This window comes from Narcine bancroftii, chromosome 2, assembly GCF_036971445.1.
Source record: "Narcine bancroftii isolate sNarBan1 chromosome 2, sNarBan1.hap1, whole genome shotgun sequence".
Classification (NCBI taxonomy): domain Eukaryota; kingdom Metazoa; phylum Chordata; class Chondrichthyes; order Torpediniformes; family Narcinidae; genus Narcine; species Narcine bancroftii.
The window spans coordinates 209,878,759-210,022,937 of record NC_091470.1 but is presented as its reverse complement, the minus strand read 5'-3'; the positions used below and the strand labels follow the sequence as shown (position 1 = coordinate 210,022,937).

General features: G+C 43.8%; 3 protein-coding genes and 1 long non-coding RNA gene across 7 annotated transcripts; 3 read left to right on the top strand and 1 right to left on the bottom strand.

The window, feature by feature from the left end:
* Window positions 1-34,236: 34,236 nt before the first annotated feature.
* On the bottom strand, window positions 34,237-47,786 carry LOC138755050 (endogenous retrovirus group 3 member 1 Env polyprotein-like). 2 transcript variants are annotated; one of them, XM_069920222.1, is made up of 2 exons: window positions 46,721-47,786; window positions 34,237-36,778 (listed from the first exon to the last, which is right to left on the bottom strand). In XM_069920222.1, exon 2 carries the CDS (start codon window positions 36,465-36,467, stop codon window positions 34,764-34,766), a length of 1,704 nt encoding a protein of 567 aa, XP_069776323.1. In that variant the 5' UTR covers window positions 36,468-36,778; window positions 46,721-47,786; the 3' UTR covers window positions 34,237-34,763. The 2 variants fall into 2 exon arrangements, with proteins under 2 accessions (XP_069776323.1, XP_069776324.1); XM_069920223.1 differs by having other exon boundaries at window positions 47,208-47,786.
* Window positions 47,787-48,304: 518 nt separating this feature from the next.
* Window positions 48,305-50,737, top strand: LOC138755049 (probable G-protein coupled receptor 139). The gene is made up of 2 exons (XM_069920221.1): window positions 48,305-48,590; window positions 49,798-50,737. Exons 1-2 carry the CDS (start codon window positions 48,521-48,523, stop codon window positions 50,694-50,696), a joined length of 969 nt encoding a protein of 322 aa, XP_069776322.1. The 5' UTR covers window positions 48,305-48,520; the 3' UTR covers window positions 50,697-50,737.
* Window positions 50,738-52,963: 2,226 nt separating this feature from the next.
* On the top strand, window positions 52,964-115,119 carry LOC138755048 (uncharacterized). Of its 3 annotated transcripts, none has more exons than XM_069920218.1 (3): window positions 52,964-53,665; window positions 53,800-53,952; window positions 112,627-115,119. In XM_069920218.1, the coding sequence occupies exon 3, from the start codon at window positions 112,856-112,858 to the stop codon at window positions 113,861-113,863; it is 1,008 nt and encodes a 335-aa protein (XP_069776319.1). In that variant the 5' UTR covers window positions 52,964-53,665; window positions 53,800-53,952; window positions 112,627-112,855; the 3' UTR covers window positions 113,864-115,119. The 3 variants fall into 3 exon arrangements, with proteins under 3 accessions (XP_069776319.1, XP_069776321.1, XP_069776320.1); XM_069920220.1 differs by lacking the exon at window positions 112,627-115,119 and adding an exon at window positions 69,018-72,374; XM_069920219.1 differs by having other exon boundaries at window positions 52,964-53,898.
* An 8,143-nt stretch (window positions 115,120-123,262) lies between these two features.
* On the top strand, window positions 123,263-126,114 carry LOC138752596 (uncharacterized). The gene is made up of 3 exons (XR_011350752.1): window positions 123,263-123,446; window positions 123,523-123,570; window positions 125,238-126,114. It is a non-coding gene; the product is annotated as an uncharacterized lncRNA (long non-coding RNA).
* The last annotated feature ends 18,065 nt before the right edge of the window (window positions 126,115-144,179 follow it).

Sequence of the window (144,179 nt, the reverse complement as noted above, 5' to 3'; positions counted from 1 at the left end):
TTATTAAACTTTGTCTTTTCTTCATTTTCTTTTCTCTGGAGAGTGCTGGTATTACCCTACCGGCCACTACTCCATCACATGACTCCTTCCCTTCGGTACTCTTAAAAGCTCTTGCAAAAGCTGTGTAGCCAATATGTCTAGCATGGGGAAGAGCTCCAGTATTTCAAAGATCTGTTTTAAAGAGTTTGTATGTGACCTACTCTAACAAACCTTTCTTAATTTATCTCCCAAAAACATATCTGTATACTCTATATACTCTGTCATGCCTTCCCCCTTTAAAGGAATTTTAACACAAATTAAAATTCAGTTATAACTAAACTGTCAAATCACTAAAGAGATTACAATATATAACATGTTATAATAAAGTAACACAATGTTGAGAGTATTTTTATAAATGATCAATTTTAACATCTTGACAAACAATCTGCTATCACATTATTTGTACCTGTGATATGATTAATTTGCAGATTATATTCTTATAATATTAAACTCCAGTTTTACAATCTTTTGTTTTTATTCTTCATTTTATTCAAAAACACCAGAGGATTGTGGTCAGGAAATACCACAATTGGTTCATGAGAGGTACCAAGATACACATCAAAATTCTGCAGAGCAGACACGATAGACAACAGTTCTTTTTCAATAGTGGAATAGTTCCTTTGATGAATAGCGAAATTTTTTGAAAAGTAGGCTAAGTTCTTTTGCAATAAAACTGCACCTGCTGCTCCCTCACTGGCATCTACTGCTAAAGAAAATGTTTTGTCAAAATCCAGAGATTTTAATACAGGGCAATGGCATAGTATCACCTTTAAATTTTCTAAAGCTGTCTGACAAATTTCTCCCCTTTCTTGTAAAGGTTAGTTAAAGGAAGAGCAACCTCAGCAAAATTTCTGCAAAATTTCCTATAATATCCTGCCATTCCTAAAAACCTTCTCACTGCTTTCTTGCCATTGGGAATAGGAAGCTCAGAAATTGCATTCGCCTTAGCTTGAACAGGTGCAACTTTACCATGACCAACTATATGACCCAAGTATGTCACAGTGTCATTTACAAATTGAATCTTTGCTAAATTAACAGTTAAGTTTGCTTTGGATAATCTTGCAAATCATTTGTCCAATTCCTTCAAATGTTCATCATCCTTTAATCATCCTTTGGAATGTTGCAGGGGCATTTTTCATGCCAAAATGTAACACGTTATACTCATATAAACCGGATGGAGTCCAAAAGCCGAAATATTCTTTCCTCTCTCAGTTAAAGGCACACACCAGTAACCCTTCAACAAATCCAACTTAGTAAGAAATTTAGCTTTTCCAATTTTATCAATATAGTCATCTATTCTTGGAGTAGGATAAGCATCTGTTTTATTTACTGTAATTTTATTTTATTTACTGTAATCTGTACAGAACCTAACAGTTCCATCTGGTTTCGGTACCAGAATACAAGGAGAATTCCAATCTGAGTTCTAAGGTCTAATAATATTATTTCTAAACATATTTTCCACCTCTTGATCCATGATTTTACTCTTCTGAATGTTTATTCTATATGGGTACTGTTTTATGCTCCCTGCAGATGATGCCGCTTTAGTTGCCCATTCAGAGCCAGCTCTTCAGCGCTTGACGTCCTGCTTTGCGGAAACTGCCAAAATGTTTGGCCTGGAAGTCAGCCTGAAGAAAACTGAGGTCCTCCATCAGCCAGCTCCCCACCATGACTACCAGCCCCCCCACATCTCCATCGGGCACACAAAACTCAAAACGGTCAACCAGTTTACCTATCTCGGCTGCACCATTTCATCAGATGCAAGGATCGACAATGAGATAGACAACAGACTCGCCAAGGCAAATAGCGCCTTTGGAAGACTACACAAAAGAGTCTGGAAAAACAACCAACTGAAAAACCTCACAAAGATAAGCGTATACAGAGCCGTTGTCATACCCACACTCCTGTTCGGCTCCGAATCATGGGTCCTCTACCGGCACCACCTACGGCTCCTAGAACGCTTCCACCAGCGTTGTCTCCGCTCCATCCTCAACATCCATTGGAGCGCTCACACCCCTAACGTCGAGGTACTCGAGATGGCAGAGGTCGACAGCATCGAGTCCACGCTGCTGAAGATCCAGCTGCGCTGGATGGGTCACGTCTCCAGAATGGAGGACCATCGCCTTCCCAAGATCGTATTATATGGCGAGCTCTCCACTGGCCACCGTGACAGAGGTGCACCAAAGAAAAGGTACAAGGACTGCCTAAAGAAATCTCTTGGTGCCTGCCACATTGACCACCGCCAGTGGGCTGATAACGCCTCAAACCGTGCATCTTGGCGCCTCACAGTTTGGCGGGCAGCAGCCTCCTTTGAAGAAGACCGCAGAGCCCACCTCACTGACAAAAGGCAAAGGAGGAAAAACCCAACACCCAACCCCAACCAACCAATTTTCCCTTGCAACCGCTGCAATCGTGTCTGCCTGTCCCGCATCGGACTGGTCAGCCACAAACGAGCCTGCAGCTGACGTGGACTTTTTTACCCCCTCCATAAATCTTCGTCCGCGAAGCCAAGCAAAGACTGTTTTATGGGACTTGCTTCTCCTATATATACATAATGATATATCACTGATGTCCTTTTTGGAACATCAGGGAACAAATTTGTATATTTCAAAATTAATTCCTTCAACTGCATCTGCTTTTGTGCCTTAAGATGGCCTAAATTTTCCTCCAAATTTTCCAAAATTGCTGAGTTAGACAGGCACACAGGAACCATGGTTTCTTTAAGGTTATCCTCACAAGATTCTGTTTCCATAATCTTAAGATCCATAACTTCCTCAACCCTGTCAACAACTAACACCTCTGATACAGATTGTTCTCCACTACCTTTATTCTCATAATAAGGTTTTATTAACAATTCACCTTCAAGTCTTATCCACAAGGCATTTCTTTAATCTTCTGTTCAGTTACTGCTTTGCCCCTTAAGTCAACAAGATTTGTATCTGTTTTCTATTGTTGAATTAACTCTTTCCTTGACAAAGAGAAATCCTTACTCTCACAATTACCCTGCTCTTTCAAAACTATTTCAGAAGAACTGGGCAAGACTCTATCAACTCAATCTTCTTCAGCTCTCATCATTTTCTTAGTCACAGACCTTGTTACAGTACATGCAGGATGTATCTCACAATTCTCTTTACCCTCTTCCTTCCTAGGCCAATTTGTTAATCTCAAAACTCACCCAACTTTATTCTCTGCCAAATCATTCCCTAATAAAAATGAGACATCCTGCATGGGTAACTTTGAAATTACTCCTACTGAAACAGGTCCTTTAACTAATTCTGAATTTAGCTTAATATTGTGAAGAGATATTGACTCTATTTCTCCTCCAACACCTTTAATCAAGATTGTCTCCCCTGTGTCAGTCTTTGATCCAGAGTTAAAACACTTTCCAACAACAGTGACTGAGCAGCCCCAGTATCTCTAAGAATTTTAACTAGAACCTACGATTCTCCCTCCTTTACTGAAACCAAGCCCTCTGACACAAAAGGTTTGAAAACATCCATGACCCACTTACCAGGTTTGGAACATCTGCTCTCTTTAAATTCAACTATCTGAATATATCCTTCTGGTAAAACCTCCTTTTCTCGTCTCTTTTTCAACACTAGACAATTCGCAATCACATGACCAGGTTTCTTACAAAAATGACATACAAATGCATTAGTTCTGTCCTTTCCCACCTTACCTTCATATTTTCTCTTAACATTCTCTCCAGACTTAATTTCAGGCTTATTTGTCTGCTCCACACCAACCTTCTGAATAGGCTCATTAATCTGTTCCACATTAACTCTCTGAAAAGGCTTCCTATTCTGAAATGCCCCTTTATGAATTAAAGCAAATTTGTCTGCTCATCTAGCCATTTGTCGCCACATCCTGACATCTTTCTCATCCAGGTATAATTTAATCTAATTTGAAACACATCTTTTAATTTCCTCAATTAACATTAATTCTCTCAATCTATCAAAATCATTATTTATTCTTTTTGAGGGGGATCAACGGTCAAAACATACAGATTTTCTCAGAGCAAAATCCATATAAGATTGATTCCATGTTTTCATCAAACTCCTATGCTTCTGGAACCAACTCATAAGCTTTCAATACTGCTTGTTTAACAGCATCATAATTTGCCACTTGCTCTGTAATCAAACTACAGTATGCAATTTGTGCTTTTCCCTTCAATACAATTTGGAGCATTAGAGGCCATTTTTCTTTTGGCCATCTTGAGCTCTCATCAGCCTTTTAAAAAAGCTGAAAATATGTATCTATATTTTCATCATCAAAAGGAGGAACTAGATTTACCTCTCTACGAGCCAAAAACTTCTCCCCAGGAGTTACAGCCTCAATTCTCATACTTCCCTCCATCTCAATTTTTATCTTCTCTATTTGAAACCCTGTCCCTTTCCATCTTTTCCAAGTCATATTTTCTTTGTCTTTCATCATCCTCCCTCCATCTTTCAGCTACATCTAACTAATATTTCCTCCATTTTTCAGTTTCCTCTAACTAACATTTCCTCCATTTTTCAGTTTCCTATGCCACACTCAATTTTTCCAACTCCAATTGCAATTCAACAGATCTATCCTTCAAAAAGTTTTATGTCTCTCTCAACAAATTTTCCTTCACCTATATAATATTTCACATAATCCTCTATATTTGTATTTTCCTCATCCAATGCCTGACTTCAGTCAGTTTTAATGCCTTAGAAATAATCATCAGTTCCTCTTTTCTCTTCCTAAGCAGCTCTGCAGGTGATGGTTGTGACAAAAATGTATCAACATCCATTGCTGCTGTTCTTCCACACACAAGCTTTAAATTAGCTTGAAAAAAAACAATTAACTAATAAATTTAAAAATTCCAATTTTCAAATCGAGCGGATGAGCTCCCATAAAATGTTACGAGCCCAGAGGACCAATAAACTCAGCAGCAATATATATTCACCAAGACAAATAGTTACTGAAACAAAAGTTGCTTTTAATTATTTTTAAACATGAAAATAGAATCAAACTTTAACTTATCACCATTAACTTACCTAACCTAACTTAACCTCCTTCTAATTCTAAGCGCACATGTGTGTGTGCATTCAGAAAAGTTCTTTGGTTCACAATCCAGTCTCACTTCTCATTCCTCCAAGTACACTGGTTGCAGGCAATTCTTATACTGTGCACAGAATTGAACATTTATAAAGTTCACCAGGCTTTGAAAGGTAAATGGTTATCACACAGGAAAGTTCTTGTTGGTTTTCAGAAAGAGATTTGTTGTTCCAGAACATCTCAACTGATGTACTTCCATCAGCAACTCCAGTGTCTTGCTGATGAAACTTGCCCCTTCAGGGTTCTCTGGATGATAACCTCTTTCTTTCAGGTCACCACAGAGTTCCTTTTTATTTTGCTTATTCCAAGTGAAACATTAAACAGCCAGTCCTCTCCTCTCGCAAGAACCACAAGGGCTTTGACCAGGCTGTCTTCCAAATGGGCTTGCCAGCTTGTCGTATTCCAGTCCCAGCTACTTCTGCTGGCTATAACACTGTCAAGTGATCTCTCTCTCTCTCTCTCTCTCTCTCTCTCTCTCTCTCTCTCTCTCTCTCTCTCTCTCTCAGAGAGAAAGCCTGTTTGACTCTCACTACTTGCAAAACCACATGACCCTCTTACAGCAGCAAGCTCTCTTTCAGACAGCAGTGGCTCCAACATACTCTTTCTTCTGTTGCCTTTTGTAAACAACAATCTATTAATGAAGTCTCTTGAGCAGTCTTCAAACCTCTTGCAAAAGCTGTGTAGCTGATATGTCCAACATAGGGCAGAGCTACAGTATTTCAAATAAGATCTGTTTTAAAGTGTTTGTAAGTGACCTACTCTAACAAACCTTTCCAAATGTATCTCCCAAAAACATATCTAAATACTCTATATACTCTACTCTATCACAGCATAAACACATACTGACAAGTCTTTGAGTCCCTGAAGATGTTATGTTTAGGCTGGCCATGTGGTAGAGGTTGCCCCAGGACCATGGACCACATTTTTCACAATAAGTCCTCCAGGGCATCCATGGGATCCTCCGGGCATTTGTCAGGGGCCAGGAACTTCCCCTGGAATGATTAAGGGTGTGCCGTAGACCATCTCCACTGCTGAGGCATTGAAGTCCTCCTTCAGGGTGGTGTGAATCCCCAGCAGGGTCCAAGGCAGTTCATCTACCCAGTTGGAACCCTTGAGCCAGGCCATCAAGGCTGACTTCAGGTGCCTGTGAAACCATTCCACCAACCCATTGGCCTGAGGGTGATACACCATGATTTGGTGGAGCTGTGCCCACAGCAAGTTAGCGAGTGCTGCCCAGAGCTCAGAGGTAAATTGTGCCCCACTGACAGAGGTTAGGTGCTCTGGGATCCTGAATCTGGACGCCTATGTGTCGATGAGTGCCTTGGTGCAGGTTTCTTTGGTGGTATCAGCCAGCAGAACTGCCTCAGACCACCTCATGGAGCGGTCAACCACAGTCAAGAGGTATATTTCCCCATGGGAAACCTGTCATGGCCCCACTCGGTCAATATGTACGTGGCTGAACCTGCACCATGTTGGTTCAATGTAGGCACCCTTGTGTGAGTCTGCACTTTTGAGGACTGGCAGTTCATGCAGGTCTTGGTCCACTGGCTGACCTGTTATGGAGGCCATGCCAAACAAACATGCTAGCCACCATCTTGACCATGGCTCGGATTGCAAGTTGCTCCAGGCTGTGGATGGCTTCGAATGCAACTGGGACAATGGGGCTAGATATCACACAGCAATGTCAGATTACCTGGGCTGATAGGAACATCGTCCACCCTGAGATTGGAAAAGGCTGTACTATACGGGGGGATCTCAGGGTCCTGCTGCTGTGCTTTTGTGAGGGCCACGTAGTCAACTCCCTGGGCCAGGGCGTGGACCGACTCGATCACAGGGTGCGATAGAGCACCAGCGACCATGTTGCTTTTTCCTGCGAAGTGCTGTATGGCCATGGTAAATTTGAACATGTAGGATATGTCCCTGATGTCAGGCCGACCATGGATCCAATTCCTTACGGAAGGCAAAGGTCAGCTGTTTGTGATTGGTAAAGACCTTAAATTACCGACCTTCCAAAAAGTAACAGAAATGTCTTACCACCAGGTACAGCACTAATAACACTCAATCGAAAGTGCTGTATTTGAGCTCGGGGGGCAGAGGTGTCTGCTGAAAAAGGCCAGGGGTTGCCATTGACCTTCAATGAGCTGTTCCAGTTTGCCTCTTACCACTGTGCTGGAGGCGTTGACTGTCATAGTGGTAGGTGCCTTCGGTCGGGGGTGACCAGGAGGGTGGTTGTTTGCCGGCGCATCTTGGGTGTTCTCTCATGAGTTCAGACTCATCATCCCAGGTAATGTCCTTTAACTTGCCCGCCATCAGTGGGAAGAGGAGTCTCATGTTGCGGGTCACTGCCGGTAGGAATCTGTTGTCAAAGTTTATTATACTAAAGAGGCAGTGTTGGATCTCCTGTTAAGTAATGAGATAGGTCAGGTGACAAAGGTGTGTGTTTGGGAGAACTTCGGGATCAGTGATCATAATTCCATTAGTTTCAAAATGGTTATGGGGAAGGATAAGTCTGGACCCATGGTTGAGATTTTTGATTGGTCAAAGGCTCGTTTTGAGGCAATGAAAGAGGATTTTAAAGGAGAGAATTGGGTTGATTTGTTTTATGGGAAAAATGTAATGGATAAATGGAGGTCATTTAAAGGTGAAATTTTGATGGTACAAAATCTTTATGTTCCTGTTAGTTTGAAAGGAAAGGTTAAAAGATTGAAGGAGCCATGATTTTCAAGGGAAATTAGAAACTTGGTTCGGAAAAAGGGAGATGCCTACAGTAAATGTAGGCAGCATGGAGAAAAGGTGGTGCTTGAGGAGTATAAAGAATGTAAAAAGGATTTGAAGAAAGAAATTAGAAAAGCTAAAAAAAATATGAGATTACTTTGGCAAATAAGGAGAAAGAAATAAATCCAAATGGTTTCTAGAGTTATATTAACAGCAAGAGGATAGTGAGGGATAAAATTGGTCCCTTAGAGAATCAGAGTGGTCAGCTATGTGTGGAACCAAAAGACATGAACTATTTTTTTCAGTATTTGCTAAGGAGAAAGATATTGAATTGTGTAAGGTAAGGGAAACAAGTAGGGAAATTATGGAAACTGATGATTGAAGAGGAGGAAGTTCTAGAGGTTTTAAGAAACATTAAGGTGGATGTCTCTGGGTCCTGACAGGATATTCCCAAGGACTTTGAGGGAAGTCAGTGTAGAAATAGCAGGGGCTCTGTCAGAAATATTTAAAATGTCATTAGTGATGGGGATGTTGCCAGAGGATTGGCGGATTGTGCATGTTGTACCATTCTATAAAAAGAGTTCAAGGAGTAAACCAAGCAATTTGTAAGTCTGACGTCAGTGGTGGGCAAACTAATGGACAATGTTCTTAGAGATGGTGTAGCGATACACTTGGAGGCAATGGGCAGAACCAGCACTAACAGCTCCTGTCTTGTGACAGCTAGACACAACAGCCTCCTATCTACTGGCAACTAGCCACTACAGCCACAAGGCATAGTGACTCAGCAGCATCTGTAGGTCTTCGGAGAAGCCCTGACCTATTCAATGTAACTATGTCATGAGGTCGTTAGCACTTCAGATGTTATGATGCCAGGTCACATGTATGTCTATATTAAGCCTGATCTTCTTCCTTCTTCTTTGGCTTGGCTTCGCGGATGAAGATTTATGGAGGGGTAATGTCCACGTCAGCTGCAGGCTCGTTTGTGGCTGACAAGTCCGATGCGGGACAGGCAGACATGGTTGCAGCGGTTGCAAGGGAAAATTGGTTGGTTGGGGTTGGGTGTTGGGTTTTTCCTCCTTTGTCTTTTGACAGTGAGGTGGGCTAAATGCTCTTCTCTTTGCTGGCTGTCAACTTCAAGTGTGGTCTCATTATTTCAATATGACGGCGTGTGAGCTCAAACATCATCCGCCACATTAGTGACCCCAATGGGTCTAGCCAGTAGCTAGACCCTACAACGGACACATTCAATGCCAACATGCCAATGAGTCAGCCATAAATAACAGACACGCTCAACGGTCAAGCTCAAATTAATTTGCTACAGCAATGCGCCAACAAGTGAGTAATAAATAACAGACATGCTCAATGGACACACTGCAAGCCCAAGTTCAAATCGCTTGTAGCAACAAGCAGCTTGCTTGCAGTAAGCCAGGAACAACTGATGGACTGCCTGACCCAGCTGAACCTACTTTGCACTGCTCCAGTCGACTGTAGCTATGAATGACTGCAAATCGATCAGTGTCACATCACAGGTCAGCAAATAAATAACCAGGAGGCCAGTCTCTCTTCCCTTCATGGTCAATCGAACAAACAGCAAGGGGTGTTATAGAAGATAACTGTTTGGATGTTTGAAAGATTGTTTTAGTACCTACTCACTCACTTTGGTGACTTGGAGTAGGCCAAGCTGTTGTTTAGTGTGCCTCGTGTCCTGCACAACAAGTCTGGCTGACAAGTTGCAAGGTCATAGTGAAAAGAAAGTACGAGGTGACTATAGCGAGCAGGGTGAAAGTAAATCCGAAGGGTTTTTACAAATATGTGAATAGTAAAAGGAGAGTGAAGGATAAAATTGGTCCCTTAGAGAATCAGAGGGGACAAATGTGTGAACAACCAAATGAGATGGAGGAGATATTAAACGAGTTCTTCTTGTCACTATTCGCTAGGGAAAAGGATATGGAATCATGTAGGATAAGTAAGGCAAAAAGGGTAATTATGGAAAACATAGAGATTAGGAAAGACGGGGTGTTGGAACTTTTGAGGCATATAAAGGAGGATAAGTCTCTGGGTTGCAATGAAAGTCAGGGAGGAAATTGCAGAGGCTCTGATAGCGATTTTTCAGCAGTCACTGGAGGGAGGCATGGTGCCATGAGATTGGCATGCCGCAAACGTGGTTCCTCTGTTTAAAAAGGGGTCCAGGTGTAGGCCCAGCAATTATCGGCTAGTAAATTTGATGTTGGTGGTTGGTAAACAAATGGAAAGTATTCTTAGAGATAATATGTATAAGTTTCTAGAGGGGCAGGGACTGATCAGGGACATTCAACATGGGTTTGTCAGGGGAAAGTCATGTTTGACAAATCTTGAATTTTTTTAAGGAGGTGATTAGGGAGGTTGATGAGGATAGAGCAGTAGATTAAGTATATATATGGATTTCAGTAAGGCCTTCGATAAGGTTCCACATGGAAGGTTAGTAAGGAAATTTCAGGCGCTGGGTATTAATGTTGAGATAGTCAGATGAGTTCAACGGTGGTTAGAAGATAGATGTCAGAGAGTCATGGTGGATAAATGTCTGTCAGAATGGAGGCCGGTGATGAGTGGTGGGCCTCAGGGATCAGTGTTGGGTCCTTTGTTGTTTGTCATTTACATTAATGATTTGGATGATGGAGTGGTTAATTGGGTTAGTAAATATGCAGATGATACAAAAATAAAGGGAGTTGTGGATAGTGCAGATGGTTTTTGGGGACTGCAGAAGGATTTGGACTGCTTAGATGAGTGGGCTGAAAGATGGCAGATGGAGTTTAATATCAATCAGTGTGAGGTGCTTCATTTTGGGTAGAATAATCAAAGGACATATGCAGTGAAGGGGAGGCCATTGAGGAATGCAGAGGAGCAAAGAGATCTTGGAATAATGGTTCATCGTTCTTTGAAAGTGGATTCTCATGTAGATAGGGTGGTTAAGAAGGCTGGCGTTTATAAATCAAAGCATAGAATATAGGAGCTGGGAGGTGATGTTGAGACTGTTCAAGGCATTGGTGAGGCCACATTTGGAATACTGTGTACAGTTCTGGTCCCCAAATTATAGGAAGGATATCAATAAGGAGGAGAGGGTGCAGAGAAGATTTACTAAAATGTTGACTGGATTGCAGTATCTAGAATACAAAGAAAGATTGAGTAGACTGGGTCTTTATTCATTGGAGCATAGAAGATTGAGCGGGTATTTGATAGATGTATATAAAATTATGAGGGGGATAGACAGAGTAGATGTGAATAGGCTCTTCCGCTTGAGGGTAGGTGAGATTGGAATGAGGGGTGATAAGTTAAGGGATAGGGGGAAAAGTTTAGAAGGGGAAACTTCTTCACTTAGAGAGTGGTGGCTGAGAGGAATGACCTTCCAGAAGAGATAGTTGCAGCAGGGTCAATTTTGTCAGTTAAGAGAAGGTTGAATGAGTGCATTTATGTGAGGGGATTGGAGGGTTATGGACAGGGAGCGGGTAGGTGGAACTAGTGGAGTTCTCTTAAATCAATGCGGACTAGAGGGGCCGAGATGGCTTGTTTCCGTACTATAATTATTAGATGGTTATAGCCGAGGATTTTGCAGAATCCAATTTCAGATTTCAGATAATTGGAGTTGTACTTTTGTGCCCCTTGAGCCACAGCTGAAACTATAAAGAACAATGGGAGTTCTAAAGAGTGTGTTTATTCTTTCCACATATTAGACGGCATTCTGCCATTGAGCTCGTCATTGTTTGCATTAATCAATGTTTACTATCCCAACATGTGCATATTAATTTCTCAAGAGGTACTGAAGCAAATATCTTCATATGATCTGATGCAACCTTTCACTTTCAGGAAACTGAGATTATTGCTGAAATAGTAAAAGATGAGAACCCTATCCCATTATTACCTTCCAGGATAAACTTAAGAAATTCTTCACATACACTAAAATACTTACATCACAGTTATCTCACATGCATATTTCATAGAACTCACCAGATTCAGCACAAAACAAACCAGGCAGCGCGGTTAGCATAGCAGTTACGGTGCCAGCGATCGGGACCATAGTTCAAATGCCGTGCTGCCTGTGTCTGCATGGCTTTTCCCTGGGGGTTTGGTTTCCTCCCACCATTCAAAAATGTACTGGGTTTAGATCAATTGGGTGTAATTGAACAGCATAGGCTTGTGGGCTGAAATGGCCTGTTATCGTGCTGTGTGTCTAAATTTTTTTAAATTTAAAAATGACAAGGATAGCCAAGTCTAATACAGATCTTCATATGGCTATAGATTGCTCATAGGAGGGATAGGAATTGATAACAATTATAGTGGTAATTTCATCAGGTAATGCCTCATCCTTATTTCCTGTAACCTGCCCACCCTTAAAGATGTAAACCAGACTTGTATTTAAATTATTCCAAGAACACCTTATGGTTTAGAACAAAAATATCAAAAAGTTTCATTTGTCTTCTGGAAGGTAATGCAAAATCCAGTTTAAAATAATTTTAAAAGTTCATCTGTAATTCTGCAAATCTGAACTTCTTCAGACCACCTACTCCAAGAGTAATTATTTACCCTCTTGTGTCTTAATCTGTCCATATTCATGCCACCTCCAGAGATCATGAAGGGGGAGTTGAAGGATCTTCACATTGCAATAATGACCTTGATCTAATCAAATTGGGTTGAGATATACAAGACACTTACAAGAGTCTAAGAAGAGACTTAGCACCTGAACTGGAGGGGGACCAATATCCTGGTGGGCACGTTTAATAGAGCTGTTGAGGAGGGTCATCCATGGTCAAGGGGTATCTCATCCCACAGGAAACTGGTAGCGGCCTCATTATGTCAATATATACGTGGCTGAACCTGTGCTGCACTGGTTCAGTGTGGGCCCCTTGTGTGAGTCTGCACTATTCAGGACTGCCAGTTTGTGCATGTTTTGGCCGAATGGCTGATCTGCTTGCAGAGGCTGTGCCAGGCAAACGTGCTAGCCACCATCTTCACCATGGATTGTGTTGCAGGATGTGCCAGGTTGTAGATGGGATCGAATACAGCCGGGATGATGGGATGAGGATCACACAGCAGTGTCAGCTTACCTGGGCCAACAGGGACATCGTCGTCCCTGAGACCAGAGACGGCTACTCTATACGCGGGGATCTCAGCAACCTGCTACTGCACTTTTGCAAGGGCCACGTAATCAACTCCCTGTGACAGGGCGTGCACTGACTCGATCGCGGGGCATGACAGAGAACCAACTACCACATTACTTTACCCCACATTGTGCTGTATGTCTGTGGTAAATCCAGATGTGTAGGACAAGTGCATCTGTTGTCAGGCTGACCACAGATCCGAATCCTTATGGAAGGTGAAAGTCAGTGGCTTGTGATTGGTGAAGACTTTAAATTACCGACCTTCCAAAAAGTAATGGAAATGTCTTCCCACCAGGTCCAGCACCAATAGCTCTCGGTCGGAAGTGCTGTCTTTGAGCTCAGTGGGGCAGAAGTGCCTGCTGAAAAAGGCCAGGGGTTGCCACTGGCCTTCAATGAGCTGTTCCAGTTTGCCTCCTACCACTGTGCTGGAAGCATCGACGGTCAGAGCGGTAGGTGTGTTCGGTCAGGGGTGACCAGGAGAGTGGTTGTTGGCCAGCATATCATTGGGGCTCTGGAATGCCCTCTAAGACTCATCGTCCCAGGTAATGTCCTTTGACTTACCCGCCATTACCATGATGCGGGCCACTGCCAGTACGAACCTGTGGTAAAGCTTTATCATACTGTGAATTCCTTTAGCCCCTTTACTGTTTGTGACTTGGCGAAGTGCTGTACAACCTCGAACTTTTCAGAGAGGGGCTTTGCCCCATGTTTGTTTATTCTGTGTCCCAGGAAATCAATAGTTTCCAGGCCAAAATGGTACTTTGCAGGTTTAATTTTCAAGCTGAATTCACTCAACTAGATGCACAGTAGTCTCAGGTCAGTGGTGTGGTCTTTGCATTTGTGGCTAACGATGAGGATATCATCTAAATAGATGAATTCAAATGGGAGGTCCAAGCCCATTGGCTCCATCAGTCACTCAAAAGTTCGTGCTACATTTTTCAGCCTGAAGGGCATGCACAGGAATTCGAATAGGCCACAGGATGTCATAATCGCAGTCTTAGGGACTAGGGGTGAACTTGGTTTTGGTGGTACCCCCGGAAGAGGTCCATCTTGGAGAACACCCCTGGCCTGTGAAGGTTGGTGACAAAGTCTTGGATATGGTGCACGGGATATCCATCAGACATCGTGGTTTCATTGAGGTGGTGGTAGTTACCACATGGCTTTCACCCCCCCCTGCTATTTTGGGCACCATGGTAGAAGGGGGAGGCCCAGGGATTGTCGGAGTGCCGCACAATCCCCAGCTACCCCATTTTCTTAAACTCCTCCTTCGCTAGGCTGAGCTTTTCAAGAGGGAGCCGGCGAGCCCTGGCGTGGAGCGGATGGCCCTTGGTCAGAATGTGATGCCTTACCCCATGCTTTTGGCTTGGCCACAGAGAACTGTGGCGCAACTGTGGGAATTCCTCCAGGATGCGGGCAAATTCGTTGTCTGAAAGCGTTATAGAGTCAAGGTGGGGGGGGGGTGGTGGCTTGGCTTCCCTCAGAGGTAGATTTTGATAAGTTCTGGCATGCACCAAGCGCCGCCCCTTGAGGGCAAAAAGCAGGCAGTGGAAGGAAGTCAGACCCAGGAGCAGTTGCGCCACTGCAAGGGGGAAGTTCATGTAAACTGGCTGTTGCCAAAATGAAGGGGGATGGTGCGGGTCTAAAAGTGTGGTGTTAGGTGTCCACAGTGTTGGGTCCTACTATCCATTGCGGGTGTTGAGGCCTGTGAGGGGTAGGACTCTTATCTCAGCACTGGTGTCGACCAGGAAATGCCTGCTTGACAGTGAGTCCCAAACATAGAGGAGGCTATCACGTGGGCCAACTGACGCAGCCATCCATGATGATTGGCTGTAGTGTTTCCCGGGAACTCGTAGGGTGGGTAGCATCGACGGGCCCTCCACATCCCAACGCTGATGATAGCAGCAGAATTGTCCCAGGGTATTAACTTGCTTCTCTGCTGGTCTTGGCTTAGCAATCAGCTGTGGCTGGGGCTTGCGATGGCGCTGGTGCCCTTCTTTGCTCTCCAGAGCATGTCCGCCAGGGCCTCAACTCTCCAGAGGTTACTGAAGTCCTTATCCATGAGCAAGAGTCAGATATTCTTGGGTAAATGTACCAGAAAGATCTGCTTGAAGCGCAGACAATGTAAAGGATTAAACCTTGTGTTTTTTTTTTATTTTTGTTAATTTTATTACTATCCCTTTAAGGATAAATTGTTTTTGTAGTTTTACCATAGTTACTATGATGTCATATGTTGTAATATTTGGGCGAATGGGGAGCTTGCGTTCTGTCGTTGGACAACCCTGGAGGAGGCGTAAGCATCAAAATACTTTTCTTTGAATGTCGTCTTATCATCGTCTTATCATTTTATTAGTTTTAATTATTTTTTGTATCGTATGTCTTTAAATATTATTGAATGCTTTATTTACTCAAGTTATGAAAATCTTGATGCAAAGTGATGCAAAATGGTTATATCAACTAATTAAAGGCTACATAAAGCTGAAAATAAACCAGTGATAAGATTGTGATTCGGAATATCGTCGTTTACTTTTCTGTGAAGGTGACATGTTTTGAAATGGGAAAATTACTAGAAATTGAAAAGTATCATCTACAGGCAAGGTTTGTGGCCCTTGGTTAACATGAGCATCTCGCTCATTAGGGTGAACAGGGTCCTGTACCCCAATACGTCCATATCCAGCAATCGAGTGGCGCAGTCGCACTGGGGGAGCCTTAAAGTACGAGTTAAAAGCTCTTTAAAGGCCGTGTATTTGCCTTGATCTGGAGGCTGCCGTAGGAAATCTACAACCCTTGCCACTGTGTCCTGATCGAGGGTGCTCACGATGTAGAAGTAGTGTGTGTCATCAGCAGCGATATGTTAAAGCTAGAACAAAGCCTTAGCCTGCTTGAACCACATGTGTGGCTGCATCACCCAGAACACTGCGAGCCTGAGTGAGACCACATGGATGATTGCTGGCTCCACTTGGTCCATCATCTTCGGGTCAATTGCAGGATGGACCTGTCATGGTCACCATTGTAGCATTCATGCTGCGTGAGCATAGAGAAGAATGACACACACACCAAAGCCTTGAAGTCAAGACTGGTTTATTGATCTGGCTATTGCATTTATATCAGCCCCAGACACTGATGTCAGACTAAAAGGCCTCTAGTTTCCTTTTATCTGTCTCCCACCTTTCTTAAACTACGGAACCACATTTGCAACTTTCCAATCCTCTGGAATCATGCCAGAGCCTATTGATTCTGGAAAATCATCACCAATGGGTCCACAATCTCCAAAGTTACCTCTTTTAGAACTTGTGGATGCACCTCATCCATGATAAATCCATGATAAATGAATATTTATCAATCTTTAATCCATTCATCTTGCCTAGCAATATTTCTCTAGTAATCCTAACTGGATCTAATTCTACTCCCTGAAATCGGTCTGTCAGGTATATTGCTAACATCTTGCACAGTGAAGACTGATGTAAAATATTAATTAAGTGCCTCTGCCATCTCTTTATTACCCATTATAATTCCCTTGGCAACATTTTCAATTTGTCCTGTCTTTTACTCTTCATATATTTAAAAAACTCTTAGTATCCTTTTCTTATATTGTTTGCCAATCTCCTTTCATACTTCATCTTTTCTTTCATAATGTCTTTATTTCTTTCTGTTGTGAGAGAATATAGATATGTTTTTGGGAGATATATTGGGGCAGGTTTTTTAGTGTAGGTCACAAACAAACACTTTAAAACAGATCTCATTTAAAATACTGGAGCTCTGCCCATGCTAGACATATCAGCCCCACAGTTTTTGCTGAAGCTTTGGAGAGTGCCCAAGAGACTTCACTAATGGATTGTTGTTTACAAAAAGGCAACAGATAAAAGAACTTGTCAGAGCCGCAGACTGTCTGCAGAGGAACTTGATGTTCTAGGAGGGTCATGTGGTTTTGCAAGCAGAGACAATGAAACAGGTTTTCTCTCTGAGAGAGAGAGAGAGAGAGAGAGATCAGTTCTATGGTGATACAGTCAGCAGCAGCAGCAACTGGGACTGGAACAGGACAAGCTGGCAAGCTTGTGGAAAACCCCATTTGAAAGATGGGTTGTGAATGCTTAGTTCAGCCTGGTCAAAGCCCTTGTCGTTCAAATAAGAAGAGAGGACTGGCTGTCAAATGCTTCACTTGAAATAAGAGAAACAGAAAAGAACTCTATGGTGGCCTGAAAAAAAGCAGTTATCATCTGGAGAACCCTGAGGGGGCAAGTTTCTTTGGCAAGACACATCTTCCTGAGTGGTTACCATTTACCTTCCAAACACCAAAGCCTGGTGAACTTTATAAATGTTCAATTCTGTGCACAGTATTAGAATTGCCTGCAACCAGTGAACTTGGAGGAATGAGAAGTGAGACTGAACTGTGAATCCAAGAACTTTTCTGAACTTGCACACACATTACATACACGTGCACTTAGAATTAGAAGGGGGTTAAGTTAGGTTAGTTAAGTCAATAGTGATAAGTTAAAGTGTGATTTTGTTTTCATGTTTAAAGATAATTAAAAGCTATTTTTGTTTAAGTAACTATTTCTTTTGGTGAATATCTATTGCTGCTGGGTTTTGGGGTCCTCTGGGCCCCAAAAGATTACCAATCCTATGATTTCCTATGAGTTTTAGCTTCCTTGTTTGCCCTCCCTTCTACTTTTATCTTGGCCTTCACCTCTTTTGTTAGCCACATTGGTGCCATCTTTCCATTGACAAATTTCCTTTTCCTTGGAATATATCTATCTTGGATACTTTTTATTACTTGCAAAAATATCTTCCAATTCTGCTCTATTCCTCCAATTAGTTTGCTTTTCCAGTTGACTTGAGCCAGTTCTTTTCTCATGCCACCGTAATATTCTTTATTCCACTGAAAAATTGATACATCAGATAACATCTTTTCCTTTTCATATTTTAAACTAAATTCAACCATGTTATGATCGCTGCTTCCTAGAAGCTCTAATACCTTTAATTCCCTAATGAACTCAGGTTCATTGCACATCAGCCAATCCAGAACTGTGGATCCCCTGGTGGGCTTATCAACAAGCTGTTCAAAAAAGGTATACCTTTAGATTCTAACAATTCTTTCTCGACTAGGATTCAGAAATTTCCTGCCCTCCCCAATCCCCTGTCATGTTAAAAGACCCCATAATTATTTTGACATTATCTTTGTGACATGCCCTTTCTATTTCCAGCTGTAACTCATAGTCCACTTCCCGCCTGCTGTTTGGTGGACTGTTTCCTTTGGCTTGGCTTCGCGGACGAAGATTAATGGAGGGGTAATGTCCACGTCAGCTGCAGGCTCGTTTGTGGCTGACAAGTCCGATGCGGGACAGGCAGGTACGGTTGCAGCGGTTGCAAGGGAAAATTGGTTGGTTGGGGTTGGGTGTTGGGTTTTTCCTCCTTTGTCTTTTGTCAATGAGGTGGGCTCTGTGGTCTTCTTCAAAGAAGGTTGCTGCCCACCGAATTGTGAAGTGCCAAGATGCACGGTTTGAGGCGATATCAGCCCACTGGCGGTGGTCAATGTGGCGGCACCAAGAGATTTCTTTAGTCAGTCCTTGTACCTCTTCTTTGGTGCACCTCTGTCTCGGTGGCCAGTGGAGAGCTCGCCGTATAACACGATCTTGGGAAGGCGATGGTCCTCCATTCTGGAGACGTGACATAACCAGAGCAGTTGGATCTTCAGCAGCGTGGATTCGATGCTGTTGGCCTCCGCCATCTCGAGTACTTCGATGTTGCTGATGAAGTCACTCCAATGAATGTTGAGGATGGAGCGGAGACAACGCTGGTGGAAGCGTTCTAGGAGCCATAGGTGATGCCGGTAGAGGACCCATGATTTGGAGCCAAACAGGAGTGTGGGTCTAACAACGGCTCTGTATACGCTAATCTTTGTGAGGTTTTTCAGTTGGTTGTTTTTCCAGACTCTTCTGTGTAGTCTTCCAAAGGCGCTATTTGCCTTGGCGAGTCTGTTGTCTATCTTGTTGTCGATCCTTGCATCCGATGAAATGGTGCAGCCGAGATAGGTAAACTGGTTGACCGTTTTGAGTTTTGTGTGCCCGATGGAGATGTGTGGGGGCTGGTAGTCATGGTGGGGAGCTGGCTGATGGAGGACCTCAGTTTTCTTCAGGCTGACTTCCGGGCCAAACATTTTCACAGTTTCCGCAATACAGGACGTCAAGCGCTGAAGAGTTGGCTCTGAATGGGCAACTAAAGCAGCATCGTATGCAAAGAGTACTTCACGGACAAGTTGCTCTTGTGTCTTGGTATGAGCTTGCAGGCGCCTCAGATTGAAGAGACTGCCATCCGTGCGGTACCGGATGTAAACAGTGTCTTCATTGTTGAGGTCTTTCATGGCTTGTTTCAGCATCATGCTGAAGAAGATTGAAAAGAGGGTTGGTGCGAGAACGCAGCCTTAATTCACGCCATTGTTATTGGAGAAGAGTTCAGAGAGCTCATTGCTGTATCTGACCCAACCTTGTTGGTTTTCGTGCAGTTGGATAACCATGTTGAGGAACTTTGGGGGGCATCCGAGGCGCTCTAGTATTTGCCAAAGCCCTTTCCTGCTCACGGTGTCGAAGGCTTTGGTGAGGTCAACAAAGGTGATGTAGAGTCCTTTGTTTTGTTCTCTGCACTTTTCTTGGAGCTGTCTGAGGGCAAAGACCATGTCAGTAGTTCCTCTGTTTGCGCGAAAGCCGCACTGTGATTCTCTGCCAACCGCTCAGTCCAAGAATCCGTCCTGCTCCAGTTCCCTCAACAGCCCCTAAGGCTAGAGCTGGATGAGGTCCTCACCCAGGAAGAGACATATAAGGCAATTGAACAACTAAAAAGTGGCAAAGCAGCAGGTATGGATGGAATCCCCCCAGAGGTCTGGAAGGCTGGCGGCAAAACTCTGCATGCCAAACTGCATGAGTTTTTCAAGCTCTGCTGGGACCAAGGAAAGCTGCCTCAGGACCTTCGTGATGCCCTGTACAAAAACAAAGGCGAGAAATCAGACTGCTCAAACTACAGGGGAATCACGCTGCTCTCCATTGCAGGCAAAATCTTTGCTAGGATTCTCCTAAATAGAATAATAACCGTTTACAGTTCACTTGAACAACTCCACTAGCTCCTCCACAAACTCCTGAGGAAGTAGACAATTGAAAACTTTTGTGGTACACATTGAAAAATTGCTTTTTGTGCATGATGTACTCAGATATAAAACATGTGGCAGTAAATTGCTCGATGAGAACATAGCACATTACAGACCCTTCAGCCACGATATTTTATCAGCTTAGATCATTCTTAAGAGAAAGATGCGGACCAATGTTGACCCACCTAAAATCAGTCAAACTGAACAAACGGTCTGGATTTGCACCCAAATTTATAACAAAAATGTACTACTCTCCAGAGTGAAAGTACAAAACCAGGGTTGCAGAGGTCAAGAGAGAGATGGGAGTCGATCTTGGGTGTGGTGATTTCAGAAAGAAGCTGGTCAGATTGGTGTAAGGACAGCATGACATCAATAATAAATGCAAGATATGGATAGTTTCAGTATAATTATCTACACCAATTATATCTCACCCCACAGAAATTACATAGATCAAAAGTAGAAATATCAGAGATGTGTTCCAAATGTGGGACTGAGACAGGAACTTTTTTACATACTATGTGATCATGTGTGAATGTGAGGCCATTTTGGCAAGACATCACACAAAAATTAACCAGGACAACAGGACTGGCCTTCACAGGTGATCCAGAGTTATATCTACTAGGTAATTTTATGGAAGTAAGCAACAAATTGAATAAATATCACATCTCATTTATAAAAATAGCACTCGCTGTAGCAAAGAAAAGTCCGACTCCCCTCTACTTATAGCACGATGGACTGCGGAAATAAACAGCTGTAAACCTACGGAAAAAAATCACATATAACTTAAAGAATAAATATGACACTTTTGTAAATGTCTGGCAGCCATACCTGGACCATATAGGGGCCCAGATATAGTAATAAAAATATTAAAAGAACTATAAATGCAACTATTATATATATTTAAAAGTTGTTTCCCCAATTGTATTCTCTATATTTAAAAGATATTGAAGGTCTAAGGGTGTGCAGATTCGTTTGTATGGAAGACAAAGGGAGGGAAGGACTGTTTTGTTTTTTTTGTTTGTTGTTGTTTGTAAGAAAAATGTTTAATATATCGCAATATTGAAAATATATGTATTTTTTTTAAATCAAAAATAAAATATTAAAAAAAGGAATATGTAGGTTGGCACAACATGTTGGCTCAAGCGCCTGGGCTACCTTCTAATGTTCTATGTTGTAAAGATTGTTTTGCTCCATAGAAATTCCAGGCAAATATTGCCTTCTAGAGTAGACAGTCTGAATTTCCAAATTTCCATATATGCACCATCGTGAGTAAACACAGACTATGACGAAAAATCTTCAGATTATCAGGTAACATTGTGGAAAGAAGCAGTTAATGTTCTGAATTTAGGATGTATGCTAGGCCGAGAGTTAGACAAGAAAAAACATGAACCAATAGAACTCCATGCGGAAGTTTGGAGTAAATGATTGCTTATTAGCAAACTCTTCGGGTTAGAAATCACTGTGCTGGCTACAATTGTCGGACTGCATCCCAAGCATTTAAGATTGACATCCAACAATGGAAAGGTCATAGTGAATATTGTGTATGCGCTCACACAATTATGACTTGGAGACGTGATGCTTTCTCATCCTTTACTTCTAATAGACTATCCTGGCTACTGACACACAGGGTTATATATATATATATATATATATACATGGAAGGGTAACATCACGACATGGCCGTCATGAGGTCCAGCTGAGGGCGGGCTTATACCTAACACTTTCCCCCCCCCCACCCCACCGTGCAGTAAATGCTGACTGGGCCCCTTCGAATTAATAAGATTACACCAGACCCAGGAATACAAGTGAGAATTAGAATACATTTCATGAGTAATTATAATTACAAAAGGGAAAGTATTTAATAATAATAATCAGGGAACCTAGTCCTTAAAGTGGTCTTCTTTCTCTTTTGGTCTGCCTTGGCATGGTTTGCTGTGCCGGTCTTTGCTCGAGACCTGTAGATAGCCATGTTGGCAGTGGTGACTGCCCGCCTTCGCTGGCCTTCAGCAGCGACTGACCATCTTCGCTGCCCTCCTGGCTGCGTGCCTGTTACTAGACTCCTCACTGGATCCTTGGATCCACGACCATCTCTGCCCTTCCCCCTCACTCGACAGGAGGGGTGGGATAGTCGGGGCAGGCCACGGCAAGTCAGGTTCCATATCCTCCAGCTCATGAGGCAGTTCATGGACCTTAGTGTCAGTCAATGCTCATAACTGGTCAATGGGTCGCTTCCAAAATCTGTCCCCCTCTAGAATAGAGTATGAGTAGGGGCTCAATTTTTGTAAGTTTACTTCTGCCATCCATGTACCAGAACTCTCTCGCCCACTTCCAATGTTCCAATGTTCTATGTGAGGTCTGTGGCGATGCTGTTTTTTTCTAATCGGAGACCCAGATCCAGATAAACTGTGGAGAGCCTGGTCTGCAGATTGCAGCCAAACATTAGTTCTGCTGGGGTGCCTTTGTGGTAGAATGTGGCGTGTTTCTGTATCCCAGTTGGAAATCTGTGTCCAAGAGGCATTTAGATGAAGACACATTTGTCCTTTCATAATTATATATTAGCCTGTTGAAGACTGGTTAAAACCTTTTCAAGGTTTTGTAAGTGTTCACTATCATATCATCTGTCACAGTGATCGATGAATCCATCACCCAACTGAGAGTCCATGTAGTCATTTGTCCATTGTTGCTTGAAAAATCACAGCTGCTGCTGGCTGAAATTCCGTTTGGAATGTGTGTAAATAGTCCCAGATGGATATTAATTGACACATATTTCCTTGATTTTTTTTGTCCAATTCTATCTGTTAATATGCTTGTGACAAATCTAGTTTTGTGATTTTTTGCCCTCCGTTTAGTGCTTGGAACAATTCTTCTGCCTTGGGCATGGGGTGTTCGGGTATTTTGAGTGATGGATTGATGGTGACTTTGTAATCTCCACAAATGTGAATCTCACCATTTGCTTTTCGTATGGGTAAGATGGACGCTGCCTAATCACTGTATTGTATTAGTTCTAATATGCCTTTTGTGGCGGTGTGAGCAGTGGAAGAAACACAGCCACCATGTTGAGAGTCATTAATGACTGTTTTTATTCAAATTCAGCACGCCCCTTTAAGGGCAGCATGAGTTCAGTCACCTGGTACATTGTGACCTGGTACGCACTGGAAGGGATGTTGGAGTCAGAGAGAATCCTCTGACTATGCCATTTCCCCATGGCTGCCCCGCATGTGGCGATATAAGAGGGTCTGGTTCGCCATGAGGATGTGCGCCGCCACATAACCGCCCCCAGAATCAGCTACGCGTCCTGTTGCTTTGGCGGCCGGCCCAGGCGCTTGGGCACGGCCGTCTACACTGGCTGTGATGTCCAGAAGGGGTGCCTTCAGGTAGTCCAACGTAAAACGTTCCCCTCTTCCCCCAACGTCTAGGGTGAAGGTTCCGTCGGACCAATGCAAGACTTTGTATGGCCCCTCATACGGTCGCTGAAGTGGTGCACCTTGTGGTCTCCTCCGCACGAAAACGAACGGGGCTGAGTCGAGCTCTTTGGAGAGATGAAACAGCTGAGTGCCGTGGTGTGCCGGGGGTGTGGGAGCTAGCGAGGCCAGTCACCTGCGTAGGTCCACCAGCAGGTTTTTTGTCAGTGGTGGTGGTGTCAGGGTCTGGGCCCTAATCTTTTTCATCCATCCAGTCTGGTCCAAAGAGCCTGGCCATAAGTGATGCCTTCAGGTGCCTATGGAACCTCTCCACTAACCCGTTGGACTGCGGGTTGTATGCTGTGATGTGGTGGAGCTTTACCCCCAGGAGCTTCACCATTTGACTCCACAGGGCAGACATGAATTGCACCCCTCTGTTGCTAGTAATGTGCTAGTGGACTCCAAAATGGGCGATCCATTGGCAGACCAGAGTCCTGGCGCTCATCTCCGCAGAGGCCTCCTTAATCGGGACGGCCTCCGGCCAACATGTGGCCCGATCCACCACCTTGAGGAGGTAATGAGCCTCCTTGGACACTGGCAGGGGCCTGATGACATCAATGTAGATCTGTTGGAATCTGCGAACCACCGGGTCGAAGTTCTGGATTGGGGCTCGTGTGTGTACTGGACCTTGGAGGTCTGGCACCTGGTACAGTTCCTGGCCAGTTCCGCCACCTCATTCTTCAGCCCATGCCACACAAATCGCTCTGCGACCATCCACACAGTTGTCTTTACTGTTGGGTGAGCAAGGTCGTGGATCAGTCTGAAGACCTTTGTCCTCCAGTGCAGAGGGACCACCAGGCACAGCATACCTGTTGAGACATCACAGAGCAATGCATCCAGGCTGCTGGACACTGGAAGGACACTTAAATCCTTAAGTTTGAGGCCCGAGATGGCAGTCCACAAGGCCTGTGTCTCTGCATTGTTCCTCTATGCCTGAGCCAGTTGCTCGTAATCCAGGCTGGGCACGAGATTGTTGATGGCTGGACGGGAGAGTGCATCCGCCATTATATTGTCCTTGCTGGCCCTGTGTCGGATGTCGGTCATGAACTCAGACACGTACGAGAGGTGGCGCTGCTGTCTACCGGACCATCGCCAGTGCTTGAGTGAGGGGCTTGTGATCGTGAAGGATGTGAATAGCCTGCCCTCAAGGAAGTAGTGGAAATGGCGGATGGCCAAATACAGCACCAGGAACTCCCGGTCTAAAGCGTTGTATTTGAGCTCCAGCAGGCACAGCTGCTTGCTGAAAAAGGCCAGCGGGCGCCATTGTCCAGAACTTTCCCAAAAGCCCCTCCCCCTCCACTGCCGTAGCTGAGGCATCCACGAAGAGTGCCGTGTGCACCTCTGGGCACGGGTGTACCAGCAGTGTGGCACTGGCTAAAGACTCCTTTGTCGCGATGAAAGCCCTGTCCGCTTCCTCTGACCACGATAAAGTCTTTTTTTTTGAGCGCGAACAATGATGGTAAAAGTTCACCATCCCTGCGAACTCTTGGAAGCCTTTCAGGGTGGAGGTTTTTGGGGAATCGTTGAATAGCCGTTACCTTCTCTGGTGTGCCCCAAGAACTGGAGGGTCTCCTTGCCAAAATGGCATTTGGCCGCATTGACCGTGAGGCCGAAGTCCGCCAGCCAGGCAAAGAGTGTGCGGAGGTGGTCTTTGTGTTCATCGCGGTTGCGACTGGCAATGAGAATATCGTCCAGGTAAATGAACCCAAAATCCAGGTCTTTTCCAACCGCGTCAATGAGGAACTGGAACGTTTGGGCCGCGTTCTTTAGACCAAAGAGCATACACAGGAACTTGAAGAGACCAAAAAAGGTGATAATGGCTGTCTTACCCACGTCATCTGGATGAACTGGGATCTGATGGTATCCCCGCACAAGGTCCACTTTGGAAAAGACCCGTGCACTGTGGAGGTTGGTGGAGAAGTCCTGTATGTGTGGCATTGGGTACCTGTCGGGGGTGGTTGCATCATTCAACTGACAGTAGTCCCCACACGGTCTCCAGCCCCCAGACGATTTTGGGACCATATAGAGTGGTGATGCCCAGGTGCTGTCCGTGCGCCAGATGTTTCCCATTTCCTGGTGCCTGGAGAACTCCTCCTTTGCCTCTTGGAGCTTCATGAGCAGCAGCCATGTGGTCTAGCATGCAGGGGGGATCCTTTGTGGAGATGTGGTGGAAGACCCCGTGCTGGGGCAGGGCGGCATTGAACCATGGGTCTAAGATGGCGGGGAATTCGTGGAGGATCTCATCAAACTCATCCCTGGTGACGGCTACAGTGGCGATTTCAGGTCTGCGGGCTTCTGCTGTATCCAGTCAGGTGGAATGGAACGTTCAGCCGCTGACCGGCATTTTGCCCTTCATGTCAACTTTAAGTTCTGAGGAAGTCAGCCCCTAACACGCGGTGCCCACAGAGGCTACGATGAACTTCCAGTGGAACTTCTCCTTCCCAATCTGGATCTGTCCCTTGCGGGTGCCATAGGTCCTGATGGTGGAACCGTTGGCCGCCCACAGGGTTGGACCTCGAGATCAGGTGCGAGTCTCTAATGCTGTGGGGGGGAAGGACACTGAGCTTAGCCTCTGTGTCCACCAGGAATCAGTAGCCAGTGGATCTGTCCGTCACATGAAGGAGGCTGTTTGTGTGGCCAGCCGTCGCAGCCTGGTCGTTCCCATGAAACCCGCAGGGCTGGTGGCACTTACAGGCTTGCTCTCCCCAGTGCTGGTGGTAGAAACACCAGGTCGACTGGCCCTCCTATGGCTTGGTCTTGGGAGCGACTTGCGGTCGGCTGGCTCCTAGTCATGCCACCTGGTTGAGGGCTGCCTCGTTCTCCCTCTTCGTGCGCCAGAGGGCTTCCACACAGGCTGCTGCTCTCCTTGGGTTCAAGAAGTCTTCATCTGTGAGATGCAGCTGGATGTCCTCCAGCATCTGTTCCAGGAATATCTGGGGGAAGAGAAAACAAGGATTGTGGTCTTCCTCCAGGGCCAGCATTTCATCCATCAGTGCTGACGGACTACGGTCCCCAAGCCCACCTAGGTGAAGGAGCCTGGAAGTCCATTGCTGGGGAGTTAGCCCTAAAGTTCCAAGCAGCAGGTCTTTGAGGGCAGTGTACTTACCCATTGCCAGGGGGTGGTGGATGATGTCTTGGTCCAGAGCGCTCACGACATTTTAGAACATCGTGGCATCTGAGGAGATGTTGCAGAGTTGAAATTGTGCTTCCGCCTGCCAGAACCACGTTCTCAGTCAGTGGGTCCAAAAGGAGGGAAGCTTGATGGAGACAGCATTAACCTCTGCTGAATCCATGGTGTTTTGAGTCAGAAAAACATCTGGGCTCATCGGGGTCACCACTGTGGTGGTGTGAGCAGTGGAAGAAACACAGCCACCACGTTGAGGGTCATTAACGACTGTTCTTATTCAAATTCAGCACGCCCCTTTAAGGGCAGCATGAGCTCAGTCACTTGGTGCATTGTGACATCATAATCGCTGCCCAGGGTGCGCGCTGGAAGGGATGTTGGAGTCAGAGAGAATCCTCTGATGTCACCATTTCCCCATGGCTGCCCCACCACGTGGTGATACAAGCGGGGCCGTTTCACCATGAGGACGTGCACTGCCACACACTCATATTTTAGTCTGTTTAATTCAGCCTCAATTTTCCCTTTCGTAGAAAATGGGACTGTTCTGGATTTGAAGAATTTTGGTACTGCATTATCTTTTAATTGCAGTTTGGCTTGAACACCTTTGATTTTCCCCAACTCTTGTTGGAAAACTACTGTGTGGTTGTTAAAGATTTCTGGCTGGGAGGTGACAGTATGGGTTACATTTAGTATTGAACTGATTTCCAGCCAGTCTAGGGGAATGAGCTTAGCCAGTTTCTTCCAAAAGGTGCTGGTCCCTGGGTATCTACAATGTAGAGAGTGTTTTTGGTTGCTGTGGTTTGTATTGTACTTGGACCGTACATTTTCCAAACACTTTGATTTTGTCTCCTGTAACAGATCTTAGAGTTATTTCAGTTGTTTTTATCGGGAGGCATGGTAGCAAGCATTCCTTTACATGTAACAGTAGTAGGGACACCTCTTCCCCTGTGTCTAACTCCATCTTCGGGGAGTGTCCATTGATTTTTACCTGTAAAAAGATTGCTGTATTTCCTCCTTTTATTCTTCGGATGTGTAATATCTCAGGAGCTGACATTTCAGGAGCTTGAAGGTCAACCGTTGGGCTAATATCATCATCATTGCTCGGTTGCCTCTCTGCAATTGTTTTGACTTTAGCTTCCTGTTTATTTGTAGATCACCTGCGCTTTAGAAGCAGACATTTAGCTTTGATATCTCCTTTTGTTTTGCAAAATTTTGTTTCTTCAAAATTTAGAATTTTTGAAGAAACAGTTTTCTGGTTGGTGGTTGTATTTCCCACAATTGCAGCATTGTTGGCAGGAAGACCTCCTGATCAGTAGGTCTGGTCGACCCACATCCAAGTTATTATCTGCCATTTCTGAGCTGAAGACAGCCCTGTATGCATTCTGTAATATAATGTCTTCATCCACTGCTATAAATTTTTGCCTTGTTTGGCGATTTGCCAGCCCCATCACTAATCTGTTTCACAGTGCCTGATTTAGAAGCTGCTCGAAATTATAGTGTTCCACTAGTCTGCACAACAATGCCAGGTATTTACTTACTGTTTCTCCTGGTCCTTGTCTCCTTTCATAGAATTGTTCCCTTTCTGCATAACTGGTGGTTTGGGGCTTAAATGGTTCCTCAGAGCTGTGCATAATTCATTGAATGTCTTCGTCCCTGAATATTCTGAAGTCAGCAAAGTCTTAAGGAGGATGAATGTTTTGCTGCCCATTATACTGAGGAAACGGACATGTTTGCGGTTTACTGGACCTTCCACAATATTGTGGGCTTTGCAGTAGTGGTTAAACCATTCTATGTAGTTATCCCAACTTTTTTCTACTTCGTTGAATTCCTCGAACTTTCCCTCCACCTTCTTGGCATGCTTTCACCTTGATCTTTTGGCAGGAACTTGTTGGGGTTGTTAGGTAGTCATTTTCTACCCTTCTGTTGTTTTCCTTCTCACGGTTGGTGCATGGAGTATGTGTAGGGTTCGTTTTGTTCCTTGTCGCCACTGTTTGGTATGCACTCACACAATTAAGATCAGGAGTTTGGATGATCTCCCATGGGTCTCCCCCCATGTACTCCTGTTTAGTTCCATCTTAGAAAAAAAAGTACCATCAGTGGAGGTCATTCTTGGGCTGAAAGGACTTGTGCTTCAGTAGAAACTCTTAATTTTGCTCCTGAAACATATTGTTTATTGTCCGGTTGACGAGCACCAGCTGGATAATAGAAATAAAACTCCCTTTGTACTGGGGCAATTGGATGGCTTTAGCATATTCATGACAAGCTAGAGAAATATTTATTTTGATGTTTTCCTGTCATTTTATATAAATGTTATGGAGTCCAGAGGACCTCAAAACCCAGCAGTAATAGATATGCATCACAACATAGGGTTAATTCAACAAAAGTAGTTTTTAATTATAATTGAACAAAAAAACAGAATTAAACTTCAACTTATTACTATCAACATACTTAACCTACCTAACCTACTTAAATTCCCCTCCCCCCTCTAATAATAACTGCAGGTGTGTGTAATGTATATTTACATAGAAACATAGAAGATAGGAGCAGGAGTAGGTCATTCGACCCTTCGAGCCTGCTCCGCCATTCAACAAGATCATGGCTGATCTTAAAGTTCAGTACCCCGTCCCCGCCTTCTCTCCGTAACCTTTAATACCCTTATGCTGAAGAAATAGATCTAATTCCCTCTTAAATATATTTAATGAACCTGCCTCTACTGCCCTCTGTGGCAATGAATTCCACAAATTCACCACCCTCTGGGTAAAGAACATCCTCCTCATCTCGGTCCTAAATGGTTTGCCTATTATCCTCAAACCATGGCCCCGGGTTCTGGATTTTCCCATCATTGGAAACATCCCATCTGCATCCATTCTGTCCAGTCCTGCCAGAATTTTATAGGTCTCTATGAGATCCCCTCTCAATCTTCTAAACTCCTTTGGATCACAGTGCAATCTCACGGGTGGCAGGTGTCACATTTGTGGCCCGAAATGTGAAGTTAATAAAACATTAAACACAAGTTTTATCAGGTAAACTTCTCAGTGTCGTTTTATTCTTCCGTTTCCTTTGTTCTCCTGCTTGTGTTCTTATCTCTCTCTCATACCACGTGATTTCCGGTATATCTCATACATATTCATTATCATGACATCCCTCCTTTAATCAGAAATAAACTTTACCTTCACTTACCAATATCCCTCGGAAACCTACAAACATCGTAACTAATGGTAATACTATAACTCAACTACATAAAATTTACTTCCTACAGCACTCATACATGCACTTTATGATATAAGATTAAAATACTGTCCCAAAGTTCTGATTAAAACTATGGCACAAAGTCTTCGTATCGTTTGGGCGCTTTCCGGTTTCGTTTCGGCCTGCCTGTGATATTGTCGTCGCTTCTCGGTTGTTCACTCTCAGCATCGGAAATACTGCTCACCACGGCTTCCGGTGTTTCTGGCGCTCTAGTCACTTCATCAGGAGTGCTGGTAACTGCCTCTGGAACATCATCAGGTCTCTCAGTTTCAGCATCTCGTATTGGCCTTTCAACCTCTTCGCTCGATGTATCTCTGGACTGGTACCTTTTTACACCTGATACATCTCTTTTATACAGGACTCCAGTCGGAGACTTGACTGTCACCATACTGCCACTTCTGGATACGACAGTATAGGGTTGATGGTAATAAGGTGTGTCTAGCTTACCACCAGTTTCATGCCTCACTAGAACATTATCTCCTGGCATGATGTCTGAGTACTTGGCTCCACATTTAGAATCTGTGTACAGCTTTGCTGCACCTTTCTTTTCAGCATCGTGGTCCCTCATCTCCTGGTCGTCTCGGATTTCCTTTATTTCTGGCATTTTTGTGCGGATCTTTCTCCCAAAAAATGCTTCTGCAGGACTTTTTCCAGTGGTTGCATGAGGCGTTGCTCGATAGACAGCCATATAAGATAGCAATGCTTCTCGCCAATTTTGTCCTTCTGCGTGTGCAATACTCAATCGTTTTTCAATTGACTGATTTTGTCTCTCTACTTCTCCATTGGCTTGCGGCCATTTCGGAGTTACTTTATGATGGTGGATACCTGTGGTCCTCATGTATTCCGCAAATGTCTCTGAAATGAATTGTGGACCATTGTCAGAGTATAATGTAACAGGTAATCCATATCTTGCGAATATCTCTGCTAATGCTTGTATTGTTTTTTCAGTGGTTGTGGACTTCAACACCACGTACTCATAGTATCTGCTGTAGTAATCTATCACTACCATAATTGATTCACCCGTCGGTAAAGGTCCAAGAAAATCAACAGCTACGTCAATCCATGGTCCTGTCGGGAGTTGCGTACTCCGCATCGGTTCTGGCGGATTACTCCTACTTGTGATTTGACATCCGTGACAAGTTTTAACAAATCTCTCTGCGTCTTTATCACAACTTGGCCACCATACCTTGGTCCTGAGGTTTTGCTTGGTACTAACAATACCTTGGTGTCCTTCATGCGCTAAGGATACGATCTTCGGTCTCAATCTTTGCGGTATCACCAATCTGCAACCTCTTAATACACACTGTCCAATGCAACAAAGTTCGTCTCTAATGGGAATGTAAGCCTTGTGAGTACACTTGTCCCATTGTCCACTCTGTATGCATTCTCTTATTTCCATGAGTTCTGGATCATGTTCGGATTCCCTCTCGACTTCCTTCGTAGTCACAGCTTTCGGTGTCATCTGAATAGCTACGAAGTGTACAAAGCACTCTGTTTCTGTTCCCAATTCTGACTTGGATTGTGGACATCCATCCTTCACCAACCTGGACAGCGGATCAGCAATGTTTGCTTTCCCTGCCATGTGGATTACTTTATATTTGTAGGGTTGTAGTCTGAGTACCCATCTCTCTATTCTGGCACATGGTTTGGATCTAGGTGCATAGATCACCTCTAATGGCTTATGATCTGTGATGAGTTCAAATTCAATGCCGTATAAATATGCATGGAACCTCTCACAGGCCCATACAAGTCCGAGTGCTTCTTTCTCTGTCTGAGAGTATCTTCTCTTCACATCTGATAATGATCTGCTGGCATAGGCAATATTTCTTGGTCCTCCATCATGCATCTGGACCAACACGGCTCCTAAACCAACCGGGCTGGCATTCGCTATGACTTTGGTTGATGCCGCCGGATCGTAATATCCAAGAGTTTTTGCATCTGTCAGGCTTTGCTTCAGCGCTGTGAACGCTTTCTTCTGCTCAGATCCAAAATGAAATGGTACACCTTTCCTGGTTAGTTTCCTTAGTGGTTCTGCCACTGTAGCGAAATTAGGAATGAACTTTGCACAAAAATTGACCAATCCCAGGAAACTCCTCACCTCTGTTGCGTTCTGAGGTGCACGTGCCTCTGCAATAGCTTTCACCTTGGCCTCTGCAGGGTTTAGTCCTTCCCTTGTAAGTCTGTGTCCCATGAAGTCCATTTCTGACACACCTAACTGGCACTTGTTTCCATTCACGGTAAGGCCTGCCTCCTGTAGTCTAGATAGTACACGCCTCAACCGTTTGTCATGCTCTTCCTTCGTTGGTGCATGGACTATGATGTCGTCAGAAATGTTGGCAACTCCAGGAATGCCTTGAATCACTCGATGGATTTCATACTGGTAGATCTCCGAAGCTGTATTAATTCCAAATGATAGTCTCTTGTAACGATACAATCCACAGTGAGTCACAAATGTTGTTACATCTCGGGAACCTGGATCCAGCTCTAATTGATGATAGGCCCATTTCAGATCAATTTTTGAGAATATCTTGCTGGTAGTTAGTTCTTGAAGTATTTCCTCCACTGTTGGTATAGGGTGTCATTCTCTAATTATAGCTTCATTGGCCATTCTCATGTCAACACATAGTTTTATGTCACCCTTTGGTTTGGGCACAATCACTACTGGGCTGACCCATTGTGCCGAATGTTCCACCGGTTCAATAATGTCTTGTTCGATCAATTCTTTAATTTTGGCTTCGACTTTCCCACGAAGTCCAAACGGAGTTCGGCGCATTGGTTGCGCCTTAGGTTTGACCGTTTCATCTACCGCTAGCTTCAATTGTCGACCTTTCAGCTTTCCTACTCCTTGGAAGACTGCGGGGAATTCTTGCTTCATATCCTCGTATGACTGAATTGAATTGACACAAGCTCCAATATGAAGTATTGCCAGGTCTTGCGCTGTGCTTCTACTCAGCAATGGTTCTACCCTCTCTTCTATGACCATAAACTCTGCTTCGGTGTACTTATCTCCAGCTTCAACAGTTGCAGTAAAACATCCAATGGTCTGCAATGGCTTGGTTGCTGTGTATGGATACAGTTTCTTGGAACACTTCTTTGAGGTACAGATGATCTTTTTCCTTTTCAACTTCTCCCATAAATGTCGATCAATCACATTACTGTCACTGCCTGAGTCTACAATGACCTGAACTGTCACTCCACCAATGATCACTGGGACCTTCTCATGATGTACTTCATTCAACGTAAGTTGGTAACAACTCTGTTCCTCCTGGGTATCTTCATCGTCACCGTCTATCTGGCGAATGGTATCTTTCTTTCCAGGATACTTTCCTTTCCCCCAGGCTTTGCCTTTGGAAGTTGTACTCTTCCTCTTCTGGTCTGCATTGGACTTGCTTTTGCACTTCTTTGCAAAGTGGTCCTTACCTCCACACTTTCTGCAAACTTTGCCTTTGGCCGGTCAATATGGGTCTTTTCCAAAGTGACCTCGGTTTCCACATCGATAACACTCCACGTCCTGTGTCAACGTATATCTTGGCTGATTATGGCGATGTGAGAGCCTCTTAATTTGCTGGCTTGAGTTGTCTTTCAGGGTCATGGTATGAAATTGCCCTTCAACAGCTTCTAATGCAGCAGCAATGGTTAAAGCATCGGTGAGTTCCAACTCACTCCCTGTTTCCAGTAGACGTCTTCTGAGTTTATCTGATCTGCAGTGCTGTATGACTTGATCCAATAATTGCTTGTCCAAATCAGCTGGCATGTAATTGCATCCAACAGCTAGCTGGTGTAGTCTCGTCATGTACTGAGCAATTGTCTGGCCATCTTCTTGTCTCGTTCTCCGAAACAAATGGCATTGAAATGTAGCATTCGGTGTCACTACATAGTGTGCATTTAATGCATCTACCGCTTTCCGGTACTCATCCTTTCTTCCAGTATTCAAAAGTGTCTTAAATGTTTCCCGAACTGTGGGTCCTGCAGTGAAAAGAAGTAACGCCCTTCTCTGCACTTTTTGTTCAACTGTACCGGTATCTAGACCCGTTGGGTCAAAATGAGCAATTCCACTATGTGTTAGAAAGTCACCGTCTGCCCCAGCCATGAGGAAATATTCCAGCCCCAAAAGTACTGAGTCACAGAGAAAATTCTTATCACCTTGAAGTTGTCTGTAATCCTCTGTAATCTTGTTTAGTCTTTAATTTTCTTCAAGCTTCTTTCATCCTCGTCGCCAATGTCAAATTTGTGGCCCGAAATGTGAAGTTAATAAAACATTAAACTCAAGTTGTCAGAAATAAAACTTCTCACACATGAGTCTCTTTAAAACTGATGACACGACAAGCTTTATTTACAAGTCTGCAGAGTTGGACTCAACTGGTTTCTCACCAGTTAAGCCCCGATACATACAGTGCATTGATTTTTATACCCTTATTATTTGCCCTTCCCCTTCTTATTAATACTGTTTTAATTGGTTAGTATTACAAAAGCATTCTAAGTATAACTGCATTTTTAATTATCACGTTCGTTACGTACGCTGTGAACTCTACATACACTAAATTCTGTTTCTCACCCTTCTTATCAATCCTTTGTCTCCTGCATGTCTCTCACTATGACCATGAAAAGATAGGTTTAAAAAAACATATTCAGCAGATCCTTTTGTCCTTGACTGCTAGTAAACTCCCTGTCCGTTCTGGCTTCCCTGTTTATGATTAATCATCACATTTTAACTTAAGTCTTTTTAACCTAAATTCTCTATATAACAATCCACCCCTTTCTCTCTTTAAAATGTGTTGAATATATGTATAGATATGAATGGGGATTCTAACCTAGGGAAGAGAAACGTTCTATGATACATTAATCTCACGCTGAAATAAAAGTCTTACAGGGTCTCCCATTCCCCCTGGTTGCATAGCTTGTTCGACCATGGAAATCACCAGGCTGCGTAGACAGGGAATAATACAGGGCAAAATAAGTAGGAGGAATAAAATACCTCCGATGACCCACAAGAAGGTACGCCACCAGGTTCCTCCAAACCATTTGTCCATCCAATTAAATTGTGGGAAAGGATGCCAGGTTTGAACCGGTACATGGGACAATGTACAAATATTATCAGCGATTTTTCGAATGGCTTTTCCATTATCATCAATCTGTAAGCAGCAGTTAGTCAAATTAAGCTTTCCACATACACCTCCTTCCGTGGCTAGGAGATAGTCTAGGGCCAGACGGTTCTGATATATAGCAGAGCGCATTTGACCTTGCTGGGATGCAAGTAATTGCAGGGCTAAAGCTGTTTGATTTGTAACAATTTCAAGGACTGCTTGTAAGCGAATTATGCGATTTAACATATATATAGGAGTACGATAACCCCAGGATCCATCTTGAGCCCATGTAGCGGGACCATAATATTGAATTATGCGTTCTGGAGGCCAATCATCTCTCCATTGTCCCAAATGTACCGTGGTAGAGCGGGGTTGACGATGTAATGTATCAAAAACCTTCACGCCTAATTTATGACCGTGATCGTGGGGTAGGAGGAAAAATTCTGGGCGGATTATTCCTAGGAAATAAGTTCCACTCCACTGTGAGGGAAGACGAGTATAAGCTTTATTACCACATACCCAGAATAATCCATTTGGGGATACTCCATACCCCCTTTCCCAAACTCTTTTAAGAACGGGATTTGATTGGTATGGTCCTGTGATGGTGGAAGTGGTACAATTCCAAAACTGAATACTGCTATTAGACAGGGGTAGGCAATTAGTTTTAAAAACAGTGGATAAGAACCAAGTCTGGGGTTTAGGAAACCAAGTGAAAACACCAGGCGAAATGCGAATCCATACAGCCTTGCAGGGACTTTCTCCTACTGGGTATTTGCCGGCTCGTGAGAGACAATAAAAACCAGAGGGGACGTTAGAGAGAGACCAGGTTTCTCTTGATCTCGTTCGGTTAGTTGTCCAAATCCGGGAAATCATGGTCAATGAATTGAGGGGCTCCCCCCACCAAGGCCATTGTTCTGACATCCGTGGACCCCCGCAGATCCAACAATTGGTTACATTAAAAGTTCCTGCAATTTTAGTTGCCAGATCTACAAAAAGGTTATCTCCCCCAATTGCATTACCGAAACTTACATGGTTATTTGGATGGACTCGAACTAAGTCCGGCTGTTTTAAAGGGACAGGCAATTTCGAGTGTGGAGTGTAACTTTTCATTGGAACAGTACGCTGGTGTATGCAAAACCAGAGTCCATCAGGGCATGGTGGGCTTGAGTCACCCTTCCAACCGTTAAGAGGGAAAGGAGTGGTATTAGGAATCTGTATATAATGACCCATATTATTTCCTTCTTTTTCCACACAAGGGGTATATGGATGTTGGGTGGTATTTTCTGCCCAGCATTTCTCAGGAACTGAGGTATGGGAAATGAAATTACCTTCCTTTCTTCCCCAAATGTAGTCCTGAAACAGGACCACTGTGTCTCTGCATTTCTTACATTTCACACCTGATAAAGACATAGGCAAACTAAGAAAAATCAAAGAACATAACAATAACATTGTGAATTAAGTCTTTTTGCGAAATCGTAAGGTAAGAGGTTTTTCTCCAGGAACACAAGTCCAATCTGAGTTCGTATCAGGGTCCTGAGGCGCCTCTACAGGTCCCTTAAATCTGGATGCGTGTGTCCACCCCTTCTCTCTTGTTCGTGCTGCAGCTTCTGTTGTTAAGAGAACTTGGTATGGACCTTCCCACTGGGGCTGGAGTTTTTCAGTCTTCCAGGTCTTGATGAGAATCCAGTCTCCTGGTTCCACTTTGTGTAAAGAAAAGTCTAGAGGCGGTGTTTGTGCCAATAGTCCTCTCTTTCGTAAATCTGTAAGAGAGCGTGACAGTGCCTGTAAATAGTTCCTAACAAATATATCCCCTTCCCCCAAGGTGGGACACCCCTCAATTGTACTCCAGAAGGGAAGCCCAAACATCATTTCATAAGGGGACAGCCCTACATCTTTTCGTGGGGCAGTACGAATTCTCAATAAAGCTAGGGGCAGACACTTTATCCAAGGCATTTTAGTTTCCACCATTAACTTTGTCAATTGCATTTTTAGTGTTCCATTCATACGTTCAACCTTCCCTGAGCTTTGTGGATGCCAAGGGGTATGTAATTTCCAAGAGACCTGTAATGCATTACAAATCAATTGCTGGATTTTTGAAGAAAAATGTGGACCTCTGTCTGAGTCTATAGAATCCATTATACCATATCTGGGGATTATCTGCTCTAGGAGGAGGCGAGCTACTGTAGAGGCTGTAGTATTTATTGTTGGGAAGGCTTCTACCCATCGGGTAAAGTGATCTATTATCACCAACAGATATTTCCATCTTTGAACTTGAGGTAACTCTGTGAAGTCGATCTGGATACGTTGAAAAGGGCGTATGGCTGTAGAGCTCGTCGAAAGAACCAAAGACTTGTTGATCCAAACCAAGGCTTTTATTAGCAAAAGACCGGAGCTCTTCACAGGTGGCCGACCAGTCCGGAATGATCCGACCTGGCTAGGGACACAACCCTTTAAGGCCCAAACAATAGGTGTGGCTTAGCTCTCAGCCAATCGCTGTAAGCACAGTCTAGATACAGTAACTATATACACTATGTACATTGGTGATAGATCTGTACTATCACATTCACCCCTTCTTGGAGAATTGACCCGGGGAAAAAAAAAACAAAAACGAGGGAGAGAATGAAAAGGGGTAGGTCAAGGACTGTAGCGGTCAGGGGGTCTGACCATCCGGCGTGACCGCCGTGGTGCCGGGATTGGGGTCGCTGGAGTGGTGTCACCAGCGGGCTCATCGGGTGCGACTGCTCCGTCGCTCAATTCCCCAGTCGTTTTGTCGGCAGGGTGGCCCGAGTCATTGGGGTGCTGTTGGTCCTTCTGTTGCGGCACGGGGCCTGGAGCATAAGGAGTTGGGGGGTTTGCTGGGTCTACCGCGTCCTGAGCTAGGTCCCGCACCGAAACAGTGTCCTCCCGCCCGTCTGGGAACTCCACGTATGCGTAATGTGGGTTCGCGTGGAGTAGAGTCACTCGGTCGACCAAGGGGTCATTCTTTGAGTGCCGGACGTGGCGTCGCAAAAGGACGGGGCCAGGGACGGTGAGCCATGCCGGTACAGTGGTTCCCGATTCGGATTTCCTCGGGAAAAGGAACATCCTTTCGTGGGGGGTGGCATTTGTTGCAGTACATAGGAGGGAGCGGATGGAGTGTAAGGCACTAGTGAGAACCTCCTGCCAGTGAGAGGTGGGGAGACCTTTAGACCGGAGAGCCAGTGTAACCGCTCTCCATATGGTGGCATTCTCCCTCTCGACCTGGCCATTACCGCGTGGGTTATAGCTCGTGGTCCTGCTTGAAGCAATGCCACACTCCAGAAGGTACTGTTGCAGCTCTGAACTCATGAATGAGGACCCCCTATCACTGTGGATGGAATTGGGGTACCCGAAGATGGTGAAAATACTGTGAAGGGCCTGTATCACTGAGGTGGCAGTGGTGTCTGGGCAGGCCACAGCGAATGGGAAGCGGGAGTATTCGTCGATGGCCGTAAGGATGTAGGTATTACGGTTGGTCGACGGTAGGGGTCCCTTAAAGTCTACGCTAAGACGCTCGAAGGGGCGGGTGGCTTTGATGACGTGGGAGTTATCCGGACGGAAGAAGTGGGGCTTGCATTCGGCGCACACCGAACAGGCTCGGGTCATGGAGCGGATCTCCTCAATTGTGTAGGGTAAGTTGCGCGCCTTGACAAAGTGAGCAAACCTAGTGACCCCTGGATGACAGAGCGCCTCATGGAGTTTCCGTAGTCTGTCCATCTGTATGCTGGCGCACGTCCCCCTGGAGAGCGCGTCAGGCGGGTCGTTGAGCTTACCAGGCCGGTACAGGATGTCATAGTTAAAGGTGGAGAGTTCGATTCTCCATCTGGCGATTTTGTCGTTTTTTATCTTACCACGCTGGGTGTTGCTGAACATGAAGGAGACCGCGCGTTGATCAGTCAACAGTGTAAAGCGCCTCCCAGCGAGGTAATGTCTCCAACGACGTACCGCTTCAACTATGGCCTGGGCCTCCTTCTCGATCGAGGAGTGTCTACTCTCCGGACCCTGGAGGGTTCTGGAGAAGAAGGCTACAGGCCGACCGGCCTGGTTCAAGGTGGCTGCCAGGGCGAAGTCGGATGCATCGCTCTCGACTTGAAACGGGACAGACTCATCGATCGCGTGCAGCGTCGCAGCAGCGATGTCAGATTTGATTCGATCGAAAGCCGCTGTGGCTTCGGTCGAGAGGGGAAAAGAGGTGGTCTTGATAAGAGGACGTGCCTTGTCGGCGTAGTTTGGAACCCATTGTGCGTAATAAGAGAAAAGGCCCAGGCAGCGTTTGAGAGCTTTCTGGGTATGTGGGGGGGGTAAGTCCATTAAGGGACGCATGCGGTCAGGATCTGGCATGACTATCCCGTTTTCCACCACACAACCTAGAATAGCGAGTCGTGTGGTCCGGAAAACACACTTGTCCAAATTGTAAGTCAGGTTTAGCTGACGGGCAGTTTGAAGAAATTTGTCTAGGTTGGCGTCATGGTCCTGCATGTCGTGGCCGCAGATGGTGATATTGTCCAGATACGGGAAGGTAGCGGTTAGCCCGTTCTGGTCCACCATCCTGTCCATTTCCCGCTGGAAGACCGCGACACCATTTGTGACCCCGAATGGTACCCTGAGAAATTGATATAGCCGCCCATTCGCTTCAAAGGCCGTGAATGGTCGGTCCTCGCAGCGGATCGGGAGCTGGTGGTAGGCCGAACGTAGGTCAATAGTGGAGAAAATGCGGTACTGGGCGATCTGGTTCACCACATCCGTGATGCGTGGCAGGGGGTACGCATCCAGGAGTGTGAAGCGGTTAATGGTCTGGCTGTAGTCGACCACCATCCGTAGTTTTTCCCCATTCTTGACAACCACCACCTGGGCTCTCCAGGGGCTTGAACTGGGTTCGATGATGCCCTCATCCAGCAATCTACGCACCTCACTCCTAATGAATTGCCTGTTTTCGTAACTATATTGCCGACTTTTGGTGGCCACAGGCTTCCAGCCAGGGGTGAGGTTTGCGAAGAGTGCTGGCGGGGCAATCCGGAGTGTGGAAAGGCCGCAGGATTGGCCCCGGGGCACGGGGGCGGGTTGCTCGGGTGCTTCGGGAGTGGGGCGATGGCAGACCGAGAGGGGGGCGTGGGGTCCCCCAAAGTGTAGGGACACCGTTTGGAACTGACACTGGAAGTCTAATCCCAGCAACACTGGGGCGCACAATTGGGGAAGGACGAATAATTTAAAGTGGGTGACCGTCACGCCCTGTACTTCCAGCGTGGCGATGCAATACCCCTTTATCCCAGTCGAGTGCGACCTCGTCGCTAATGAGATCCTCTGGGTAGTGGGGATAATGTCAAGTCCCCAATGGAGGGCCAGATCTGGCTGGATAAAACTGTCAGTTGACCCAGAGTCAAATAAGCAATTGGTGTAGTGTCCATGCACTTTAATCAGTTCCACTGCTCTGGTGAGGGGATGAGAGCATTGCTGGTTTAATGTTATTGAAGCAGTTGACAGGCGAGTTTTGCGCGATGACGTCACGCAACGGGATGACGTCACGCAACGGGATGACGTAGTCAACGCTCGAGGAGCAGGTTGGAGAACCTCCCGGAAGTGCTGTTGTGGCGGGTGAATGGTAAGTAGTGGGGTTTGTAGTTGCTCGTGATCGGTGGTCGGGCCCTGGCGGTCGTCAGCGATGGACGCTAGGGTGAGCACCTGGTTGGCCGCGGGGGTGGCTGCGGCGGCGGTAGCGTCGGCCCCGGGGGTGTCTGTGGCGGCAGCAGCAGCGGCGGTAGCGTCGGCCCCGGGGGTGTCCGTGGCGGCGGCAGCAGCGGCTGTAGCGTCGGCCCCGGAGGTGTCCGTGGCGGCGGCAGCAGCGGCGGTAGCGTCGGCCCCGGGGGTGTCTGTGGCGGCGGCGGCAGCAGCGGTAGCGTCGGCCCCGGGGGTGTCCGTGGCGGCGGCAGCAGCGGCGGTAGCGTCGGCCCCGGGGGTGTCCGTGGCGGTGGCAGCAGCGGCGGTAGCGTCGGCCCCGGGGGTGACTGTGGCGGCGGCAGCAGCGGCGGGCGAGAGGCAGGCCATCACCATGGTTGCGACGGTGGGTTGCCCCTTCCGGGTTCGGCGTCTCCGTGACGTCAGGCGTTGCCGTGCAGGGGAGCCCTCGCTCTCATTGGACGAGAGCTCTGGGGAAGAAGAGTTTGAATGGGATAGTGGCGGTTGAGCTTCACACGAGGCACTGTGTTTGCTGGCGGCCATTTTAGACCTACAGACTGCAGCAAAGTGGCCGTTTTTAAGGCACTTCTGGCACCTGGCTTTTCTTGCTGGGCACTGGGATCTGCTGTGCTTGTTCCTCCCGCAGAAATAACATTTCGGGTTCGCACGGGGCAGGGTAGCAGCAGCCGACAGGCCGTCAGGGGTAGGGTAGAAGGGCACTTTACTCACATCAGAACGAGGGGTCCAGTCCCTAGAGAGCTCGGTGGACTTTAAGGCTGCATCCTCCATTGTGATTGCAATCCGGGCCACGTCCTCTAGTTTTTCTACCCCTTGTTCGAGCAAACGCAGCCTCACTTTGTTCGATCGGAGCCCAGCCACATAGGCATCCAGGACGAGGTCGCTAGTGACCTCGGCAGCAGTTTTGTCCACACAGTTACAGTCCTTGCCCAATGCCTTTAGTACTTGTAAATATGCTCTGCTGGACTCACCGGGCTGTTGTTTCCTCGACGCAAGCATGAGCCGGGCATGAACTCTGTTCACCGGTTGATCATACAGTCCTTTCAGTACCTTTATGGCTGCGGTGTAAGTGGTCTCATCCTGGATGTTCTCGTAGACTCTCAAGGACACCATAGACAGCAATGCTGTTAGACGCTGGTTATCCTCCTCCACCTGAATGAATCTCAGGAAGTTTTCAAAGTTCAGCAGCCAGAACTTAAAGGCTTTGAAGGCTGTAGCTGACTGTGGGTCGATATCAAGTTTTTCTGGCCGAGTTAAACGCTCCATCCCTTTCAAAAAAAATTCATTTTGCTAATAAAATTGTAGAGCTCGTCGAAAGAACCAAAGACTTGTTGATCCAAACCAAGGCTTTTATTAGCAAAAGACCGGAGCTCTTCACAGGTGGCCGACCAGTCCGGAATGATCCGACCTGGCTAGGGACACAACCCTTTAAGGCCCAAACAATAGGTGTGGCTTAGCTCTCAGCCAATCGCTGTAAGCACAGTCTAGATACAGTAACTATATACACTATGTACATTGGTGATAGATCTGTACTATCACAATGGCTAATGGTTGACCTCCCATGGTCCCTGTCCTCATTACCTTCTTATTAATTTTTGTGCATAGGTAACAATTTTGCACCTCCTGTTGGGCCAAGGTGTAGATTCCCTTACACACATATTCTCGAAGCACTGTGTCACATAAGGCTTGGGTGCCTCAGTGGCTCTGATGATGCAGGTGTTTTAAAATATTGCGAGTTATTTCTTTATTTAGAACCATTCTTCCATCTGGTGTCTTCCATGTTCCATCAGGCAACTGGCTTGCGCCCAGCTGATCCATGTCCTTTTCTTCCTTAGCAGTGAAAATGGGAGCTTTCTTTATGCCTTGCCTTATTGGGATTAAAGTCAGTAAACGGACATCTTGTTGCATGGCTGCTCTTTTGGCTTCTTCATCAGCCAGTCTGTTTCCAATTGCTGTCGGGTTATCTCCCCTCTGATGGCTTGGTATGTAGACCACTGCTATTTCCTGGGGTAATGTCAAGGCTTCTAAAGTCAGAGTAATCATCTGTTCGTGTGCCAATTCCTTTCCTCTTGATGTAATTAGACCACGCTCCTTCCAGATCTTACCAAAGGTATGCACTACCCCGTATGCGTATTTGGAATCTGTGTAAATCGTTCCAATTTTCTTTGCCAGTATTCTGAGGGCTCTCTGCAAGGCATATAGTTCACAGGATTGTGCTGACCAGCTTCCGGGTAGTCTCGTGGATTCTACTACTTTCCAAGTATTTCCTTCTATTATAGCATACCCATTTCTTCTCATTCCGTCAACACATCTGGCGGAGCCGTCAATGTAGAATTCATATCCTTCTCCCAGCGGAGTATCGCAAAGGTCTTCTCGGGTCTTGGTCTGAAGATCTGTCAACTCGACACAGTCATGCTCCACCTCTCTCTCTGTTTCACTGCCGTATAAAAACTGAGCTGGGTTGCAGCTATTAATTTTTGCAAACTGTAAATCTTCTCCAACCATTAAAATGGTTTCATACTTTAATATGCGAGAATCAGTCAGCCATCGATGGGCAGTTTGTGTTAATAAAACACTCACAGAATGGGAGGTGTACACAGTCATCTTTCCTCCAAAAGTTAGTTTACGTGCTTCCTCTACCAACAGAGCAGCAGCTGCTACTCCCTGGATACACGTCGGCCATCCGCGAGACACTGGGTCCATCATTTTGGAAAGGAAAGCCACTGGGTGTCGCTGACCGCCTTTTTCCTGTGTTAAAACTCCCACAGCTGTTCCTTGGTTATGAGTGACAAATAGCTGGAAGGGCTGTTTTAAAGAGGGCAGAGTAAGTACTGGGGCTCGTGTCAGGCGATGCTTCAAGTCCTCGAACCATCCCTCCTCCTCCTGGGTCCATTTCAATGGATATTCATTTTCATTTGTCAGTTTTTCATACATAAACTTCACCAAAGCTGAGTAGTCCTCTATCCATAACCTACAGTAACCTAAGAGTCCCAGGAATTGTCTTATTTCCTTCTTATTACGGGGTAGAGGCATTCTAGTGATTCCCGCAATCCGTTCAGGGGTAATCCGTTTCTGTCCTTTACTTATCTGGTGTCCCAGATATATCACAGTTCTCTCAACAAACTGTAACTTGTTCCTGGACACCCGTAGATCCTTTTTCCCCAGATAATTCAAGAGTCTAATGGTATCTCCCCTCATTTCTTGTTCCTTGGGTCCTGATAATAGTAAATCGTCCACATACTGCATTAGTTGGGAATCATCAGATTGTGGATAGTCCACCAGGATTTGTTCAATACAGTCCACCGAAACTGTCTCCGTCTACCTGTCCATGGATTTTCCCATTCAAACGCAAACATATCTCTACTTTCCTCTTCTAATGGACACGTCCAGAAGGCATCCTTCAAGTCGATAACACTAAACCACTCATGGTCTGGGGGAATCCAACTCATAATAGTATAGGGTTTAGGCACCACTGGGTGGCGGGTCTGAACAATAGCATTCAAACTTCTTAGATCCTGAACTAGGCGATAGGATCCATCTGACTTTTTTACTGGGAGTATAGGGGTGTTATAAGGTGACATGCATTCTTCTAATAGTCCGTCTCGTATTAAAGTCTCAATTACCGGCTGTAGCCCTTTTCTCCCTTCCAAAGAAATAGGATACTGACGTTTCCTTACCGGCTGATGACCTGGTATTAATGTGACATGTAAAGGTGGGATGTCCAGACCTCCTCGATTTCCCTCCTTATACCAGACTCTCTCGTCAATCTGCCGTTCATCCTCTTCCTTTAAAGCGCAGAGGTGGACTCGCACTTCTCCGTCCACAGGGAGAGCACCCAAACCTAAGAGAGCCTGTTAGTCCCTTCCTAGGAGGTTAAATCCAGCCGACGGTAATAACAAGAGGTCTTGTACCCCTTCTCTCTCTTCCAGTTTCACTGTTACTTGGGGAATTATTGATACCATTCTGGGAGCCCCTTCTATCCCAGAAATTGTCAAATTACTTTTTATAGGCTCAGTTCCGATTGGCACAGTTATTACACTACTTCGTTCCGCTCCTGTGTCCACCATAAACACCACCTCTTCTCCCTTGGGACCAATTTTTAGTTTTACCAGGGGTTCCCTCTTATATTTGGTCCCTAACATTTGGAACCCCTGACACCCCTAATCTTCTTCCATAAGTTCGAGGGCACGCAATTCCCTCTTGTATCGGGGGCATTCCCTCTTAAAGTGTCCTTCCTCATTGCAGTAATAGCACTTAACGAACCTCCGGGGTCTTCCCTCTCTTGGATATCTTGGATTGTTTAAAGGAAGGTTTTGTTTTCTTTCCCCTCTGGATTCAGCATTCATCTGTCGGATAGTCTGTACCATAACCTTTGTCGCCCTCTTTTGATCTTCTTCTTCTCTCTGCACATATACTTTTTGTGCCTTTTTTAACAGGTCACTTAGGGGTTTTTCACTCCAGTCCTCCTCCTTTTCTAGTTTCTTTCTAATGTCCTGCCATGATTTGGAAACAAATTCAATTCGAATAAGCTGTTCACCCATTGGTGTACTAGGGTCCACGCCAGCATACTGTTGGACATTCTTTCTCACCCTCTCCAAAAAATCAGTAGGGGACTCGTCTTTCCCCTGGTGGTTCCCAAACGCCTTGGTAAAATTGTGACCCTTTGGCACAGCCTCCCGTATCCCTTTAATTGTCCACTCTCTATATTGTCTCATACTTGCCAATCCCTCGGGTGTTCGTTTGTCCCACCTGGGTTCATTTAAGGGATATTTTTGTTCATGGGGTCTAGGGTCCCCAGGTTGTTCATATTCCCACATGTGGAGGGCAGCCCGTCGAATCATCTGCCTCTCCTGGGGTGAAAATAATGTTCCCATTATTGCCTGCATCTCTTCCCACGTATATGTGTTTGGTCCCAGGAATTGGTCGAGCTGTTCAGCCAGTCCTATAGGATCTTCCAATAACTTTTTCATTTCTTTCTTAAATCCCCGCACCTCTGTACTAGTTAGGGGAACATTCACATATCCCGTTCCCCCTCCCGGTCCTCCCATAGGAACTTCTCTCAGGGGATTTAGGTTTATTGAAAACTTTGATGGTCCTGGACCAGTCTGGGATCTTGTCCAGGGTCGGTTTACCGGTGGAAGTTTAGGGTCCGACTCCCTTAATTCATCCTTTTTTTCCCGGCCCCCTTCGGGGCAATCAGATTCATCACCTTTCCCCTCCGGTAATAAGCTTTCCTCGGGCGCAGTAGGCACCGGGGGAATATAAGGAGGGGGAAGGTTGTCCAGAGGTTCCCATTTCTTTTCTCCCGCTACCCTCAATTTAAAACATTCTGTTAAGGATCCTGGCCAGGGAACCCAACAAAATGCATATGCTGACTCTTCTTGATTCACCTTTGGTCTCGAATTTACATATATGTTTAATGCTTGTCTAACCCAATCCTCATCAGATCCAAATTTCGGCCACCAGACCGAGGAACCTTTAATAGGTTGTTTTGACCAAAGGAGACAATATTGGACCATCTTTTTCTTGTTTTTGTCCCGATATCTTTTACTATCCCAATTTTCAAACATTCTCCCCAAAGGGCTGTCAAGGGGTACTCCCAGGAATTGTCCTGAATTTTCAGACGAGCCCTTAGATTTTGATCCTCCCATTTTCCCACCTAGATATGTTTATCGTTGCTGTGGACCCTCTCGTTCTGGACCCTACTCCCTTCTTCTCAAACGCCTCGTCGGAGGTACTGTCCCTCCTTCGGTTACCGCTGAGGTTTTCCTGGGGTTGACCCCTCTCTTCTCGGCACTTCGTCGGAGGTGCTGTCCCTCCTTCGGTTACCGCCGAGGTTTCCCTGGGGTCTATCCTAGAGTCCCGCGACAGGGTCCTTACACTATGACAAAAGATCTATGCCTAATCTATTACGTTAGGTTTTTATCCAAACAGGTGTATCCCGTTACACCTGTTACCCAATCCCCACACCACAATCGTAAGTCGTCACTTACCGGTGTCTTCCCGGGGATTGAACCGTCACCCTTCTCCTCTCCGTCTTGTCGTGTCACCTTGTCCGGATACCACTCGCTCAAGCCACCCGAAGCGACGAGCAAGGGACTAGGAGCCGCTGAACTCAGCGGGGTGCACCGCCTCCGATGTCCCTCTTCTCGCCTCCCCTCACGGCCGGAGTGTAGATCCCGGACGAGCCCCCATTTGTCAGAAATAAAACTTCTCACACATGAGTCTCTTTAAAACTGATGACACGACAAGCTTTATTTACAAGTCTGCAGAGTTGGACTCAACTGGTTTCTCACCAGTTAAGCCCCGATACATACAGTGCATTGATTTTTATACCCTTATTATTTGCCCTTCCCCTTCTTATTAATACTGTTTTAATTGGTTAGTATTACAAAAGCATTCTAAGTATAACTGCATTTTTAATTATCACGTTCGTTACGTACGCTGTGAACTCTACATACACTAAATTCTGTTTCTCACCCTTCTTATCAATCCTTTGTCTCCTGCATGTCTCTCACTATGACCATGAAAAGATAGGTTTAAAAAAACATATTCAGCAGATCCTTTTGTCCTTGACTGCTAGTAAACTCCCTGTCCGTTCTGGCTTCCCTGTTTATGATTAATCATCACATTTTAACTTAAGTCTTTTTAACCTAAATTCTCTATATAACACAAGTTATATCAGGTAAACTTCTCAGTGTTGTTTTATTCTCACGTTTCCTTTGTTCTCCTGCTTGTGTTCTTATCTCTCTCTCATACCAAGTGATTTCCGGTATAGCTCATACATATTCATTATCATGACAGCAGGCAATTCTTGTATTGTGCACTGAAGTTAGCATTAACAAAGTTCACCAGTCTTTGGTGCTTAACAGGAGAGTTCTTGCTGGTTTTCAGAGAGAAATTCCTTTTGTTCCAGGACATCCACAACTGATTCCTTCTCAATCAGTCTTGCTGATGAAACTTTCCCCCCTTCAGGGTTCTCCAGATGATCCTCTTTCTTTAGGGTCACCTCAGACAGCTAGTCCTCTTTGACCAGACACCCTTCCAAAAGTTTGCCAGCTTTGTCCTTCTGGAACTGATTTCTGTGACTCTGTTTCACTCCCTCCCTCTCTGAGAGTAAAAATTGTTCTCTCCTGCCTGCAAAGATCACATGCTCTCCCAGGCAAACTGCTGAATGTTGCTACTTTGTTGCTCCTCTGCAAAAAGCATTCTGCAAAAATCCTGCAAATAATCTGTTTTAAAATGTTTGTATGCAACCTGCTCTCGCAATTCCTATCAAGCCACCTCTAAATACTCTGTCACTCTAAGTAACCACACTACAATGGTGCGACACTGAATCTCAACCACCGCGCACAAATTTAGCTCTAAAGCCAACAGTGAGCGAGGCTGTCCATGCATAAATTTTATTTGCCAAATTTACCCACTTCAATTATGCTGCGAGCCCACGGGCGTCACAAGCTGTGAAGAACACTGTCATTTGTTTGTGCTATGTAATATTCATGACAAAACAAGTTTTGCGCAAGTGACGAAAATATTTGTCAGAGCAGGAAGACGTGCAAGATCTTATTCCAATGTTGCGCAAAAATAGACAGAGTTGCGAAATGCATTGCACAACAACTCAATTGGTGTCAGTGTCAGTGATTGTTCAGCACATTGTTGCCATGTGAGTGAGACGGTGTTTCCATCAACATTCTCAAAGGGCATTCATTCCTTCTCCAGGATAAGAGGTTCTTAATAGGTGGAACTTTGGCAGTTGGAATATTCTTGAGCAGCTGATCATAACTTCCCGGGCAATGCCTTATCCAGCAATTTACTATTTAGCGAGCATTTACTATCCGGTACTGGCAGCGGTTGGTATTCCCGGTAAGGCGCAGAATCGAGATAATATTTGATTGGATTTCAACCATCTGTTCCACATTAATAGAATTTTTAGGGTGATCAATTTTGTTATCCATCAACGCCGTATTTAAGCGTATGATTGGAACTGGAAATAGACAGCTGGTCAAAGAGGCATGAAGACAAAATCTCGTCATCGGCATTGGGCACAAGAGATAAAATATCGATTTCCAAGAGTGATGATGTACAGAGAGAAGAGATGGCATATCCTAAGTGATATAATGACATTGCATGTTTGTTGCATTAATCGGATGTGTGTGTGTATCTGGGTGTGTGTGGGGGGGAGAGAGAGAGAGAGAGAGAGGTGGGGGGGGGGGGGTGTAGAGAGAGATAAACGAGTGTTTCGCAACTGCACATAGGTAAACTAGCCAAACAATTATACAGTCAAGGAATGTGAGAACTGACTACTGCCAATTGCTGAATGTGATCAGCAGGTCAGGTTGTGCTAACTGAGCTAAGGTCATAGATGGGCCAATGGCCGGCAGTTATTAGAGAAGGGAAATGATCAGATCCAGAGGAGCAGCCAAGGGACTGAGCCTTTGTAGCAGAAACTCCATTTACGTCGCTAGAGTAAACTTGAACTGTCTCTTTACATTTTATTTTGGTTCCCCGTCGTTGTCATTAAATTCCATCTTTTATGAAAGGAGACGTGTTCTCCGCAGCTAATTGTTTGTTGAACTCGAGTCAATTGATGTAGTAATTCGTTCCCTCGGCAACGCTAATATTCCCCTCTCAATGCTGCCGATTAGTTTTCTGCCCTCCACCCCACACAATCCGCAACTCCAGACGAATGTCTTTCTCTCGTTCCCAGATCTGATGAAGTGTCACCAACATGAAACGTTAACACTATTTTTTTTTTTGTTTCACAGTTTCTGCCTGAGATGCTGTCTCAACTAAGTCATTTCTCTTTATATCTTGCTTTACTTTTCCAGAGACGTGTGTACCACTGAGATATTTACACCCGTTTTAACATCGAGACCATACAACAACGTATTAATCAGATTTATTATTTGCATCCAGATTTGGTCAGTATAGGTGAGCTAGATCGTAGGCGATTATTCCAGGTGTAGCTTTTTGTAATACGTTAAAGACTTTTATTTGATGAACATTTATTTGAAATACATTTTGTGGAAATATTTTATTTATTCGCTCTGGGGTTCTGTTTGTTTTGCAGTTAACGTAGCGGCGATTGTCATCCTGTCTCGTGGAAAATGTGGTCTCTCCAAGGGTATCACTCGCTACCTGTTGGGAATGGCAGCGGCTGATTTCTTGGTGGTCGTGATTGTAATTACCTTGAAGAAGATTAATGATTTATATTTGTACGCCCGTTTTTTGCACTTAACTCGTGTGTGTTCCCTGTTGGTTGTATTTAGATATGCAAGCATGGACTGCTCCGTTTGGTTCACTGTTGCTTTCACGTACGACCGTTACATCGCAATTTGCTGCCAAAATCTGCAGAAAAAGTATTGTAACGAGAGAGTAGCGACAGTAGTTCTAGTGATCGTAGCGGCAGTGAGCTGTGTGAGGTGCATCCCGTTTTACTTCGTTGTGGAACCTTATGTAATAATTGACAATGTTCCCTGGCGTTGCGCCCCCATACCTGAATACTATACCGAACCCTTGTGGAGAGCAATCGAGTTGTTTGACAGTATCTTTACACCGATACTACCAATAAGTTTAATTATTCTGTTTAATGGTTTAACCGGCAAACATATACTTGTAGCAAACAGAGTCCGCAGAGGGCTGCGGGGCAACAGTGAGAATCAGAAAGATTCAGAACTGGAAAATCGGAGAAAATCGATTATTTTGTTGTTCACTATATCAACTAATTTCATATTGCTGTGGCTGCCCTATGTGATACACTCCATGAACTGGCAAAGGGTGAACCAAAACTACACAGACCAACAGTTGAATACACCAATATTTATCTTTCAACAATGTGGAATGATGTTACAGTTTCTGAGTATCTGCACCAACACATGCATCTATGGACTGACACAGAGGAAGTTCAGAGACGAGTTGAAAAGTGGATTGAAGTTTCTGTTTACATTAAATGGATTACTCTGCAAATAACCAGAGCCATACGAATTAAAATTTGATTGGCATTCCAAAAAGATGTGAAAGTGTATTTGTTTTCGGAAAAAAAATGTCATCACTCTGGGAAGACAGGCGGCTGCATGTTGCTAGGAGATGTTGTATTACAGAGTTTCAGGCCTAAGTTCTTCCTCAAGAGATGTATCAAAGACAGACGGGCGTCTCCATTACAAGACTGATGAAAAGGGAACGATGGGAGGAGTACAGACCAACAGACATAAGGTGTGACTTGGATATAAAGGGAGAGAAGAGAGGAAACATAAGAATTGATTTGCGGAAGATGTTGTCTTTGTCTCAGTGAAAGGACACAATATGGGAAAAGGGAAGAGTGAGAAGCAAATCTAGTGGAAAGAATACATAGGAAAATATAGGGTTGGGGCTTAATAAAACCGGAGAAGTCCATGTTAATCCCGTCCAGTAGGAAAGTGCCAAGCCGGAATATCAAATGTTGTTCCTCCAATTTGCGGACTTACTCAGTTTAGCAGTAACCCGGGAGCGAAAAATGGGATAGTTGTGGAAAAGGGCTGACTTTGGTTCAGAGAAAACCACGATTAGGAAGGAGGACGACACGCCGGAGACAGAGGATTGATTGAACGGAATAGCCTCCTTTGCAGGGGGCGAATGAGATGAAACATTTGCGGGAGTTGGTCGGTTTATAACAAATATCTGCTTTTCACCCCTCTTGGAGACAGAGCGATCACAAAAGTTGAGTGTGCGTAGGTCTGGATGAAAGTTGGAAATAAATAAGGCTTCTTTCAGGTGGATTCTCAGCTAAGAATACGCCTGAAGAAGAGGAAGCGGCCCTTTGACTTGCCGTTCAGGTGGCCGCGCAAAAAGGGACAGCTGCACCGGATGCGCATCTGAGCGCACTCCGACTCCTGTCCCTTGGATTGTCAAGTTAGGATGGCTGGCTGTCAGCTGGATGTCTCCACACTGATCGCTCTGCCCCCGGTGGGAGAGAAGGGGGCTGAAGCGGCTGGCGGATGAGTTGGGGTATCGGCATTGTTTCGGCCAGCCCCCTTCTCCCCCACTGGCAGCTCCAGCCCCCTTCTCCCCCACTGGCAGCTCCAGCCCCCTTCTCCCCCACTGGCAGCTCCAGCCCCCTTCTCCCCCACTGGCAGCTCCAGCCCCCTTCTCCCCCACTGGCAGCTCCAGCCCCCTTCTCCCCCACTGGCAGCTCCAGCCCCCTTCTCCCCCACTGGCAGCTCCAGCCCCCTTCTCCCCCACTGGCAGCTCCAGCCCCCTTCTCCCCCACTGGCAGCTCCAGCCCCCTTCTCCCCCACTGGCAGCTCCAGCCCCCTTCTCCCCCACTGGCAGCTCCAGCCCCCTTCTCCCCCACTGGCAGCTCCAGCCCCCTTCTCCCCCACTGGCAGCTCCAGCCCCCTTCTCCCCCACTGGCAGCTCCAGCCCCCTTCTCCCCCACTGGCAGCTCCAGCCCCCTTCTCCCCCACTGGCAGCTCCAGCCCCCTTCTCCCCCACTGGCAGCTCCAGCCCCCTTCTCCCCCACTGGCAGCTCCAGCCCCCTTCTCCCCCACTGGCAGCTCCAGCCCCCTTCTCCCCCACTGGCAGCTCCAGCCCCCTTCTCCCCCACTGGCAGCTCCCCCCTCCCCCCACTGCTCCAGCCCTGCAGTCCCCACCAGACAGCCCAGCCAGCTGCCCTTGCTCCAACGTCCTGAGCCGGGGGAAGGGGCAGCTGTCAGGCGCTCGCCAGCTGACCGTCATCCGAATGCAGCCGCCAGCCACTGTGCTGCGGCGATTATCCCTCTAGGAGGAGGGTTACATAGTTGCCTTGCAGGCGCCTCCTGCACATTCACGTGGCCTCCCAATAGCCGCATATTGCCAAAATATGCGGCTTTACAAGCAGGACAATTGGCCATCTGAAAGTGCCTATAGAGAGTGATGTGGACGAGCCCATCCTGTTGCATGTGGCAGCACTGTTGCAGTCGCCAATCCTACTGAAAAAAAGAGTGGAGGGCCTTGCTGAGTGGGATTCCAGCATGGATTGTTCCACCAGACCCACAAACATGCAGTCATAGTTGGGACGGGCGAGGTTACCCGTGCCTTCTCCGAATCTGTTACTTGCCCCCTAGTTATCAGAAGCTTGCATCTCGTGACTATCTCGCACCAGTCGAACAAAGAACGTCTCCACGAGACCACGAGTGATCGTGCGATATTCGGCAGTTAGGCTGGCATACGGGTCGAATTTGAAACAAAAACATGTTCTAATGGTCTGGGATTCACTAAAGTGTTCTAAAGGAACTCCAACTTTTCACTGGAATTGCACGGAAAAATTTGCAGGAGATTGCCAGCTGTAGGTCAATGTCATTTTATGATTTTAAAACTTTCGACAAACTGAATCGGAAAATAATTGGGTTAAAAGTTTAAATGGGGTGAAATTTGTCAAATGTATTCGGTTACAGTTAAACTAACCGAAATCAATTCACTGACGGAAAATTCACGACAATTGAATGAATAAACAAAAGAAAGTATTTTAAGGGGCATAGTTTTAGAATGTTAATGAATTTTGGTCCTTTTAATAAAGGGTGAAATTAGGTGTTAATTGGTCATTCCTGCAGATTTTTGTCAAACGAGCCTCTCCTGAGGCCGTCGCTCCAGCTTGTTCTCCACCGTCCCCCGCCCTCCCCGTGAGCACAGGGGAGTTCGCCTCTCCCGCTCAGGGGAATTACAATTTCGTGCCACGGTCCTGATCTCTATTCCCTCCATCCCTCACCAGTCACTCCAAGAGAAGGTTCTGCAGTCGGGGGACGGAGGAGGAAATGGAAGGCAAGCCCGAGGAGAAGACAGGGCGGAGCTGTCACGCCTCCGCAGAAACCACAGGCACTGGCTGGTGATGTTTAAACTATGAATCTGCTTTCTCCCTCCACCCTTAATCCCGTTTGGGGATGAACGTGGATCTCTCAACTCCAGAGACACACCCCAGCCGACAGGTGAAATATTGCTGATGCGGACAGAGATGGGAACGCGGCTGCCTCTTCTAATTCGCACGGGGGAGTTCGCTTCTCCCGCGGTCCTGGTCTCTAATGACCCCCTCTCCCTATTCCCTACCTCTCTCCCCCACCAGTCGCTGGAACAGAGAGCTCTGCGGTCGGGGGTCGGTGAGAGTGTGCGGCAGACACAAGGCAGATCTGGAACGTATCTCAACAGGTCGGCCAGACGACGGGTGAATATTTTAATGAATTTTGAAGTCCGTGAATTTCCGTCGGTGAATTTGATGGTAGGTGATTTATTTTGTCGGTGAGTTGATTTCGGTGAATTTACAGCCAAGGAGGCCATAAGGATCATCGCCAAACCCCGAGCAATCACTTCCCTCCCTTCTCTAGGGTTCATCTCATCAGATTGTTAGGAATTAAAGTACCTTTAAAGAAATTGCTCGAGACAAAAATTGAGAACAAAGAACATTTATTACAACAACAATGCAAAGTTGGGTGCTTCCCCTTACCCTGGGAATACACACAGACACTGGGGCTCACCCAACTTTTATACAGTTGATTTCAGTGTAGGAATACCCTCCCCCTTACATTCTTCTGCCTCCTGCTGGAGAGGTTTGGCATTAGGCAATCCTGCCTGCCTACTTGCAATTTCAGTATACTTGGAGGACCAGGGGGGGTATCCTGTCGGTGTCCCTTCATGTCATTGTCCTTATTCACACCTTCCTGATTCTCGGGGCATATCAACTCTTGATATGCAGAGTTGACTCATTCTATCTAGGGTTGGCTAATTTCATATGTATAAATCTGTGTATGGTTAGCTAATTAGAAATGTATGACTTGGTACTTCTGTCCAGGGCTAGGAGACCCTTATCTGATCCAGACTACCTCAACTTCCTACATTCTATTGTACCTTACCATTCCTTATCTTAGTCCTATTCTTTCTTTGGCTTGGCTTCGCGGACGAAGATTTATGGAGGGGGTAAAAAGTCCACGTCAGCTGCAGGCTCGTTTGTGGCTGACCAGTCCGATGCGGGACAGGCAGACACGATTGCAGCGGTTGCAAGGGAAAATTGGTTGGTTGGGGTTGGGTGTTGGGTTTTTCCTCCTTTGCCTTTTGTCAGTGAGGTGGGCTCTGCGGTCTTCTTCAAAGGAGGCTGCTGCCCGCCAAACTGTGAGGCACCAAGATGCACGGTTTGAGGCGTTATCAGCCCACTGGCGGTGGTCAATGTGGCAGGCACCAAGAGATTTCTTTAGGCAGTCCTTGTACCTTTTCTTTGGTGCACCTCTGTCACGGTGGCCAGTGGAGAGCTCGCCATATAATACGATCTTGGGAAGGCGATGGTCCTCCATTCTGGAGACGTGACCCATCCAGCGCAGCTGGATCTTCAGCAGCGTGGACTCGATGCTGTCGACCTCTGCCATCTCGAGTACCTCGACGTTAGGGGTGTGAGCGCTCCAATGGATGTTGAGGATGGAGCGGAGACAACGCTGGTGGAAGCGTTCTAGGAGCCGTAGGTGGTGCCGGTAGAGGACCCATGATTCGGAGCCGAACAGGAGTGTGGGTATGACAACGGCTCTGTATACGATTATCTTTGTGAGGTTTTTCAGTTGGTTGTTTTTCCAGACTCTTTTGTGTAGTCTTCCAAAGGCGCTATTTGTCTTGGCGAGTCTGTTGTCTATCTCATTGTCGATCCTTGCATCTGATGAAATGGTGCAGCCGAGATAGGTAAACTGGTTGACCGTTTTGAGTTTTGTGTGCCCGATGGAGATGTGGGGGGGCTGGTAGTCATGGTGGGGAGCTGGCTGATGGAGGACCTCAGTTTTCTTCAGGCTGACTTCCAGGCCAAACATTTTGGCAGTTTCCGCAAAGCAGGACGTCAAGCGCTGAAGAGCTGGCTCTGAATGGGCAACTAAAGCGGCATCATCTGCAAAGAGTAGTTCACGGACAAGTTTCTCTTGTGTCTTGGTGTGAGCTTGCAGGCGCCTCAGATTGAAGAGACTGCCATCCGTGCGGTACCGGATGTAAACAGCGTCTTCATTGTTGGGGTCTTTCATGGCTTGGTTCAGCATCATGCTGAAGAAGATTGAAAAGAGGGTTGGTGCGAGAACACAGCCTTGCTTCACGCCATTGTTAATGGAGAAGGGTTCAGAGAGCTTGTCACAAAGACTAGAAGATTCTTATGTTAATCGTGCTGACTCTGCTTTCCTGCATCCTAAGCCCCAAGGTTATCCTGTTTGAACTGGTTACAGCCATTTACTGATGAACTTTAGTTTCTTCCATGTTCATAATTTTAGATCAATTTTCCCATCTCTCACAATCCTCACTTTTCTTTTAGATCAGTAATACTGATCTTTCAAGTGTAAGGTGTAGTTTTACCCAGCTGGTCAATAACCGAATTGTAATCTCTGTGTAACGTCTTTAGGTAGGGGAGCACCATGAAGGTCAGAGTAGCAAGTCCAGCTGCTTATTAGGGTTGTGAGTATTAGGCTCCAGTTCTCAGTAAAGAGTCTAGTCCATCCCACATCAGTCCGAAGTTGCCACGTCTGAACATGGGCATGGGCAGATTCACGTTGAAATCTTGAAGCAGTGTCTTTAACCGCCCGACTTTTGTAAGCATTGTCCTGACGAAGTCTGTGAGAGACGCTGCCTTCAGCAGCGAACGAGTAGCAGTCTGTGAGAAACGCTGCCTTCAGCAGCGAACGAGTAGCAGTAGTCAGGCGGTTCCGTTGAATTGTGGCTAGTATCTGATGTCCTCTTCAGCCCCGAACCCTAGGGCCACCGATCTCCGAAGGCTGTTTGGAGCCTGATATTAAAGTGTCAAGCAGCTCACGTTGTTGGAAACTGGTGCTCCCCTTCACGGGGTGATGAAAAGTGACCAAGCTGGGGGGGATTGTTTCTTGTGATTTAACTGTGTGTTGCAGCTTGTCTGCTAACATTAGCATATGTATCATTGAACTTGTGAGTTGCAGCCTGTCTGTGTACATTAGCATATGTATTAACTCTCTCTCTCTGCTACATGTACAATCCTGACTACCATTCTGTCTCTCTTTGTCCCACCATGTCCTTTGTGCTATCGCTTCAAAACTCCTGTCTTTAATACCTGTGTAGGCTAAGATACAAATTAGATGTACTCCACTAAAGCTGTTCAGTTCCCCTGGTCCGTATTGGAATCCCTTGTTAACCCATATTCTACTATGACTATACATTAAATCCATGCCCTGTCTACATTCTAAAGGAGCACAATTGTAACCTCTGCTGCCCCTATTCCAGGGGGACTTAAAACATAGCGAGTACTGAAGTGACATATCCATTTAACTAACAATATTCCAAAGAAATGAATAAACAACAATAAAAGTAAAACCCATTAAAATACGGCAATAAAAATACAACAATAACTGTATAAACCATTGAAATACAACAATAAAAAATACAACAATAACTGTATAAACCATTAAAATACGACAATAAAAAATACAACAATAACTGTATAAACCATTAAAATACGACAATAAAAAATACAACAATAACTGTATAAACCATTAAAATACGACAATAAAAAATACAACAATAACTGTATAAACCATTAAAATACGACAATAAAAAATACAACAATAACTATATAAACCATTAAAATACGACAATAAAAATACAACAATAACTGTATAAACCATTAAAATACAACAATAAAAAATACAACAATAACTGTATAAACCATTAAAATACGACAATAAAAATACAACAATAACTGTATAAACCATTAAAATACAACAATAAAAAATACAACAATAACTGTATAAACCATTAAAATACGACAATAAAAAATACAACAATAACTGTATAAACCATTAAAATAGGACAAGAAATGTAACATTACGGCAATTTGTCACGGCACAGTGTAAGTTTCAGGTCTGAAGGATGAGGAACTGCACGCCAGGTTGAGGGTTGAATCTGTGTGTCGTGATGTTGTGGTTCAGAAGCTGGTTTAATTCTTTGAATGTGGGTCCAGCCTTTCTCTCTTGTTCTTACTGCGGTGTCTGTAATTAAAAGTACACAGCAGGGACCATCCCAGGCAGGTTTTAGTTGATCCTCTTGCCATGCTTTTACATATAACCAATCACTAGATTTTAATAAAATGAATAACAATCTGACTTTCCTTTGTGTTAGTGTAAAAATTGTAAAATGAAACACAAACCATATTTGCATGGGTTTTGAATATGTTAGACCTTATTAAAATGCAGTTGGAGCTGCTTGTCTGTATGGGGCACAACCCTCCAATTTGTTAGAGTGAGTACATAACAGACATTGCAGCACAAGAGCCCCTGCAAGAGAACTTGAAACATATTCAAACTTTAGTTCTGCCTTAAGTAAAATGCCTTGTGCCACAGCTCACAGGAGCTGGCCTTATTTAAAACAGTCTGTAAAACAGGCAACAAAAAAAGTTAAAAGATGTTCTTATGAAGATTGCACACACAATAATTTAAGTACAGGCTAGTTTCTATTACATTCCACTTAAAAGTTCTGCTGCATGAATCCTGGAGCTTGTGGAGTCATTATTGAATCAAGAAATATTGGTACCATGCCAATCTCATTCTAACATGCCAATTTCTCCAGTCCTTAAGTCAAGATGTACTGAATAGCATCTGGTACAAGATCTGTGAGTTCTTAATTATATTATTATTCTTATGCACCCAATTGTTCTGAACTATGCCACCAATTTAAATCATATTCCACCTATTGCAGTACTCACACAGCACCATAGACCAGTTTGCAGGTTTATTTCTCCATTAAGCTGAATCCAGTTGCGCAGGGTTTACCTCCGTGATTATTTACAATGTAACTTCCGCACTACCGGATTTAAATATAAACCTGATGAATGGGGGAAAGTTATCATGAATTAAATAACAGCGGCAATACAGAGAAATTGTGCTGAGGCATTAATTTCACTCCGGAGGAAAATGCACCAGAGAAATGAATGATTAAACTTATAGGAATCCCCATAGGAATCCCCAGAGGTATCTTTATTCTCCAGAGGTGGGTGATCTTTCAACTCACGGACCTTGACTGCTGAATGTGTAGAAGAAATGTACTAAATGTATTGATAGGACTCCATACCTCTAACTGCAAGACAAGAGCCTGAAGCCTCAATTTCAAGTGCCACAGTGCACTTAAAGGGACATGCACACTCCCCCTTCAGCTGGCTGATCCAGCCACTTTACACATTAGATCCTTTCTTTATCTCACATACACTTAAAGTTAAGATGTATAGAACTCACCCTATTTGCGCAAACATTTCTCCCTGCAAATGTTATAACATCACTCAACTCTCAGGTACTCCCTGTGCAAAATCACATTTGAATACAATTTATTTCATAAATTGGAATTAACTGGTAGTTAAATTCGCTAATTCTACAGTATTGAAAAACGATCATTTATGGCATTTAATTTTTAGCATGAATTTTAATCAATATTGGTCAGTGACTGAAGTGGGAAGTCGTGATTTATGAAATTATCTCTGGTCTCTACTCTCCCACTCCCGACGCTTCTCCCAACATTCAGGAGCTGGCACACAGTCCCTGCCTTTTTCATGTTACTCATCTACTATTACTTTAACTGCTTGCATCAAAATGTTAGCCTTTGCTTTCTGCTTATCCTCAGATGTCTGGACAAATGCTTTTTTGTGCTATCTGTAGAAGCTGGGTTATTCCCTGCTCATGCCAATTTTCTGTGTTTTGTAATTTTCTCCTAATGTCTGGGGCTGAGTTGGTAACAAAACCTGTTAGTATCAATTGTTCCCCTGCTGGGGATTCTATGTCGAGACCCCCATATTGTATATATATTTGGTCCCAAAAATTGGTCTAACTGTTCGGCACATCCCTGGGGATCTTCTATCAGGGAGGTCAGTTCTTTCTTAAAGTTACGCACTTCAGTACTGGTCAGGGGCACATTTACGAAACCGAGACCCTCTCCCATGGGAACTTCCCACAGTGGTCTCATCCAGTTGGTTTCTTAGCTTATTAGGTCTGGGTTCCTGCTCCCTGGGAAATGAATCAAAGGGTTCTGCCCTTTCTTCCTGAAGAGTCTCACGCTGTTCTGAATTAAAGTTACCTCTCTCTCCTGTCAACAGAGGTGGTAATCGAGTGCTTTGTGAGCAAGTTATCATACCACTCCTGCTCTCTTCTCTCTTCTCTAGTGGTGGGGGAGGTGGGGAAGGTGCAGAAGGGTAGGTCATAGGAGGGGAAGGAAAGATAGGAGCCGGCATAGGAGGAACATAGGGTGGTGGGAGGGAATGTAACACATCCCAACCCTGTGATTCAGGGACAAAAGGTTCCTCCTCTCTCTTATCCCTGAATTCTTTCTCATTCAAAACCAGCTGTTCAATGGATCCCTTGAGCCAGCAGGCTGCACATTCCCTGCTCTCAACATTGTCTTTCTGGTTTTGATAGAGCCATAGGTTCAAAGCTTTACACATCCATTCATCCTCGGATCCGAATTTTGGCCAGTACACGGAGCTCCCTTTAACCGGGTATTTAACCCATTCATTACAACAATACCTGACCATCGTCAGTTTGTCTTTACCGCGGGTCTTTCCTGTGCCCCACTCAGATAACATCAACCCAAGCGGGCTGTACGTAGCTATCTGGTGGTCACGTCCTGTGTCAGGACTCTCATCTCCACTGCCCGCTATTCCCATGCTTAGGAACAAGTAAAATACTCTTACCGAGTTCTGGCAGTACTGCTCTAGCGCGCGTCCTTCCGCCGTTTGTTCTCAATGCCTCTTCTCGGATATCACTCGCTTCTTCCACTGACCAGCCACCCGTCGCCCGTGAGTCCAGCTGAATCAGCCGGGGTGCACCTACTCTCGTCGTCGGGGTACTCTGTCAGTGGAGGGAGTGTGATCCCGGACGAGCCCCCATTTGTTAGGAATTAAAGTACCTTTAAAGAAATTGCTCGAGACAAAAATTGAGAACAAAGAACATTTATTACAACAACAATGCAAAGTTGGGTGCTTCCCCTTACCCTGGGAATACACACAGACACTGGGGCTCACCCAACTTTTATACAGTTGATTTCAGTGTAGGAATACCCTCCCCCTTACATTCTTCTGCCTCCTGCTGGAGAGGTTTGGCATTAGGCAATCCTGCCTGCCTACGTGCAATTTCAGTATACATGGAGGACCAGGGGGGGTATCCTGTCGGTGTCCCTTCATGTCATTGTCCTTATTCACACCTTCCTGATTCTCGGGGCATATCAACTCTTGATATGCAGAGTTGACTCATTCTATCTAGGGTTGGCTAATTTCATATGTATAAATCTGTGTATGGTTAGCTAATTAGAAATGTATGACTTGGTACTTCTGTCCAGGGCTAGGAGACCCTTATCTGATCCAGACTACCTCAACTTCCTACATTCTATTGTACCTTACCATTCCTTATCTTAGTCCTATGGTCTTGTCACAAAGACTAGAAGATTCTTATGTTAATCGTGCTGACTCTGCTTTCCTGCATCCTAAGCCCCAAGCTTATCCTGTTTGAACTGGTTACAGCCATTTACTGATGAACTTTAGTTTCTTCCATGTTCATAATTTTAGATCAATTTTCCCATCTCTCACAAGATCCTGGGAACGTATCAATCCTAATGATTCTTAAGAATACCTTGGCCTCCAACTTTCAGTTGCCTTTCTGAGACGTGATGTTAACCTGTTCAGGCGAACTGCAAAGGGCAATGTCTGCATTTGGTGATCTGTTTCCTCCATGGTATACAGTTATTGTTGGCTACTGTATATGGACCTGGCCCGCCCACTGATGACTCATACCCTATGACCCCTCCCCAGTGATCCTGAGCCCAAAAGGTCGGATCACTTCTCCATTCCTCTACCTGATCTGGGCCAGTACATTCCCTCTGCCTAGTCGTTGTGGTTACTGGTAGTGCACTACATTGCAGTTACTGCAGCAGCTGAGAGAGAAAGTTCAAATGTTCCTCCTGGTTTTCAGGCTGCAGTAACCAATTGAATCTTGGACATATAAATGATTAAAGTACCTTTAAAGAAATTGCTCGAGACAAAAATTGAGAACAAAGAACATTTATTACTACAACAATGCAAAGTTGGGTGCTTCCCCTTACCCTGGGAATACACACATACACTGGGGCTCACCCAACTTTTATACAGTCAATTTCAGTATCAGAGTGCCCTCCCCCTTACATTCTTCTGCCCCCTGGATGGGTTTGGCATAGGCAATCCTTCCTGCCTACGTGCAGTTTCAGTACACTTGGAGGACCAGGGGGTATCCTGTGGGTGCCCCATCATGTCATTGTCCTTATTCACACCTTCCTGATTCTCTGGGCTACAGTTTCTTGATATGCAGAGTTGACTCATTCTATCTAGGGTTGGCTAATTTCATATGTATAAATCTGTGTATGGTTAGCTAATTAGAAATGTATGACTTGGTACTTCTGTCCAGGGCTAGGAGACCCTTATCTGATCCAGACTACCTCAACTTCCTACATTCTATTGTACCTTACCATTCCTTATCTTAGTCCTATGGTCTTGTCACAAAGACTAGAAGATTCTTATGTTAATCGTGCTGACTCTGCTTTCCTGCATCCTAAGCCCCAAGCTTATCCTGTTTGAACTGGTTACAGCCATTTTACTGATGAACTTTAGTTTCTTCCATGTTCATAATTTTAGATCAATTTTCCCATCTCTCACAATCCTCACTTTTCTTTTAGATCAGTAATACTGATCTTTCACCATGATCAGTGTTACTGATCTTTGGCTACTAGTGTCAGTGTGACTGATTCCCCCCCCCCCTTCCTCACTTTTCTTTTAGATCAGTAATACTGATCTTTCAAGTGTAAGGTGTAGTTTTACCCAGCTGGTCAATAACCGAATTGTAACACCTGTGTAAAGTCTTTAGGTAGGGGAGCACCATGAAGGTCAGAGTAGCGAGTCCAGCTGCTTATTAGGGTTGTGAGTATCAGGCTCCAGTTCTCAGTAAAGAGTCTAGTCCATCCCACATCAGTCCGAAGTTGCCACGTCTGAACATGGGCATGGGCAGATTCACGTTGAAACATTGAAGCAGTGTCACCCGACTTTTGTAAGCATTGTCCTGACAAAGTCTGTGAGAAACGCTGCCTTCAGCAGCGAATGAGTAGCGAGAGTCAGGCGGTTCCGTTGAATTGTGGCTAGTATCTGATGTCCTCTTCAGCCCCGAACCCTAGGGCCAGCGGTCTCCGAAGGTTGTCTGGAGCCTGATATTAAAGTGTCAAGCAGCTCACATTGTTGGTAACTGGTGCTCCCCTTCACGGGGTGATGAAAAGTGACCAAGCTGGGGGGGGATTGTTTCTTGTGATTTAACTGTGTGTTGCAGCTTGTCTGCTAACATTAGCATATGTATCATTGAACTTGTGAGTTGCAGCCTGTCTGTGTACATTAGCATATGTATTAACTCTCTCTCTCTCTCTGTTACATGTACAATCCTGACTACCATTCTGTCTGTCTTTGTCCCACCATGCCCTTTGTGCTATCGCCTCAAAACTCTTGACTTTAATACCTGTGTAGGCTAAGATACAAATTAAATGTACTCCACTAAAGCTGTTCAGTTCCCCTGGTCCGTATTGGAATCCCTTGTTAACCCATATTCCACTATGACTATACATTAAATCTATGCCCTGTCTACATTCTAAAGGAGCACAATTGTAACCTCTGCTGCCCCTATTCCAGGGGGACTTAAAACATTAACGAACAATATTCCAAAAAATGAGTAAACAACAATGAAAGTAAAACCCATTGAAAGCAGCAAAAAAAAACAACAATAACTGAATAAACCACCATAAATGTAAAGCTCATTGAAAACAGCAATAAAATACAACAATAACTGAATAAACCACGATAAATGTAAAGCTCATTGAAAACAGCAATAAAATACAACAAACTGAATAAACCACGATAAATGTAAAGCTCATTGAAAACAGCAATAAAATACAACAATAACTGAATAAACCACCATAACTGTAAAGCTCATTGAAAACAGCAATAAAATACAACAATAACTGAATAAACCACCATAACTGTAAAGCTCATTGAAAACAGCAATAAAATACAACAAAAACTGAATAAACCATTAAAAAAACGAATAAAATTGTAACATTACGGCACTTTGTCATTAATTCTTTGAATGTGGGTCCAGCCTTTCTCTCTTGTTCTTACTGCGGTGTCTGTAATTAAAAGTACACAGAAGGGACCATCCCAGGCAGGTTTTAGTTGATCCTCTTGCCATGCTTTTACATATAACCAATCACTAGATTTTAATAAAATGAATAACAATCTGACTTTCCTTTGTGTTAGTGTAAAAATTGTAAAATGAAACACAAACCATATTTGCATGGGTTTTGAATATGTTAGACCTTATTAAAATGCAGTTGGAGCTGCTTGTCTGTATGGGGAACAACCCTCCAATTTGTTAGAGTGAGTACATAACAGACATTGCAGCACAAGAGCCCCTGCAAGAGAACTTGAAACATATTCAACCTTTAGTTCTGCCTTAAGTAAAATGCCTTGTGCCACAGCTCACAGGAGCTGGCCTTATTTAAAACAGTCTGTAAAACAGGCACCAAAAAAAAGTTAAAAGATGTTCTTATGAAGATTGCACACACAATAATTTAAGTACAGGCTAGTTTCTATTATATTCCACTTAAAAGTTCTGCTGCATGAATCCTGGAGCTTGTGGAGTCATTATTGAATCAAGAAATATTGGTACCATGCCAATCTCATTCTAACATGCCAATTTCTCCAGTCCTTAAGTCAAGATGTACTGAATAGCATCCGGTACAAGATCTGTGAGTTCTTAATGATATTATTATTCTTATGCACCCAATTGTTCTGAACTATGCCACCAATTTAAATCATATTCCACCTATTGCAGTACTCACACAGCACCATAGACCAGTTTGCAGGTTTATTTCTCCATTAAGCTGAATCCAGTTGCGCAGGGTTTACCTCCGTGATTATTTACAATGTAACTTCCGCATTACCGGATTTAAATATAAACCTGATGAATGGGGGAAAGTTATCATGAATTAAATAACAGCGGCAATACAGAGAAATTGTGCTGAGGCATTAATTTCACTCCGGAGGAAAATGCACCAGAGAAATGAATGATTAAACTTATAGGAATACCCATAGGAATCCCCAGAGGTTTCTTTATTCTCCAGAGGTGGGTGATCTTTAAACTCACGGACCTTGACTGCTGAATGTGTAGAAGAAATACCTCTAACTGCAAGACAAGAGCCTGAAGCCTCAATTTCAAGTGCCACAGTGCACTTAAAGGGACATGCACACTCCCCCTTCAGCTGGCTGATCCAGCCACTTTACACATTAGATCCTTTCTTTATCTTACATACACTTTAAATAAGACGTGTAGAACTCACCCTATTTGCGCAAACATTTCTCCCTGCAAATGTTATAACATCACAACTCTCAGGTACTCCCTGTGCAAAATCACATTTAAATACAATTTATTTCATAAATTGGAATTAACTGGTAGTTAAATTCGCTAATTCTACAGTATTGAAAAACGATCATTTATGACATTTAAATTTTAGCATGAATTTTAATCAATATTGGTCAGTGACTGAAGTGGGAAGTCGTGATTTATGAAATTATCTCTGGTCTCTACTCTCCCACTCCCTGCACTTCTCCCAACATTCAGGAGCTGGCACACAGTCCCTGCCTTTTCCATGTTACTCATCTACTATTACTTTAACTGCTTGCATCAAAATGTTAGCCTTTGCTTTCTGCTTATCCTCAGATGTCTGGACAAATGCTTTTTGTGTGATCTGTAGAAGCTGGGTTATTCCCTGCTCATGCCAATTTTCTGTCTTTTGTAATTTTCTCCTAATGTCTGGGGCTGAGTTGGTAACAAAACCTTTTAGTACCAATTGTTCCCCTGCTGGTGATTCTATGTCGAGACCCCCATATTGTATATATATATGGTCCCAAAAATTGGTCTAACTGTTCGGCACATCCCTGGGGATCTTCTATCAGGGAGGTCAGTTCTTTCTTAAAGTTACACACTTCAGTACTGGTCAGGGGCACATTTACGAAACCGAGACCCTCTCCCATGGGAACTTCCCACAGTGGTCTCATCCAATTGGTTTCTGGCTTATTAGGTCTGGGTTCCTGCTCCCTGGGAAATGAATCAAAGGGTTCTGCCCTTTCTTCCTGAAGAGTCTCACGCTGTTCTGAATTAAAGTTACCTCTCTCTCCTGCCAACAGAGGTGGTAATCGAGTGCTTTGTGAGCAAGTTATCATACCACTCCTGCTCTCTTCTCTCTTCTCTAGTGGTGGGGGAGGTGGGGAAGGTGCAGAAGGGTAGGTCATAGGAGGGGAAGGAAAGATAGGAGCTGGCATAGGAGGAACATAGGGTGGAGGGAGGGAATGTAACACATCCCAACCCTGTGATTCAGGGACAAAAGGTTCCTCCTCTCTCTTATCCCTGGATTCTTTCTCATTCAAAACCAGCTGTTCAATGGATCCCTTGAGCCAGCAGGCTGCATATTCCCTGCTCTCAACATTGTCTTTCTGGTTTTGATAGAGCCATAGGTTCAAAGCTTTACACATCCATTCATCCTCGGATCCGAATTTTGGCCAGTACACGGAGCTCCCTTTAACCGGGTATTTAACCCATTCATTACAACAATACCTGACCATCGTCAGTTTGTCTTTACCGCGGGTCTTTCCTGTGCCCCACTCAGATAACATCAACCCAAGCGGGCTGTACGTAGCTATCTGGTGTTCACATCCTGAACCAGGACTCTCTTCCTTGCTACTCATTATTCCCATACTTATAAACAAGTAAAATTACTCTTACCGAGTTCCAGTAGCAATGCTCTAGCGCGCTTCCTTCCGTCGTTTGTTCTCAATGCCTCTTCTCGGATATCACTCGCTTCTTCCACTGACCAGCCACCCGTCGCCCGTGAGTCCAGCTGAATCAGCCGGGGTGCACCTACTCTCGTCGTCGGGGTACTCTGTCAGTGGAGGGAGTGTGATCCCGGACGAGCCCCCATTTGTTAGAAATTAAAGTACCTTTAAAGAAATTGCTCGAGACAAAAATTGAGAACAAAGAACATTTATTACTACAACAATGCAAAGTTGGGTGCTTCCCCTTACCCTGGGAATACACACATACACTGGGGCTCACCCAACTTTTATACAGTCAATTTCAGTATCAGAGTGCCCTCCCCCTTACATTCTTCTGCCCCCTGGATGGGTTTGGCATAGGCAATCCTTCCTGCCTACGTGCAGTTTCAGTACACTTGGAAGACCAGGGGGTATCCTGTGGGTGCCCCATCATGTCATTGTCCTTATTCACACCTTCCTGATTCTCTGGGCTACAGTTTCTTGATATGCAGAGTTGACTCATTCTATCTAGGGTTGGCTAATTTCATATGTATAAATCTGTGTATGGTTAGCTAATTAGAAATGTATGACTTGGTACTTCTGTCCAGGGCTAGGAGACCCTTATCTGATCCAGACTACCTCAACTTCCTACATTCTATTGTACCTTACCATTCCTTATCTTAGTCCTATGGTCTTGTCACAAAGACTAGAAGATTCTTATGTTAATCGTGCTGACTCTGCTTTCCTGCATCCTAAGCCCTAAGCTTATCCTGTTTGAACTGGTTACAGCCATTTTACTGATGAACTTTAGTTTCTTCCATGTTCATAATTTTAGATCAATTTTCCCATCTCTCACAGTAATACTCAGAACTCTATGTACACTGTAGAAGACCATTTCAAGTTGAATGCAAGTGGGGGGGGGAGTGGGGTGGGAGTGGGGGGAGGGGAGTGGGGTGGGGTGGGGGGGCCTGGCAAGATGGCTAGAGACTAGACGTGTAATCTCTGTCCTCTGGTCAGACTTTTAAGTGCCCACTTTTTAACCCTTTATTTTTAATTTTAAAACTTTAATTTTCAGTTTGATATTTTGGTGAGCCATTATGGCTGCTAATGCAAAAAAAACTAAGCCTCAGTTACAAAAGAAAATACTGTTTCAAAGTGCAGAAGAATTGGGGCCGAAACGACTTGGAACAGCCTCAGATCCATTTTCAGCGACCCCCAAGCTTCATTGATCACCAGTGGGGACAAAAGTTAAGGTAACAGCTATTCACCAGTCTCAAGATGGCGCTGGTTCGACCCGTTCTGCGAAGGAAGGAGTGCGCTCCCTAGAAGTCGGACACGAGCCTGGAGGCTTGTTACAACGAACACCCCCGTTGGAAGAGACTGGACCGTGGAGGAAGAGGATTGTGACGGCAGACACGCAGTCTACAGCGACTGTGGGCTTGGGTGGCGCCGTTAATTACAGAGAACTCTGTAATTTTATGAAAAAATGGATCTGCGGGGGGACAGCAGCGACGACCCCCTGACTTCCTCAGGGGGTCGTCATTGGGTGTCCAAACTCGCAGCAAAACGACTAGAATGCTGCCTTCTGAAGAACAACAAGAGGACTTACCTTACTCTACCACTGCACAGGAAATGGAAGAGGAGCTGGAAGAAAGTGAGTTACTGCTTATGGAATCGGATCCTGCATTTCAAACTGCACCTCAGCCTATTTACATGATGTTTGAAGGTATTGCTTCTTATTTGGGTGTTATAACTGGCCAATTGAACCAGCTGGTTCAAATGAATACTAATATAATTTCAGACCTAACTGTGGTTAAGGCAGAAGTTAAAGAAAATCGGAAAAACTAAAAAATTTGAAGCTTCTTTTTCTGAAACAATAGTAAAGGTGGAAAAATCAGTTAAAGATTTAGGAGCCCAGGAAAGAGATTTAACAAAAAAAATGGACTATTTGGAAAATCAAAGCAGAAGAAATAATGTGAAAATTGTGGGTTTGCCAGAGGGTACAGAAGGTCAAGATCCTGTCAAATTTTTTTAAAATTGGATTTCCCAGATGTTGGGGGAAGAGTCTTTTCCTGATGGATTGGTATTGGAAAGAGCACATAGAGCTTTAAGAAGACCACCCCAACCTGGTCAACCTCCAAGTACTGTGTTAGTTCGTTGTTTGAATTGTTTGGACAGAGAGATAATTCTTTGAGTTGCAGTTCAAAATGCAAGACAAAGGCAAGCTTCAATGATGGTTCAGAATAGTAGAGTTTTCTTCTACCCTGATTTGAGTCAAGATATCATCAGACGCCAACGTGAATTTAATTCAGTTAAAGATGTTTTATGGCGTAAAAGTTACAAATTTGCTTTTTGTTATCCTGCTGTGTTGAAAGTGTTTTATGGAAACTATCAGTCTCAATTCTTTGAGAGTGAGAATGAAGCAATGGTTTTTGCTAATTCGTTACCAGATGTCAGAGGACAAAGAAGAAGTTCACCATTATCTCCTAAAAGAAAATCTGATGGAGCTGGAAATGGGCAAAATGGCAGAAGTGGAAGAACGGAATGGAAAGAGTTCACCTACTCTTGAAATGAGTTCACCATCTCGACTGGAATCTCAAGGCTGATTTTTTTTGTAATATGTTAATTTTTTTGATTGGCTGGCTGGGGAGGAGGGGATTACACTAACTTCTTTGTTAGTCATCAGTCACTAGTGGGTAATCCACACCCAGTGTTTTTTAGGGAATTTTTTTTTGTTTTTCTTTTATTAACAAATATTTTTATTTGGAGGGCCTATATATTTTAATTTCAGGGTCCTATATAATTTTTTTTTCTCTTTGTTATTAATTTTGTGATTATTTTTGGTATTTAGCAATTGCATTAGATATGTCGAATTTGAAATTTGCTACCTTTAATGTTCATGGATTAAACAACCCGACCAAGCATAAGTGAGTTTTGGCTTACATTAAAAAGATGAAGATTGATATTGTTTTTTTGCAGGAGACACATTTGAATGAAAAAGAAAGTATGAAATTGGAGAGGGATTGGGTTAGACATGTTTTTTCTTCTTCATTTAACTCCAAAGCTAAGGGAGTAGAAATTTTGATACATAAAAATTTATCTTTTGAATTACAATCAATGGAAATGAATGCAGGATGTATTCTTAAGTAGAATTGTAAGATTTTTAATGAATTTTGGACTTTATTTAACATTTATGCACCGAATGTGGATGATAAAGCATTTATTTCAGAGGTATTTCTGCTTCTGGGACAAGCTAATGAAAATGTTCTGGATGGAGGAGATTTTAACTGTGTTTTGGAACCTTTATTAGATAAATCTCCAAAAAATGTTAAAAAAAAATCTAAAATGGCAATTCAAATTCAAGCTTTGATGAAAGATTTTAATTTAGTGGACATTTGGTGACGTCTTAACCCAACAGAGAAGGATTTTTCTTTTTATTCATTTAGACATGAATCTTTTCTAGAATTGATTTTTTTTTAGTATCAGCTCATTTACAGAGGAAAATACTGCAAGCAGAATAAAAAGTAGGGTAATTTCAGATCATTGTTGTATTTTACTTATGAGTTCTGAAAAAGTTCATGTAGCTTATCATTGAGATTCAATATGATTTTTTTTAAAAAGCGGAATTTATTGAATTTTTAAAAAAACAAATTAATCTCTTTTTGGAAGAAACTGTTAACTTCATTCAGAGTAAATTTATATTGTGGGATGCTATGAAAGCTTACTTGAGAGGTCAAATAATTCGTTATACCTCTAAGGTTAAAAAGAATTATCTGACCGAGAGCCTTGAATTAGAGAAACAGATTGATGAATTAGAAAAGGAATTTCTGAGAGATGTGACAGAAAATCAGAATATAGAGTTGTCAAGATTGAAATTGAAATGCAATATGTTGCAATCTTATCAATTTGAATGCTTGATTAATAGATCTAAATAGCGGTATTATGAATGGGGTGAAAAAGCACATAAGGTACTTGCATGGCAGTTAAAGAAAGAACAGGTATCAAGGGTTATTAATGCAGTCAGATGAAATTCGATTGTTACTGAAAAACCTCATGAGATTAATGATGAGTTTCATTCATTTTATAAGAAATACTTCTGAGGAAAAACAGGAGAGCGGATTGATTGACTCCTTTTTATTGGTTAAAATTACCGGTACTAGGAGAAGAAGACATAATGGAGCTGGAGGCTCTTTTTACTGATTTAGAAATTAAATCGGCTATGTTGGAAATGCCAAATGGAAAATCACTTGGTGATGACGGGTTTTCGGTTGAATATTTTAAGGTATTTTTTGATGATTTATCTACAGTGTTTGGAGATGTGTTACAACAGATTAATAAACATTATGATCTACCTGAATAATGCTCTAGTGCCTTAATTACTGTAATTCCTAAGAAGGATAGAGATCCGTTAAAGGTGTCTTCATATAGACCAATTTCTTTCTTAAATGTAGACTATAAAATAATAGCTAAAGTATTAGCGAATTGATTGGCTAAATTTTTACCTAGGTAGATGCATGTTGATCAAACAGGTTTCATAAAGAATAGATATGCTTCAGATAATATTCTTCGAGTGATTAGTTTGATTAATAAATATCGACAGTGCCCTGACCATCCGATGGTGATATCTCTTGATGCAGAAAAGGCTTTTGATAGAGTTGAGTGGAACATTTTATTTAAAGTCTTGGAGAAATTTAAGTTTGGTCCTTCTTTTATTGGTTGGATTAAAGCTTTATACAATAAACCAATAGCCAGAGTATTGACAAATGGTCAGATCTTGGAACCTTTTAAATTAACTCGTTCAACTCGACAGGGTTGTCCTTTGTCTCCAGCTTTGTTTGCATTAGTAATTGAACCTTTAGCACAGTTGATACGACAAAATACACAGATATAAGGTATGAGAGTTTAAGATTAATCTATTTTCTGATGATGTGCTGGTGTATTTAACAAACCCAGCTCAGTCACTTTTACACTTCAAGGAATGTTTAACACAATATGGAACTTTGTCTGGATATAAAATTAACTGGGGAAAAAAGTGAAATTTTACTGATAGGTGAAGGAGATTATTCAGTTTATAAGAATATTATTAATTTGAAGTGGACTGATCAAATTAAATATTTGAGTATAAATGTGGATGTTGATTATTAATCTTCATATAAATTAAATTATGTACCGTTAATGAAAAGATCAAAGCTGATTTGATTAAGTGGAAGGATCTTCCTATAAATTTAATTGGAAGAATAAATACAATTAAAATGAATATCTTTCCATGTATACAATATTTGTTTCAGTCAATTCCGTGTTTACTTAATAAGAATTTTTTTCGAGGTTTAAATAAAATGGTTAGGGAATTTTTATGGAAGGGTAAATTTCCAAGAGTAGCTTTGAATAAGCTAACCTGGAAATATGCATTAGGGGGATTACGTTTACCACATTTTCAAAATTATTATGAGGTAGCTCAATTTAAATTTATTAGTTCATTAATGGATTTGGAACAGCCCCCTAGTTTGGCTAAAATTGAGAGGGCAAATATTTCTGAATTTGAAATGCATCAATTTTTGTTTCAAAGGAATTTAAATTTATTACAGCAATATAATGTGTCTATACTAAAACATTTAATGAAGTTATGGATGAGGAAAAATAGAATGATAGGTTCTAAGGGTAAATTATTGACTTTAACACTGTTATAATAACTAACATTCCCTTTTCAATGTATAATCAATGTTTATTACATTGGAAATCTAAAGGCATAAAAAAAATTTGGGGGATTGTTTTAAAGAAGGTAAATTTTTATCCTTTAATCAAATGAGGGAAGATTTTGATATTAATGAGAATTCTTTATTCGTTTATTATCAACTTTGATCCTTAGTAAAACAAGTATTTGGTAGAGATATGATTTTACCTAATTTGACTAAATTTATAATATGTACTTTTTTTTAACTGTATGTAATAACCTTGTTGAATGAATAAATAAAGTTATTAACAAAAAGTTAAATGCAGGTGCCGATTTACCACACAGTAAATGTTATCAACCAAAAAATATAACAACAGTAAGAATGAATGTTTAAGGAATTTTCATTCGAATGTGAGACTTTTGTACGAATACAAAACTATTATATTTGTTTCTCTCGGATTTATTTTAGTGTTATGCCTTGAACTTAAATGGGAGGCAATGCATGATGGTAATTTCTCTTTCACCTCTTCTTGTTCCCACTTGGCCCTCTATCTGGAACTCTCACTACATCCCTGTAATTTGTTCTAATTTATTTTCTAATCTTTCACCCACAGTTGCTTTAAGTGACCAGATTATTTGCCACTTAAAATCATAACTGAAATTGATTCACTGCTTTCCTTGGCTCTTCCGCACTTAGCTGGCATCAATGGTTCCCAGTGTCCATTCCCTTGGGATTCTGCTGTGAATAAATCTTATTTAACTGAATATTTTACTCATTTTTGGATGTTATTTATCTGAGGAAAGCTGTCATACCCTCAACCACATATCTTAGCCACTGTCATTGCTGGATACGAAGTAATGGAGCCACTTCAAAGACTGACATACGTAGTAAAAATGAAATTATGTACAAATTTAAATAAGTAAGTGGGAGATTGCAAGTCAGGATGCTTGAAAATTAATTTTGCTTTGATTCCACCCACCAAAACCAAACATTGCCAAAAAAAAACCAATTATATTTAGAACAATTTGAATTACATATGACAATGAATTGGCATATTAATTATTTTAATTTTTCGTTAAATGTGATTTGAAAACTAATTATTTAAAAATTCACAGACCATTCTTTTGACATGCTTCACAGTCTCCAATTTCAGGAATAACGATTGGATTTTCCTTGTTCTGGATGAAGCTGTCCAGAATCTGATTCAGCAGAGTCTTCAACTCAGAGGCTTAAGGACTTCTTCTAATATTGTTCCTCCCCAGAGGTATTGTCACAGATCATCATATTAGACATATTTGGCAGTGAATGGGATGTTGCATACCAGGTGCAAGATTCGAGGATCTCAGAGAGGCAACTAAAAGTTGCAGCCCAATATTTTGGTCGCTAGCATTTAGGTACCAATGACCTGTGTAAATCGCGATTAGGTCCTATACGCTAAAATATGCAGACCATGGATATAAATGTCAAAGCTGGACCTCAGTTAATTATCTCAACATTGATATAAATGTCACACCCTGGGAAAAATAGGCTGTACACTGTAAACAAATAAAATGTAAACAAAATGACTGCAATACAAGTGGAAAAATATAAAGTGCTAAATAAAGAGCCCCTATATAATTCCAAGATAGAGTATATTTTTGTGGAGTGTGGTTGGTGAGGGGTTGGAGCTGTTTCTGAACTTGGTGGTGTGAGCCTTGTAGCACCTAGATCTCTTTCCTGATGGTAGTGCTAGATGGTTTGCTGCTGCTCTCCGATGGATGTTCTCGGCGGTGGAGTGAGAGGTTTACCTGTGATATCCTGGATCTTTTGCACACCAATTTTGGTGTCCCCATACCAGAACATGATGTAGTCAGTCAGCACACTTTCCACGACACATCTTCAGTAATGTTCTAGTGTTTCTGATGCCATAGTGAACGTCCAAAAACTCTAGAAGAGTTAGAGTTGTTTTCTTTTCAATGCCATTAATGTGTCTTGTCCAGGAAGGATCATCAGAGACAGTGACTCTCAATAACTTAAATTTGCTCACCAAATATTTGCAAGAAATATCACTGTATGTCCCTGAAATGTCTTCAAATCCAAATTTTATTTTTTGTCTGGCTTTGATATCTTCAAAACTTCATACTTTGCTTGTTCTTGTACTTTTCCACTTCTTGCCTCGGCCCATTGGCAGTTTGACTCAACGTGAGTCACTGGCCAATTGTGTGGGACTAGAGACTTCTTCTCCCCGTATATTTTATTTTGTTTGGATCCAGTTGCAGTGGCATTCTGTCGATCAACCCAATTCTATGAACAACCTGAAACCTCCTGGCGACCAAGAATATAGCTTCAGAGACTTTTCTCAGATGTTATATCATGAAGAGCATCTGGAGATTCCCAAGTTTACCAAGTCTGCAATCTCCTCTAAAACCAGGTTCTGTGGCGACGCACATCTCTGCAAGTGAACTGGCCCCATTTGTACAATCGGACAGGTGGGACAGCTGCAGAAGATGACACCATCGGGGCTTGCTCATTGTTTTGTAGCTTAGGCCACAGCTAGCACCCCTGGCAACATGATGACATCACTGCTGCGCGGGGCGGAACTCCCATTGCCCTTAAAGGGGTGCGCACGAAATTCAAATAAACAGTTCTACAGGAAACACCACTGAGTCCAATGGTGTGTTTCTGTGTTGTAGCAGTTGCTACATTGGTGACCCTGCAGAGCCCAGACATTGTCTGGTCTCCAAACATGGATTCCTCGGCAATCAGCGCTGTCTCTGTGAAACATCCCCCCTTTTGGACCCATCGGTCCCGCACAAGGTTCGGGCAGACGGAGGTGCTGTTTCATCCTCGGCAGATCACCTTGGATTCTTACCATGTTCAACCATGTGGTGAAGACCCTCTGAGGCCAGAGTGGATGACCTGATTAATGATCCTCCAGAGGAGGGCAAGTATATCACCCTCAAACCCCTCCACCTCGGAAACTTTGGTCTCTCCTGTTGGCAGCGCATGGCCAGGCTGATGCACCTCAATAGCCTGGGGGACAGAGCCCTGTCCGCCTTAACTGATCAAATGATCACACTGGCAGAAGGTCACAAACCCACGCCTATGTGTTGTGCCAAACTAAATGAGAGAGCAAGGCCGGCATGATCTAGGTCGCCTGCCCTGGACCCAGAAGACCACAGCCCGCCCCCAGACAGAAGATAGAGGAGCACCGATCCATCTGGTGTTTCTACCACCCACGCTGGGGAGCCCAAGCCCGCAAATGCTGCCAACCTTGCTCGTACCAGGGAAACGACCAGGCCAGCCGCTGCTGATGGCTGTGATGGCTGGCCACACGAACAGCCTCTTGCGTGCAGTGGACAAGACAAACGGATGGATACCGGAGCAGAGTTGAGCGTGCTGCCCCTGACCGCCCTTGAATCCCACACGAGGCCCCACCCTACAGGCAGCGAATGGCACTGACATAAAGACCTTCGGCACATGGACTATTCAGGTACACCTTGGGCAGGATAAATACTGCAGGAAGTTCCTACTGGCCACCGTGAGAACTATGCTGTTAGGAGCCGACTTCCTCAGAGTGCACAGCCTGCTGGTCAACCTGAAGGGCAAGAGGCTTGTGCACTCCCATACCTTCCAGACCCTCTGACTTGTGCCTTCCAGTGCACACAGCCTGGGGATAGCGATCATCTGCATGCCCAGGGACGAGTACTCCTGCATCCTCTACAAGGTCCCCGCCATCTTACGGCCACAATTCACCGCCACCATGCCTCAGCATGGTGTCCGCCACCACATCGCCACACGGGGCCCTCCACTCTACGCCAAGGCCAGGCGACTGCTGCCGGAGAAGCTGCAGTTGGCGAAAGAGGAATTCTTTTGACTTATTATAAAATAAATGGACCATTAAGCACTGTTAGCGTACTTAACTACAATTAAGGGCACAACATTGCATCCAAATAATATGTCTCACTAAACACAAATTGTCAAAAACGGCTTGTTTGGTAACTATGCTCAAGTCAACTAGCAATTTTAAACTTTATGCATTAAATTTGTTCCATGCCAATTATTGAAACAGAAAAATTACAGCACAGAAACAGGCCACTTTGGCCTCTCTAGTCTGCGCTGAACTATTTTTTTCCTAATCCCACTGACCTTCACCCTATTCGTATCCCTCCATACCACTCCCATCAATGCATGTGTCTAATTTCTTCTTAAATGTTAAAATTGAGCCCACATTTACCACTTCAACTAGAAGCTTCTTCCCCGCTCTCACCACTCTCTGTGTGAAGAGGTTCTCCATCTCATGTTCCCCCACAACTTTTCCCATTTCATCCTTAACGTATTTCCTCTGGTTCGTATCTCACTTACACTCAGTGGAAAAAGCCGATCTACATTTACTCTGTCTACCCCCTCATAATTTTAAATACTTCTATCAAATCTTTCCTCATTCTTCTAAGCTCCACGGTATAAAGTTCTAACCTGTTTAACCTTCCCCTGAAACTCCATTCCTGAAGCCCAGGCAACATCCCAGTAAATCTTCTCCTCACTCTTTCTGTCTTGATAGCTTTCCTGTTGTTTGGTGATTAAAAACTGAATGTAGTAATGCTCTAGATTTGGCCTTACCAATGTCTTATGAAACTTCATCATAATATCCCAACTGCTGTACTCAATACTTTAATTTATGAAGGCCAATAAGATTAAAAACTCTTTTTTACAACCCTATCTACCCATGATGCCATTTTCAGGGTATTCTCAATTCCCTCTGTGTTACCGCACTCCAGAGACCCCTACTTTTTAATCATGTGTTGGGAATTTTCTATTGTGACTGATGCCAGAATTAGTTGTGTATGGCTGCAAAGTGCATGGTTGGTGAGGTGCCTGATAATATTCTGCACTATACATCCTTGCGCTGAGGTGTGTGACTTGTCAGCTGAGGCCGAGGAATGGCTGAATTTGATGTATACTGTGATTTCTTTCTTTGTCCTTGGACAGTTCCTACTAACAGGAGACAGTATTGTTATGACCCCAGAGGACCCCAAAACCCAGCAGCAATAGATATTCACCAAGACGAATGGTTACTTAAACAGAAGTTGATTTTAATTATCTTTAAACATGAAAACAGAATCACACTTTAACTTATCGCTATTGACTTAACTAACCTAACTTAACCCCCTTCTAGTTCTAAGCGCATATATATGTATGTAAAGTGTGTATAAGCTCAGAAAAGTTCTTTGGTTCACAGTCCAATCACACTTCTCATTCCTCCAAATTCACTGGTTGCAGGAAATTCTTATACTGTGCACAGAATTTCACATTTATAAAGTTCACCAGACTTTAGTGCTTGAAAGGTAAATGGTTATCGCTCAGGAAGGTTCTTGATGGTTTTCAGAGAGAAATTTGTTATTCCAGGACATCCACAAATGATGTACTTCCATCAGTCACCTCAGTGTCTTGCTGATGAAACTTGCCCCTTCAGGGTTCTCCAGATGATGACCTCTTTCTTTCAGGTCACCTTATTCCAAGTGAAACATAGACAACTAGCCTTCTCCTCTTGCATGAACCACAAGGGCTTTGACCAGGCCGTCTTCCAAAATGGGGCTTTCCACAAGCTTGCCAACTTGTCTTGTTCCAACTTGTCCTGCTTCTGCTGGCTGTTACACTGTAGAACTTATCTCTCTCTCTCTCTCTCTCTCTCTCTCTCTCTCTCTCTCTCTCTCTCTCTCTCTCTCTTTGAGATAAAGCCTGTTTAACTCTCTCTGCTTGAAAAACCACATGACCCTCTCCGAACAACAAGTTCTCTTCCAGTTAGAAGGCGGCTCTAACACAACCTTTCATCTGTTGCCTTTTGTAAACAACAATCTATTAGTGAAGACCCTTGATCACTCTTCAAAGCTCTTGCAAAGGTTCTGAGGCCCTGATATGTTTAGCATGGGGCAGAGCTCCAGTATTTCAAGTAAGAACTATTTTAGTGTTTGTATGTGATCTACTCTCAGAAACCTTTCCAAATTTATCTCCCAACAACATATCTATATACACTGTCACAGTATTGAAATGTTGGTTGAGGATTTCATCTTGAGATTCATCACAAGTTTTAAGATTCAAGATTTATTTATTGTCATGTAATAGTATAGAATATTTAGTATTATTTATAATTGCCTTCTTCCAGCCACAAGGCAGCCAGGAATCACCATTAGTGTAGCCCAGAGCCCATAATGTATTGGTTTTCCACTTGTACCATCTCATGTTTTATCACATTTTATGTTGTGAATGGCTCCTGACATTGCCCTCAATTGCTTACAGTATTTATTTAAATTACCTAATTCAAATATTTGTTTTGCTTTGATCGAGCTTCATCCACTAACGCTTTTCAGAGCATCTTGTTCAACAGACTGGAAACAAACACTTTGGCCCTGCTTGCTCACAGTAAATCCTTCTGTCCTGCATTCAGCCCATATCCATCTGAACCTTGCCTTTCCATGTTCCTGCATGAATGCTTTTCAATGGGGTGCCTCAGGGATCAGTGTGGTGACCATTGTTGTTTGTTGTCTATAATCAATGATCTGGATAATGATGTGGAAAATTTGTTCAACAAGACATTAAGATTGGAGGTGTTGTGTACAGTTTTAAGGTTGAAGAAGGTTCTAAAAGCTTGCAGAGGGATCTAGACCAACTGGGAAAATGGGCTGAAAATGGCAGATGGAATTTAATGCAGACAAGTGTGAGATGTTGCACTTTGGAAGGATGAACCAAGGTAGGACAAACATGGTAAATGTGAAATGTGCAGAGGAACAAAAGGATCTGGGAATACAGATACATAATTCCTTGAAAGTGGCATTATAAAGAAAGCTTTTCACATATTACCCTTCATAAAACAAAGTATTGAGTACAGGATTTGAGATGTTATGGTAAGATTGTATTAGACATTGGTGAGGCCAAGTTTGGGGTATTGTGTGCATTTCTGGTTGCCAAACGATGGAAGGATATCAGTAAAATCGAAAGAGTGTGGAGATTTACTAGAATGTTGTTGGGTTTTGTTAGGTCTGCTTTGTTCATGAATGAGTGAGACAAACACCAGACTGAGTCGAAATCAGGGTTCTTTGTTCTTTATTACCGGATTGTAACACTTGCAACTAACAATGTTAGTCAGAGAATGCATTCTCCCGTTATCAGCAAAATGGTGATTTTTTTATACCCTTGGATACGTGCTTAGAACATCATCATATCATTACTTGTCCAATGACTAAAACTGTTGCTATCCTTTCCCTGCTAGCTTCCTGCCTCTCAATCCATCAATGTCTCTCTTATCTTGTAAGTACAAGGATGCATTCACATCTTGTTACAGCCCTGTACAGGGTAACTCCTTACACATTCCCATCTCATGATGTTTTACCTTACAGTTTTCAGGAGTTGAATTATTGGAAAGGATTAAACAGGTTGGGACTTTATTCCTTAGAGCATTGAAGAATGAGAGGAGATTTGATAGAGGTTTACAAATTAGACAGTATAAATGCGAGTAGGCTCTTTCCACTTAGATTTGGAGAGGGCATGACTTTAGGGTAAAAGGTGAAAGTTTAGGCAAAATGTTAAGGGAACTTTTTTACTCAGAGAATGGTGGGAGTTTTGAATGAGCTGCCATCTGACATGGTAAATGCAGGCTAACTCCTATGTTTTAAGTATAAATTGGATAGGTACATGGATGGGAGCAAGTCAGATGGATTAGAAGGATGATGTTTTAGTACAGACTAGAAGGGCTGAATGGTCTGTCTATATTTGTTTCACTTTTCAGTGGTTTCTATGGAATGGTACAGTGGCACCTGACTGGCATTTCCAGTGGCAGATCCTTCCACATAGACCCGATCTCTGTAAACAAGCTGCCTTTTCATTCCTGTTGACATTTTGCGGATCATGTTATGCTCCGTCTTCTAGTCTTGGATTACATGCTGGTGGAAAAAAACTGACCATTCTATTTACTTAAACCCTCTCGATATTATAAATTTCAGGGAGCTACATCTTTGTGTCCTGTTCTCCATCCTCTCATTCTTTGTCACAACCCACTCCCAGCAATATTATTATGTATATTCTCACCAATATTTCCATCTTAATTATATTTTCAAGTGGTGTGGCGCACTGTACTCCATATGCTGACTCAGCAACACATCATACAGTTGCATGATGACCTCTTTGCACCTGCACTCAAGTTCCGGACAGATGTGGGGAAGCAATCTAAACTACCTCTTTATTTTAATCTCCACTACGTAAACACCTTCGTCTAACATTCTTAAACATAGCTTTATCTTGTAACATGCCCCGGACACCTTGTACAAATGGACAAAATCTTGCACTTATCACAATGAAAATACATCTACCTTTGCATTAACTACATTTTCCAATTGTTATAATATTCTGTTATTATAATATATTGCATTCTTTGATCTTCACTCACTGACCAATTTAATCGTATTTGGAAACTTACACACAAAGTAGGTAAAAATAACAAACAACAGCAAAAAAATACATGAACTGCAGATCTTGTAATCTTAAGCAAAGAATTTTATGATGGAGGAATTAGGACAATCAGACAACATCCACAGACATACATTTTCAGACAAGGAATAAACCCAGGAACATGAAATAAAACATGGTGATGTTACATTATTTGAGTGCATTCAATTATTGACCAGAAGGTGGGAGTAGCGGAGAGAGAGGTGTAGGGACAAAGCACTGGGAGCAGTATGAGTAAAACAAAGTAGGAACCAGCAAAGATGAGATGGAAATTTTTGAAAATGTTATTTATTATTTGTGTGGTGCATCCCACTAGGCAGGCGAACCAGCCCCGCTTGTAATGGCGGCCAAAATGGCACTGTCAGGGGTTTCTTCTTCATCCTCGGCACCGGGCTCAGAAGTCCACGCTAGGGGACTATGTGACGCCCCCAGCGCAATTCTCAGCCAGGTCCGGGCTGGGAGTGTAAGTCCAGTCCAGTCCAGCAGCCTGCAATAAACCAGTTTTGCACACTGAGCTCAACCCATCTGGTTGTGTGTTAGCAGTGTAGCTGCTGCTACAATTGGTGACCCCGACAGGTTCAAACACCTTTGAATCCAACATGAACAACCCTTCGATCAGTGCTATAGCCGTCAAGCTTCCTGACTTCTGGGTTCAGGAGCTGGAGACCTGGTTCAGCCACGCAGAGGCTCAGTTTCACCTTTGCCAGATTTTATCAGACACAACCAAGTTCTACCATGTGGTCGCCTCCCTGGACCAGGCCACCGTCAAACCTGTGCTGCACCTCGTTCAACACCAACTGCAGAAGATAAATACAGGACCATCAAGCGGGTGTTCACTGGATCCCTTGGACTATCTAGGCACCAGCGTGCCGCTCTGATGCTGCACCTTGACGCCTTCTGGGACAGGTCCCTGATGGAGGTAATGGACAAGATGCTTGTGCTCATGGGTGATCACACCAACTGCCCACTCTTTGAGTGCATTTTTCTCGACCATCTGTCTGAGGACATCCAGCCGTTTCTGGCCCAAGAGAGCAACCAAAGAAGGTTGCTCAGAAGGCTCAAGAGCTATGGCTCAAGCGATTCACGGAGGGATCAGCAGTCCAGCAGGTCACAAATCATGGGCATGACCACACCAAGCCTGCCTCTAGCGCTGCGGAAGAACACCCGGCCCCAGTAGGGGCCACAAAGCATAACCTGAGGCAAGGCATCCGTCCAAGCTGGGGAGCCAAGGCTTGGAAGTGCCGTCAGCCCTGTTCATTCCAGGGAAACGAGGAGGCCAGCTGCTGTTACTGGCTGCGGTGGCTGGCCAAGGATACAGCCTTCTCTACCTGCGGGACTCGGTCAGCGGCCGGCATTTCCTCGTTGAAACTGAGGCCAGGAACCAACCTCGAGGACCTCCCCTCCGTGCGGCCAATGCAACAGAGATCCGGACATAAGGAGACAAGACTGTCCACTTTCAGATCGGCCAGCAAAAGTTCTCGAAGTTTACAGGCTCATCCCTTCCGACCGCCATCCTGGTGCTGACTTCTTCCTCACCCTGGCTCCTGGTTGACATTCGAGGTAGGTGCCTGGTAGATGCCCATACTTTCCAGGCCTTTCACCTCGATGCCTCCCGCACAGAGCAGCCGCAGATGGCCACAATGAGCACGCCCAAAGATGAGTTCCAGTGTATTCTGGATGAGTTTCAGGCCCTCCTCAAGCCACAGTTCTCTGCTGCCTCACCATGCCATGGGGTGTTCCATCACATCCCCACCAGTCCACGCCAAGGCACGCCGGCTCTCACCGGACAAGCTCCAGGTGGCGAAGGAAAAGTTTTTGCATCTGCTAGGGCAGGGGATCATTCAGCACTCCAACAGCCCTTGGGCCTCACAGCTCCACCTGGTCCCAAAAGACTCCAGAGGCTGGCGCCCCTGTGGAGACTTTCGATGGCTCAATGAGGCGACTGTTTGTGACCGTTACCCCATCCCTCACATCCAGGACATTACGGCCAACCTGCATGGCACAAGGGTATTCTCCAAGGTCGACCTGGTGTGTGGGTATCACCAAATCCTGGTGCACCCCGAGGACATACCCAAGACGGCCATCATCACTCCCTTTGGCTTGTTTGAATTCCTTCGCATGCCGTTCGGGCTCAAGAATGCCGCCTAGACCTTCCAGCGTCTCATGGACTCAGTGGGCAGGGACTTGGATTTCATTTTCATTTACTTGGATGACATCCTTGTTGCCAGCAGGGATTGGGTGCAACACAAGGCCCACCTGCGCACCCTCTTCTCCCAATCAACCCAACCAAGTGTCATTTCGGGAAAGAGTTCATGCAGTTCCTGGGCCATACCATCAGAGCCGAAGGAGCCACGCCCGCCACTACGAAGGTTGCCGCTATCAAGGAGTTCCCACGACCAGAAAACCTCAAGGGGCTGCAGGAGTGTGCGGGTATGGTCAACTTCTATAACCGTTTCATCCCAGGAACTACGCGAACCATGCAGCCGCAATTCGCCCTCATCGTTGCCAAGAACAAAATGCTTGCATAGACTCCAGAGGCCTGTAGAGCATTGGAGGCCATGAAGAACACCCTCGCAAAGGCTACCATGCTCACCCACCCATATACCGACCTGCATATGGCACTCTCTGTTGATGCCTCTGCCATAGCCGTTGGCGCCATCCTGGAACAACAGGTGAATGAACAGTGGAAGCCGCTGGCATTCTTCAGCCGGCTTTTCCACCCACCAGAGCGCAAGTATAGCGCCTTCGACTGTGAGCTACTGGGCATGTACCTGGCGGTGTGGCATTTCCATTATTTCTTGGAGGGGAGGACTTTTACCATATTTTCCAACCACAAACTCGCGATGGCAAAGAATCCCTGGTCGGAGTGCCAGCAGCGTCACCTCTCCTCCATGTTGGAGTTTAGCACCAACATTCGGCACAAGGTGGGGAAGGATAATGTGGTCACCGATGCACTCTCACGCCCGGCCTTCTGCGCGCTGACACCCGGCTTCAACTTCGACCAGCTCTCCCGGTACCAGAAGTCCGACGAGGAGATGCAAGCCTTCAGAACTGCCATCACGGGCCTGCGGTTCCGAGACCTCCCACTCCTAGCGGTGATGGCACCATCCTGTGGATTGTCTCCATGGGCACCAGTGGTTTTCCCCAGCAGTGGTGCAGGCAAGTCTTCTATCACATCCATTACCTTTTGCACCCTTCCATCAGGTCCACGGTCCATATGGTGGCAGAACGGTTCATCTGGCATGGTCTGCGGAAGCAAATTGTGGGTTTCGCCAGAACCTGCACCCATTGCGAGATGTCCAAGGTGCACAGGCACACCAGGGCACCAGTTCAAGAGTTCAAGCATGTCCGAGTGTGGTTCAACCACATCGTCGCGCCCCAACCCATCTCCCGGGGTAACCATTACCTGTTCATGGTGGTGGACCGCACCACTCATTGGCCTGAGGTGATCCCAATGCCGGATGCCTCCACAGACTCCTCCTCCTGAGTGCTGTTGCGTGGTTGGGTCGCCCGGTTTAGCGTCCCGAGTCACCTCACCAGCGATCAGTTCACCTCTGCGCTCTGGGCACAGCTCGCCAACAGGCTGGGGATAGAGCTACACTTCACCACGGCCTATCACCCACAGGCCAATGGGATGGTCGAGCGTCTACACCACCATCTTGTCATCACTGATGGCCTGCCTCACCGGTCCTGACTGGGTGGACGAAGTGCCTTGTCTGCTCCTGGGCAATCCGCTCGACGCCCAAGGAAGATCTGCAGGCGTCATCAGCTGAGCTGGTCTACGGTGCACCGCTGGCACTACCCAGAGAGTTCATCAACACACCTCACAACCCCTAGTGGTTGCTGCATGAGCTACTTCCCCACCTCCAGGCCCAGTTGGACTTCTTCGCACCCCCACTGCTGCTCAGACATGGCATATGGGCATCTTATGTTCCCAGCGAGCTGCACTCCACAGAGTACGTTTTATTAGGCGGGGCCCGCCCGCGGCACCTCTGCAGAAACCTTACAAGGAGCTGTACAAAGTCGTCCAGCATTCAGGGTCCACATTCACGCTGGACATCGGTGGGAGATGGGAACTGTTTACAGTGGACAGGCTGAAGCCAGCACACCTCAACCCCACTGAATCATTAATTGTAGCCCAGCCCAAGAAGCGAGGCCACCCAGCTAAAAAAGACATTGGCGCCGGTTCTGAGTGGGGGGGGGGGGGTGGTGCTGTGTGGCAGCATGCCACTAGGCAGGCAAACCGGCCCCGCTTGTAACACATGCGACGGGGCAGCCGGCCAAAATGGTGCCATCAGAGGTTTCTTCATCCTTGGCAACGGGCTCAGAAGCCTGCACTGGGGAACCATGTGACACCCGGGTGACATCAGTGCCCCCTGTGCGATTTTCGGCCAGGTCTGGGCTGGGAGTATAAGTCCAGCCCAGCAGCCTGCAATAAACCAGTTCTGCTCACTGAGCTCAACCCGTCTGGTTGTGTGTTACTTCAGTAACAGTGTAGCTGCTGCCACATTTGCATCAATGCAAACATTAACTCAATAAAGATAATATCTTATAAAAAACAACATAATACAAAATGATACAAAAAATTTAATCAATTTTCTCTCCATCCCATCCCTCCTAAAAGAAAAAGAGGAGAAAAAAACACCTAAATCTATTGTTACGAGCCCAAAGGATCCCAAAACCCAGCAGCAATAGACATTCACGAAGACGAGTGGTTTTTTAAACAAAAATTATTTTTAATCAACTTTAAACATGAAAACAGAATCAAACTTTAACTTATCTCTATATTTAACTAATCCAAATTAACCCCCTTCTAATTCTAACTGCACATGTATGTAATGTGTGTGTAAATTTAAGAAAAGTTATTTGGTTCACAGTCCAATCTCACTTCTCCTTCTTCCAAGTTCTTTGGATGCAGGCAATTCTTATACTATGCACAGAATTTAACATGTATAAAATTCACCAAGCTTTGGTGCTCGAAAGGTAAATGTTTACCGCTCAGGAAGGTTATTTTAGGGTTTGGAGAAAGAGATTTGTTGTTCCAGGATTTCCACAACTGAGGTACCACCATTAGTCACCTCAAGGTGTCGGTGATGAAACTTGCCCCATTGGGGTTTTCCAAATGGTAACTTTTTTCTTCAAGCTACCACAGAGATCCATTCCTCTTATTCCAAGAGAAACATCAGACAGATAGCGCTTCCAGCCATCGACTGCTCTGGAACTTTTCATCAGTTTCAAGCTTGTACTGTTCAGCTGCTTTTCAGTGTCACACACACTAGCTGGGAGAGCTTGTTTTCCTCTCTCTCTCTCTCTCTCTCTCTCTCTCTCTCTCTCTCTTTCCACCTGCCAACTGCCAGAAAGCCCATGCAAGCTCACTTGCAAAAACCCCCACTTTCAGCAAATAACAGGAGTTCTTCTCCTTGGTAAAGATGTTATCTTAGATCAACAAAACCCAGGAGTGACCTTTCTGTGAGCTCTGTCAAAACCCTTGAAAAGAGATTCCAACAGCCAGAGTGTCTTCAGTCCATTCATTTTATGATGTCAATTCAATTAGCACTTACTTGTGAAATGTGCATCACCTTCTCCAGATATCCTGCAATCTTATTCTTCAAATAAGATCTGTTTTAAAATGTGTGTATGTATGTAACCTACTAATCTTACTAAAATTCCAAATATTGTAATCTATTGCACTATACATTACCATAGTTATTTTCTAACTATTAATTATTAACTGTTAACTGAGAGGAGCAGGTGACATGGATGATGTGGATGGACTTTTATTCATGAAATCCATATATGGTTCCCAGATCCTATTCCTTAAACTGTAAGTAATCTTTTTTAATGGAATATACAGTTTTGCATTTCAATGCTCCATCTATCTATTGATACAAAATTCTCCATTTTCCACGTTATTGCTGCACATTTCTTCGCAACCACTATTGCTATACTCAAAAATTTTATTTGATCTTTATCCAACTTCAATTTCGTATTTGTTTCATACATATTTCCAAGCACGAATACTCCTGGATCCTTTTTGTATTTTTATCTTTATAATTTTTCCAATAATATACTCAAATCCTTCCAAAATTCTTCCTCTTTTACACAAGACCAAACCAAATGTAAAAAAGTCCCTATTACCCTATTACTTTGAAAACATTTATCAGAATAATTGGAGTTGAGTCCATTTAATTGACAAGGAGTATAATATAAAGATGTAGAAAATTGTATTGAACCATTTGATATCTGGCATTTGTAACATTCTCTTGAAACAATCTGGACCATATTTCTTCTTGAATTTGTATATTTAAATCTTTCCCCCACCTTTGTTTAGATTTATACAAATCTTTTTTCCCCCATAGTATTTTGGAATTTTATATACATATTAGTAATAAATTTCTCAATAAACGTATCTGTAATTAAATGTTCAAATTGACTTTGGTCCAGAAGTCTTAAATTTGTACCTAATTTCTTTTTTAAAAATATGAGTATTTGATCATTTTTAATTCCTCTTTCCACATGGATCCGGTTCCATATCTTCAATAAATATTGTAAAATTGGTACTTCAATTTTCTTTTTTAGTAATTTACTATTCCACTTATACAGAAATTGCTTTGGAATACCTTCTCCAATTTAATTAATCTCAATCTGAACCCAAGCTGTTTTCCCACCAACTTGATAACAGGAGGACAAAAATCTTAACTGAGCTGCTTTATAATAATTTTTTTAATTCAGTGATCTTAGTCCTCCTCGTTCAAATTTCCAAGTTAGTTTTTCTAAAGCAATTCTTGACATTTTACCTTTCCAAATAAATTCCAGAACATTTTAATTTAAATTTTGGAAATACTTTTCTGATATAAAAATGGGTAATAATTGAAACAAATATTGTATTCTTGGAAAAATGTTCATCTTAATACAATTTACATGCCCTATTAAAGTTATTGGTAAATCTTTCCATCTTTTTAAATCATCCTCTATCATTTTTAGTAGTGGTAAATAATTTAATTTAAATGTCTAAATTTCTATCAATTTTTATTCCTAAATATCTGATCCATATTTATTAATTTTGGTAAATATTTAACTAATCAGTTAGCTAATAATTTAGATAAAATTTTATAGTCTGTGTTCAATAAGGTTGCCTTTTTTGGAATTACTGTTGTTATTGCTGTTTTAAAAGATTCAGGCAAATCGTGTACCTCTCTCATTTGATCTAATGTGCTGGGACCATTGATGATTGTCGTCTCTATCAATGATCAGGATGATCATGTGGTAAATTGGATCAGTAGGTTTGCAGATGACACTAAGATTGGAGGTGTATGTAGAGTGAAGAAAGTTTTCATCACTTGCAGAGTGATCTGGACCAGCTGAAAAATTAGATAAAATGCTTGATGGAATGTAATGAACACAAGTGTTGCATTTTGGAAGGACAAACCAAGAAATTACATACAGAAAAAAATGATAGGGCAATGAGGAGTTCAGTAGAACAGAGGGATGTGAGAATACAGCTCAGTAATTCCCTGAAAGTGGTGATACATGGGTCTAGGGTTGCAAAGAGAGCTTTTGATATATTGGCCTTCATAAATCAAAGTATTGATCATAGGAATTGGGATGTTCTGTTAAAGCTGTGTAAGGCATTGGTGGGGACATATTTGGAGATTTGTGTGCAGTTTTAATCTTCCACTGATCAGAAATATATCAAGGAAGAGTGCAGGGAAAATTTACTAGGATGTTACCATGACTACAGAAAATTAGTTACAGGGAATGGTTAAACAAGTTAGGACTTTATTTAATGGAGCTTAGAAGAAGGGGGGAATCTTTCAGAGGTATTTAAAATTAATAGCAGGATAGATGGAATAAATTTAGGTAGGGCTTTTCCACTGAGTGTAGGTGAGATATGAAACAGAGGACAAACATTAAGGGTGAAAGGGAAAATGTTTAGGGGAACATGAGGGAGAAATTTTGCACACAGGAGTGTGGAACAAGCTGCCAGCTGAAGTGGTGAATGTGGGCCCTATTTTAACGTAAGAAGTATTTGCGCAGGTACATGGATGTGAGAGGTACAGAGGGCTCTAGACTGCATGTAGATCAGTGGGACTTTGCAGAAAAATGTTTCGGCTCAGACCAGAAGTGCTGAAGTGGCCGGTTTCTGCGCTGTAATGTATATTGGTGGTATGGTTCTATGATCAATTTGCTTCCACTTCAAACTAACTCGTTGTTTTATAATATCTTTCAGTGAATTTGATTGCTATTTTAATTCTGACCCATGGAAATTGTTCTGGTCTGTGCCGAAACATTTTTCTGCGAAGTCCCACTGATCTACATGCAGTCTATAGCCCTCTGTACCTCTAACATCCATGTACCTGCCCAAATACTTCTTACATGTTAAAATAGGCCCACATTTATTTTGTATACAGATATGTTTTCGGGAGATAAATTGGAGCAGGTTTTTTTTAGTGTAGGTCACATACAAACACTTTAAAATATATCTTATTTAAAATACTGGAGCTCTGCTCATCCGAGACAGGCCAGTGCCAAGAGTCTTTGCAAAAGCTTCGGAGAGTGCCCAAAAGACTTCATTAATGGATTGTTGTTTACAAAAAGGCAACAGATGAAAGAACTTGTCGGAGCCGTTGGCTGTCTGGAGTGCAACTTGCTGTTCGAGGAGGATCATGTAGTTTTGCAAGCAGAAGGAGTCAAACAGGTTTTTTTTCTCAGAGAGAGAGAGAGAGAGAGAGATCAGTTCTGTAGTTTTACAGTCAGCAGCAGCAGCTGGGACTGGAACAGGACAAGGTGGCAAGTTTGTGGAAAACCCCATTTTGAAGACCGGTTGTGAGTGCTTAGTTCAGCCTGGTCAAAGCCCTTGTGGTTCATGCAAGAGGAGGTCTAGTTGCCTAATGTTTCACTTGAAATAAGTAAAAAAAAAGGAACTCGGTGATTGTCTTGGGTAAACTTGTACCTCTCACTTTTTTCATTTTAGATTGGTCACAGTGTTCAAACTACCGAAAGAAAATAGACACACACACCGAAAACAGTTCAGTTTATACAAGTCTTTATTACTAAATCTAAAGCTGAATTCAGACTACAATATGCAAGCCCTTCCCAATTATACTTATCAATGCCTGGACTGGTCCCAACTGCCAAAGCGAGGCAACGACTGCACACTTGTAATAGGTTGTCTAGGCGCCGGTAGCAGCTTCTCGACCTCTCTCGACTGGGATGTTAGCTGGACTCTTGAAGTTCTTCTTCTTGCTGAGAGATGTTACCACCTCTTGAAGAATCTCTCCCTTCACCAGTGGGACCATGGCTTATATTACCCAAAATTTACTTCAGATCTTATGTCTTTGAACAAATGGTTTAATTATCTTCAAAGTCTCCTGACCGTCTGCGACCAACAAAAGAAAACTGCATCCCTGGGCCCCATAGTGTAAATTTAGATAATGTCTTCCTATTCAACTGCATCCTGGGTCCCATGGTGGAATTTAGATGTGTCTACTAAATATGCATCCTGGGCCTCATAGTGTAAACCAGATGTGTTTACTAATTTTCTAAAAAAAACAGGCAAGTTCTCAGCCTTGCAGAACCAAAGACACAGTTTAAATCTTCCATTACATTCCACCCCTTGGTCACAGGCTGTCAGACATGAGACTTAACAAGCATTTGAGTACAGAAGGAGCGAAAAAGAGAAACTAAAACTATGATAATCACAAAAATAAATAATAATGCAAGCAACCAACGGAGAATATTGTGGTCCAATCCCCCAAATATACCATTTAACCATGAAAAAGGATTCAAACTATCCTTGTAGGCCACAATACCCAGACACTGAAGCTCATGAACAGATTTTGAAACATGCTTAACAATATCAGATATATTAGTGGATACATCGGGCTTTGGAACGTCCTCGACATTACAAATCCAATTGCTGGCATCAAAGCAGTGGTTAAGCCAGATCAGCAGGAGCACAAGATGGAGGACCTGGAACAAAGAAGCCTGACACATGTCACTCACGATGCCGTAAGCATTCAGTATTTAAACAAACTAAACCATCCTGTCCCTCAATAGCTACCCACCGAGTATTACCCTGGGCAGGTGTCACTATTTCCCCTTTTGCAGGAGGGCCACTACCTGATGGTGCCACCCATACCTTTTGTCCGCCATTCTCTGGCTCGGGAATGGGGGGCAATGACTGTTTTTCCTCTGGAATAGGGTGTAATTCAGAAGCGTGAAGAAGTCAGTGGAAAGGTGTACTTCCCTTCAAAGGTTAATGATTCAAATTGTCGACTGCCTGCTGCAGCACATGGCACCACCCCTTCAGGATCCCCAGTGGTGTTAACAAATGAATTTGTTCCTTCCGTAAGCCATTCATTCGTTCAACTAACCCGGCAGCCTGTGGGTAATAAGAAATATGGTGGACCCATAAAATACTATTGTCAGCTGCCCAATCACAGATTGTCTTCCCGGAGAAGTGCGAGCCATTATCAGACTGAATTTCTTCTGGTACATCATAACGAGAAATTAAATGGTTTAGTCCTTGGACAGTGCTAGCTTGGTTAGCCGTCTTGGTGGGAAAAGCAAAAACCAGGCCCAAAAAGGTGTCAACCATTACTAGGACATAACGTTTACCCATACAGTCTGGCATGGGCCTATGTAATCAATTTGCCAGACTGCAGCTGAGCGAGCTCCCCGTTTTATTCAGCTATGCGGACCAGGAGGAATGGTGCGGGACTTCACAAGCTGACATGCTGGGCATGTATGCATGACCTGCGGACATCATCTTGATGGACAGGTGAGGCATGTGTACGGGCCAACATAGCTGATCCCTTCTCCCCCAAATGGCCACTCTGTTCGTGTGCCCATCGAGCCAGGGGGACGGTATCGGCATGGCTATTAGTGGCAAGCTGATCTGCTACTGCATTATGTTGTGCCATGTTCATCGTCTCATTGGTATGGGCGTCAATGTGATATATGGTTATCTCACGATGATGGGAAGCATCCCACAACAGCTGCCACAACTGTTTGCCCCATACTGGGCGGTCATGTATCAGCCAGTCGTTCTGTTGCCAATCAGGCATCCATATCACTCATCCATCAGCCACAGCCCAGGAATCAGTAAACAAGTGAAGTGGGTGATCATGGGGGTCTAGTGGTAAAGTGACCGCCTTCAACTCAGCATACTGACTGGAGCCACCATCCCCCTCCTCCAATAAGTGAGTTCCTGACCTGGGATGGTAAGCCACTGCCTTCCACTTCTGCTTTCCTTGCACTCACCGGATACTACCATCAGTAAACCAGGCATCCTCTTGTTCTGCTTTCTGTACCATCTCTTCCGTGGCCGCTTGGATCATCACATCATCAATATAATGGTGAATCGAGAGGAAAGGTGATACTGTCACTGTCTCCAAATCACAGGCAATTAGGCTGTGGCAAATAGTGGGAGAGTGTACATAGCCCTGAGGGAGGCAGGTGAAGGTATACTGGCACCCCTTCCAGGTAAAGGCGAACTCATCCTGTGAGACCTCATCTATAAGAATACTGAAGAAGGCATTAGCGAGATCAATGACAGCATACCATGTTCCTGAGTTCCCAGTAGCAATGTTTTCAATAAGGGTAACAATGTCCGAAACTGCCGAAGCCAGTGGTGGGGCATGTTTGTTCAAAAAACAATAGTCAACTGTCATTCTCCAGGAGCCATCCGGCTTCTGGACCGGCCATACAGGGCTATTAAAGGGTGACGTTGTGGGCCTCACTACCCCTTCTTCTTGCAGAGCATTGATGGTGGCAGTAATCTCTTCATGCCACCCAGGGAGGCGATATTGCGGAATGCATACTGGTTTTGTGGGGGGGAGGCACCATCACAGGATCCCACTTAGCCCGACCCACCACTAATCTTTTAGTAATAGTCTGAATTCCAAATGCAAATCCCCCTTGGCTAGTATTAACGGCCGTACCGGCCAACATATTAATACCCAGGATACACTCATCAGTGGCAGCCACCAGGGCATGTAACCAGACAGGGGAAGGGCCATCACCCACCGTGGCGTGGACTTTTATTTCCTTCGCCAGGGTGATCGCTCCTCCCATCCCCTCTATTCGAAATGTTGGTCCAGTCCAGAGGTCAGGGTTACCCGGAATCACCGAGTACTCTGCATCGGTATCAACCAAGGCCAAATATTGGCGGTCATTACCCCCACCCCAATGGACTGTTAACAGTATGTAGGGCCATGGGTCCCCGTGTATCCGCTGTATCTCAATGGAATAGACACGAGGACCCTGCCCACACCCTCCTGCTTTAGTAGGGTTTGGGGGCTTCAAGGCCCACATGCCACTATTATCCATGAGCCTTTTTAACCATTTGTTGTATCTCATCACGGATAACTGGAGCAAGAGAAGCTGGCTCAGTGGGAGCAGAAGGCACAGCTGGGACAGGTGAACTCAGCAGCTGGGGAAGATGTTCCCCTGCCTTCCTCTTATAAAGGGCATAAAGGACTGCAGTAGGTTTCCCATCAATATCACTTTTAGGTACGCCTAACTTTAACAAGGTTAGAAAAAGGTCCTTTCTTGTCGGTCCGTTATTAGCAGCAGCCCCTCTCTTTTCATCCTGCTTGTCTGATTTAACCTGGGTTGTACGTGAGTGGATTTTACCTCCCAACTCTAATTTTCTAAGCCCAAGGCATGCACCGCCTCAGACACAGGGTGCCCAATTAGTGGGCTAGTTATGGATAGAACCAGTCCCCGTACAGTGGGTTGGACAGAACGAATCAATCGGGTATGCATTCTGGCCATGAATATCTCTTCATCAGGGCTCCCCTCGTATCCACAGCCTCAAACGCCCTGCATACAAGGCAGAGGCTAAGGCCTGCTGACGAATTACTGCTATACCCTCCTCTGGGGTGCCCCAATTGTTCTGTAAATGTAAATCCCAATCTACTGGTGATGAGTATACTCATAGCAGGGCATCCCCTAGAGTGGCAAGTAAGTAATCCACCTCTCTTCCTCTACCCCGCAGCTCAGCAGTGACCCGGATATCAGTAGTCAATGTTCTTAATCCCAACAATTCCTCAGGGGTTAAATATACATTACCCCCTCCTTGCTCCCAAATACGCAGGAGCCAGGCCGCCAGAGTTTCTCCTGCCTTTTGCCTATATCGATCTCCAATGGCAGCCAGCTCTTTTATAGAGAAGTCACGTATCATTGACTGCTCTTGAACTCTGCTCCCACTTTGGCCCACAGGGTCCTTTGCCCAGTGAATGGGACGAGGCCTCGGCCTTCCTGTAGAGGGGTGGGCCATTGAGCATAAGCAGGGGTTTGGGTATTTTCCCCTGGGTCCTCTTGGGAGATCGGGGTATCTATCCCTTCAATCTCTACCCTGACATCATCCCCCCTTCCGTCTGTTTGGGAAGTTTGTTGTCTTATGGGGCGGGCGTAAACAGCAGGTGGAGAGGGCAGTATGTTAGGCACATGCTGAGGAGTATCTGCATTATTACCATGGTCATCTTTCCAGATATTCCCATCCCATTCATCAGTTACATCAGGATCGTCGCCATTCCTTATCATGGCACGAATACGATGTGGATTGGGTTCTACTCCATGCCTTTCTTTATCTGCACAGAGCTGCTGCCGGAGTTTAATATTAAGGCAGATCGTTTGGACATGCTTATCCTCCCATTCTTTGGCTCGGTCCTGACTGGTGCAAACAATCTCACTCATCATGGAACAGCGTTGTCGCAGGGCTTCTAGCTCCTCCTCTAGTTGCTCTCTCTTACGCTGAGATTCTACTTCTCACTGAACTGATTCTGCTTCACATTGAACAGAGTGGTTAAGGCTGTGGCCAGCAGCCAAATACCGTCCGTCAGCGTCCCCTTTTTAACAGGAAATTTACTTTCTCGAAGGAGAGTGGAAACCCGCTCTCCCAGAGGCACATTTGATGGATCTAACTTCTCATCCCAACTGAAGGGTGGTCCCAACAAAGACAGGGAATTGGCCAACATGCCAAACCCATCGTCTTTGGAAGTCCATCCCGGAATCAAGAACTACTCAGGGTGCACCTCTTTCTTTCGGCGAAACATCTTGAGACCAACCCTGCTCGCAGCGCCAATTGTCTTGGGTAAACTTGTACCTCTCACTTTGTTCGTTTTAGATTGGTCACAGTGTTCGAACTACCGAAAGAAAATAGACACACACACCAAGAACAGTTCAGTTTATACAAGTCTTTATTACTCAATCTAAAGCTGAATTCACACTACAATATGCAAGCCCTTCCCAATTATACTTTCAATGCCTGGACTGGTCCCAACTGTCAAAGCAAGGCAGTGACTGCATACTTGTAGTAGGTTGTCGGGGCGCCGGGAGCAGCTTCTCTACCTCCCTCGACCGGGATGTTACCTGGACTCTTGAAGTTCTTCTTCTTGCTGAGAAATGTTGCCACCTCTTTAAGAGTCTTTCACTTCAGCAGTGGGACCATGGCTTATATTACCCAAAAATTGTTTACTTCAGATCTTATCTTTTGAACAAATGGTTTAATTATCTTCACAGTCTGCGACCAACAAAAGAAAACTGCATCTCTGGGCCTCATAAGTGTAAATTAGATAAGGTCTTCCTATTCAACTGCATCCTGGGCCCCATGGTGGAATTTAGATGTGTCTACTAAATATGCATCCTGGGCCTCATAGTGTAAACCAGATGTGTTTACTAATTTTCTAAAAAAAACAGGCAAGTTCTCAGCCTTGCAGAATCAAAGACACTGTTTAAATCTTCCATTACAGTGATGACCTGAAAGAGGTTATCATCTGGAAAACCCTGAGGGTGCAAGTTTCTTCGACAAGACACTGAAGTGGCTGGTTTTAAGGAATCAGGTGTAGGTGTCCAGTGAACTCATTTGTGGATGTCCTGGAACAACATCTCTCTGCAAACTGACAAGAACCATCCTGACCAGTAACCATTACCTTTCAAGCACCAAAGCCTGGTGAACTTTATAAATGCTAAATTCTGTGCACAGTATAAGAATTGCCTGCAACCAGTGAACTTGGAGGAATGAGAAGTGAAATTGGACTGTGAACTTACACACACACACATTACATACATGTGCACTTTGAATTAGAAGGGGGTTAAGTTAGGTTAGTTAATTAATAGTAATAAGTTAAAGTGCGATCCTGTTTTCATGTTTAAAGATAATTAAAAGCAACTTTTGTTTAAATAACTATTTGTCTTGGTGAATATCTATTGCTGCTGGGTTTTGGGGTCCTCTGGGCTCGTAACACTATGGCAGTTGCGAATCTGATGATGGTTATCACTGATTTTGTAGTGTATCAGATTAATGTTATATATTCCTTCACGTGTATCTAATGTTCAAAAGTCCAATTTGTGCTTTTTTAAATAACTTTATTTATTGAGCAAAAGTTAAAATTCAAATATAATAAAGTATGATAATACAACATTTTCTCCCTATATACTCCCCTCCCCCTCCCATCCCTCCCTCCCAACCTCCACCCCAATCTACTCCAAAAAACAATAATAATAATAATAAATGGAGTTAAAATACATATTTATCAGTAATTTAATGCCGTGGATGGTGCAAATCCCATCTAACGAACATCATACTTCCAAACATACATATTTCAAATACAGATTCCACATTTTAATAAAGAAAGATAATTGTTACGCAAATTATAAGTATCTTTTCCAGAGGTATACAAATTCTCAATTCAGTATGCCATCTTTGAATATTTAATTCAATATCATTCTTTCATGTAATCACTGTACATTTCCTATCAACTGGTAAAGCTAACCGAATAAATGCCATTTGAAATTTGTTTAATTTTAAACCCAAAGTCAACATAGTGTATCCCAATAAAAATAAAATCGGATCAAGAGTTAGTATGAATTTGAATAAACCTTCCAAAAATTCTATAATTCTATACCAAAAATGCTTTACCTTTTCACAAAGCCAAAGTGCCTATTTCTTTTCCTCATCTCAAACGTAAATCCGGAGAGCTAAAACCATATCTTTTTAACTTCTTGGGAGTTGAATACAATTGGTGTAAAAAATTATAATGACCCAAACTATATCGCACATTGATTAGTCTAGTCATACTTTCCTCACACAGAGTCCTCCACTCCTCCTGAGATATTGGAATTGATAAATCATTCTCCCATTTAATGTTCATTTTATACAAATCAGGTTTAGTCATCTTCTTTTGCAATAAATGATACATTTCTGAAATCTTTTTTTACTCCATAAGTTAATAAACATTCAAACAGATCTTTTAGGCAATTTTAATTTGCACCCTAAATTATCTAATAACCAAGTACAGAACAGTATAGTGTAGGCCCTTCGGCTCACAATATTGTGCTGACCGATAAAAACCCACTTAACAGTCTAACCCTTTCCTATCTCATACCCATAACTCCCTATTTTTCTTTTAACCATATGCTTGTCTCAGGGTCTTTTAAATGCCCCTACTGTTCCAGCCTCCACCATCATCCCTGGCATTGCCAAGGACCCACCACTCTCTGTGTAAAAACTTACCGCTGATGTCTCCCCTACACTTTCCTCTCTTCACCTTGTTTAGATGTCTTCTGGTGTTGCTACTCCTACCCTGGGAAAAAGGTGCTGGCTGTCTACCTTATCTATGCCATCACCTAGACCTTTATTAAGTCACCTCTCATTTTTCTTTGTTCCAAAGAGACAAGGCATAGGTCTGTTAACTTTGCCTCACAAGACATGTTCTCCAATCCAGGCATCATCCTGGTAAACCTCCTCTGCACCCTCTCCCTCACTTCCACGCCCTTCCTCTAATGAGGCAACCAGAACTATACACAATCTTCCAAGCGTGGTCTTACTTACCAGAGTTTTATAATATTGCCTCTCGACTGTTGAATTCAATCCACTGATTAATGAAGGCCAGCTTGTAGAGACACTCTGAAAGTATTCAAGACTCTTATGCATGTATCATGTTTGTCTTGTGGAGGAAACTACCTTCGATAAGGAGAACTGCGATTTGAGTAGTTGGTGTTGAACTATCTTCTCAATGAACAACCCTGTCCAAAGCAAGAAGCAGTGAGTTAGAGGTTTATCTAAACGATCAGAAGTCAATCCATAAGGAGAGGATCACTGGAGTCTCCTCCCCCCCCTCCCCCCCCCCTCCGATTTACGTGATCTATCACCACCATGGTCTGAAAAAAGCCTTTCGCCCTCCACACGGCATCCGTCAGCAGCGGTGCAGGAGTATCAGAGCCAGGCTGAGGTGTGGGTTCTTCCCACGGGCAGTGAAAATGCAGAACGACCAAAGGAACTTCTCCCAGGGCAGGAGTAGAAACACCAGAGGACATCTGTACAAGGTGAAGAGAGGAAGGTGTAGGGGAGACATCAGCGGTAAGTTTTTTTACATAGAGAGTAGAGGGTCCTTGGCATTGCCAGGGATGTGGTAGTGGCTGGAACAGTAGAGGTATTTAAAAGACTCTTAGACAGGCACATGGATGAAAGAAAAATAGGGGGTTATGGGTGTGAGATAGCAAAGGGTTAGACTGTTATCACTCACCATCCAAGACTTTCATATTAATGAAACAATGTTTATTTATTTATGTACGTGTATATATGGATAATTTTCCTGCGAACATGTCACAAAATGAATTGCTTTGTGGCAACATCGCAGTACAAACATTTATATAAACCACCTTACAAAATAAATAAAAATAGTGCAAGAAAAAGAAAAAAAGGCAAAGTAAGGGAGAAATAGTGGCGGCGGAGTCAACTGTATTATTTAAGAAAAGGTTGGACAGGTATATGGATGAGAAGAAGATGGAGGGTTATGGGCATTGTGCAGGGAGGTGGGACTAGAAAGGGGTGTTTGGTTCGGTGCGGACTAGAAGGGCCTAATGGCCTGTTTCCGTGCTGTAATTGTTATGTTATGTTATATATTTGATAATATGCAAACAATGCATGGGATTGTGGGATCATGGGACATAATCCCAAACTTTTCCTTTAATCTATTAAATGATAGAAATGATCTTTCTTCATAACAATCTCCCACCAGTCTAATACCCTACTGTTCCCACAGTCTCAAGTAATAGTTGTTCACTGAGAAAGAAAATAATTTATTCTGACATATTGGGGTATTAGCCAAAATTTTACCTTTAATTCCAATAATTTGATCCTAAGTATACCATATTTCCTTCAAATGTTTCAATACAGGTAAATTATATTTTTGTTAACAGTAAGGATTCCATTTATAAATAAATTGATCTTTATTTTGTTCTGAAATCTGGATCAATTTAACCTTAGCCCATCTAGGGGGATGATCCTTATCAAACATCCTATTAATAAATTTTAACTGAGTCGCCTCATAATAATTCTGAAAATGTGGTAATTGAAGTCCCCCTAAAGCATATCTCCATGTCAACCTTCGTAATGATACTCTTGATAATTTACCTTTCCATAAAAATACTTGAACTGATGCATTTAATTCTTAAAAAAATTCTTTTGTAACCTTATAAAGTATAGACTGAAACTGAAAAAGATACTGTATACGAGGAAAAATATTCATTTTGATACAATTCACTCACTCCAATAAAATTAACGGTAAGTCTTTCCACCTATTTAAATCAAATTTAATTTTATTTAATAAAGGTATATAATTTAACTTGTATAAATGTTAATAATTAGCATCAGTAACTATTCCTAAATATTTAATCTTATTTGACCACCAAAATTGTGTCATCTGCTTACAATCCAAATACTCATCAATCTAGCTAATCTATTAGCCAAAACCTTTGCCACAATTTTGTAATCTACATTCAATAAAGAAATAGGTCTATATGAACCAACTTTCAATTAGTCCCTATCTTTTATTGGAATAACAGTAATTAATGCCTTAGAAAAAGACTCTGGAAAAGAACCAGTATCTGTAGCTTGTTTCAAAACTTCTATAAATACTGGTAGCAATAAATCATAAAATTCTTTATAAAACTCTGAAGTAAATCCATCTTCACCTGGTGATTTCCCACTAGGAATTGTTAGCCTGTAAAGCTGCTTTAATTTCAAAATCTGTAAAGAAATTATCCAACTCTTTCTTATCTTTCTCTTTCAATGACAGTAAGTTCAACTCTGACAAAAATGATTCATTTCAATCATTATCCTGCTTCCCCTCAGAGGTATACAAGTCCTCCTAAAACAAACAAAATCTTCATTAATTTCCTGGGGTTTGTAAGTAATAACCAAACCCTTTCTAACTGCATTTATTGTCCTCAAAACTTGTGCCATCTTTAACGGCCAAGCTAAATTTCATGGGCACATACTCCTAACTCATTTTAATGTTGTTTAATAATTTTTCATATTTGTATGTTTGTAAAGTATTATAACGTAACTTTAATTTACTTAAGTAGGCTTTTCTATCCTCTGTCGAATTTTGCTGTAAATCTTTTTCTAAGACCTCTGTTTCCTTCTCCAGATTTTGACTTTCTGTCAAATATTGTTTCTTAATTTTAGTCAAATAGCTAATAAATTGTCCTCTCAAATACGCTTTTAAAGCATCCCATAAAACAAATTTATTTTGTACTGAATTCTCATTTATCTGTTTTAAAAAAAAGTTTAATGTGATCTCTAATATATTCAATAAATTCAGGTTGCTTTAACAGCATCGTATTAAATCTCCAATGATTTGTAGTTTCTACATTTTAGAACTTTTAAAAGAGATTAGTAATAAAGAATGATCAGACAAAATCCTACTCTTGTATTGTGCTGATACTAAAAATAATTCTATTCTAGAAAAATAATCATGTCTGGATGAATGAAAAGAAATATCTTTCTTTGTCGGATTTAATCTTCTCCAAATCTCAACCAAATTTAAATCCTTCATAATTGTTAACAACAGCTAACATCTTTGTTCTCTTAAAAGTTTTTGGAGATTTATCCAATAACAGAACAACAATTAAAATCACCTCCCTCCAAAACATTCTCATTCGCTTGATTCAGATTTAAATATATTTCCATTACAAACCCTTCATCATCCAAAATGTATTGAAGGGAAAAGCACAAATTGTATACTCTAGCTTGACTGCACAATAAGTGGTAAATTATGATATTGTGAACCAAGCTGTTTTGAAAGCTCATGAGTTGGTTCCAGAAGCGTATAGACAAAAATTTAGGAGTTTGATTTAAAAACATGGAATCAATCTTATATGGATTTTGCTTTGAAGAAATCTGTATGGTTTGACCATTGGTGCACCTCAAGAGGAAAAAATAATGATTTTGATGGATTGAGAGAATTGATGTTAATTGAGGAAATTAAAAGGTGTGTCCCAAAGGAGAGTAAATTATACCTGGATGAGAGAGACATGGCTACATGGCAACATGCAGCTAGATTAGCAGACCAATTTGCATTAATTCATAAATGTACATCTCAAAATGGTACACATTTTCAGAAAATTAATGTGGAGCAGAGTAATAAACCTGTTCAGAGGATTAATATGGAGCAGGATAGTAACCCTGAAATTAAGTCTGGAGAGAAGGTCGGAAAGGACACAACTTCTGGATTTATGTCATTTTTGTAAAAAAAAAACATGATCATGTTATTGCAAATTGTCTACTATTGAAAAAAAAAGAGAGAAAAGATGGTTTCACCAGAAGCATGTATTCAAACAGTTGAATTTAGGCAGTTGAATTTAGACAGACCTCTTAATATTCCTGCTAATGAAGAGTGGGGGGGGGGGGAGGGGGGGTGATTCATCAGGTGGTTGTTCCTAGAAATTACCAGAATGAAATTTTAAATTTAGCTCACAGTACACCTTTATGTAGTCATCTTGGTGTAAAGAAAACCATGTATAAGATTTTAAAACAATTTTTCTGGCCTGGTTTGAGGAAGGATGTGGTAAATTGGTCCCGGACATGTCATTTTTGTCAGGTTGAGGGGAAACCTAACCAGGATCCTCCAGTGGCTCCATTACAACCTATTCCTGTTGTTGGGGAACCTTTCACTAGGGTTACTGTGGATTGTGTAGGTCCCTTGCCAAAAACTAAGTCTGGGAATCAGTACATTAACAATTATGTGTACAATATAGAGATTTCCAGAGACTATACCATTAAGGAATATTAAAGCCAAAACGGTGGTAAAGGCTCTGGAAAGATTTTTCACAGTGTTTGGATTATCTAAAGAAATTCAGAGTGATCATGGATCTAATTTCATCTCTGGGTTGTTTCACAATCTGATTGAATTTTTTGAAGAGGTGACTAGGAATGTGGATGAGGGTAGCGCAGTGGATGTTGTCTATATGGACTTCAGTAAGGCCTTCGATAAGGTACCACATGGAAGGTTAGTTAGGAAGGTGCAGTCTTTAGGTATAAATTTTAAGATAGTCAAATGGATTGAACATTGGCTGAAAGGGAGAGGCCAGAGAGTGGTAGTGGATAATTGTCTGTCAGGTTGGAGGCTGGTGACCAGTGGTGTGCCTCAAGGATCTGCATTGGGCCCATTGTTGTTCGTTATATACATTAATGATCTAGATGATGGGGTGGTGAATTCGATTAGTAAATATGCAGACGATACTAAGATAGGTGGAATAGTGGATAATGAAGAAGGTTTTCAAGGATTGCAGAGGGATTTGGGCTGTTTAGAAAAGTGGGCTGAAAAATGGCAGATGGAATTTAATGCTGATAAGTGCTTCATTTTGGAAAGAAGAATCAGAATAGGACATATGTGGTAAATGGGAGAGCATTGAGGAATACAGAAGAGCAGAAAGATTTAGGAGTAACAGTACATCATACCCTGAAGGTAGAAACTCACGTGAATAGGGTGGTGAAGAAGGCTTTTAGTATGCTGGCCTTTATCAATCATTGCATGGAATATAGGAGTTGGGAGGTGATGTTGAGATTGTATAAGACGTTGGTGCGGCCTAATTTGGAGTTCTGTGTGCAGTTCTGGTCGCCTAATTATAGGAAGGATATAAACAGAGTGGAGAGAGTGCAGAGAAGGTTTACCAGAATGTTGCCTGGGTTTAAGCATCTGGAGTATGGGGAGAGATTGGACAGATTGGGTCTTTATTCTTTGGAGCGTAGAAGGTTGAGAGGGGATTTGATAGAAGTATTTAAGATTATGAAAGGGATAGACAGAATGGATGTGGATAGACTATTTCCGTTAAGAGGAGGAAAGATTAAAACAAGAGGACATGAGTTAAGAATTAAGGGGCAGAGGTTTAGAGGTAACATGAGGGGGAACTTCTTTACTCAGAGAGTGGTAGCTGTGTGGAATCATCTTCCGGGAGAAATAGTGGCGGCGGAGTCAATTGTATTATTTAAGAAAAGGTTGGACAGGTATATGGATGAGAAGAAGATGGAGGGTTATGGGCATTGTGCAGGGAGGTGGGACTAGAAAGGGGTGTTTGGTTCGGTGCGGACTAGAAGGGCCTAATGGCCTGTTTCCGTGCTGTAATTGTTATGTTATGTTATGTTATGTTACAATTAATTTATGAGTTGGGAATAAAACAGATCACTTCATCTGCGTATCATCCTGAAACTCAGGGAGTTTTGAAAAGATTTCATTCTACTCTTAAAAATATGATGAGGATTTATTGTCTGGAGAATGGGAAAGATTGGGTGAAGGTATTAATTTATTGTTATTTGCAGCAAGGGAGGCTGTGCAGGAGTCATTAGGTTTCAGCCCTTTTGAAATTATGTTTGGACATCGGGTTCGAGGGCCTTTGATGTTGATAAAAGATCAATGGGTTAATGAGGATGTGCAGTTGGACTTGCTGGATTATGTTTCTAAATTTAAAGATAGGCTACAAAAAGTGTGGAGTTTGGCTCAAGAGAATTTAGAAATGGCTCAGGGTAAAATAAAGTGTTTATTTGATAGACAAGCTCAAGTGAAGAATTTTAAGGTCGGAAGTAACGTTTTGATTTTGTTTCCACACATGACAATCCTTTGAAAGCTAGATTTTCTAGTCCGTACACAGTTAAATCAAAATTGAATGATATTAACTATGTTTTTAACACTCCAGATAGAAGGAATAAAACTCATTGTCACATATTTATGTTGAAACCTTATTATGAGGATAATGGTAGTGGAGAACAATCTGTATCAGAGGTGTTGGCTGTTGACAGAGTGGAGGAAGTGGTGGATCATAAGATTATGAAAATAAAATCTTGTGAGGGTACCCTTGAAGAAACCGTGGTTCCTGTGCACCTGTCTAACTCAGAAATTTTGGAAAAGTTAGTTCATCTTAAGTCACAAGAACAGATGCAGTTGAAGGAATTAAATTTGAAGTACACAAATCTTTTTCCTGACGTTCCAAAATGAACATCAGTGATTTATCACGATGTGGATGTCGGAGAACCAAGTCCCATTAAACAACACCCATACAGAATAAACATTCAGAAAAGTAAAATTATGGATCAGGAGATGGAATATATGTTGAGAAATTATATTATTAGACATTCAAACTCAGATTGGAGTTCTCCTTGTATTCTGGTACCGAAACCAGATGGAACTGTTAGGTTCTGTACAGATTGCAGTAAATAAAATAAAATTACAGTAAATAAAACAGATGCTTATCCTATTCCAAGAATAGATGACTGAATTGATAAAATTGGAAAAGCTAAATTTCTTACTAAGTTGGATTTGTTGAAGGGTAAATGGTGTGTGCCATGTGAGGAAGGAATATTTCGGCTTTTGTTACTCCATCTGGTTTATAAGAGAATAATGTGTTACCTTTTGGCATGACAAATGCCCCTACAACATTCCAAAGGATGATTAATTTGGTTATCCAAAGGTTGAAGCATACAGATGCTTATATTGATGACTTGGTCACAATAAAATTGGCACATTGGAAGAACATTTGAAGGAATTGGACAAATTGTTTGCAAGATTATCCAAAGCAAACTTAACTGTTAACTTAGCAAAGGGTGAATTTGCAAATGATACTGTGACATACTTGGGTCATGTAGTTGGTCATGACAAAGTTGCACCTATTCAAGCAAAAGTGAATGCAATTTCTGAGTTTCCTATTCCCAATGGCAAGAAAGCAGTTAGACTGTTTTTAGGAATGGCAGGATATTATTGGAAGTTTTGCAGAAATTTTGCTGAGGTTGCTCTTCCTTTAACCAACACTTTGAAGAACGAGGAGAAATTTCTGTAGACAAAAGATTGTCAGGCAATTTTAGAAAATGTAAAGGAGATGCTATGCCATTATCCTGTGTTTAAAATCTCCTGATTTTGATAAACCTTTATCTGCAGCAGTGGATGTCAGTGAGGGAGCAGCAGATTCAGTTTTATTGCAAAAACATAAAGAAATTGACCATCCAATTGCCTACTTTTCAAAAAAATTCAATGTTCAGTAAAGGAACTATTCTACTGTTGAAAAAGAACTGTTGTCAATCGTGTCTGCTCTACAGAATTTTGATGTGTATCTCAGTACCTCTCAAGAATCAATTGTGGTATTTACTGACCACAATCTTCTGGTGTTTTTGAATAAAATGAAGAACAGAAGATTGTTAAACATGAATTTGATATTACAAGAATATAATCTGCAAATTATTCATATCAGATGTTTGTCATGATAATGAATATGTATGAGAAGTCACGTGGTATGAGAGAGAGATAAGAACACAAGCAGGAGAACAAAGGAAACTTGAAAATAAAAGACACTGAGAAGTTTACCTGATAAAACTTGTGTTTAATGTTTTATTAACTTCACATTTCGGGCCACAAATGTGACATTGGCGACGAGGATGAAAGAAGCTTGAAGAAAATTAAAGACTAAACAAGATTACAGAGGATTACAGACAACTTCAAGGTGATAAGAATTTTCTCTTTGCTTAGTACTTTTGGGGCTGGAATATTTCCTCATGGCTGGGGCAGACGGTGACTTTCTAATGCATAGTGGAATTGCTCATTTTGACCCAACGGGTGATGCAAGCACTGTAAGTGTAAAGTGGAAGGCATGGCTGGAAGAATTTGAATCCTACGCCGACAGTCGTGGCCTATTTCTAGATACCGGTATGGTTGAACAAAAAGCGCAGAGAAGGGCGTTACTTCTTTTCACTGCTGGACCCGCAGTTCGGGAAACATTTAAGACACTTTTGAATACTGGAAGAAAGGATGATAGATGCATTAAATGCACACTATGTAGTGACACCGAATGCTACATTTCAACGCCATTTGTTTCGGAGAACGAGACAAGAAGATGGCCAGACAATTGCTCAGTACGTGACGAGACTACGCCAGCTAGCTGTTGGATGCAATTACATGCCAGCTGATTTGGACAACCAATTACTGGATCAAGTCGTACAGCACTGCAGATCAGATAAACTCAGAAGACATCTACTGGAAAGAGGGAGTGAGTTGGAACTCACCGATGCTTTAGCCATTGCTGCTGCATTAGAGGCTGTTGAAGGGCAATTTCATACCATGACCCTGAAAGACAACTCAAGCCAGCAAATTAAGAGGCTCTCACATCATCATAACCAGCCAAGATATATGCCGACACAGGACATGGAGTGTTATCGATGTGGAAACCGAGGTCACTTTGGAAAAGACCCATATTGCCCGGCCAAAGTTAAAGTTTGCAGAAAGTGTGGAGGTAAGGACCACTTTGCAAAGAAGTACAAAAGCAAGTCCAATGCAGACCAGAAGAGGAAGAGTACAACTTCCAAAGGCAAAGCCTGGGGGAAAGGAAAGTATCCTGGAAAGAAAGATACCATTCGCCAGATAGACGGTGACGATGATGATACCCAGGAGGAACAGAGTTGTTACCAATTTACATTGAATGAAGTACATCATGAGAAGGTCCCAGTGATCATTGGTGGAGTGACAGTGCAGGTCATTGTAGACTCAGGCAGTGACAGTAATGTGATTGATCGACATTTATGGGAGAAGTTGAAAAGGAAAAAGATCATCTGTACCTCAAAGAAGTGTTCCAAGAAACTGTATCCATACACAGCAACCAAGCCATTGCAGACCATTGGATGTTTTACTGCAACTGTTGAAGCTGGAGATAAGTACACCGAAGCAGAGTTTATGGTCATAGAAGAGAGGGTAGAACCATTGCTGAGTAGAAGCACAGCGCAAGACCTGGCAATACTTCATATTGGAGCTTGTGTCAATTCAATTCAGTCATACAAGGATATGAAGCAAGAATTCCCCGCAGTCTTCCAAGGAGTAGGAAAGCTGAAAGGTCGACAACTGAAGCTAGCGGTAGATGAAACGGTCAAACCTAAGGCGCAACCAATGCGCCGAACTCCGTTTGGACTTCGTGGGAAAGTCGAAGCCAAAATTAAAGAATTGATCGAACAAGACATTCTTGAACCGGTGGAACATTCGGCACAATGGGTCAGCCCAGTAGTGATTGTGCCCAAACCAAAGGGTGACATAAGACTATGTGTTGACATGAGAATGGCCAATGAAGCTATAATTAGAGAACGACACCTTATACCAACAGTGGAGGAAATACTTCAAGAACTAACTACCAGCAAGGTATTTTCAAAAATTGATCTGAAATGGTGTTATCATCAATTAGAGCTGGATCCAGGTTCCCGAGATGTAACTACATTTGTGACTCACTGTGGATTGTATCGTTACAAGAGACTATCATTTGGAATTAATGCAGCTTCGGAGATCTACCAGTATGAAATCCGTCGAGTGATTCAAGGCATTCCTGGAGTTGCCAACATTTCTGACGACATCATAGTCCATGCACCAACGAAGGAAGATCATGACAAATGGTTGAGGCGTGTACTATCTAGACTACAGGAGGCAGGCCTTACCGTGAATGGAAACAAGTGCCAGTTAGGTGTGTCAGAAATGGACTTCATGGGACACAGACTTACACGGGAAGGACTAAACCCTGCAGAGGCCAAGGTGAAAGCTATTGCAGAGGCACGTGCACCTCAGAACGCAACAGAGGGGAGGAGTTTCCTGGGATTGGTCAATTTTTGTGCAAAGTTCATTCCTAATTTCGCTACAGTGGCAGAACCACTAAGGAAACTAACCAGGAAAGGTGTACCATTTCATTTTGGATCTGAGCAGAAGAAAGCGTTCACAGTGCTGAAGCAAAGCCTGACTGATGCAAAAACTCTTGGATATTACGATCCGGCGGCATCAACCAAAGTCATAGCGGATGCCAGCCCAGTTGGTTTAGGAGCCGTGTTGGTCTAGATGCATGATGGAGGACCAAGAATCATTGCCTATGGCAGCAGATCGTTATCAGATGTGGAAAGAAGATACTCTCAGACAGAGAAAGAAGCACTCGGACTTGTATGGGCCTGTGAGAGGTTCCATGCATATTTATACGGCATTGAATTTGAACTCATCACAGATCATAAGCCATTAGAGGTGATCTATGCACCTAGATCCAAACCATGTGCCAGAATAGAAAGATGGGTACTCAGACTACAACCCTACAAATATAAAGTAATACACATTGCAGGGAAAGCAAACATTGCTGATCCGCTGTCCAGATTGGTGAAGGATGGTGGTCCACAATCCAAGTCAGAATTGGGAACAGAAACAGAGAGCTTTGTACGCTTCGTAGTTATTCAGTCGACACCGAAAGCTGTGACTACGAAGGAAGTCGAGAGAGAATCTGAACGTGATCCAGAACTCATGGAAGTAAGAGAATGCATACAGAGTGGACAATGGGACAAGTGTACTCACAAGGCTTACATTCCCATTAGAGACGAACTTTGTTGCATCGGACAGTGTGTATTAAGAGGTTGCAGATTGGTGATACCGCAAATATTGAGACCGAAGATCGTATCCTTAGCGCATGAAGGACACCTAGGTATTGTTGGTACCAAACAAAACCTCAGAACCAAGGTATGGTGGCCAGGTTGTGATAAAGACGCAGAGAAATTTGTTAAAACTTGTCACGGATGTCAAATCACAAGTAGGAGTAATCCGCCAGAACCGATCCGGAGTACGCAACTCCCGACAGGACCATGGATCGACGTAGCTGTTGATTTTCTTGGACCTTTACCGATGGGTGAATCAATTATGGTATGATAGATTACTACAGCAGATACTATGAGTACGTGGTGTTGAAGTCCACAACCACTGAAAAAACAATACAAGCATTAGCAGAGATATTAGCAAGATATGGATTACCTGTTACATTATGCTCTGACAATGGTCCACAATTCATTTCAGAGACATTTGCGGAATACATGAGGACCACAGGTATCCACCATCATAAAGTAACTCCGAAATGGCCGCAAGCCAATGGAGAAGTAGAGAGACAAAATCAGCCCATTGAAAAATGATTGAGGATTGCACACGCAGAAGGACAAAATTGGCGAGAAGCATTGCTAACTTATGTGGCTGTCTATCGAGCAACGCCTCATGCAACCACAGGAAAAAGTCCTGCAGAAGCATTTTTTGGGAGAAAAATCCGCACAAAAATGCCAGAAATAAAGGAAATCTGAGACGACCAGGAGATGAGGGACCACGATGCTGAAAAGAAAGGTGCAGCAAAGCTGTACACAGATTCGAAACGTGGAGCCAAGTACTCAGACATCATGCCAGGAGATAATGTTCTAGCGAGGCATGAAACTGGTGGTAAGCTAGACACACCTTATTACCATCAACCCTATACTGTCGTATCCAGAAGTGGTAGTATGGTGACAGTCAAGTCTCCGACTGGAGTCCTGTATAAGAGAAATGTATCAGGTGTAAAAAGGTACCAGTCCAGAGATACATCGAGCGAAGAAGTTGAAAGGCCAATACGAGATGCTGAAACTGAGAGACCTGATGATGTTCCAGAGGCAGTTACCAGCACTCCTGATGAAGTGACTAGAGCGCCAGAAACACCCGAAGCCGTGGCGAGCAGTATTTCCGACGCTGAGAGTGAACAACCGAGAAGCGACGACAATATCGCAGGGAGGCCGAAACGAAACCGGAAAGCGCCCAAACGATACAAAGACTTTGTGCCATAGTTTTAATAAGAACTTTGGGATATTATTTTAATCTTATATCATAAAGTGCATGTATGAGTGCTGTAGGAAGTAAATTTTATGTAGTTGAGTTATAGTATTACCATTAGTTACGATGTTTGTATGTTTCCGAGGGATATTGGTAAGTGAAGGTAAAGTTTATTTCTGATTAAAGGAGGGATGTCATGATAATGAATATGTATGAGATGTACCGGAAGTCACGTGGTATGAGAGAGAGATAAGAACACAAGCAGGAGAACAAAGGAAACTGGAAAATAAAAGACACTGAGAAGTTTACCTGATAAAACTTGTGTTTAATGTTTTATTAACTTCACATTTCGGGCCACAAATGTGACAATGTTCAAATAATATTATAGCGGATTGTCTGTCAAGATGTTAAAATTGATCATGTGTAAAATGCTTTCAACATTATTACTTTATTATAACATGTATATATTGTGAATTATATTTTTAGTGATTTTAAAGGCAGTTTTGTTATTACTGAATTTTAACACAGAGTTAAAATTCCTCTAAAGAAAGGGAGGTAAAATTGATTAATATTGAGAGGAATTTTGTAAAATAGAGTAGGTTACATACATACACACATTTTAAAACAGATCTTATTTGAAATACTGAAGAACTCATATTAAGTAACATTGCAGAAACTTTGGAAAATTTTATGCACATTTCTCAAGTAGGTGCTAATTGAAATGACATCATGAAATGAATATACTATTGTTTGGAGGAGACAAACTGGCTGTTAAAAAATAACTACAGTGTGCTCACAGAAAGGTCACTCCTGGGTTTTGTTTATCTAAGACAACAGATTGACCGAGAGAGAGAACTCCTGTGGTTTGCTGAAGAAGGTTGGGGTTTTTGCAAGTGAGAAAGTCATATGGGCTTTCTGGCAGTTGGGGAGAGAGAGAGAGAGAGAGAGAGAGAGAGAGAGAGAGAGAAACCAAGACCAATCTCAACAAGCTCTCTCAACCAGTGTGTTTGTGTGAAACTGAAAGCAGCTGAACAGTGCAAGCCAGGGAAAGCTGGTTGGAAACCGAAAGCTCCAGGGCAGTGGATGACTGGTAGTGCTATCTGTCTGATGTTTCTCTTGGAAGAAGCAGGATAGAAAGGAACTTTGTGGTAGCCTGAAAGAAAGAGGTTACCATCTGGAAAACCCAGATGGGGCAAGTCTCATCAGCGAGACATTGAGGTGACTAATGGTGGTGCCTCAGTTGTTGAAATCCTGGTACAGCAAACCACAATCTGTAAACTCTACAAGAACCTTCCTGAGCGGTAAACATTTATCTTTTGAGCACCAAAGCCTGGTGAACTTTATACATGTTAAATTCTGTGCACAGTATAAGAATTGCCTGCAACCAGAGAACTTGGAAGAAGAAGTGAGATTGAACTGTGAACCAAAGAACTTTTCTTAAATTTACACACACATCATACACGTGTGCTTAGAATTAGAAGGGGGTTAATTTGGGTTAGTTACGTATAGAGATAAGTTAAAGTTTGATTCTGTTTTCATGTTTAAAGAGAATTAAAAACAACTTTTGTTTAAGTAAATACTTGTCTTGCTGAATGTCTATTTCTGCTTGGTTTTGATGTCCTTTGGGCTCGTATCAAGAGGCTGTTCGATCCAAGGTGGAACCTGATTGTTGGGGTGGGGGGTGTGTTGGGGTGGTGATGGGCAGACAGAACCAGGTTTTGGGAGGGTTCAGGAAGATGAACTAAAGAAGAAGGAAACTCAGTGACGTGAGTTTGTGTGAGAGGAGAGCAACAGTGGTGAGGGTTACCTGAAACTGGAATATTCAACATTTAGTTGTAAGCTCGCCAAGTAACGTTTATTGTGCATTCTAGCATTCATAATTGTTAGCTAGGATTCACTCATTAGCAATTTGTTCCATGGCGACATCCAGGAAAACCATCAGTTTACAGCTAATGTAAGAAATGTGGCTCATTCTAGCTTTGTAATGTGTAGATTCATGGAATGTTTGAAATCCATAGAAAGCCTCCAGAGCACTGGCTCTATGAAAAGCAGATTACTTCTCTTATTCCTAATGCTCATGTCATTCTTTCTTGAAATTTCTTCATATTTTTACACAACTGAAGCAGCAAAACCACAATCAGAAAAAGAGAAAATGAAGGAGCTGTTCCTGGCCCTTTGTCCACCTGGTAACCCATTAATAAGGGGTCGTTCTGGTTTTTCTTCTCTTTGGGACCCATTGATGGAAAGCTTCATGGTTGATATTTTATTGTTCTCTAAATGTGCTTTGACTGAGGTTTTAATATTCCTCTGAGGGGCATCTTTGCTTGACCGGGCTGTTTTCATTGCTACATTTAAACTGAGAAATATTAGAAGTGGATCAAATTCATATCAGGAGAAAGGTATTATCATTCTGGATGCCTTTTCATAAGAACAGAGTTCTGATTTGAAATACTTTGCGTTTCTTTGCTCAGTGCACTGTCCTCATTCCCGATCCCAACAATATGGGCACCTTTGCAAGTGTTTTGAAGGAACTCATGCAATATCATTCATGTGCTGTGTAAATATTATCATGGAAATTTTTAGATTTATAAAGTTAAACTTTGGGTCCTACTTTTAAATCTGAGCTTTTTAAATATTTTTTTTCTCAGCACCCTTGTTGGTTTATTAAAGATATGCGAGAGTTTTATATTGACAGATAAAATCAATTTCCGGGAATTTAGCTTGGGTTTCTTATTTCATGCAATGTTACAATAGAATTAAAAATATTTGGTGTTTGTCCACCAAATAATTTAAGCAGTGATTGCATCTCATGATAAATGTAACTTCTGCTCCAGTAATGTTTTCCAAGCAACACGACTTTCGATATTAACCTTAGAAAGATGTTCCCTTCTGGAAATCTTTCTATTGATCTGCATTTGACAAATTCAGTTGTTTAACAGTAACACCTTAGAATGCCTTTTATTCCTTGTTTGGTTGATAACATTTTTATAATTTGCCTTTCTGAATAGATTAAAAAAGACACCAGAACAGAAAAAAATAAGAACAGGAGGAGGTCATCTGATCTGTGAGACTGCCCCATTACTCAATAGGAGTGTGGTGATCGGGGGCGTGGCAAGATGGCGTAAGGATCAGACGTGCCTTCCAGTCCTTTCCTGGCTCTATCTTATTGTTTTGTCTAGAAATGCCTGTTAAAATTCTTTAAAAGTTTAGATAATTTCAGTGCTGTTAATTTAACTTATGATGGTACAATTGGTGGAAAAGAGCAAAAAAAAACGACAACAGATTATCAAAAAACTACATTTTCCAAAAGTTCAAGTTTTGGAGCCTAGCTACAGGAAAGACACCGGGACTCAGCATGAAATGGATCCCAGGAGAGAGGAACAGTGTTCGGATGTAGAGTTTTATGTTACATCGGTAGAGCCCCCTAAAGAGGGCGCCAAACAGCCTTTAAAACAAAGAGTTACTCAAAGGCATTTGTCATCTGTAGAGGTGGCGCTGCAAACTGCATCTCTTGAGGTACAAGAACCTATACAACTTGATGTACTGGGAGAATTTAATACATTATGGACTGGGGAAAACCCCAGCCAGCGTCCTCCAGTCATTGCTGGAGAGGCTGTGGCTGGGGTTTCCACACGCAGTCATACTACAAGGAAGGCAACCAGAATGAAGGAAGGAATAGAAGATCCTTTGGAGAAGAAGCAGGAATCTGTTGAGCCAAAATCTCTTCCAATTGAAAAGATTTTTGTGAATCTTGAATCTAAATTATCTTATACAATGCAGGGATTATCCAAGATTATGACTGAACTTGGTACTAGGTTTAATACTTTGGTGAAAATACATTCTCAACAGATGGCTGAGTTTGGAGCTTTTATGCTTGAAGTGAGAGATAAATTTAATTTGTGTGAAGAAGATAGAGACGAAATACGGGATCAAGTTTTTGATGTGACCAAAATGGTCGAAGACATACAAACTCAAAATAAAAATTTGGTGAAAAAGATTGATTATTTGGAAAACCAATCCAGACGGAACAATATAAAGATTATTGGTTTGCCGGAAGGTATGGAGGGACCAGACCCAAGAAAATTTTTTACTGAATGGATTCCGCAGGTGCTGGGTCAAGAACATTTCCCGGAAGGTATAATACTGGAACATGCTCACAGAGCCTTGCGTAGAAGACCTATTTCAGGTCCAAGACCTGTTTTGGTTCGTTGCTTGAATTATTACAACAGAGAAATAATTTTATGAGTGGCTATTAGAAATGCACAACAGAGAAAATCACCCTTGATGATTCAAAATAATCGAGTTTTCTTCTATGTGGATTTGAGTCAAGAAGTTATGTTCCAACAACGGGAATTCAATCCTGCTAAAGAGTTGTTGTGGAAGAAAGGTTTCAAGGCAACCTTTAGATATCCAGCTGTTTTGAAGGTTTTTCAAGATGGTTGCCAACCAAAGGAAGCTATAGCATTTGCTCAAGAGCTGCCAATTACTCAGTTCCAACAGAGACATAGTCCGCCGCGATCTCTAAGGAGACAAGAGATGGAAGAAAAGAGCCTTGCTCCAAGAAGGAATGGTTGTAATGGTGATTCGGCAGTTGGAGCTGATTAAAAGAAGAGTTGTCCTTTTTTTTTCTTTTTTTAAAAAAAAAGGGATATTAAATAATGAGGATGTTAGTTTAAGATGAAGTGAGAATTGGGGGAGAGAACTGGATAGGCACTATTTCCTGAAAGTCATCTGCTACGTGTGAGTTATCTCACACCCATTTTTTTTGGGAGTTACCGCATTGCGAGGTTTAGACGGGAGGGGGTATTTTTAACCTCTTACCCGTTTTTTTTTTCCTTTTTTTTGTATTATGAGATTAAAGAGTGAAGGGGTTTTTTTTGTTTAAATATAAAAAAAAGCATAAGAAAGTATTTGATTGTTTAAAAAACTAAAAATTGATGTGTTTTTTTTTGTAAAATTTATTCAGTGGATAAGGAATATCTGAAATTTAAATGTGAATGGGATGGATAAGTTTTTTAAATATTTTTTCTTTAACTTTAAGGTGAAAGGAGTGGTAATTCTGGTGTATATTATTTTGCTATTTTAGTTATAGAATGAAGGGAATAATGGTGAAAGTTATAATTTTTAATGAGGCTTGAATTTTGTTTGTGGTATATGCTCCATTTGTTGAAGATATAGATTTCGTTGTAGATGTGTTTTTATTATTTGGATATCTGAATTTTAACGTAATGATTGGGGATATTTAAATGTGGTATTGGAGCTTTTATTGGATGACTATTCAAGAGTAAAAGGGAAAAATGGTGGAAGAGTACTAAAATTGAATTGTACAATGCTTAATGAGGTTTGAATTTTGTTTTAAGATGGTGATTTATGTGACTAATATGATGATAGATGTGAAGTTAGTTGATATTTGGTGAAGGTTTATCTCTATAGAGAAAGTTTTTTTTTCATCTTTTTTTTCATGCTACAATTTTTTTTTAAGAATTGATTATTGTTTAAGAATTTTTGATAGATAATGTTACTAACTTTACTAATTTTTTATATTAAGTTTGAGTTAAATATATGTTTTATCTTAACTCCGTTTGTTAAATATATGCATTTAAGTTTGATTTAAATATGTTTTTTAAGTCTGATATCTTAGTATTAATTACTTTTTTTTGTTAGTATTTTAATCAGTTATGTTTTTGTTTTTTTTTTGTAAGTGGGTTTTTTTTCACATATATTATTAACTTTATTAATTCTTCACTCTTTATTTTGGGGGGGAAGGGGGGGTTGGACTAATTTGAGTTGGGTTATTAATGTGTAATAGTTATTGGGGAGGGTATAGTTTATTTAGATTACTGATATTGTATTGTAATTTTATTATTTTATTCTTAATTTTTTTTTAATGTAATCCTATATGTTATTCATGTTATAAAATCTTAAATAAAGTTTTAAAAAAAAAAGAGTGTGGTGATCAAGAATTCTGACTTCACTGATCAGTCTTTTCCCACTTGTACCTGTGACATACCTAATAATCACTGACCGGGAGGGTGGGTGGGTGGTTACAGATATGGGGAGGGGTGGTGGGAACTGTAAGGGGTGGAAGGGATGAGAGATGATGACCCTGTCAGGGAGAGGTCTACGGGGATTGGAGAAAGTTACAGAGAATGGAAAGAGTGCTGGGGACCGGAGGGGGGAGGGGGGGTTGTACAGAGACAGGGAGGGGTGAAGGGGAAAGGAGAAATTTACAGAGATAGGGACACAAGTTGGGAATGTGGAGCTGGTTGCAGAGATCAGGAGGGGTTATGAAGAAAGGGAGTAGAGCAGGTGACCTGAGGGAGTTACAGAGAAAAAGAGGAATGCAATTGACTGGAGGGCATTACACACACAGGAAGGACTGTAGGGTCTGGAGAGTATTACAGAAATAAGGAGGTGTGTATGGGAGTGGAGGGAGTTACAGAGATGGGGAGGGGCATAGGGGACTGGAGAGGATGACTCTGACAGAAAGGGATGTTGGGGCATGAGAAGGTTACTGAGACAGGAAGGATGCTGAGGTTCAGAGGGGGGTGCAGAAGCAGGGACTGGTGGAGGTGATAGGAAGAAGTTACAGAGATAGGGGACATGGAGCAGGCTTCAGAGATAGGGAAGGGTTTACAAAAAAGGGAATAGTGCAGAGGATAGGAGGGAATTGCAGAGAAAGAGAGGGGTGTAGAGAACTGGAAGGGGTTACATAGACGGGGAGGGGAAGAGAGGACTGGTGTGGTTAACACAAACAAGGGTTTCACGGACCAGAGGGAGAATTAAAGAGACGGAGTGGTTCAGGGGGTCAGAGGGGGTTACAGTAACAGGGAGGACTGTCGGGGACTGAAGGATGTTTCAGAGACAGGGAAGGGTGTAGGGTCTGGAGGTCTGGGTTACAGCGATAGGGAGAGACATCAGGGACCAGAGATTGTCACAAAGAAAGGGAGGGTATGAAGGACTAAAGGGCATTATAGTGACAGGGAGATGTGCAGGGTCTGGTGGGAGTTGCAGAGTCAGGGAGGGTTCTTGGGGACTGGAGGGGGTGACTGAAACATGAGGGATGTAGGGGGCCAGAGTGGGAAAGAGAGGCAGGGAGTGGTGAAGGGGACAGGAGGGAGTGGCTAAGAAAGAGAGGGGAATGGGGGACTGGATAATATTTCAGTGACCGCAATCGGTCAAGGGTCTGGAGGGCATTGCAAAGAAAGGATGTGCTAGAGGAGATGGGAGGTTGTTATAGAGACAGGAAGAGGTGCAGAGGATTGGAGGGGTTGCAGAGATAGGGAAAAGTTTTGAGGGTAGAGTGGCGACAAGGAGGGGTGTAGGGGACTTGAAGGGATTACAGCCAGGGAGTGGAACATGGGACCATTGTGGGTGACGGAGATGGAATGGTGTGGGGAACCAGAGGGAGGGTTACAGATTCATGCAGGGGTGCAGGGGAATGGAGGGGGGTTAGTGAAACGGAACGGTGTTCAGGACTGGAGGATGTTTCAGACACAGGGAAGGGTTTTCAGTAAAAGGGAAGGGTGTAGAGAACTGAAGAGCATTACAGGTACAGAGAGGGTTGCAAGGTCTGGAGGGGGTTGCAGAGATAGGGAGGGGTGCAGGGAACAGGAGAGAGTTATAGGGACAGGGAGGGGTGTGGAAGACTAAAGGGCATGTCAGAGACAACGAGAGGTGGGGTTCCAGAGATAGGAAGAGGTGTTGGGGTTAAAGAGACAGAGAGAGGTACAGGGACTGCAGTGGTTTAAAGAGACAGAGTGGGGTGTTGGAGACAGGAGGGGGTTACAGAGACAGGGAGGGGTGTACGTTCTGGAGGGGATTACAGAAATGAGGAGGGGTGTAGGGGACTGGAGGAGGTTACACAGATGGGGAAGGGTGTCGGGATGAAAGCAGATGACGCCAACAGGAAGGAATATTGGGGGGCAGGAGAAGGTTGTAGAGACAGGAAAGGGTGTCAGGGACCGGGAATGGGGTTCAGAGGCAGGGAAGGTGGAGGTGAAAGGAGGAATTTGCAGGGTTGGTCACGGGAGTCGGGGACATGGAGCAGGTTCCAGGGGTAGGGAAGGTATTTACAGAGAAAGGGAGGACCAGAGGGATTGACATAGAAAGAGAAGAGTGTAGAGGGCTGAAGGGTGTTTGTGAGACAGGCAGTGATGTTAGCGATTGGAACGGTTTACAGAGACAGTGATGGGTGCAGGGGATTGGAGGTTGTTACAGAAACAGTGAGGGGTGTAGAGGACTGAAAGGTGTTGCAAAGGCAGGAATGGCTGCAGGGTCTGAAGGAGGTTGCAGAGACAGGGAGGGAGGTAGAGGAATGGAGTGGAGAAAAAGACATAGGTGTGTACCACACTGGAGAGACTTGCAGAGACTGGGGTGTGGAGGGACCAGAGTGGTTTACCGAGACACTTTGTGGTGTAGGTGTGGAAGTACGGCTCCAAGAACGCTTCCACCAGCTTCCACCAGCGTTGTCTCCGCTCCATCCTCAACATTCATTGGAGTGACTTCATCCCTAACATTGAAGTACTCGAGATGGCAGAAGCCTACAGCATCGAGTCCACACTGCTGAAGATCCAGCTGCGTTGGGTGGGTCACGTCTCCAGAATGGAGGACCATCGCCTTCCCAAGATCGTGTTATATGGCGAGCTCTCCACTGGCCACCGTGACAGAGGTGCAGCAAAGAAGAGGTACAAGGACTGCCTAAAGAAATCTCTTGGTGCCTGCCACATTGACCACCGCCAGTGGGCTGATATCGCCTCAAACCGTGCATCTTGGCGCCTCACAGTTCGGCGGGCAGCAACCTCCTTTGAAGAAGACCGCAGAGCCCACCTCACTGACAAAAGACAAAGGAGGAAAAACCCAACACCCAACCCCAACCAACCAATTTTCCCCTGCAACCGCTGCAACTGTGTCTGCCTGTCCCGCATCGGACTTGTCAGCCACAAACGAGCCTACAGCTGACGTGGACTTTTACCCCCTCAATAAATCTTCGTCCGCGAAGCCAAGCCAAGATAGTTAGTATCTCAATGCCAAAGATTTTGATTTTAATATTTAGAGAAAGACAAGATGGTTGACAAACCTTTAGTGTGTCATAAGATGGCTGAAAACAGTTAGACAGCTGCAAATATGATCTTGCAACGTGTTGTGAAAAATAACACCCAATGTGCTTTACAAGGACATAAAAGATGATGGCTTGCATTAGTGCAATTAGAGGTAGAGACTCATATTCAGTTCGTATTTTTTGAAGCAATGCTTTTGCTCGTGAAAGGTAAACACCAATATCCCGGGTGTCAAGGTGGGGAAACTAATTATTTTTATAAAGAATTATGTAATATTAAGAGTGAGGGTTATTTTGCCCCTTACTCATTTGAAATTGTAGAAGTATAGAACAACACCTCTGTATTTTTGAAGTGAGAGCTGAGCACTCCCCATCCAATGTCAGACCCTAGAGTTTTTGGACTATGAGTGACTTTGTCACTCCTCGGGCGATGATCCGTCTTCTGGCTTGAGCGTTCTCAGGCATGGGATTACTTGAGGTCCTAATGTCCCTCTGGCAAACAAGGCGAGGGGACTGTTTCCTGTAATGGAGGTAGTAAAATTCAATTAAACAAATGTGCATCCTTTCTTTAACCAATAATAGGCAGTGGGGTTTGAAAAGCTGTCATGTTAAACCCTGCTGTCCTCCACATTTATATCCTTACTTTCACTTGTCTGTAGTCTGTTCTGTCTCAAAATCCAGTCTATCACTTTCTGTATGGGGAAGGGGCTGGGTCTGAGGGGATCCCTCCCATTGATTTGGTTAGAATATGGGAATAGATTCAACAGCTATAAACATTCATCTTATCAACATAGAAATAAGAAATGTTTAAAAAGGTATTATGCTTCTGCCCAAGATTCCTCTTTTCAGGCATGACTCCAGAATTCAGTTCAAATGTCAAGGTGGCAAAAGGCATAACAATACAATTCTCATGTTCTAGATACGTCCCGAAGGCTGTGTTTCCTGCTTGGTGTCTGATTCAGGATGTCTTATCTGAGTGACAGAGGAATTTGCAGTGGGAGGGCAAGGATCCAGTTGAAGTGGGTACCAATGATGTGGGTAGATCGAGAAAAGAGATCCTGCAAGGGAATTTGAAGGGCTAGGTCTGGATAATGACCCGAGCCATGTGCAGATGGCAAAAGGTCCAGAAGATTGGAGTTAAATGTGTGACTCAAGGATTGGTATAGGAGAAGTCAGTTCCAATTCATTGGAAATTGACACCAGAATAGGGGAAAGAAGGAAATATTCAAAAGGGGATGATGGGACCTGGATCCTTTATTGCATCTGTCTTCCAATTAACTTTACTTCCTTTTTGATACCTTTCGCATTCTGCACATGTCAATGGCATTATCTTGCTTTTGCCCATATTTATTTTATAGCCAGATACTTTTCGATATTTTTTGAGGGTTTCATGTAATTTTTCCAAAGATTTAACCGGGTCTGATAGGTAAAATTTCACGTCATCAGCAAATAGACAAATTTTGTCGTCTTCTCCCAACTTTGAACCCTTTTATATCTGGATCCCTTCTTATCGCTTGTATAAAAAGCATTGGTGGCATCCCTGTCTACTCAATCTACTCAAGGGAAACACCGCTAGCATCTGACTATTGGTTATGATTTTAGCTTGTGGTTTATGATGTGAGGTTTTTATCCGGTTTTTAAATGTTCTTCCTATGCCAAATTTTTCCTTTGTCTGCAAGCAAGACCTCTGGCACCCATAGGGCGCAGATATAGATCAAGGATGAAAGGTTCACTTGGATGTTCGTCCTGGCCTCAGTGGGCACCACGCTGTTAGGGGCTGACTTCCTAAGGGGTCATGGTCTGCTGGTGGACATTAGGGGTTGGAGGCTGCTCAATGCGTATGAGCAGACCCAAAATCGCCACAATAGCCACCGCCACCGACGAGTTCGCTGAGATCCTCAGTGAGTTCCCTGCCATCCTGGAGCCATGCTTCGACGTCGCCTCTCCCTGCCATGGAGTTTTCCATCACATCTCCACGAAAGGCTAGAGCCAGGCAGCTGCCACCGGAGAAGCTAAAATAGGCAAAGGAGGAATTCTCCAGGCTCCAAGAGCTGGGCATCATTCGGTGGTCGGACAGCGCTTGGGCGACGCCACTGCACAAGGTCCCGAAGTCATCAGAAGGTTGGAAGCCCTGCGGAGACTACAGACAGCTAAATTCTGCCACGACTCCAGACAGGAACCCGATCCCCCATATCCAGGACTTCAAGGCCAACCTCAACGGCGCACGGTTCTTTTCAAAAGTCGATCTGGTGCATGGATATTACCAGATCTCAGTGCACCCTGATGACGTTGGAAAGACCGCCATTATCACCCCTTTCGGCTTGTTTGAATTCCTCTGAATGCCGTTCGAGTTGAAGAACGCGGCCCAGATGTTCAAGCATCTAGATGTCATCCTGGTAGCCAGCCGCAGCCGTGAAGAGCACAAGGCCCATCTCCGTACCCTGTTCACTCGGCTGGCAGAATTTGGCCTCACGGTCAACAAGGCCAAATGCCAGTTTGGGAAACAGACATTGCAGTTCCTGGGGCACACCATCTCAGCATCTGGGGCAGCTCCGGCACTGGAGAAAGTGGCAGCCGTTCAGCATTTTCCCAAACCCACCTCCCTCAAGGGCCTCAGGAATTCGTGGGAATGATAAATTTTTACCAGAGATTCATCCCCAATGCTGCGCCCTCTTTTTGCGCTGATTGCGATGAAAGAGAAGACCTTGGCCTGGTTGGAGGAGGTGGATGAGGCCTTCACTGCAATGAAACAGGCCCTCGCAGAGGCGATTTTGTTGGTACACCTGCTCCTGGAAGCACACACGGCGCTCTCGGTCGACGCTTTCACTAGGGCAGTTGGGGGAGTACTGGAACTGTGGCTGGACAGGCAGTGCACCCACTGGCCATTTTCAGTAAGCAGTTGCAGCTGCCGGAAGTTAAATACACTGCAATCGACCGGGAGCTCCTGGCGCTGTACCTGGCCATTCGCCACTTCCGATACTTCTTGGAGGGCAGAACTTTCACCATTTTTACCGATCACAACCCTCACCCAAGCACAGGCTATGGCCAAGGACCTGTGTGTCCGAATTCACAACAGACATCTGGCACAGGGTGGGCAAGGACAATGTGATCGCAGACGCGCTCTCCTGCCGAACCATCAGCACAGTAGCTCCCGGCCTTGACTACGTGCAACTAGTGCAGGCCCAGCAGCACGACACCGAAACTCAAGCTCTCCTGACCCCCATCTCAGGTCTCCAGCTTGAGGATATCCAGCTTCCTGATGCCCCCCAGCCTCTGCTCTGCGACACTTCCACTGGCTCACCATGCCCGGTAGTCCCACAGGAGTGGATGGCAAGGGTCATCAGCTCTATCCACGATCTCACCCACCCCTCAGTAAAAACTACCGTGTGTATGGTGGTGCAGAAATTCATCTGGCATGGCCTCAAGAAGGAGGTGGCAGCGCTAACTTGCAATGGCATCAGGTGCCAGACATTTAAAGTCCACAGGCACATGCAGGCCCCTGTTCAACATTTCAACTCGGCAACATCCACGTGGATGTTGTGGGCCTTTTGGCGGTGTCCAGGGAGTCATGGTAGCTGTTTACCATAGTGGACAGAGCAACCAGGTGGCCGGAAGCCATCCCGGTTCGTGAGGCGTCAGCGGAGATGTGTGCTAGAGCCATGGTCAGCCAGTGGATCGCTCGTTTTGGCATGCTGGTGCACATCATGAGCTACAGAGGCATCCGGTTTACCTCCGCACTATGGTCGCAGCTGGCAAGGCTTTTAAGGGTAACACTGCACCACACCACAGCCAACCACCCACAGTCTAACAGGTTGGTAGAGAGGTTCCACCGACACCTAAAGTCCATTCTGATGGCAAGACATTCAGGCCCCGACTGGATGGACGAGTTGCCCTGGGTTCTCCTTGAGATTAGGACGTCACCGAAGGAGGACCTGCAAGCCTCATCAGCAGAAATGGTTTACAACGCGGCACTCTCCCTGCCAGCCGAATTCTTTGGCCCGGAGGCCGAGACGACACACAATGAAGGTAAACAACTGGGCAACCTAACCCCAACGTCCCCATCACACCACGGCACCTGACCATCCCATCAACCAAAAGATCTGGATATGGCACAATTTGTGTTCATCCAGAGAGGTCCACAGAGAGCCCCGCTGCAGCACCCATATGAAGAGCTGTACAAGGTTCTCCGGCAGTCCAATGGGACTTTTACTTTAGATGTGGGGGGGCAGGTAAGAACTGTTTACTGTGGACCGCATTTGGACTTATCACAGCCGGCGCAGTCAGCCGCGCCCAAGCGCCAAGGCCAGCCGCCAAAGCGACAGGACGTGTAGCCAGTTTTTTGGGGGGGAGTTGTGTGACAGCTCACATCCTCATGGCGAACTGGCCCTGCTTGTATCGCCACATGCCGGGGCAACCATGGGGAACTGACATCATCAGAGGTTTCTCTGTGACTCCAGCATCCCTTCCAGTGTGCACTCTGGGCAGCGATTATGATATCACAATGCTCCAGGTGACTGAGCTCATGCTGCCCTGAAAGGGGTGGGCTGAATTTGAATAAAAACTGTCAGTGTGACAGCAGTGATTTCCTTCAGCTCCTGCAAGTGCCACAGATCCCTATTTTTGTTGGTAGTACTATAATAATAAGATTTGAGAATGATTCCAGGAGGGTCCATGTCTCTTCTGCTTGGTCCAGAACATCCATTAATAGGAGCATTAATATTTCTTTGAATTGTCTGCAAAATCCATCCTCCCCTGCTGATTTATTAGCCTGTAGGTTACCCAGGCCTTTTTCATTTTAATCTCTTCAAAAGGGAGTGTCTAGTTCTAACTTTTATCTCCTTTCTAGGTTTGGAAACATTCGACAGAAATTCTTCCATTTTATTCTGGTCTCCAAGTAATTATGATTTGTATAATTTTGTGTAATCTTGTCTAAAAATATAATTAATTTCCTTTTGTTATATGATTGAATATCTGTTTCTGTTTTCATAGTGTTTATTATTGTTGACAACTTCTCTGCATTAACTTGCCAAGAAAAGACTTTATGTGCCTGTTCACTTTGTTCAAAATATTTTTGTTTAGTTTTTAATATAGCTTTTTCTTTCTTTATGTTAGTAATATATGGTATCTTAGCCTTTTCATCTCCAGTAGCCCGTATTCTTCTTCGTTTCTTTGATACTTTTTTTCTAATTCTGTAATAACTTTCTCCAAACTGTTAATCTCTGCCATATGTTTCCTCTTAAGATATTTTTGTGTAGGATATCATTTGTCCCCTCAAGTATGCTTTGAGGATGTCCCATATCAAAAAGCTATTATTGGTAGATGGCGGATTTGTTTCGCCAAATTTTTCTGTATACATTTTTTTGATTTTCCATTACTGCATTAGTTAATGTTAATGATAAGTGATCTGATAAGAGCCTCACTTGGTATTCTGTTTTTATCATTCTACTTTTTAACTGTCAAAATATCTATATATCCTGTCTTTCAGAACTCCTTCCGATAATTTACCCATTAATGACATCAGGTTCACTGGCCCATAATGACCTGGTTTATATTAGGTGCCTCTTTTTAATAATGGGAAAACACGAGCTACCCTCCAATCTTCTGGCACCTCACACGTGGCTAAGGACATTTTGAATATATCTGCCAGGACCCCTGTAATTTCTACAATAATTCCCCTCAATGTCGGAGGGAATATCATATCTGGCCCAGGGGATTTATCTACCTTTGTTTGCTGTAAGGCAGCAAGCACCTCCTCCTTCTTAATCTCCCTCTATTCCATGATATTACTGTTTGTTTTCCTCCCTTCCTCATGCACTCTGCCAGTTACCTGAGTAAATACTGATGTAAAATAAACAGTTTAAGATCTCCACCATTACGTGAGGCTCCACACATAGTTGACCACTCAGATCCTCTCGGGGACCGATTTTGTACATTACTATCCTTTAACTGATAACATATTTGTAGAAACCCTTTGGGCTTACCTTCACATTGTCTGCCAAACAACCTCATTTCTCCTTTTGCCTTCCTGATTTCCTTTTTGAGTATTTTCTTGCATTTTCTGGACTCTACAAGTACCTCAGTAGCTCCTTGTTACCTATACTTGCTATACACCTTCTTAACCAGATTGCCAATATCCCTTGAAAAGTTCCTTATGCCTGCTAATTTGTCTTTTAATCCTATCAGAAACATGCAAACACTGCACTCTCAAAATTTTGCCTTTGAAGGCCATCCACTCACTTAAAACATCTTTGCCAGGAAACAGCTTATCCAAAATCTTTTCTCCTTTCCACAAAATTCACCTTCCTCCAACTTACAATCCCAACATGTGGACCAGGCTTATCATTTTCCATAATTAACTTGAATCAAACGACATTATGATCATTGAACTTTTATTTTATTATAGCCCAACCTGCTGTGTGAGTTGACTTCCCTAAATAGCACTCAAAACAAAGGTTTTTACAGGATCTCTATAGATGTGAGAACAAAGAACTTAATTAAAAATCAGTCTTTTTACCATTACAAAGGTGTGGCTGTGACCTTTTCTATTTTGGATTCCCTCAGAACATCCAACACAGAAGAACATGATGTCCAATGAAGAGACGCTGAAACAGGCCTTATTAACCTTCACCTCTGACAATGCTTCTAGTGAACTGCATGTGGTGCCACACATGGTCCCCAGATCCCCACCAGTTCCTGTGTATCTCCTATCCTGCATCACTTCACACTGGTCTGAGTTACATTCATTGCCATTCCTTTGATCATTTTCCCAGTGGATTCATACTGTTAACACCTTGGACAACCTCCTTCACTGTCCACTGTTGTCTTCTGCAAATTTACAAAACCTGTAGACCAGCACCTTCAGATTCAAAAGTTTCATCCCAATGGCTCTCAGGACCTTGAACCTCCTCACAGTACACAAATCATGGACTGTTCTAATCACACAGAGGATTGTCTGCTCAATGGCAAAATCTCTTCTTTTCAACCAGGGTAACTGAATAATATTCATACATTTTGTTATGAACCATGGACTGAACTTTGGGACAGTGGACTTTTCTCTTTTTGAATATTGGGCACAGACTGGTTTATTATTTTACATGCACACTGTTTATGAAGAGATGATATCTCTATATTTGTTAGAAAATACTTATAGTGGGATTCATTGGGTTAAGATGCTATATTGTTCATAGTCATTAATAAATTTAGAGGTAAAATTTAACCCTTTTGAATTGTGAATTCTGATGCTGCTGGTGCGAGGTGTAACAAAGTGGGGGACTCGTTGGGGATCCAGCAGATTGAGACGTAACCGTTAATATTTATGCCCATGTTTAATTGAATACAGTATATTACTGAAATGGTTTTTCAGTTGTTTTGTTTTTAAAAAGTAACTGTTTGGCTGCATAAATTAGAATTTTGGTGCCTATGTACATTGTCTAATGTATACAACACTAAAATCATTCCTCACACAGAATAGGGCAGTGAGGGAACCAAAGAAGGATTCAAGGATGTCTGGACAGGATGGTGTCTGGAATGGAAGGTTTCCTTGTGAGGAGAGATAGATCATCTTTTTTATTCCTTGCAGGAAATTTTGCTGGTGCTGCCCAGGGGGTTGAACTAGATTTGCAAAGGGATGGGAACCAGAGGGTCAGAGCAGAGAGTGGAGTGTGGGGGAAAAGATGATGTTAAGACAGCATGTTAAGTCAGAAATCAAAGGGTTGCATGGGGTGGAAATGTTCTCTGGTGAATCTATTTCAAAGCAAGGAATGTGGTAGGAAAGGCAGACAAATTCAGAGCATGGATTGTCACGTGAAATTATGACATTGTGGCCATTAGGGAAACTTTGTTTCATGAGGGGCAGGATTGGCAGCTCAATGTTTCATGATTGGAATATCCGCTTTTCTTGATTTTACCTTGTTCACTCATTTGGAATTTATTGTTTAGTTTATGCTGCCAAGTATTTGCTGTGTGCATTCACTGTGCATGCATTCTTTGATCCCAGTTAGGATCTTTTTTCCCCTGACAGATTTATTCATTATTTTAAGTGGACCACAGTTTTGATGAAGTTGGTGTAATGGATGTCTGTAAGGCAAAACTAAGTTGTAATAAACCACTCTCAGCTCTGTGCAGGCTAAGAATATCCAGGAAGTTGTTGTAATAATGCTTTTAAAAATCACCAGAACTATTACATTCTTCTCCATTTGATAAAATCATTAATTATTTTACAGGATGTTCCAGGGCCACTGGGTCCACCAGCAAATGTTTAGTGATATATATAAAAAATAACTTGAGCATTCCTTTACTCAAAAAATTATGCTGGTTTACATCATCTTACAGACCAATTTACACTAAAAACTTTTGGGTGTCTCACCATCATTCTTAAGAAATGGCATGACACAAATGGAAATTGTTATGAATGAATTGGGAGGGGGGCTCATTCTTTTCAATCTAGGCATCCTGGTGAACCTTTTCATCCTGTCCAAAGCTTTTGCATCCTTCTTGCAACTGCACACATAACTCCAAATGTAGCTTTACCGAAGTTTTAAACAGCTCCAGCATGACTTGCCAACTTTTATATTCAATACCCTGCCTGACTAGCCCATATGCTTTCTTACAAACCTATCTACTTGTATTGACACCTATGGGAGCTTATGGACCTGGAGCACAAAATCCCTCCACCTATCAATGCATGAAAGGGGCCTGGAATTTACTGATTTTTCTTTTCCTTTTATGCTTAATCTTCCAAATTTCACTACCTTATCCTTGTCCATAGCACAAAAACTGGCTGTTGGGCCCTTGTAGACTGTGCTGAACTATTGTTCTGCCTGCTTTCAGTAACCTTCACCTGGACCATACCTCTCCCATCCATGTACCTGTCATGGCATGTATCAGTGGCAAAATTGACACCATGACAAAGTTGAGCAAGATTGTCCATATTATCCATTTGTCCATATCTACCCATATTTCCAACTGGTGTCTATTCTGCAGATTTTTTTGATAGCCTTCTTCCCAATCCACAACTCCACCAATTTTGTGTCATCTGCAAACTTGCTTGTCACGTTCTCCACATTTATCCCCTGTCTTCTATGGCTAAGCCAATTTTGAATTTAATCCAAGGAACTCAGATGCCTTAATCTTCAGGGTCAGCCTACCATGTGGCATCCTATACAAAGCTTTACAAAAACCCACATATACACGTCAATCACCTTGATGCTTCCTCAAAAATATCAGGAAGGCCTTCCTCCACCCAAAACTATGCTGACTAACCCTAATTAAAAATGTAAATTTATTCTTTTCCAGACAAGATGAGATCCTATTGTCTTCAGTAAATTCTCTACCCCTTATGTAAGACCCACAACCTGATCATTTTCTGGTCTAGCTCTATTGCTCTTCAACAGAGGAACATCTGTGGCTTTTCTACAGTCCTCTGGGCCTTGCCTGTGGCCATACAAGATACAAAGATTCCTGCAGAAGCCTCATTATCCACTCTCTTGCCTTTCTGAATGATCTGGGATTGATCCTATCACCCCCAAAGAACTTATCTACCTTAATGTTCTTCAAAAGACCCAATTCCTCCCTCTTCTCGATATGAACGCATGCATGCGTTTGGGTGGCATGGGCTCATGGGCCTGCCACCATGCTTTATCTGTAAAAAATGAAACAAGAGCAACAATGCATTTGCCGGGAGAATGTGCAGACTCCACAGAGAGAGCACCAGGAATCAGGTCGCACTCAGTTCACTGGAGCTGTGTGGTCACAGCACTACCTGCATTTTCACAATCTAACTGTTTTACTTCCATGCTTTTTTTCCCAAAAGAATTGTAGTAGACTGTTTGGAGCTGTTTGGTTCACAATTAGAGTTGTGCAGAATGCTGTATACATGGTTATTTATGATTTACTTTTGCAGGGCTTGAAAGGTTTAAAGGTAAGTAATTGCTTCCAATTTTTAAACTAGAATCAAATTCTGAATAGATAAATCATCAAAAGGTCAGTTTTTCTCCATGGTGCATGGGAAAATTGCTAAAACCTTGATTGCCAAGTTGGTAACTGCATTGTCCCAGCAAGGTGTCCAGGATGAATGTGGGACAATAATCATTGGTCCTCTCAAATGGTCACTATCGTTTAACTTCTTGTTGAATAAGAAGAAAGGTGTATGGTTTATAGTTACATCTGGAAGTCTACATGTATAAACTTTTCCTCTGATACAATAATGAATGTATGCTGAACCTGAATATGAAATTCATCTCCATAAGGCAATGGGAGCATATTTGGCAAATGATATTCAACGCAGATACATTAGTACTCTACTTCATATTTGGTGCATTCTACAAGACAAATTCCAATCCCATTATATGTCCACTCATCCTTTCCAACCTTTACCACAATTTTGGCCCCAAAGAGTCCTTTCAAGTGAAGCGAAACTTCACTTGTGTGTCCACGATAATGATCTGCTGCATCTGGTGTTTTATTTGTGGCCTTCTCTACATCAGAGATACTGAGTGGAGACTGGGAGATCACTTCACTGAGCACTTTTTCTCTGTTTGCATCTGTGTCAGGGATGTCCCAGTGGCCACCCATTTCAATTCTACATCCCACTCCCATGTCTGTTCATGGCCACCAAGACCACTTGTAAATTGGAGGAACAATTTGGCTCTTTCCAAATGGACAGCATTAACCACCTTCTCCAGTTTCTACTAACCTATTCTCAATTCTCCCTCCCTTTCCTTTCCCTGTGTCTTTTTTCCCTTAACTCTCCCCCCACTTCTCTCTCTACTCAGAGCCATTCCTCTTGCTGCTCTGCCATCCTTCCCTTACCCACCTATTACCTCCTGCCTTTAGGACTGTGATCCTCCCCTTACCCACCACTCTCACATTTTGTTCAGATGCCTGGCGACATTTTTTCAGACCTCGATGAAGGGCTCAAGCCCGAAACATTGATTATGTGTCTTTATCTTTGCTATATAAAGTCTGCTGTTGGACCTGCTGAGTTTCTCCAGCATTGTGTTTTCACTTCAATCACTCTATCTGCAGACCTTTGTGTTTTCTTCTTTCATTCATCTTGCTTTATTCTAGTGGGAATGCCTACTATTGCATCCATGCCTCAGAGCATCTAGTTTATGCACAGACATGAAGTCAAAATAAAGTAATGAAGCACCTGCCATTGCCAGAACCTAGCAGCTTCTGTACCTTCAAAGAGCTGCATAAATTTGATAACCCTGTAGAAATGATCAGTCAACTAATGTAATAGTGGTTACTGCTCATTTTGGTTTTCATTGGTGGGTGGGAGGGCCCTTTCTGGGGCTAAAAAGGTGTTCAGCTATTCAGCTTTAAATATATTTTTTCACAGTAAGAATACATTTACATCCATATGTATTGCCCATTCTTGATTAGCCCAACAGTAAACAGTCAGTTCAGAATGGACCATACCCATGGGTCCAGAGTCACATTTAGGGCACATTAACTAAGTTTAGGAGACCTCTTTTACTAGACTAAATTGTTTTTATTTTCAAAAGTCCAATCAGAATCAGGTTTATTGTCATGAACATGTAATCTGTTGTTTTGTGGCAGCAGTAATGTGAAGAATAAGGTGCAAAATTACTCAAAATTGCACTTCTGTAAATACAAGATTTAAAACAAAAATAAATAACTAGTGCAACTAGAAAGGAAAAGTGAGGTAGTATCCATAGGTTCATTGTGTGTTCAGAAATCTGTTGGCGGAGGAGAAGCTGTTTTTGAAACATTAGAATATGTCTTCAGACTCCTGGACCTCATTCCTTATGGGAACAGGGAGAAAAGGGTATGGCCTGGGCAGTGAGAAAGCTGTTTTCTTGAGGCACCTTCTCTTAAAGATGACCTTAATAGAGTGAAGACTAATGCCCATGATGGCTTTGACCAAGTTTACAACCCTAGGTCACCTGTTCTTGTCCTGTGCATTGATACCTCCATACTAGACAGTGACCCAACTAATCAGAATGCTCTCCTGTGGAATTTTGCAAGATTCTTTGGGGACACAGCAAATCTCTTCCAACTCCTTTTTCATCATTGCATCGATACGATGGCCCTAAGATAGGTCTTCAGAGATGTTGCCACCCAGGAATTTGCAGTTTTCTTACCCTCTTTACTGCTGACCCCTCAATGAGGATGAGTTTATGTTCTCCTGACTTCCCCTTTCTGGTTCACAATCAATTTCTTAGTTGTACTGAGTACAAGGTTGTTGACACCAGTCAATGAGCTGATCTGTCTCACTCTTGAACACTTCTTTGCTGTCAGTGATTCTACTGACACCGTGGTGACATTGAAAAATTTGTAAATGGCGTTTGAACTTGCCTAGCCACACGTCATGGGTGAAGAGAGAGCAGAGCAGTGGGCCAAGCACATATCCTTGAGAAGTGCACGTGTTGATTATCAGTGCAGAGGAGATGTTGTTGCCGATCCGAATGAACTGTGGTGATCTGATGAAGAAGTCGAGGCTGCAGTTACTGAGGGAAGTACAGAGGCCCAGCATTTGAAACTTTCTGACCAGTACCAAGGGGATGATGGTGTTGAAAGCGGAGCTAGAATCCATGAAAAGCAGCCTGATGAAGGATTTGCTGTTGTCCAGATGATCCAGGGCTGAGTGGAGAGCCAGTGAGATTGCATCTGCTGTGATGGTATGCAAGTTTCAGTGGGCCCAGGTCTTTGCTGAGATACACATTAATTCTGGCCATGACCAAACTCTCAAAGCATTTTATTTAATTGAAATAAAATTCTACTGGGTGATGGACATTGAGGCAGCTCACGCTGCTTTTCTTGATTGATGCCCTTTTGAAGCAGGTTGGAACCTCTGACTACAACTGAAAGATATTGAACATTTCAGTGAACTTCCTGGCTAGTTGGGTGGCACAGATTTTCAGTACCCTGCCTGGTGCGCCATCAGGGCCTGACGACCTGCAAGTGTTCACCCTCTTTTGAATATTTTATTTATTAGGTTTCAAACTCAAACAGAGATCAATTTTCATCAAAACTTAGTCATCATTTCTGTACAAGTTTCTCCATTAAGTTTTAGCCCTGTTTTTCCAACCCCTCCATTACTGTGGATTCCGAGTCTGCAGGGTGCTCACACCAAATGACTGACTCCAACTACAGTCATGGTGGATCATTCTTTATTCTGCAGATCTGGTCACTTTTACTCACCGCTACTATTGAAATCCCATTCAGGAGTCAGTGACAAAAGTTGTTCCCCCCACCCACCCAGAACAGCTACAATACATTCTCTTTTATCCTGATCCATAGCATAGTGTATAATGTTCTCTCTTTGGCTTGGCTTCGCGGACGAAGATTTATGGAGGGGTAAAGTCCACGTCAGCTGCAGGCTCGTTTGTGGCTGACAAGTCCGATGCAGGACAGGCAGACACGGTTGCAGCGATTGCAAGGGAAAATTGGTTGGGTGTTGGGTTTTTCCTCCTTTGTCTTTTGACAGTGAGGTGATCTCTGCGGTCTTCTTCAAAGGAGGTTGCTGCCCGCCGAACTGTGAGGCGCCAAGATGCACGGTTTGAGGCGATATCAGCCCACTGACGGTGGTCAATGTGGCAGGCACCAAGAGCTTTCTTTAGGCAGTCCTTGTACCTCTTCTTTGGTGCACCTCTGTCTCGGTGGCCAGTGGAGAGCTCGCCATATAACACGATCTTGGGAAGGCGATGGTCCTCCATTCTGGAGACGTGACCTACCCAGCGCAGTTTGATCTTCAGCAGCGTGGATTCGATGCTGTCGGCCTCTGCCATCTCGAGTACTTCGATGTTGGAGATGAAGTCGCTCTAATGAATGTTAAGGATGGAGTGGAGACAACGCTGGTGGAAGCGTTCTAGGAGCCGTAGGTGATGCCGGTAAAGGACCCATGATTCTGAGCCAAACAGGAGTGTGGGTATGACCACGGCTCTGTATACCTTAATCTTTGTGAGGTTTTTCAGTTGGTTGTTTTTCCAGACTCTTTTGTGTAGTCTTCCAAAGGCGCTATTTGCCTTGGCAAGTCTGTTGTCTATCTCGTTGTCGATCCTTGTATCCGATGAAATGGTGCAGCCGAGATAGGTAAACTGGTTGACCATTTTGAGTTTTGTGTGCCTGATGGAGATGTGGGGGGACTGGTAGTCATGGTGGGGAGCTGGCTGATGGAGGACCTCAGTTTTCTTCAGGCTGACTTCCAGGCCAAACATTTTGGCAGTTTCCACAAAACAGGACGTCAAGCGCTGAAGAGCTAGCTCTGAATGGGCAACTAAAGCGGCATCGTCTGCAAATAGTAGTTCACGGACAAGTTGCTCTTGTGTTTTGGTGTGAGCTTGCAGGCGCCTCAGATTGAAGAGACTGCCATCCGTGCGGTACCGGATGTAAACAGCATCTTCATTGTTGAGGTCTTTCATGGCTTGTTTCAGCATCATGCTGAAGAAGATTGAAAAGAGGGTTGGTGCGAGAACGCAGCCTTGCTTCATGCCATTGTTAATGGAGAAGGGTTCAGAGAGCTCATTGCTGTATCTGACCCGATCTTGTTGGTTTTCGTGCAGTTGGATAATCATGTTGAGGAACTTTGGGAGGCATCCGAGTCGCTCTAGAATTTGCCAAAGTCCTTTCCTACTCACGGTGTCGAAGGCTTTGGTGAGATCAACAAAGGTGATGTAGAGTCCTTTGTTTTGTTCTCTGCACTTTTCTTGGAGCTGTCTGAGGGCAAAGAGCATGTCAGTAGTTCCTCTGTTTGCGCGAAAGCCGCACTGTGATTCTGGGAGAACATTTTCGGCGACACTAGGTATTATTCTATTTAGGAGAATCCAAGCGAAGATTTTGCTTGCAATAGAGAGCAGCGTGATTCCCCTGTAGTTTGAGCAGTCTGATTTCTCGCCTTTGTTTTTGTACAGGGTGATGATGATGGCATCACGAAGGTCCTGAGGCATCACCAAGGTCCCAGCAGAGCTTGAAAAACTCATGCAGTTTGACATGCAGAGTTTTGCTGCCAGCCTTCCAGACCACTGGGGGGGGATTCCATCCATACCTGCTGCTTTGCTACTTTTCAGTTGTTCAATTGCCTTATATGTCTCTTCCTGAGTGAGGACCTCATCCAGCTCTAGCCTTAAGGGCTGTTGAGGGAGCTGGAGTAGGGCGGATTCTTGGACTGAGTGGTTGGCACTGAAAAGAGATTGGAAGTGTTCTGACCATCGGTTGAGGATGGAGATCTTGTCGCTGAGGAGGACTTTGCCGTCTGAGCTGCGCAGCAGGCTTTGGACTTGGGGTGAGGGGCCGTACACAGCCTTTAGAGCCTCGTAAAAACCCCTGAAGTCGCCAATGTCCTCATTGAGCTGGGTTCATTTGGCGAGGCTAGTCCACCAATCATTTTGGATCTCCCAGAGTTTGCGCTTTGCAAGGTGAGCCTGGTGGGCAGCTCGCTTCTTTGCCAGCAGCTCCTGGATTTCCTGGTTGTGTTCGTCGAACTTGTCCTTGTTTTTCCTGGAGGAGAAGCCCAGTACCTCTTCAGTGGATTGCAGTATGGCAGTCTTCAGCTGATCCCAGAGGGTTTCAGGGGACGAGTCCGTAAGGCGGATTGCATCCTCGAGCTTTGCTTTGAGGTTTGCCTGGAAGTTTCCTCTCACTTCATCTGACTGCAAGTTTCCAACATTGAACCTCTTTCTGGGGGCTTTACTGTTCCTGGACTTTGGCTTGAAGTGAAGGTTGAGCTTGCAGCGAACCAGCCGGTGGTCAGTGTGGCATTCCGCGCTGGGCATGACCCTGGTGTCAAGCACATCTCGTTTGTCTCTTTCTCGCACCAGGACGTAGTCCAGGAGGTGCCAGTGTTTGGATCGGGGATGCATCCAGGTAGTCTTCAGGCTGTCCCTCTGCTGAAAAAGGGTGTTCGTTTTGCGCAGAGCTCCAACAGGAGGCGCCCATTGTCGTTGCACTTGCCGACACCATGCTTGCCCAGGATTCCTGGCCAGGTTTCTGAGTCTTTGCCAACGTGAGCGTTGAAGTTGCCAAGGATAACAACCTTGTCGGCTGTAGGGGTGCGTTGAATGAGGTTGCGCAGATCAGTGTAGAACTTGTCCTTTTCTGCTGGTTCCGCCTGGAGGGTTGGAGCATAGACACTGATGAGGGTGATGCGACGCTTGTTTTGAAGGGTGTGTCGCATGGACATGATCCAGTCCAAGTGGCCTGTCGGGAGGTTTTCGAGTTTGGAGGCAATGGAGTTCTTGACCATGAAGCCTACACCAGATAGGCGTCGTTCATCCATAGGCTTGCCAGACCAGTAGAGTGTGTAGCCGCGCCGCGTTCTTGGAGGCTGCCTACATCTGCAAGGCGGGCTTCACTGAGAGTGGCTATGTCGATGTCAAGTCTGAGGAGTTCATGTGCGATGAGGGCAGACCCACGTTCAGGGGCTATCAGCCTTGTCTAGCATGATTCTGATGTTCCAGCACGCTAGCTTGAGTTTGTGAGCATCTTTTGAGGGGGAGGACGTGGACCTGTCCTCGGGCCTGCGCAAATGAGCTTTTAGATGGAGTGCAGTGTGCGCAGTACTGGCCCCACCCTTTACACCCATGGTTCGTGTGCCATGGCCAAGCAAGCTGGGACGTGGCAGCGAGGTCCTTGGGTCGTAGGTTTTATATCGGAGTGGCCTTCTCCTATGCAGGTTTCTTACCCGGGCTGGAGGGGCCTGCCTCCCCTCCTAGGTCAGACCATACCTGGTCGCAAATCACCTGTGGACATGGCCTAGGTAAGTTTAATTGGGTTCTCGAACTATAATGTATAATATATAATGTTACACCAATCATAAAAGACCACAGCTTATCACTACCCAATAGTTAACTCGTCGCATATCCAAAGTATCTCTAAGTTAGTACACATACTGCATAATATTACACCAATCATAAAAGACCACAGCCTATCACTACCAGGGTGCACATACACATGAACAAATGCTCTGTTCTTCTTCCAGATGCTGCCGCGACCTTCACTGCTTTCAGGCACATCTTGTTCAATTCGTGGCTGCCTTTTGCTGATTTATTCTTTCAGCTGTCTCACCACCATGCTGCAAAGCCTGACCTAAGTACACTTATACTAGCCCCTAGCTCGACCTACAGTTTACACAACTTCCTCATCATCACACAAAAAAAGACCACGTAACAACTGACGCTCACAACAAAGGTTGAAAATATAATCAGGGACATGTCGACTTGTTACACCCCAATGGCCCGCGACCCAGCCAATATCCTATCCATGGGCTTTATTCTTTTTTTCCTGGATTGGGATGGGATGGGGCTAGGCCTCAAGACAGGATAGTACACCCTATAACTATGCACCTATGAAATTAGGTACGGTTTCCAAATCCTAAGGAAGGTACTGTACTTTTTCCTAAGATTATGTGATCTTCTCCAGGGGAACACAGGTCTGCATTCTTGCATTCCAGCGAGCAAAGTTCAAGCTGGAGTAGGACTTCCAGGTAGCTGCTGTGCACTTTCTGGCCACTGCCAATGCGACCATTACAAATTGGATTTGAAATTTGGACAGCTTCATTGGAAGTCTTGTGCCTATTATATTTCCCAACAGGAACAACCCTGGATTCTGTGGGAATTCTTTGCCTATGATTTTCCCCATGGCTTCACCCAGGTCCACCTAAAAGGGCCTCATCTTGATACATGAACGGGTTGCATGCACTAAAGTTCTTGTGGCAATGCCACATCTGAAGGATTGGTCTGAGACTTCTGATTTTAATTTGTTCAATTTTTGCAGCGTCAGGAGTAGCTGGTGAAGAGTTATTCTGCACCAGACTGTACTGCACGCTAATGATTGCCATTGTGCTAATCCGACACAGGTCCGACCAACACTGCCCATCAATCATCATTCCTAAGTCCGAGTCCCACCTCTGCCTTGACTTTGAAGCCTGGTTTAGGCCCCCCCAACCCCCGCCTGAAGTAAGAAATACATTGCTAAAATAAACTTCCATGTATTCCCCCTTCAAATCAAGGTCTCCGTGTCACTGCTCTCTGGCAGGGCCATAGAGAGACCTAGTTTGTCCCTCAGAAAATATTTTATTTGGAGATAGCAGTGGAACATCCTGTTTGGTAAACCATATTTATTTTTAAGCTGCTCAAATGATATTAACTGCCCTTGCTCATAACAGTCCTCTATGCCACAGATGCCATTATGACGCCAGGTGTCCAGGAAGAATATTTTGACATTAGCCTCTGAAATAGATATCACGGGGTCACCAGCTTCTGCAGGGATTCTCAAGATTCAATGTATTGACATCTAATTACAAACAGTGTCATATTATGCAAAGCTGCCTTTTGTTTGCTGTAAGGCAGACAGATTCGCCATTGGCAGAAATTGCCTGAAACACCTCTTGCAGTCAGAGAAGGATATCCTAAAAGAGAGTTCCTCCTGAGTCACCGAGTGTCCGTGAATTTGCCTCCAGCCTTCCTGCTTCCTCCACAGCCATGCAGAGTCCAATCCACTGCGTTGACAAACCGAGCTCCACATCCGAACCTCCAATTCTGTTAAGAAGCCTTCAGCACCCTCAGCACCCTCTCACATCCCAGTTCTGAAACCTGGTTTTGAGCCTGTCACCAGTAATCCAAAGCCTGTTGTGAGTCCCTTGACCAGAGTCTCCAGCAGCCCACGCCCTATGTGGGTTCTTCACCTCAAGTCACCACTGCCCGTGCAAGTCCTTCAGCCGCAGAACCCCTCACTGGCCTCTGCCATGTTCACTGTCCTGTGGGACGTCTCCTCTCAGACAGGGGGTGATCTCCCTATTTTCTGGTGTCCTCCACCAGTCCTTGCTTCCCTGGTGTCTGCAACCCCTTGTGGCTGTTGCCAATCATAGGCGACGCCATCTTAGTCCATGGTCGCAGGATTTTAAACTCCTTTAACAGGCCGCTCAAAGCCTGTATGAAGCTGACGGCAGTCGGACTGGGTGGTGGATTTTGCGGGAACTCCGTGTTGCCACTCCCTGCTCTCTGTGGATCTGCACCAATGGCAACCACTGCCATCACAGCAGTGCTGCCATTTTCAACTGGTCCAGTTGAATTCTCCTTTTGGAAACGAGCAGAAAAGGCATTCAGCTCATCGGGGAGTGCAGCCTCGCACTCATTGATGATGTAATGGCCTGCAAGCCTTGCCATAGCTGATGCGTATCAGATTTTGTTTCTAACTTCATTCAGAATTGCTTCTTTGAAGTTAAGGTAGCCTTCAATAGGCTGTACCTGGTCTTTCTATAGAAATCTGGATGACTGGTATTAAACACCATTGATATAGCCCTCAACAGGCTGCAAATCCTTTAGTTCATCCACAGCTTTTGGTTAGGGTACTCATGGGAACATACTCATCCACACAAGTTCTGATTAAGTCAGTGACAAATATGACATATTCATTCCAATCTGAAGATGAATCTTTGAATATGGTCCAGTCCACCGATTCAAAGTAGTCCTGCAGGCGCTCCTCTGTCTCCATCAACCACAGTGTCACTGTCTTCACCACTAGTGCAGTAACCCTCAGCCGGGAGTAAAAGTACAGCCAGGTGACCAAATTTGCCCAAGTTCCTGATGTTGGTGAAGTATATTGGCTCCTCTGGTTGCACAGTGACATGTTAATGATAGTTTTCCAAAGACTTCTTCAAGCTAGCCTGGTTGAAGTTCCTTACAATGATCAAGGGTGTGCTGTCTCGTGGTTGCTGATTACAGTCTCAGCCCCTCCCAGTGCCGGCCTTTTGTTAGCCTGGGGCGGAATATACTCTGCAACCTGAATGATGGCGGGAAAACTCCCTCAGTAGATGAAATGGACAACACTTGATTGGCAGATGCTCCGGGTCAGGGGAGCAGAATGTCACGTTTCAACACCACGATGAATTGTGATGATGCAAATGGTGCCACCTCTATCTTTACGTGACGCTCATGTCCAGTCCTCACCGTGGAAGGTGAAGCCATCAGCCTGCAGGGCTGAGTCTGGACAATTCCATTTAGCCATGACTCAGTAAAACAAATCACACGGCAATCCCAGAGGTTCATCTGCTGCTGCAATCTTGCTCAGAGTTTGTCAAGTTTATTTTCTAAAGACTGCAGTCAAGAAGATGATAGGGGGTGGAAGCCTCAGGGCCCAGCATTTTAGTTTTACCTGCAGCTGCGCTCTTGAGTTCACGGGATGGGATCTGTCTTGAAGGGACCACGCATCGCCTAACTGAATCACCTATGGTCTGGAGATTGCTGTTTCTGTCAATTGCTAGGTTTTTTTTAAACCATCTTCACACATTACTTCCTGGTATGTCAGTGACTGTGGATTCCAGCGACATGAGTTCTAAGCAGGATTATTTGATGATTCCCATCAGAGTTGCACATAAAGAGTCGCTGTGGAAAGGCAACATCGGTTTCATGCTCAAGGAAAACAACTTCTTTCCTGAATTGAAGATTTCTTTAATCAAGTTAAGTTCCCAACAGGTGGAGTAGTATTTGAATGTGGATCAATATTCCAGGACTGCTGACCCCATAACTATGCTATGCACTGCTTTATGAACACAGAACCAGCTCTACCTTAAATGAACAATAAAATAATTTATACTGTAGCCGATGTGTATTTGCTATATAAGATAATTCGCTTTCAATTTCAATCTGGAAGCATAATCTTTGGAAAAAAAAAAGTTCAACCAAGTGTTGAAATAAGGGGCTGGTTGGACCAGCGGAGTTTCCCAATGTGCCAAGGAGGAAGGTGACGAGATCAGCAGAGTGTTTGCAAAGAATCAGATTGATCATCTTCTGGTCACCAAGTGGTAGGAAGGTAGATTCTCCCAACCTTTCCCTGGGTGATTAGCACCACCCATCAAGTGTCCAGCTCGCTGAAGATGGTCAGTGCACATGGACAACTGAGGGCTGAGAGGTCTCTGATCAAGTGAGACCTGGGCCATCCACAGCTCTTGGCCTCATTTGGGGTGGGGTGAAGGCTGGGAGTTCTGTGAATATTGTGTGCCCGGTAAAAAGGCCAGTTCCTATGGTAGTGGCACTGTATATCAAGGCACATATTTGAATGAAAACCTGAGGCCTCCACTAACCTTGAACTCTGGCTGCACTGTTTCGAAGCATTCATGCAGGTGTTATCAGCCATCGATCAGTCAGTGAATGACAAACTCCATGAACTGTACACCCGAGTCGGGCTCCTGGCTACTCAATGATAAGGGATTCCGTGTCGTATTCGGAGGCAGTGGACATATTGAAAAGCCAGTGTGGTGATATACCACTGGCCTACTGCAGGGGGCAACCTCTGTACCTGCAGAAGAGCACGGGGACAAGACAACACCTGGTCGACTGTCAATCAGCACAATCCCCACCTAGTCGGGTGTCATTCACCCTCTGGGCGAGAAGCCCGAGCTGGCCCTTTGAAGACACTCTCAGAGTTTACAGCAGCACAATCTGTGGAAGTTTATGTCGAATAAAGCCTGTTATTCAGACTTCAAGTTTTGTGTGTTTGCTTCTGACCAACAGCACACCACAGCCAGTACTTGCAAAAGGTCAACTGGGTCTATGCCCTGAAAACCCTCGCATGGGCCTGCGAATGCAAGTCCGTGATGGCCGCAGAGTACACGGAGGACCTGATTAGAGATGCCTAGGTTACAGCCATCAGGTCCAATTGTATACAGCAGAGACTATTAGAGCAAGGTGAACTCAGTCTGGAGAGGGCGATGGAATGGGCAGGCTCACTGGAGGTGGCCTTTAGGAATAAGGGGGTACTCGCCCAACAATGCAGCTGCCTCATGGGTGCCCCAGGTGCTGCCAATTTGGCAAACACCGCCACCATCATGTTCTTCCAGTGATCTGACCACAGCAGCCATACTCCATGAGCGCCTAACACCGCTACCACCAGCAACCAGCACATTGGCCGCTATTTTTGCAGCCTGAGCAAACACCCATAGGAATGCTGCCCAGGAAAAGACAGTCTGCTCCAGCTTCAGGAAAAAAGGCAAAAGTGTATAGATCCAAACCAGCTCTACCAAGCAGCACCACATGCAGGCTGTGGTGGCCGCCAAACCTGGGAACAAGTGGTGCCATGTACAAATCATGGGGGCCGCCATCTTTGAGACCCAACAGCGCCGCATGGAGGTCGCCCTCTTGAATGCTGCAATCTCCAGATTCAACACTCGAACTCTCTAATGCAGCGACAAGCAGCGATCCAGCACTGGCTTCCATCACACTCAACCAGGGCAGTCTCCATCAACTCACCAGATCAACAATGGACATTCAGGTAAATGGCCACGTGATGAGTTGCCTATTCGATAGTGGCAGCTCAGAGAGTTTCATCCACCCTGACATGGTGTAGCACCACTCCCTCGTGGTAAGGCCATAAACCAAAAAGTTTCTTTGGCCTCAAGGTTACATATGGCAGATGTCCACAGCTACTGCATAGTGAATCTGTGTGGGGCAAAATTTTAAAGTCCTGGTGATGCCACAGCTCTGTGCTGCCGTGCTACTGGGACTAGACGTTCAATGTCACCTTAAAAGTCTGACGATTGAAAACAATGGGCCTCATCCATCCCTCACTGTCTGTAACCAGCAGCTTTTAAATTGCCCATTGCACTCCACATCCCCTTCAGCCTCTTCCCCCACCACACACAGCCAGCAACCTGGTATCCCATTGCGCATGACCTGCGGGCTCTCCGCCCTCAAAATCACCCCTCCATCGCCCCCAACTGTAAACCTGTTGCCAGAACACTTCGGGGAACAGGGCCTTTATTAGGGCAGAGGTGCAGTGACTAGTCAGAGATCGATTCACTGAGGCCAGCACCAGTAGTTGGAGAGCACAAGTGGTGATCGTGAAGAATAGGGATAAAAGCAGGAATGTCTTTGACTTCATACTATGAATAAGTACACACAACTAGACATATACCCACTTCCCCATATATCCAATTATAATGAACCAAATCACACAATTTTGGGTCTTCTCCACCACCACCCTAAAATTGGCATGCATCAGCTCTCCATCTGCTTGAAGGACCACCAATATACTGGGTTCAAGGCGGATGGCTGCCTGTATAATTTCCTGAGAGTCCTTTTGTGTCTTGGTCTTCCAGCAGGAAATGAATGACACATGGTAGAACAGTACGAGCTGCAGGCCACATTCTCATATCTCGACAGCATCACCATCTGTGGCCATGACCTGCAGGTTCATGATTCCAATCTTTAAAAATTCCTTTAGACCGCCAAACACCTTAACCTCACAGACAAAAAGGCCAAGTGCGTATTTTGCACAACCTGCCTGGCCACCCTTGGCTGTGTCACTGAGAATGGAGTCATTGGTTCCCACCCTGACCACATCCGCCTGCTCTTGGAACTCCCCCTTCCCCACAGCCTCAAGGCCCTGAAGAGGTGCTTGGGCTTTTTCATCTTACTATACCCAATTGGTCCCCAACTAGGTGAACAAGGCCCACCCCCTCGTTAAATCTTCATCTTTTCCCCTAACATCAAAGGTGACTTCAGCCGCATTAAGGCAGAGATTTCCAAGGCAATGATGCACGCTGTGGCTGAATCCACCCCATTCCAGGTGGAGAGCGATGCGTCAGACTTCGGTTTGGCTGCCACCCCTAACTAGGCGGGCTGACCCATCGCTTTTTTTTCCCCACGCCCTCCAGGGCCCCAAAATTTGATAATTCTCTATTGAGAAGGAGGCCCAAGCCATTATTAAGGCAATAGGGCACAAGAGACACTACCTGGCCAGAAAATGATTTACCTTGCTAACTGACCAAAATGCAGTTGCGTTCATGTTCAATAACCAGCAGCGAGGTAAAATCAAGAACAAGATACTGTGGGGGAGAATTGAACTTTCTACCTACAATTACGATATCTTGTACCAGCCCGGGAAAATCAATGGAGCCCCCTGATGCCCTATCCCACAGAACCTGTGCCAGCACACAAATTAACTGCTTACAAGCACTTCACAATGGCTTCTGCCACCCTAGAGTTACCAGGTTCTTCCACTTCGTCAAAGCTTGCAACCTGCTGTACTCCCATCGAAGAGATCAGGACCAAAAGCTGCCAGGTCTGCACGGAGTGCAAACCACACTTCTACTGGCCAGAGAGAGCACAATTGATAAAGGTCACCCACCCCTTTGAACACCAAGTTTCGATTTCAAAGGACCCCTCCCCTCCTCAGACTGCAGTGTGTACTTCCTCAATGTCTGTTTTCCCTTCACCATCCCCTGCCCCAACATGGTGGCTGCCACTATCATCAAGGCCCTACACAGTCTCTTCACTCTGTTTGGCTTCCCCAGCTATATTCACATCAACCAGGGGCCCTCTTTTATGAGTGATGAGCTGCATCAGTACCTGCTGGCCAGAGGCATTGCCACGAGCAGGACCACCAGATACAACCCACCCAAGTGAATGGGGGTGGAAAGGGAGAATGCTATGGACTGTGTCTGTCCTCCTGGCCCTGCGGTCTAGGGGCCTTCCAATCTCCCGCTGGCATAAGGTCCTCCCTGAGGCACTCCATTCCATCAGGTCCCTTCTCTATAGGGCCACCAAAGCCACACCACATGAACATATGTTTTTCTTTCTCAGAAATTTGATGACAGGGTCCACACTGCTAGCATGGCTGACATCTCCAGGCCCAGTCCTACTCTGGAAATGTGAGGAGCACAAATCCAACCCACTGGTCAAAAGGGTCCACCTCCTCCATGCCAACCCCCAATATGCTTATGTGGCATATCCCGATGGGCATGAGGACACTGTATCTGTTCGGGACCTGGTACCCTAATTGACTGTGGAGACCACCACTGATCACCCCACACCCCTTCCACCCCTCACCACTCACAATCCACGAGGGCCATGGCACATTACCCCAGCCCTAATAGATGACAATTGCATACAAGCGCCCGGCCAGACTGTCCAGGACCCCATCACTGTTCCACTGTCACGGTCGGTATTACAACAGTCACAGCGGAAAATCAGACCACCCAAAAGACAATTTGTAACTATATCATCATCCCCATTGGGCTCGGTTTATAAATACGGGTTGAATATGGTAAACCACTGAATGCATAGGTTTATCTGTTTGCGCACACCTACTGGCTAACTGTACCTGTGGCCCCTCCCACAGACTCCTGAATAGAGGTGACTGTTCCTCAACTCCCTCCTCAGTTCGGGACAGTTGACCAGTATGGACGTGCCTTCATTCTATTGAGAATAAAAGGCTATCAATTTGCTCAACTTCAGTCTTTGGAGTCATGCATTCAGGTGGCCAGAATACCCAAATGTAAAGCCGCCTAAAATACCCAAATGTGGCTGTTGGGAGGCCACATGAAAGTGGAGAACTCATCCCCGAGGCGTACTTACACAACCCACCTTGGGGAGGTATATTCTCCGCTTCCGAGTGCTCCCCCTGGGCACCTAAAAGCAGCAGCCTGAAAGCGGCTCGCAGCTTTCAAGAGCCTTGCAGCAGCTGGCGACCTAACTACCTGCCACCGACAGCTCCACGGCACGGGATGTCAAGGCTGGAGCTCAAAGTCCCGCATCGTGGTGC

Excerpts from the sequence above, each read along its gene's own strand:
- LOC138755048 (XM_069920218.1), top strand. The coding sequence starts at position 112,856 with ATGATGGTACAATTGGTGGAAAAGAGCAAAAAAAAACGACAACAGATT.
- LOC138755049 (XM_069920221.1), top strand. The coding sequence starts at position 48,521 with ATGCCTTATCCAGCAATTTACTATTTAGCGAGCATTTACTATCCGGTA. Across the intron at positions 48,591-49,797 it reads GGCAGCGGTTGGTATTCCCG|TTAACGTAGCGGCGATTGTC; the intron begins GTAAGGCGCAGA and ends TTTGTTTTGCAG.
- LOC138755050 (XM_069920222.1), bottom strand. The coding sequence starts at position 36,467 with ATGTTATTGTTATGTTCTTTGATTTTTCTTAGTTTGCCTATGTCTTTA.